The sequence below is a fragment of the Staurois parvus genome, unplaced genomic scaffold (assembly GCF_062004578.1).
Source record: "Staurois parvus isolate SC_StPar_1 unplaced genomic scaffold, SC_StPar_1.0 ptg000092l, whole genome shotgun sequence".
In the NCBI taxonomy this organism is placed as follows: domain Eukaryota; kingdom Metazoa; phylum Chordata; class Amphibia; order Anura; family Ranidae; genus Staurois; species Staurois parvus.
Window position 1 is genome coordinate 3,093,527 of NW_028317888.1, and position 144,179 is coordinate 3,237,705.

Below are 144,179 nucleotides of genomic sequence, written 5' to 3' on the forward strand. Positions count from 1 at the left end.
AGGACATACTCCTGACCACTGCACTCTATACACAGGGCTGTATATGACATACTCCTGACCACTGCACTCTATACACAGGGCTGTATATGACATACTCCTGACCACTGCACTCTATACACAGGGCTGTATAGGACATACTCCTGACCACTGCACTCTATACACAGGGCTGTATAGGACATACTCCTGACCACTGCACTCTATACACAGGGCTGTATATGACATACTTCTGACCACTGCACTCTATACACAGGGCTGTATATGACATACTTCTGACCACTGCACTCTATACACAGGGCTGTATAGGACATACTCCTGACCACTGCACTCTATACACAGGGCTGTATAGGACATACTCCTGACCACTGCACTCTATACACAGGGCTGTATATGATATACTCCTGACCACTGCACTCTATACACAGGGCTGTATAGGACACACTCCTGACCACTGCACTCTATACACAGGGCTGTATATGACATACTCCTGACCACTGCACTCTATACACAGGGCTGTATATGACATGTTCCTGACCACTGCACTCTATACACAGGGCTGTATATGACATACTCCTGACCACTGCACTCTGTACAAAGGGCTGTATATGACATATTCCTGACCACTGCACTCTATACACAGGGCTGCATATGACACACTCCTGACCACTGCACACCATAAAGAGGGCTGTATAGGACATACTCCTGACCACTGCACTCTGTACACAGGGCTGTATATGACATACTCCTGACCACTGCACTCTATACACAGGGCTGTATATGACACACTCCTGACCACTGCACTCTATACACAGGGCTGTATATGATATACTCCTGACCACTGCACTCTATAAATAGGACTGTATATGACATATTTCTGACCAATGCACTCTATAAACAGGGCTGTATATGACATGTTCCTGACCACTACACTCTATACACAGGGCTGTATATGACATACTCCTGACCACTGCATTCTATACACAGGGCTGTATATGACATACTACTGACCACTGCACTCTATACACAGGGCTGTATAGGACATGTTCCTGACCACTGCACTCTATACACAGGGCTATATTGGACATACTCCTGACCACTGCACTCTATACACAGGGCTGTATTGGACATACTCCTGACCACTTCACTCTATACACAGGGCTGTATATGACATGTTCCTGACCACTGCACTCTATACACAGGGCTGTATATGACATGTTCCTGACCACTGCACTCTATACACAGGGCTGTATATGACATACTCCTGACCACTGCATTCTATACACAGGGCTGCATATGACATACTCCTGACCACTGCACTCTATACACAGGGCTGTATATGACATACTACTGACCACTGCATTCTTTACACAGGGCTGTATATGACATACTCCTGACCACTGCACTCTATACACAGGGCTGTATATGACATACTCCTGACCACTGCACTCTGTACACAGGGCTGTATATGACATGTTCCTGACCACTGCACTCTATACACAGGGCTGTATATGACATACTCCTGACCACTGCACTCTATACACAGGGCTGTATATGACATGTTCTTGACCACTGCACTCTATACACAGGGCTGTATATGACATACTCCTGACCACTGCACTCTATACACAGGGCTGTATATGACATGTTCCTGACCACTGCACTCTATACACAGGGCTGTATATGACATACTCCTGACCGCTGCACTCTATACACAGGGCTGTATATGATATACTCCTGACCACTGCACTCTATAAACAGGGCTGTATATGACATGTTCCTGACCACTGCACTCTATACACAGGGCTGTATATGACATACTCCTGAACACTGCACTCTATACACAGGGCTGTATAGGACACACTCCTGACCACTGCACTCTATACACAGGGCTGTATATGATATACTCCTGACCACTGCACTCTATACACAGGGCTGTATATGACATGTTCCTGACCACTGCACTCTATACACAGGGCTGTATAGGACATACTCCTGACCACTGCACTCTATACACAGGGCTGTATAGGACATGTTCCTGACCACTGCACTCTATACACAGGGCTGTATATGACATACTCCTGACCACTGCACTCTGTACACAGGGCTGTATATGACATACTCCTGACCACTGCACTCTATACACAGGGCTGTATATGACATACTCCTGACCACTGCACTCTATACACAGGGATGTATAGGACATACTCCTGACCACTGCACTCTATACACAGGGCTGTAAAGGACATACTCCTGACCACTGCACTCTATACACAGGGCTGTATATGACATGTTCCTGACCACTGCACTCTATACACAGGGCTGTATATGACATACTCCTGAACACTGCACTCTATACACAGGGCTGTATAGGACACACTCCTGACCACTGCACTCTATACACAGGGCTGTATATGATATACTCCTGACCACTGCACTCTATACACAGGGCTGTATATGACATGTTCCTGACCACTGCACTCTATACACAGGGCTGTATATGATATACTCCTGAACACTGCACTCTATACACAGGGCTGTATAGGACACACTCCTGACCACTGCACTCTATACACAGGGCTGTATATGACATACTCCTGACCACTGCACTCTATACACAGGGCTGTATAGGACATGTTCCTGACCACTGCACTCTATACACAGGGCTGTATATGACATACTCCTGACCACTGCACTCTGTACACAGGGATGTATATGACATACTCCTGACCACTGCACTCTATACACAGGGCTGTATATGACATACTCCTGACCACTGCACTCTATACACAGGGCTGTATAGGACATACTCCTGACCACTGCACTCTATACACAGGGCTGTATAGGACATACTCCTGACCACTGCACTCTATACACAGGGCTGTATATGACATACTTCTGACCACTGCACTCTATACACAGGGCTGTATATGACATACTTCTGACCACTGCACTCTATACACAGGGCTGTATATGACATGTTCTTGACCACTGCACTCTATACACAGGGCTGTATATGACATACTCCTGACCACTGCACTCTATACACAGGGCTGTATATGACATGTTCCTGACCACTGCACTCTATACACAGGGCTGTATATGACATACTCCTGACCGCTGCACTCTATACACAGGGCTGTATATGATATACTCCTGACCACTGCACTCTATAAACAGGGCTGTATATGACATACTCCTGACCACTGCACTCTATACACAGGGATGTATAGGACATACTCCTGACCACTGCACTCTATACACAGGGCTGTAAAGGACATACTCCTGACCACTGCACTCTATACACAGGGCTGTATATGACATGTTCCTGACCACTGCACTCTATACACAGGGCTGTATATGACATACTCCTGAACACTGCACTCTATACACAGGGCTGTATAGGACACACTCCTGACCACTGCACTCTATACACAGGGCTGTATATGATATACTCCTGACCACTGCACTCTATACACAGGGCTGTATATGACATGTTCCTGACCACTGCACTCTATACACAGGGCTGTATATGATATACTCCTGAACACTGCACTCTATACACAGGGCTGTATAGGACACACTCCTGACCACTGCACTCTATACACAGGGCTGTATATGACATACTCCTGACCACTGCACTCTATACACAGGGCTGTATAGGACATGTTCCTGACCACTGCACTCTATACACAGGGCTGTATATGACATACTCCTGACCACTGCACTCTATACACAGGGCTGTATAGGACATGTTCCTGACCACTGCACTCTATACACAGGGCTGTATATGACATACTCCTGACCACTGCACTCTATACACAGGGCTGTATATGACATGTTCCTGACCACTGCACTCTATACACAGGGCTGTATATGACATACTCCTGACCGCTGCACTCTATACACAGGGCTGTATATGATATACTCCTGACCACTGCACTCTATAAACAGGGCTGTATATGACATACTCCTGACCACTGCACTCTATACACAGGGATGTATAGGACATACTCCTGACCACTGCACTCTATACACAGGGCTGTAAAGGACATACTCCTGACCACTGCACTCTATACACAGGGCTGTATATGACATGTTCCTGACCACTGCACTCTATACACAGGGCTGTATATGACATACTCCTGAACACTGCACTCTATACACAGGGCTGTATAGGACACACTCCTGACCACTGCACTCTATACACAGGGCTGTATATGATATACTCCTGACCACTGCACTCTATACACAGGGCTGTATATGACATGTTCCTGACCACTGCACTCTATACACAGGGCTGTATATGATATACTCCTGAACACTGCACTCTATACACAGGGCTGTATAGGACACACTCCTGACCACTGCACTCTATACACAGGGCTGTATATGACATACTCCTGACCACTGCACTCTATACACAGGGCTGTATAGGACATGTTCCTGACCACTGCACTCTATACACAGGGCTGTATATGACATACTCCTGACCACTGCACTCTGTACACAGGGCTGTATATGACATACTCCTGACCACTGCACTCTATACACAGGGCTGTATAGGACATACTCCTGACCACTGCACTCTATACACAGGGCTGTATAGGACATACTCCTGACCACTGCACTCTATACACAGGGCTGTATAGGACATACTCCTGACCACTGCACTCTATACACAGGGCTGTATATGACATACTTCTGACCACTGCACTCTATACACAGGGCTGTATATGACATACTTCTGACCACTGCACTCTATACACAGGGCTGTATAGGACATACTCCTGACCACTGCACTCTATACACAGGGCTGTATAGGACATACTCCTGACCACTGCACTCTATACACAGGGCTGTATATGATATACTCCTGACCACTGCACTCTATACACAGGGCTGTATAGGACACACTCCTGACCACTGCACTCTATACACAGGGCTGTATATGACATACTCCTGACCACTGCACTCTATACACAGGGCTGTATATGACATGTTCCTGACCACTGCACTCTATACACAGGGCTGTATATGACATACTCCTGACCACTGCACTCTGTACACAGGGCTGTATATGACATACTCCTGACCACTGCACTCTATACACAGGGCTGTATATGACATACTCCTGACCACTGCACTCTATACACAGGGCTGTAAAGGACATACTCCTGACCACTGCACTCTATACACAGGGCTGTATAGGACATACTCCTGACCACTGCACTCTATACACAGGGCTGTATATGACATACTTCTGACCACTGCACTCTATACACAGGGCTGTATAGGACATACTCCTGACCACTGCACTCTATACACAGGGCTGTATAGGACATACTCCTGACCACTGCACTCTATACACAGGGCTGTATAGGACATACTCCTGACCACTGCACTCTATACACAGGGCTGTATAGGACATGTTCCTGACCACTGCACTCTATACACAGGGCTGTATAGGACATACTCCTGACCACTGCACTCTATACACAGGGCTGTATAGGACATGTTCCTGACCACTGCACTCTATACACAGGGCTGTATATGACATACTCCTGACTACTGCACTCTATGCACAGGGGTGTATATGACATACTCCTGACCACTGCACTCTGTACACAGGGCTGTATATGACATACTCCTGACCACTGCACTCTATACACAGGGCTGTATATGACATACTCCTGACCACTGCACTCTATACACAGGGCTGTATAGGACATACTCCTGACTACTGCACTCTATACACAGGGCTGTATAGGACATACTCCTGACCACTGCACTCTATACACAGGGCTGTATATGACATACTCCAGACCACTGCACTCTATACACAGGGCTGTATATGACATACTCCTGACCACTGCACTCTATACACAGGGCTGTATAGGACATACTCCTGACCACTGCACTCTATACACAGGGCTGTATAGGACATACTCCTGACCACTGCACTCTATACACAGGGCTGTATATGACATACTTCTGACCACTGCACTCTATACACAGGGCTGTATATGACATACTTCTGACCACTGCACTCTATACACAGGGCTGTATAGGACATACTCCTGACCACTGCACTCTATACACAGGGCTGTATAGGACATACTCCTGACCACTGCACTCTATACACAGGGCTGTATATGATATACTCCTGACCACTGCACTCTATACACAGGGCTGTATAGGACACACTCCTGACCACTGCACTCTATACACAGGGCTGTATATGACACACTCCTGACCACTGCACTCTATACACAGGGCTGTATATGACATGTTCCTGACCACTGCACTCTATACACAGGGCTGTATATGACATACTCCTGACCACTGCACTCTGTACACAGGGCTGTATATGACATACTCCTGACCACTGCACTCTATACACAGGGCTGTATATGACATACTCCTGACCACTGCATTCTATACACAGGGCTGTATAGGACATACTCCTGACCACTGCACTCTATACACAGGGCTGTATAGGACATACTCCTGACCACTGCACTCTATACACAGGGCTGTATATGACATACTTCTGACCACTGCACTCTATACACAGGGCTGTATAGGACATACTCCTGACCACTGCACTCTATACACAGGGCTGTATAGGACATACTCCTGACCACTGCACTCTATACACAGGGCTGTATAGGACATACTCCTGACCACTGCACTCTATACACAGGGCTGTATAGGACATGTTCCTGACCACTGCACTCTATACACAGGGCTGTATATGACATACTCCTGACTACTGCACTCTATGCACAGGGCTGTATATGACATACTCCTGACCACTGCACTCTGTACACAGGGCTGTATATGACACACTCCTGACCACTGCACTCTATACACAGGGCTGTATAGGACATACTCCTGACCACTGCACTCTATACACAGGGCTGTATAGGACATGTTCCTGACCACTGCACTCTATACACAGGGCTGTATATGACATACTCCTGACTACTGCACTCTATGCACAGGGCTGTATATGACATACTCCTGACCACTGCACTCTGTACACAGGGCTGTATATGACATACTCCTGACCACTGCACTCTATACACAGGGCTGTATATGACATACTCCTGACCACTGCACTCTATACACAGGGCTGTATAGGACATACTCCTGACTACTGCACTCTATACACAGGGCTGTATATGACATACTCCTGACCACTGCACTCTATACACAGGGCTGTATATGACATACTCCTGACCACTGCACTCTATACACAGGGCTGTATATGACATACTCCTGACCACTGCATTCTATACACAGGGCTGTATAGGACATACTCCTGACCACTGCACTCTATACACAGGGCTGTATAGGACATACTCCTGACCACTGCACTCTATACACAGGGCTGTATATGACATACTTCTGACCACTGCACTCTATACACAGGGCTGTATATGACATACTTCTGACCACTGCACTCTATACACAGGGCTGTATAGGACATACTCCTGACCACTGCACTCTATACACAGGGCTGTATAGGACATACTCCTGACCACTGCACTCTATACACAGGGCTGTATATGATATACTCCTGACCACTGCACTCTATACACAGGGCTGTATAGGACACACTCCTGACCACTGCACTCTATACACAGGGCTGTATATGACATACTCCTGACCACTGCACTCTATACACAGGGCTGTATATGACATGTTCCTGACCACTGCACTCTATACACAGGGCTGTATATGACATACTCCTGACCACTGCACTCTGTACAAAGGGCTGTATATGACATACTCCTGACCACTGCACTCTATACACAGGGCTGTATATGACATACTCCTGACCACTGCACTCTATACACAGGGCTGTATAGGACATACTCCTGACCACTGCACTCTATACACAGGGCTGTATAGGACATACTCCTGACCACTGCACTCTATACACAGGGCTGTATATGACATACTTCTGACCACTGCACTCTATACACAGGGCTGTATAGGACATACTCCTGACCACTGCACTCTATACACAGGGCTGTATAGGACATACTCCTGACCACTGCACTCTATACACAGGGCTGTATATGACATACTCCTGACCACTGCACTCTATACACAGGGCTGTATATGACATACTCCTGACCACTGCACTCTATACACAGGGCTGTATAGGACATGTTCCTGACCACTGCACTCTATACACAGGGCTGTATATGACATACTCCTGACCACTGCACTCTATACACAGGGCTGTATAGGACATACTCCTGACCACTGCACTCTATACACAGGGCTGTATAGGACATACTCCTGACCACTGCACTCTATACACAGGGCTGTATATGACATACTTCTGACCACTGCACTCTATACACAGGGCTGTATAGGACATACTCCTGACCACTGCACTCTATACACAGGGCTGTATAGGACATACTCCTGACCACTGCACTCTATACACAGGGCTGTATAGGACATACTCCTGACCACTGCACTCTATACACAGGGCTGTATAGGACATGTTCCTGACCACTGCACTCTATACACAGGGCTGTATAGGACATACTCCTGACCACTGCACTCTATACACAGGGCTGTATAGGACATGTTCCTGACCACTGCACTCTATACACAGGGCTGTATATGACATACTCCTGACTACTGCACTCTATGCACAGGGCTGTATATGACATACTCCTGACCACTGCACTCTGTACACAGGGCTGTATATGACATACTCCTGACCACTGCACTCTATACACAGGGCTGTATATGACATACTCCTGACCACTGCACTCTATACACAGGGCTGTATAGGACATACTCCTGACTACTGCACTCTATACACAGGGCTGTATAGGACATACTCCTGACCACTGCACTCTATACACAGGGCTGTATAGGACATACTCCTGACCATTGCACTCTATACATAGGGCTGTATAGGACATACTCCTGACCACTGCTCTCTATACACAGGGCTGTATAGGACACACTCCTGACCACTGCACTCTATACACAGGGCTGTATAGGACACACTCCTGACAACTGCACTCTATACACAGGGCTGTATAGGACACACTCCTGACCACTGCACTCTATACACAGGGCTGCATATGACACACTCCTGACCACTGCACTCTATACACAGGGCTGCATAGGACATACTCCTGACCACTGCACTCTATACACAGGGCTGCATAGGACATACTCCTGACCACTGCACTCTATACACAGGGCTGCATATGACATGTTCCTGACCACTGCACTCTATACACAGGGCTGCATATGACATATTCCTGACCACTGCACTCTATACACAGGGCTGTATATGACATATTCCTGACCACTGCACTCTATACACAGGGCTGTATATGACATACTCCTGACCACTGCACTCTATACACAGGGCTGTATATGACATACTCCTGACCACTGCACTCTATACACAGGGCTGTATATGACACACTCCTGACCACTGCACTCTATACACAGGGCTGCATATGACACACTCCTGACCACTGCACTCTATACACAGGGCTGTATAGGACATACTCCTGACCACTGCACTCTATACACAGGGCTGTATAGGACATACTCCTGACCACTGCACTCTATACACAGGGCTGTATAGGACATACTCCTGACCACTGCACTCTATACACAGGGCTGTATAGGACATGTTCCTGACCACTGCACTCTATACACAGGGCTGTATAGGACATACTCCTGACCACTGCACTCTATACACAGGGCTGTATAGGACATGTTCCTGACCACTGCACTCTATACACAGGGCTGTATATGACATACTCCTGACTACTGCACTCTATGCACAGGGCTGTATATGACATACTCCTGACCACTGCACTCTGTACACAGGGCTGTATATGACATACTCCTGACCACTGCACTCTATACACAGGGCTGTATATGACATACTCCTGACCACTGCACTCTATACACAGGGCTGTATAGGACATACTCCTGACTACTGCACTCTATACACAGGGCTGTATAGGACATACTCCTGACCACTGCACTCTATACACAGGGCTGTATAGGACATACTCCTGACCATTGCACTCTATACATAGGGCTGTATAGGACATACTCCTGACCACTGCTCTCTATACACAGGGCTGTATAGGACACACTCCTGACCACTGCACTCTATACACAGGGCTGTATAGGACACACTCCTGACAACTGCACTCTATACACAGGGCTGTATAGGACACACTCCTGACCACTGCACTCTATACACAGGTCTGCATATGACACACTCCTGACCACTGCACTCTATACACAGGGCTGCATAGGACATACTCCTGACCACTGCACTCTATACACAGGGCTGCATAGGACATACTCCTGACCACTGCACTCTATACACAGGGCTGCATATGACATGTTCCTGACCACTGCACTCTATACACAGGGCTGTATATGACATATTCCTGACCACTGCACTCTATACACAGGGCTGTATATTACATATTCCTGACCACTGCACTCTATACACAGGGCTGTATATGACATACTCCTGACCACTGCACTCTATACACAGGGCTGTATATGACATACTCCTGACCACTGCACTCTATACACAGGGCTGTATATGACACACTCCTGACCACTGCACTCTATACACAGGGCTGCATATGACACACTCCTGACCACTGCACTCTATACACAGGGCTGCATAGGACACACTCCTGACCACTGCACTCTATACACAGGGCTGCATAGGACACACTCCTGACCACTGCACTCTATACACAGGGCTGCATAGGACATACTCCTGACCACTGCACTCTATACACAGGGCTGCATAGGACATACTCCTGACCAGTGCACTCTATACACAGGGCTGTATATGACATGTTCCTGACCACTGCACTCTATACACAGGGCTGCATATGACATGTTCCTGACCACTGCACTCTATACACAGGGCTGTATATGACATACTCCTGACCACTGCACTCTATACACAGGGCTGTATATGACATACTCCTGACCACTGCACTCTATACAGAGGGCTGTATATGACATACTCCTGACCACTGCACTCTATACACAGGGCTGTATATGACATATTCCTGACCACTGCACTCTATACACAGGGCTGTATATGACATACTCCTGACCACTGCACTCTATACACAGGGCTGTATATGACATACTCCTGACCACTGCACTCTATACACAGGGCTGTATATGACATACTCCTGACCACTGCACTCTATACACAGGGCTGTATAGGACATACTCTTGACCACTGCACTCTATACACAGGGCTGTATATGACATACTCCTGACCACTGCACTCTATACACAGGGCTGTATATGACATACTCCTGACCACTGCACTCTATGCTGATGACCTGGGAAGGCTCTCAATGTGTCATCTATGAACAATTTATGATGAAGACGTTTGTCACTCACAACACAATTTTGTTTTTTCATTCAATAAACTTTTTATTGTAATTATATTTTTAACAAGATTGTGATCATAGAATCAGGAAACAGTAAAGGAAGAAATCCGATTGGTCAGGAAGATCCCTTGGGGGCGGAGTCATTATTATTGGTGTACAATACAATACACAACGTGTTCCATTATTATAACAAAGTATTGTAGAAAAGATCCCAACATAGAAAATGGGGGAAAGGAGGAAATAAAGGCGGATATGAAGGGGAATCTGTGTACGGGGAACACCTTAACAATCACCACCATTTTATTCTCCAGGGCCTCTGATGTCACAGAATAGATGTTTGGGGGTTTATCTCATCTTCAGGACCAAAATCTGCATTTTCCCATGTGTGCAAAATCATGCAGAAACAGCTCTGGCAGTGAGAGGGTTAATGTGGGCTAGATGGGATCACTCTGCTGGGGTGACATTAGAGCTCCCCCTAGCTGCAGCCTGGTAATAACATTGCTGGGAGGTCTCTTCATTTCTCTGCTCCATACTTCCCGTCTTTATAGAAACGTCTCCTGACATTTGGGGGTCTATTCATAAAGAATATGTAGAACCATTCACCTGATGAAAGTGCATGTCCATTCCTTAGCAGATCCAGAGAGGTAAGTGTGCATGGATGGGGTGTAGGTCAGTCCTTACCCTAGATGAAATCTCTCATACAGACACAATGGGACTCATGGGACATTATAAAGAGGAACTCCAGAAAAACATCAATAAAGATCTTCCAATGTTTTCTTCCCAATCAGCGTAGAAATCATAAAACCCTCCCAGCAGGTGTACAAGGCCATGAAATCTCTCACAAAGTCCATCAATGGACAATTCCTGGACAACAATCACCGTGGGACAGAATTCTGAGCACAATGAGGAGGATCCAGCAGCGTCATCCATCTCCATGCGTTTCGTGGTGCAGCGCTCACTTCTTCAGGAGAAATGATTCCTGCTGATCAGAGTATACACCAATAATAAAACAAATGGCGGCAGGACCATCACTGGCTGCATGGAAAGTGGCGTCAGGTAAGTCTTCCCAGGAGTTCTGTGCTGGGCCAGCTCCCTTGTTTATGGCAGCCGGTGGACATGCTGGTGCTCGGGTCTATGATGCTTCTCACCTACCATGGTAAGCCAGCCCCCCTCTGTGTTCTCACTGTATGCCCCCGGGTCTGCCCCTCCCCCCATGTTTATGCAGATTGCACAGAACACATTGGAAGATTTGATTGATGTGATTTTCTGGCGTTCCTCTTTATAAAGTCACATGACCATTCAGTCTGTATGAGAGATTTTATCTCTTGTCCATTCCTTCTCTGTGAATGGGGCTAAAACACCGATGTCATTAGGAGATTTGCTGAGCCGGGGGAATGTTTTCCATCATTACAGAACATTTCACACTCCATTTATATTCTTCTCCTGATATCAATGGCCAACCCGGTCCCACACTTCATCCATGTCTTTGGGGGCCTCTGATCTCCTTATGAACTGTTCCTTCCATGATGAAGATCATCCATGGAGTATATCTGAGGTGTATATCAGGGTGTGCTTCTTCCCCACATGAGAGCTGGGATGTCAAGCAACATATAGAAGACATTTCCCGCACTCAAGGCACTAATATACCTCCAGGGTTGTGTGGGACCCCTGATGTACATGAAAACAGGACTTCAGTGACAAACAATTCCCTCACTTAGGACAGGAAAGTTGTTTCTTCCCCATGTGAGATCTCTGATGAATGGAAAGATTGAAGTTCCTTGAAAAACATTTCCCACACTCAGAACAGGAATATGGCTTCTCGCCCGTGTGAGATCTCTGATGTCTAGAAAGATGGTACTTCTGTGAAAAAAATTTCCCACACTCAGGACAGGAATATGGTTTCTCCCCTGTGTGAGATCTCTGATGTTTAGAAAGAATGGACGTATGTGAAAAACATTTCCCGCACTCAGGACAGGAATACGGCTTCTCCCCCTTGTGAGATCTCTGATGTCTGTAAAGATGGGACTTCACTGAAAAACATTTCCCGCAATCAGGACAGGCATACGGCTTCTCCCCTGTGTGAGATCTCTGATGTTTGTAAAGATTAGACTTCTGTGTAAAACATTTTCCACACACATGACAGGAATAACTTATTTCCCCTGTGTGAAGCCTTTCATGTGTGACAAGATGTGATTTTAATCCAAAACATTTCCCACACTCAGGACAGGAATATGGCTTCTCCCCCGTGTGAGATCTCTGATGTGTGTAAAGATGTGACTTCTGTGAAAAGCATTTCCCGCACTCAGAACAGCAATATGGCTTCTCCCCCGTGTGACATCTTTTATGAACTTTAAGATTGTATTTATAATGGAAACATTTTCCGCACTCAGCACAGGAATACGGCTTCTCCCCCGTGTGAGATCTTCTATGCAAATTAAGATGAGATTTATAATAGAACCACTTCCCGCACTCAGTACAGGAGAAGCTCTTCCCTGTTGGAAGGCCGGCCCGGTCCCGCACAGTCTGAGGTTCCTCAGGATACGAGGAATCCGATGGTCCATCTACACTGGGTGGTGCCGGATGGACATTGGAGGGAGCCGGGTTTTCTCCTGGACTATACTGTGTGATGTCCTCATCTTCTACTTTCCAGTCTGGAGACAAAGTGAGACAATCCTCGGAGGTTTTCCTCATCTCCCGGCCATGGACTAAAATACAAAGACAAAGAGGATTACTACACAGGAGCTGATTGGTTCCCCCAAACCAGGACTCCGCCCACATCAGGCAGCTGAGGGGATTATAGGACGAGGGTCCCCACCCCCTCTATCACTCATCACCATCTTCCCAACACAAGAAGTACTGCACTTCCTTATTTAGTCCATGATTTAGTCATGAAGAACAGCGGGGCTGAGCCCCACCAGAGGTCAGAGAGTGAGGATGGGGGGAGAACAACCAAGATGAAGACTGGACTGATCCTGAAGACCACCATCATTGGGGTATTGACTCCTCCCTCATTATCACTTTCTGTTTAAGGGTCCAAAGTTGGAGGATGTTATCACATTATTATCACCATGTAAAAGTCTGTGCTCCAATCACATCATCCGATATAAAATGTCCAGCTGGGAGGAAATGGGTGTAACAAAAGAGGATATATAGCAGTGGTATGCAATTTATAACATAGAGTTGTGTACAAAATAATATCAGTGTGTTGAAAAAAGTGACTAAAGCTGAAAATCCTTCTAATCCTTTTATTTCCATCCACACAAATGCATTGGGAACACGACACATTCTATTCCAAATCACAACATGAAGAAAAATACATCAAATTTGTGTTGTTCCTCTAAAAAAATGGAAGAAAAGTGAATATTAGACGGTTCAAAAAAATGGCCGTGTTTGTATTCTTCTTTACAAACTCAAACATTCACTATATAAACTGAGAAATGTTTGAAGATTTTGCTTTCCTTTGAATGACTTCATGAATATTTGGTTGTAGTCGCACTGTTTCTGAGAACTGCTGTACATCTGTGTTGCATGGAGTCACCCAACTTCTGGCCCCTGTGATCAGGTATTCCAGCCCAGGATGATTGGACCACATTCCACAGTTCTTCTCTATTTCTTGGTTTGGCCTCAGAAACGGCATTTTTGATGTCACCCCACAAGTTTTCTATTGGATGAAGATCCGGGGATTGGGCTGGCCACTCCATAACGTCCATCTTGTTGGTCTGGAACCAAGATGTTGCACATTTACTGGTGTGTTTGGGGTCGTTGTCTTGTTGGAACACCCATTTCAAGGGCATTTCCTCTTCAGCATAAGGCAGCATGACCTCTTCAAGTATTCTGATGTATTCAAACTGATCCATGATCCCTGGTATGCGATAAATAGGCCCAACACCGTAGTATGAGAAACATCCCCATATCATGATGCTTGCACCACCATGCTTCACGGTCTTCACAGTGTACTGTGGCTTGAATTCAGTGTTTGGGGGTCGTCTGACAAACTGTCTCCGCCCACTAGACCCAAAAAGAACAATCTTACTTTCATCAGTCCACAAAATGTTGCGCCATTTCTCTTTAGGCCGGTCAATGTGCTCTTTGGCAGATTGTAACCTCTTCAGCACACGTCTTTTTTCCAACAGTGGGACTTTGCGGGGACTTCTTGCAGATAGCTTGGCTTCACATCGGCGTCTTCTAATTGTAACAGTCCTCACAGGGAACGTCACACCTTCTTTCATCTTCCTGGAGCTGATTGTTGGCTGAGTCCTCACAGGGAACGTCACACCTTCTTTCATCTTCCTGGAGCTGATTGTTGGCTGAGTCCGCGCCATTTTGGCTATTCTTCTATCCATTCCAATGGTAGTTTTTCGCTTTCTTCCACGTCTTTCAGGTTTTGGTTGCCATTTTAAAGCATTTGCGATCATTTTAGCTGAGCAGCCGATCATTTTCTGCACTTCTTTATATGTTTTCCCCTCTCCAATCAACTTTTTAATCAAGGTACGCTGTTCTTCTGAACAATTTCTGGAACGACCCATTTTCCTCAGAATTTCAGAGAGAAATGCACTGTAACCAGCATGTCCAACATTTGCTGCCTTCCTTCCTTAAATAAGGGCAATAATTGCCACCTGTTTTTCAAAGAATGAATGACCTCACTAATAGAACTCCACACTGCTATTATTTTGAACACGCCCCTTTCAATGAGTGATTCAATAACACAGAATCAGCAGCATGCATGTCCTGACTGTCGGGTCTGTTGGATTTCTATGACTCTACTACACCTGCTAGGAAATTATTTGCCATGTAGAAGTATCATTTCCACCAAAAACAGTGATTGATCCGGTTAGTGATGTCTGACTGCTATTATTTTGAACACAACTGTAAATTATGTAGTGCAGGGGTCAGGAGTATGTAATGTACAACATGGAGTATATAGTGCAGGGGTCAGGAGTATGTAATGTACAACATGGAGTATATAGTGCAGGGGTCAGGAGTATATAATGTACAACATAGAGTATATAGTGCAGGGGTCAGGAGTATGTAATGTACAACATAGAGTATATAGTGCAGGGGTCAGGAGTATGTAATGTACAGCATAGAGTATATAGTGCAGGGGTCAGGAGTATGTAATGTACAATATAACTTATACAGTGTAAGGGTCAGGACTCATAATATTGGTATTCAGCAATCAGTGGAGCTTTTAATGTTTACTGTAGACAAGTTGCAGAGATCCCACACCGCTGCCTCCCATCTCCTGAGACTGCACTCAGTGACTTGGGTCTGAGACACTACAGACATATCCCTCCACCCGGCACAGCCAGCAGATAACAGAGAAGGTCCCCTGGGAGAAATGTTCTGTCAGAGATCTTACTAGACCCAGGAATGGGGAAGAAGACAGTAGACTCATACCCCAGGTATCTAGGTCTAGTAATGTCTATAGTGAAAATCAATATTTTGCTGCCAGCTGAACCCCAGAACCTCCATAAATCCAGTCTAGATACATAAATTGTGTCTGCAGCACAGAGAAGGAAGATTATCCGAGAGAAATCCAGGAATACAGGACGGGGAACACAGCTCAGGAAAGTGACCAGGGGATTACAGGCTGATATCACCCAGTCCCCGCCCTACTCTGGACCAATCAGTGAGCAGTATGGGTGGAGGAATGGATTTAGTGTTCATGACCCACCTGTGCTGATCTCTGTAGGAGTGTCCTCCTCTATAAATGTCCCCGTTATTCCATCCTCCTCCATAGACTGCTGATCATCCCTCACATACGCCTCTTCTTCTTCTGCTTTCACCTCAAATTCTATATCGATTGGATCTCCACTCTAAATCAAGGAAATGAGAGAAAATATCATCTGTAAAATGTAAGGTCACATAAAAACTCCACACATTGTCTCTATGAATCCATGTTCTAGATGATCCATCCCACCAACCTTGTAATGATGAGGGATGGTGTGACATTCCTGTGGGGAATCCAGAGGACGGGGACATCTCTCTGGTGGGTTCCTGGTATTAGGTGGCTCCATCATCTCCTTGTGTCCTTCTGAAAACTCCTCCATCACTCCATACTCCTCATCCTCCTCTTTATACTCTTCTTTAACATCAATATTATCATCCCTGAGGATTCCACTCTGAAAGATATAATAAAACATTCATTGTAACAAACATGCTGTGTATAAATCACAGCTACCAATAATTGTCATCATCTACCTGATGATGGTGAGGGATGGTGTGACCTTCCTGTGTGGAATCCCGGGAATACAGAGGACGGGGACATCTCTCTGGGGGGTTCCTGTAGCTGGATGACTCCACCATGGTGTCCTGGTACAGATCTTTGTGTTCTTTTAGAAGCTCTGACTCCTCCATCCCCCCATCCTCATCCTCCTTCTCTTTTATCTCTTCTTTAACCTCAACTTTAGGATCTCTCAGGTTTCCACTCTGAATATATAATAAAAATGACATCAATGGTAACAATGCAGATAATGTACAGATCCTAATGATACTATCAGTGATTGTTCCTCATCTACCTGATGATGGTGAGGGATGGTGTGACCTTCCTGTGTGGAATCCCGGGAATACAGAGGACGGGGACATCTCTCTGGTGGGTTCCCATGACTGGATCCATCTGTAGGAAACACACACACTGACTGAATCCATTGTTTCTATGTGTTTATCAGATGATGGGGGATCTAGGTGGATCCTCCGTACTGCTCTCTCCTTTACAATAAAGTCTCCTCTTACCCGGTGATGTGAGGGGCGGCTGATTGTCCATCATGACGTCCTTGTAGAGATCCTTGTGTCCTTCTAAATACTCCCACTCCTCCATGGAGAAATAGACAGTGACACCCTGACACCTTATAGGAACCTGACACACACAATGATACAGTCACCATCCAGACACATCCCTTGTCTGTTACTGGAGAATGTCCCAGAATTCCCGGCACCGCTCACCTCTCCTGTCAGCAGCTCAGTGATCTCTCTGGTGACTTCTAGAATCTTCTTCTTCTTTCTCTCTTCTATCAGGGAGGGAGGTGGAGGCAATGTGATGTCATATGATCTCCAGACTTCACAGGAGGAAAACTCTACATCTGAACACAAATAGTCACATCAAATGATATTCCCAGAATCCTCCTCACCTCTCCATTCAGGTCTCCATTTTATTAAAGCCCTACTTCAGGCTGAGGTATAATTCCCCCCACAGGACCCCCACACTACGCAGGGTATAGGCTTGTTGCAGCATTCTGATGTCATTACATACAACGCAGGACCAACAGTCCCACTTTACATGTGAGGATACCAAGGGACCCCCACATCCTAAGAGCATCAGAAAAAAGCCAGATGGAGGGACATTGGGAGGAGGAGCTGTGAGGTCAGTGTGATGTCATAGATTTCTCCATCCACCGTGACTAAAAAAAGTGGTAGAATCCTTTGGTATAGACTGGTGAGGTGAGAAGGTGACACCTCTCCACAATGAGGAGAATGTTCCGGCCCCGGAAGTGGGGGAATGTTCTGCCTCTGAAGGGGTTCATCTGGGTTCCCACACTATATATGTGTGTATCATCATCTGCTGGAGATAAAAGACATCACAGTGACTATGGAGGAAGAGGATGGACATGACTATGGAGGAAGAAGACGGACGTGATGGGGGGTTACTGGGTGTAAATAGGAAATAACATCTTATTACCTCCTCTGCTGCCACTTCCACCAAGGTCTCCGATCTGCTTCCTTCTCGCTCACCTCTCACTCGGAACTTCCTGTCTATACCTAAAATATCTTCCTGTCTGCACCTGACATCACTTCCTGTCTGTTTTCAATAGAGACTTCCTGTCTGTGTAGAAGTGAGAAAAGCTGTGTAAGAGGATATGGAGGAGAGATGAGGAGGAGATCCAGGAATCAGGAGAAAGGTCAGGGCAAGCAACAGACGAGCGCATCCAAGAGACCAAGCCGGGGTCACTACACAGAAAATCAATCCAAGGAAACAACAGGCAGGACGAGGAATAGCAAGAAGGAGCTGAGAGACATCACTTCCTTTCTGTCCCTGACATCACTTCCTTTCTGTCCCTGACATCACTTCCTGTCTGTCTTCCATAGAGACTTCCTGTCTGGGTAGAAGTGAGATCCCCACCTTGTGGAGCTCAGAGGAACTGCAGCCCCAAGAAGCGTCTGGTAGTGTGACCCCGGCCTTGTGCTGGGTGTGTATGGACTGTAGATCCTTATAGAGGGGTCACCTCCACTCCCACCAAGGGGGACAGAAATATATGACTGCCTAGTCCAGCCTTTCTCAGTCAGGGGTCCTCCAAAGGTTTCTCGGGGCTCCTTCAGCAATGAACAATTCCTGTGTGAATCTGTCAGATTACAAGTCCCCATTATCTGGGTAAGGGGGTGTCAATCATCGCACGTCGCTGACATTTATAAATCTAGAGCAGAGTATGAAATGTTCTGCAGATGACATTTCCCTCCCGGATTCCTTCCCCCAGACCCCACAGTACATAGCGCCCCCTCCTGTATTGTGGGGGGACTCTGGAAATGAAGTTTTATCGGCAGCTCAATGTGTGTCATTATCGGTCACTCTGCTGTCACCCCATCCGGTGTTCTCCCAGGTTTGTGTTAGTAGAAGAATATCATGTGACCGTGTATTCCTGGAACTCTTCACACTCAGCCGATGCGGGGCCGCTGCATTTTTCAAAGTCTTGCTTGTCACATCTTTAGTGCAGGTTTGGGGTGGTAAGAAAACGCTCCAAGATTTGCATTGTCTCCCCCAGAAGGATCAGGTTTGGCGGGATCGCTCTCATTAGCTATACATTTGTATTTTGTGTTCTGTGTTTGTAAGACTTTTCTATATGTAATAAGAGATGTTTGTTGAACAGTTGGTTACATAAGAGTTACATTTATTTCTTCTTCCTTTATTCAGTATTGTTTCATCTCCCGTAGTATCCCTGTAAGGTACATATTATACAGGAAGGGGGATTATGGGATGGATCTCGGGGCTGCAGTTCCTCTGAACTCCACAAGGTGCTGATCTCACCTATACTCACACAGGAAGTCTCTATGGAAGACAGCCAGGAAGTGATGTCAGGTACAGACAGGAAGCATAGCAGAGAACGTTGGTGGAAGTGGCAGCAGAGGAGGTAATAAGATGTTATGTCCTATTTACATCCAGTAACCCCCCATCATGTCCGTCCTCTTCCTCCACGGTCACGTCCGTCCTCTTCCTCCACGGTCACGTCCGTCCTCTTCCTCCACGGTCACGTCCGTCCTCTTCCTCCACGGTCACGTCCGTCCTCTTCCTCCATAGCCACGTCCGTCCTCTTCCTCCATGGTCACGTCCGTCCTCTTCCTCCATAGTCACGTCCGTCTTCTTCCTCCATAGTCACGTCTGCCCTCTTCCTCCATAGTCATGCCCGTCCTCTTCCTCCATAGTCATGTCCGTCCTCTTCCTCCATAGTCACGTCCGTCCTCTTCCTCCATAGTCACTGTGACGTCTTTTATCTCCAGCAGATGACGATACACACATATATAGTGTGGGAACCCAGATGAACCCCTTCAGGGGCAGAACATTCCCCCACTTCCGGGGCCGGAACATTCTCCTCATTGTGGAGATAAATTCTAGTAATATGGTCCTCTAAACAAACAGCACTGACAATAAATAGACAAGACAAGGACCATCCTGACCATACATGGCCTACAAAGGGCAATGATGACACTACACAGGCAGCCAATGGGCAATCATTACACTATGCAGCCAACACAATGATGGAGTGCCGGGGTCAGGAGTATGGAGCATAGAGCCCCTTACATTGCTGCTCAGGATGAAGGAAACATTCCTTTCAACAAAAATGTATATAAATCTGAGGCTCTTTTAGGAATGTTGGGGGGTTTAAAAAATAAATGGGGCTTTATAGCGACTAAAACATTTAATATGTGTAACATTGCGCTGTTTATCTCCTCCTCCCCTCCCCCGCCTGTCTCCAGCACTGCACCCGGGGACTAGCAGGGAGGGGAGATTCCTTGCAGTGTAATGAGAACTGATTGGCTGCTCCTCAGGAAAGGGGAGTGTCCTGCTTATCCTTTCTCCCTTTCACTCCCAGAGCCATTTTTGCATTTTTTGCACATTTAAAAAATCATTTTATCCTGAAGATGACACAAAACCCCCCAAATATAGGTAGAGACTTTAGAGAATAAAATAGCGACAGTTCTATTTTTTTATGTCACAAAATATTATCACAAAGTCTAGGAAATGCCAAATTTCACAAAAAAATATATTTAAGTTAATTTCAGAGCACAAAAAAGCAATAAATGCCCCATTTATGTGTAAAAATATAAAAGCCGAGGTTGCAGCGAGTAAATAGATATCCAACATGTCAAACCTTAAGTTGTGTGTGCTGAAATGGTGACAACCTTTAGTCCCGGTATTATCTATAGGGGACACATTTATAGCCCCTTCTAGGTCATCAGTATAGAGTACGGAGGAGGTCTGCTCCTAGAATTATCCTCTCATTCTGGTGTGACCGGCGATATGTAACGTGTATCACAATCAATGTTATCACGTGTAGGCGCTCCAGCATGTGCTCTTACATTTGGGTGTGCATACATGGGGGGATGGGGAGCCTCAAAATTTTTTGAGGGGAGGAGTTATGTACTTGGGTGTAACTAATTCTTTACAATTAAAAAAAAACATTTTTCCTTAAGGGGACTGTGACGGAGGGTAGGCAGGACAGAACACAGAGAAGATGACAAACACTCAAAGCTTTACTGACACTCAATCAGGGTAGGAAAGTAGCGTCCGGGTACTCAAACAAGGGAAATATAGGGCGCCCTAAGCAATTGTAATCCAGCCCACGATAGGGCGACTTGGGTAGCGGTAGCCGGAACCAGTATCCACCCGGAAGGGCAAGTCTGGCAAGGGTAGTAGCGGGCATACAATGTACGAGTGTTCAGAGAGGGGGAGAGCCCAGAATAATTGTAATCTGGCCCCAGGGGGGCAAAGTTAGAGTCTCTGGTAGCTTGTAATCCAAACAGGGAAGAGGAAGGAGGGAGGATTCATGGACAGTCCATAGAGGGATAAAACAGGGGTGCAGACACTCGCGGCTCCGGCAGGGATGTCCTGGCTCACAGCAGATGGCAGCAGGGGCGACCCTGCTCAGCACACAGCAACAGCTGGTAATCCGGGCCCCAGAGTATCAGGCAGAGTATCATGGGGCCCACAGCAGGTAGTCCCGACCCAGGGTATTAACAGAGGGGCAGTGGGTACTCCCAGCCCTGGAGTATTAGCAGTGTCAGCGGTACTCCCAGCCCTGGAGTATTAGCAGAGTGTCAGCGGTACTCCCAGCCCTGGAGTATTAGCAGTGTCAGCGGTACTCCCAGCCCTGGAGTATTAGCAGAGTGTCAGCGGTACTCCCAGCCCTGGAGTATTAGCAAAGTGTCAGTGGTACTCCCAGCCCTGGAGTATTAGCAAAGTGTCAGTGGTACTCCCAGCCCTGGAGTATTAGCAGAGTGGCAGCGGGTGCTCCCAGTCCTGGAAGTCTTAGTTCTGACCTGTTCAGGGGGGAAAGAAGAGTCTCTTGCAGAGTGCCCAGCATTTATTTTGGCGGAGGTCTGGTCCCCACTCGGACCTCCCAACAAACAGCAGTGGTGGCAGGCAAAGAAGACACCGGCCGGGTCCTGTGACGACCCTTTTAAGGCTGCCTAGGATGCTTCCTGGTTGCCCCGGCAATGTTTGGCCCAGCACCGCATTGCCGGAGCAATGAGGCACGTCCCCTTGACTCGGGCCTCACTCTTGTGAGCGCAGCCTTTGTCTCTTGGTGGTACAGAAGGTGGGAAGCCCCTGTGACCGTGCTTGCCTGTCAGAGCCACGTGGAGACACCCTGGCGGGCTGCCACCGCGGTCTCTTGGCAGGGGGGTCACAGCTCCTCCGCCTAGATTTCCTGAGGGGCTTTGATCTTCGCCACAGGAGTTCCCTCATCTCATCCTGCATGGCCTAATTCAAAGGCTGAATAAGGGGGGATATCCTCCTGCGCTTAATATGGGTAGGTCCCTATCTACTAGCTGCAATCACTCAAACTCAACCAATAAGTCATAAATACCGTGCATTAAATAGTGAAGCGCTCCCAAATTATCTAAAAAAATTATTCAATTAGTGAAGAAAATTCATAAACACCTCTCATAAATACCCATATATTATTAACTCTTAATAGATCTGTGATAAAAAATACCAAAATATAAAATCCATGATAAATACTCAAATAACAGTGATAAAAACAATTATCATAATAATACCAATTCATAAAAAATGTGACAAATCGTGATACTTGTGACAAACCTAAATATCAAAAAAAGATATATAGTGATTCTGCAATAAGTTATATAATACATATGACTTGTGGTAAACCCTATAACAAAATAAAATTAGAATGAGATAAATCGCTTCTTAACCTCTTGCCGACCGCGCATAGCCGAATGACGGCTTCACCGCGGCCGGCCAGTTCTGAGTGGACGTCATATGACGTCCTCCCAGAACTCGCTCTCCTGCGCGCCCCAGGGGGCGCGCACCCGGCGATCTCCGTGATCGCTGTGTCCTACGGACACAGCTGATCACGTGATGTGGTGAAAGGCCGATCCCACCGGCCTTTTACCACGTGATCAGCGGTGTCCAATGACACGCTGATCACAGGGAAATGCAAGTGCTGGTTCTCGGCTGCACTTTCCTCACGCTGTCAGATCGTGAGGAAAGTACTGCCGAGAACCGGCAGTTGTCAGAGCGGGGATCGGCACCGATCATCAGGGCACTGATGATCAGTGCCCTGATGATCGGTGCCCAGCAGTGACACCCGCAAGTTCCGCCCAGCAGTGCGCCCACTAGCCCCACCCACTTGTGCCCAGCAGTGCCCCCACCTGTGCCCAGCAGTGCCCCCACCTGTGCCCAGCAGTGCCCCCACCTGTGCCACTCTGCAGTGCCACCTACCTGTGCCCAGAAGTGCCACCTACATGTGCCCAGCAGTGCCACCCACCTGTGCCCACTAGTGCCACCCACCTGTGCCCACCAGTGCCACCCACCTGTGCCCACCCACCAGTGCTGCCCACCAGTGCAGCCCAGCAGTGCTGCCAGTCAGTGCCACCAGTCAGTGCCCAGGGGTTGTGCCAGTCAGTGCCGCCAGTCAGTGCCCAGAAGTGATGCCAGTCAGTGCCGTCTATCAGTACCCATCATCAGTGTCACCTATCAGTGCCGCCTATCAGTGCTGCATATCCGTGCCGCCTATCCGTGACCCCTAATTAGTGCTGTCTATCAGTGCCGCCTATCCGTGCCACCTCATTAGTACTGCCTATCAGTGCCCTTTAGTGCTGCCTATCAGTGCCCATCAGTGCCGCCTATCAGTGCCCATCAGTGCTGCCTCATCAACGCAAATCAGTGAAGGAGAAAAAATACCTGTTTGAAAAATTTTATAAAAGAAACAAATAAACTTTTTTTTTTTCAAATTTTTTGCACTTTTTTTAATTTATAGCGCAAAAAGTAAAGCGCCCAGTGGCGATTAAATACCACCAAAAGAAAGCTCTATTTGTGAGAAAAAAATGATCAAAATTTCATATGGGTACAATGTTGCATGACCGCGCAATTGTCAATCAAAGTGCGGCAGCGCTGAAAGCTGAAAATTGGCCTGGTAAGGAAGGGGGTAGAAGTGCCTGGTAGGCAAGTGGTTAAATCAGTGAAAAAAATTTAAATAAATAAATAAATAAACTCAGTGTTTCAAAAAAACTCAAATAGTCCATGCAAAAAATGTGAAACACTCTGTGATCTTCACTTCTAGTGCTCAAGAAAGGAATCCTCCAACGGCAGCAATGCCTGCTCACCTCCCCTCCTCGACCCACACAGGGCCAAAAGGCAAAAAGACTCTCCTTAAAGGCAATCCTTTCCTCCAGACAACTCAGGCAGGAACCTCAGGACTTCCACTCCACCTCCTCTCACCACGTCATATAGGGCACAAACAGAAACTTCCCATAGTATAACACCGTTTATTTGGAGTAATATGGCATAACAAACTTTCCCACTCACATGTAATCTTTGAATACAGCGCTTTTTCACCTCACATCATGGGTGTATTCTCATACAGGGTGGGAAACCAATATGGCCGCTGCGTCCGGACAAAACGTCCCCACGTGACCGGAAGTGACGTAATCTCGTACTACGCCATTTTGTCCGGACGCAGCGGCCATATTGGTTTCCCTCCCTGTATGAGAATACACCCATGATGTGAGGTGAAAAAGCGCTGTATTCAAAGATTACATGTGAGTGGGAAAGTTTGTTATGCCATATTACTCCAAATAAACGGTGTTATACTATGGGAAGTTTCTGTTTGTGCCCTATATGACGTGGTGAGAGGAGGTGGAGTGGAAGTCCTGAGGTTCCTGCCTGAGTTGTCTGGAGGAAAGGATTGCCTTTAAGGAGAGTCTTTTTGCCTTTTGGCCCTGTGTGGGTCGAGGAGGGGAGGTGAGCAGGCATTGCTGCCGTTGGAGGATTCCTTTCTTGAGCACTAGAAGTGAAGATCACAGAGTGTTTCACATTTTTTGCATGGACTATTTGAGTTTTTTTGAAACACTGAGTTTATTTATTTATTTATTTAAATTTTTTTCACTGATTTAAGAAGCGATTTATCTCATTCTAATTTTATTTTGTTATAGGGTTTACCACAAGTCATATGTATTATATAACTTATTGCAGAATCACTATATATCTTTTTTTGATATTTAGGTTTGTCACAAGTATCACGATTTGTCACATTTTTTATGAATTAGTATTATTATGATAATTGTTTTTATCACTGTTATTTGAGTATTTATCATGGATTTTATATTTTGGTATTTTTTATCACAGATCTATTAAGAGTTAATAATATATGGGTATTTATGAGAGGTGTTTATGAATTTTCTTCACTAATTGAATAATTTTTTTAGATAATTTGGGAGCGCTTCACTATTTAATGCACGCTAATTCAAAGGCTGTGTGCAGGATGAGGGGATGCGGCAAGTGGGGAGGGAGAGTATATGGACAGCCGGGCCCCGTGACAGGGACAAAGTCCTCTATGAGATGACTTTTGATGAGAGATTCTCTTTATTGAGGCATCCAGGGTCTAAAAGACCCCCAATGTCTCCCCTGTACTCCATTGGATGTAATGTAGTGCACATCGCACTGCATTACATTCTTTGCCGGCCTCGATTGTCGGGAAATCTGTCATAACGTCACTTCTGGGTCAGGACAAGAAGGGAGTGAACGTGTCTGCTCTCCTCTGTCCCCTCTACCCTCCGACACCCGCTGACCTGGGCCCACAGATGGGCAAGCAGAGCCGGGGAAACATAGGTACAGGGGAGGTTCACACACACAGGGTGGCAGAGGCTGGCACCTGAAAGGAGAGCCCTGCGGCTTGCCCTCAGCAGGGATAAAGATTAAAAACAATACTTGCCCGGCCCCCAGAACTACATGTCCCGGGCGTCGGGTGATGTAAAGTGACCATCCCTGCATGATGAGCCGACATTGACCTCACAGCACTGCCTCAGAGCAAACTAGTCATAGGAAGGATCAGATTTATCATTCCTTGTCTGCAGATCTAATACTCATGAAAACCAGTTCAGAGACCAAACAAACCCAACAGAGAAAAGGGGCCCCGGACCTCAAAATTGTAGTAAACACTAAACAGTCCAAACTAAATGTCTTCCCATGGGGGGAGTAGTTCTTCAATGTCCAGCAACCCTCCTATTCCCCCCTCACATCCACATCCTATTATTGTGTGACCAATACCATCCAAATCATTCTTACTTTCATTTCCCAAAGTTATCCGTCTACAAGGAGACCTGTATAGATCACATGATGGCACCAATGAGGATGGAGGAGGACCGGAGTCACATGACTGAGAAGATACTAAACCTCACCCTGGAGATCATCTACCTGCTGACCGGAGAGGTGAGGAGGATTCTGGGAGGTCACATGACATTACTCTTATCTCTATTAATAACACAGACCTGACCGGAGAGGTGAGGAGGATTCTGGGAGGTCACATGACATCACTCTTATCTCTATTAATAACACAGACCTGACCGGAGAGGTGAGGAGGATTCTGGGAGGTCACATTACATCGCTCTTATCTCTATTAATAAAACACAGACCTGACCGGAGAGGTGAGGAGGATTCTGGGAGGTCACATGACATCACTCTTATCTCTATTAATATCACACAGACCTGACCGGAGAGGTGAGGAGGATTCTGGGAGTTCACATGACGTCGCTCTGATCTCTATTAATAAAACACAGACCTGACCGGAGAGGTGAGGAGGATTCTGGGAGGTCACATGACATCACTCTTATCTCTATTAATAAAACACAGACCTGACCGGAGAGGTGAGGAGGATTCTGGGAGGTCACATGACATCACTTATCTCTATTAATAAAACACAGACCTGACCGGAGAGGTGAGGAGGATTCTGGGAGGTCACATGACATCACTTATCTCTATTAATAAAACACAGACCTGACCGGAGAGGTGAGGAGGATTCTGGGAGGTCACATGACATCACTCTTCTCTCTATTAATAACACACAGACCTGACCGGAGAGGTGAGGAGGATTCTGGGAGGTCACATGACATCACTCTCATCTCTATTAATAAAACACAGACCTGACCGGAGAGGTGAGGAGGATTCTGGGAGGTCACATGACATCACTCTTGTCTATTCTGGTCAATAGACCATTTTATTTTTGCACACATTTAGATGATGTCAGGTGGTTGATATTGTTTTATTTTTCTCCTGATCTGTAGGATTATGTTGTAAAGAAGAAGTCTAGTGGGGAGCCAATCTCAGGAGGATGGAGCAGAACCCAGAGCCTCACCATGGTGCCTCCATCTCATTCTCTGATACCTGAGAGGGAGAAAGAGCAGAAGATTCTGGAACTGACCACCATGATGGTCCATCAGCTGACAGGAGAGGTGAGCGGTGCCGGGAATTCTGGGACATTCTCCAGTAACAGACAAGGGATGTGTCTGGATGGTGACTGTATCATTGTGTGTGTCAGGTTCCTATAAGGTGTCAGGGTGTCACTGTCTATTTCTCCATGGAGGAGTGGGAGTATTTAGAAGGACACAAGGACCTCTACAAGGACGTCATGATGGACAATCAGCAGACTTTGGGTTTTGTGAAGATTGTAAGGAAGGAATTTCCCCGGAATGAGATGATATTGAAGCTCACCCTGGAGATCCTCAGCCTGCTGACTGGAGAGGTGAGTGTAATGAAGGGGTTAAATCTGACTCGGCTGTACACTGGGAGGGATTCAGAGTCACTTGAAGTCTTCTGATGTTCTGTAATCAATAACGACATCCACACAAGTACTATGAATACATAAAGTGTCCGGACTCTATGAGATTTGGTTATAGCACAAGATGGCGGCATTGGTTATAGAAGAGAACAATCTCAGCTTTCGTCCAATCAGAGAGACCCATGATTACCAGCATGCCACGCCCACTGACCACTAAATCCATGGGTGACATTTCCTGGTGGGTCAGTGAGCCTTACTAGTAAACCATTAGTGACTATTATATGACTTCTAGAAGGAGCTATAAATCTGACCCCATTGTCATCATATCATTGGATGGAGATGTCTGTCCTTTGCTGAGTCGGCACATTGTGGCCAATCCCTGGAGAATAAATCTAGAGCTGACCATAGAAGTGAGGGATTATGGGAGAGTGAGATTTATCTTTGTATCACACAGAACTGTACAGGAGTCATGAAGAAATCTACCGACAATGACACCAGAAGGAGATCTCATCGTATGACCACAAGATCCTCGAGAATCCAGAATCCCATCACCATCCCCCCACCTCCATCCCTGATCCCTACAAGACAGAAGACACAGAAGATTCTAGAAGTCACCAAGAAGATGATGGAGCTGCTGACAGGAGAGGTGAGCGGTGCCGGGAATTCTGGGACATTCTCCAGTAACAGACAAGGGATGTGTCTGGATGGTGACTGTATCATTGTGTGTGTCAGGTTCCTATAAGGTGTCAGGGTGTCACTGTCTATTTCTCCATGGAGGAGTGGGAGTATTTAGAAGGACACAAGGATCTCTACAAGGACGTCATGATGGACAATCAGCCGCCCCTCACATCACCGGGTAAGAGGAGACTTTATTGTAAAGGAGAGAGCAGTACGGAGGATCCACCTAGATCCCCCATCATCTGATAAACACATAGAAACAATGGATTCAGTCAGTGTGTGTGTTTCCTACAGATGGATCCAGTCATGGGAACCCACCAGAGAGATGTCCCCGTCCTCTGTATTCCCGGGATTCCACACAGGAAGGTCACACCATCCCTCACCATCATCAGGTAGATGATGACAATTATTGGTAGTTGTGATTTATACACAGCATGTTTGTTACAATGAATGTTTTATTATATCTTTCAGAGTGGAATCCTCGGGGATGAGAATATTGATGTTAAAGAAGAGTATAAAGAGGAGGATGAGGAGTATGGAGTGATGGAGGAGTTTTCAGAAGGACACAAGGATATGATGGAGCCACCTAATACCAGGAACCCACCAGAGAGATGTCCCCGTCCTCTGTATTCCCGGGATTCCACACAGGAAGGTCACACCATCCCTCACTATTACAAGGTTGGTGGGATGGAGAATCTAGAACATGGACTTGTAGAGACTATGGGCTCCAATCACAAAGCGGTATCTTCCCGTATCCCAGTATGTAGTAAGATGCTGCATTCTGTTTTTTAGTAGTGAATCCTGCGGGTAATTTACCACTGGTGTCCATAGCAACACTTGTAAATAGCTTGTTGTTAAGGAGAGGGCAGCCGCCTGTGTCCTCAGCAACCAGTAAACAAGGAGCGGATGGCTGCCAAGTTCCCCGCTGACAGCTGTGACAGGTCTGGTATGGGTTTTGAGGGGAACCCCGATGCCAAAATAATAAAAATAAAGGCGTGGTTTCCCCTCCAAAATCAATACCAGACCCTTAGTGAGTGCCCACCTTCCTCCTGAACCATAACAGGCCACATACCCTCAACATGAGGTGGGTGCTTCAGGGCAGGGACGCTCTATCCTCCCAAAAGCACCTTGTCCCCATGGCGATGGAGACAAGGGTCCTTCCCCACAACCCTGGGCAGTGGTTGTGGGGGGCTTATTGGAATCTAGAAGTCACCTTTAACAAAGAGGCCCCCAGATCCCGGCCCCCCCACAATGTGAATGAGTATAGAGTACATAGTACCCCTATTCATTCACCAAAAAAAAGTAGTTTAAGAAAACACTGGAAGTAATTTTTGAAAAAACAAAAATAAAGAACAATATCCCCTGATGTAGATCCATCGATGATCCAATCACGATACTCGCCGTCATTGCCTTCTTGTGACATCACCAATACAACATGCCCCGGTCAGTGACATCACCAATACAACATGCCCCGGTCAGTGATGTCACCAATACAACATGCCCCGGTCAGTGACATCACTGAGTGGCACCGTCCCTTAGTATATTTAGTGGCAGGAGGCAGCAGAGCTGTCAGACAGAGGGGAGTCTTCATTGGGAGCGGAGCTTTTCTTTCCGAGTCAGCGGTGACAGCGAGCATCGTGATTGATGATGGATCTACACCGGGGGGGACATTTTGCTTTAGTTTTGCTTTTTTTAATGAAGGACTTGTCAAAAACTGCCTGCTGTCTTTTTAACAGAATACTTTTTGGGGGTGAATAATTAGGGGTACCATGTACCCTATACTCATTCACATGGGGTGAGGGATCTGAGGGCTCCCTTGCTAAATGTTGTAAGTCCTCTGCCTGCAAACCCCCACAGCCACTAGCCTGGGTTGTAGGGAAGAGTCCCTTGTCCCCATCAACATGGACAAGGTGCTCTGAGGGAGCAAAGCCCCCCCTTCCCCAGAGCATCCACTCCATGTTAAGGGCACATGGCCTGGTATGTTTCAGGAGGGAGGTTGCTTGCTTATCCCCCCCTTTCCTGACCTGCCAGCTGCATGCTCAGATAGGGGACTGGTATGTATTTCTTTCATTTTGGCAAGGAGTTCCCCTCAAAATCCATACCAGACCCCAGGGGGGGACCCTACAACATTTTCTTAATATTTTGTTGCAGGTAATTTTTTTAAATTATTATTTATCGTTTGGTTAGGATGCAGCGGCCGCTCGCTCCCTAACAACCATGTTGTTTACTGGTTGTTAAGGATGCCAGCGGCCGCCCACTCTTTACCAAGCAGTACACATTTCCTGAATGCCGCATGTCTCCACCACTAATTAATGACCGCATGCATTTCATTCTTTATTTCCTTCTGTGAATGTAACGCCTGTTCATGCGGTATTTACTGAGCGTGTTCAGTGTTTGTGGTCAATACCGCAACACGGGATAGGAAATGGACAGTTTCAGGATGGCATGCGGTATTTAGGGGAAATGTACCCACATATCACATGTGATCTGCTTCTGTGAAGGGAGACAATGTGTGGATTTTGTGTGTGATGTCACAATCATAAATCTTACATTTTACAGATGATATTTTCTCTCATTTCCTTGATTTAGAGTGGAGATCCAATCGATATAGAATTTGAGGTGAAAGCAGAAGAAGAAGAGGCGTATGTGAGGGATGATCAGCAGTCTATGGAGGAGGATGGAATAACGGGGACATTTATAGAGGAGGACACTCCTACAGAGATCAGCACAGGTGGGTCATGAACACTAAATCCATTCCTCCACCCATACTGCTCACTGATTGGTCCAGAGTAGGGCGGGGACTGGGTGATATCAGCCTGTAATCCCCTGGTCACTTTCCTGAGCTGTGTTCCCCGTCCTGTATTCCTGGATTTCTCTCAGTTAATCTTACTTCTCTGTGCTGCAGACACAATTTATGTCTCTAGACTGGATTTATGGAGGTTCTGGGGTTCAGCTGGCAGCAAAATGTTGATTTTTACTCTAAGCATTGCATAATGTAGGCACCCAGGACATGTGACTGGGGTCTCCTGCCTTGTGCCTGACTCTTCCAGGGGACCTTCTCTGTTATCTGCTGGCTGTGCCGGGTGGAGGGATATGTCTGTAGTGTCTCAGACCCAAGTCACTGAGTGCAGTCTCAGGAGATGGGAGACAAGCAACCCTTTAAGGACCTTAAATTTCTGAATACCAATATTATGAGTCCTGACCATTACACTATATCATTTATATTGTATTTTACATACTCCTCACCCCTGCACTATATACTCTGTTGTATATTACATACTCCTGACCCCTGCACTATATACTCTATGTTGTACATTACATACTCCTGACCCCTGCACTATATACTCTATGTTGTACATTACATACTCCTGACCCCTGCACTATATACTCTAGGTTGCACATTATATACTCCTGACCCCTGCACTATATACTCTATGTTGTACATTACATCCTCCTGACCCCTGCACTATATAATCTATGTTGTACATTACATACTCCTGACCCCTGCACTATATACTCTATGTTGTACATTACATACTCCTGACCCCTGCACTATATACTCTAGGTTGCACATTACATACTCCTGACCCCTGCACTATATACTCTATGTTGTACATTACATACTCCTGACCCCTGCTGTCAGGAATCAAGGAGTGACCAGAAAGGTGTGGACTGACACAGGGAAACGCAGGTTTCAGGTATAGTATAATACAGGTTATTATTAGCCACCCAGATATATATATAAACGCACAGTGAGCAAACTAACCTTCCACTAATCTTAGGAGGTGCAGGAACACAGGCGTAGTCAGGGCTGGAGAGGTGGAATGGTCAGGCCGGCCGTAGGGTTCTGTAACGACTGCCTGGTGGTACCTCTAGCGGTCCTCAGGGCAGGATTCCCCAGGGCGCGGAGTCTAAGTCCCAGTCTGCTATTCACCAGGGCCCCTGATGGTGGGGATGGACTTGGAGCAGACAGGAACCAGGTCGCGGCCCCTGAGTACACCTGCTAGTGATAGAGGGATCCGCCAGAGGTATGTGCAGGTACGGCTGGATCCGTGCAGGATGGATGGATGGCAGAGTAGTGAGCGTGGTCAGACGGGCCAAGTCAGCAACGTGCGGGCAGCAAGGTATCAAAGGAGCAGGCAGAGAATGGTCAAGGTCACAAGCCGGGTTCAGTAACTCACGGACAGCGCAGTACAGAGGATCAGGCAGAAGGATGGTCAGGGATGAGCCAGTAGTCAGAACAGGAGACGGTCAACAGGAATCAGGATCAGGCAGGGTCGGCAACAAGGTATCTTCTCACAGGAACTAGGAACAGGATACAGGGGCTCATGGGAAAACATACACCAAGGCCCAGAGCACAGGCCTGGTCATGCCTTATATACACCTTTCTGTAATCAGCCCCAGGTTTGGCTGATTGTGAGCTTCTGGCTGCTAAGAGCACCCGCTGGTCAGCTCTGGTACTGCAGCCCACACGGCAGGAGAGTCCCACCACCAGTGCTGAGAGCACCCGCTGGTCAGCTCTGGTACTGCAGCCCACACGGCAGGAGAGTCCCACCACCAGTGCTGAGAGCACCCGCTGGTCAGCTCTGGTACTGCAGCCCACACGGCAGGAGAGTCCCACCACCAGTGCTGAATCCATTCCTGACACCTGCACTATATACTCTATGTTGTACATTACATATTCCTGACCCCTGCACTATTCACTCTATGTTGTACATTACATACTCCTGACCCCTGCACTATATTCTCTATGTTTTACATTACATACTCCTGACCCCTGCACTATATACTCTATGTTGTACATTCCATAGTCCTGACCCCTGCACTATATACTCTATGTTGTACATTCCATAGTCCTGACCCCTGCACTATATACTCTATGTTGTACATTACATACTCCTGACCCCTGCACTATATACTCTATGTTGTACATTACATACTCCTGACCCCTGCACTATATACTCCATGTTGTACATTACATACTCCTGACCCCTGCACTATATACTCTATGTTGTACATTACATACTCCTGACCCCTGCACTATATACTCTATGTTGTACATTACATCCTCCTGACCCCTGCACTATATACTCTATGTTGTACATTACATACTCCTGACCCCTGCACTATATACTCTATGTTGTACATTACATCCTCCTGACCCCTGCACTATATACTCTGTTGTACATTCCATACTCCTGACCCCTGCACTATATACTCTATGTTGTACATTACATACTCCTGACCCCTGCACTATATACTCTATGTTGTACATTACATCCTCCTGACCTCTGCACTATATACTCTACAGTGGATACCCCTGTTAAAATGTCAAGTTTCTGTGATGTAAAAAATTAGACAAGGATAAATAATTTCAGAACTTTTCCACCTTTTAATGCATGCTATAAACAACTGAATTGAACAACAAACTGATATCTTTTAGGGGGGAAGAAAACAAAAAATACTACAATAATGTGGTTGCATAAGTGTGCACACCCTCTTATAACTGGGGATGAAGCTGTGTTCAGAATGAAGCAATCACATTCACAATCATGTTAAATAGGAGTCAGTACACACCCGCCATCATTTAAAGTGCCTCTGATTAACCCCAAATAAAGTTCAGCTTTTCTAGTTGGTATTTCCTGACATTTTCTTAGTCGCATCCTACAGCAAAAGCCATGGTCTGCAGAGAGCTTCCAAAGCATCATAGGGATCTCGTTGTTAAAAGGTATCAGTCAGAAGGATACAAAAGAATTCCCAAGGCATTAGATATGCCATTATTATTATTATACAGTATTTATATAGCGGCAGAAGGTTTGCTCAGCGCTGTAATTTATAGTGGGGGATGGTACATGAGACAGGACAGTAAGAAAACAGAACACGAGGAGTTCAAGGGCCCTGCTCCTTGGAGCTTACAATCTAGGAGACCATGGAACACAGTGAAGACAGTCATCATCAAGTAGAGAGAATATGGTGCAACAGTGACATCACCAACAGTGACCTCGCCAACAGTGACCTCGCCAACAGTGACATCACCAACAGTGACATCACCAACAGTGACATCACCAAGAACTGGACGTCCCTCCAAAATGGATGAAAAGATGAGAAGAAAACTGGTCTGGAAGGCGGTGTGGTGGTTTATGTAAGGAAATGTCCTACTTATAAAGGGCGTGTCCCTTTCCCTTAGATGAAATATTACAGTGCCTCCAGCCGTTAAAATACGGCAAATATTTAGTAAACCAATAATTTGGACACCTTGATAATTTGATCACCACTTATTATTATACCTTGAATTCTTTTAGCCAATATGATTTCGTACCATACACACAAAATTTGCCTTATAATAGATAAATATAAAAATTTATTTATGTACAAAAATTATATATATATTAACACAAAACGCAAAAGACTGGTGATGAATGAATATTGGTACACACAATCAAAGATATATCCTACCAATGTAAGACACAATAATAAAGTTTCTAACTAATTACATCAATCACAATTTTTAAATGATCTGATTATAAATTAAATTTATTAATAACTAATAATTTCGAATATCTCAAAGGTGATATTCTCACAAGCCGTGGCCATAGGATTGCAAGAAGCTATTCCTTGATAAATTATACTCTGATTATTAATATTTAATAAATTATGAAATATGAAAAAAATTTTATAATATGACACCACACAATTTCGAAACAGTAAAACAGGATCTCTCTACATATATATATCTACCCAATATTGTTGTGATACACTAAGGTAATTCTATGATTCCACACAACAGAGAAAATAGACAATGCAAAATTAAATAAACATCTCACCGCACCCGGCATTCAGACTAGGAAACTCTCCCGTGGATTTAGCTGGCAATGGAACGCCTTCAGAATGATGACCACAGGGGAAATTGAGATAGAGTTCAATAGTGTGGGAGAATGTAGGAAGTTATAAGGTTAGAGGTTTAGAAATTTAGTAAAGTTTTAGGAAGTTTGAAAGGATGGAAGAGGGGTTATAGAGAGGTCTCTTCAGATGTCAGGGTTTTCTTTTGATGAGTCTTTTTTCTTTTGATGAGTTTTCTTTCTTTTGATGAGTCTTTTTTTTTTAAAGGTACAAGGGCTTTTATATCCACTAATCCATTGTTCTAAGATACCTTCCCACCAGGCTTCTTGATTGGCTAGTTGAGAAATGTGTGTACATAAGCTATTTCTCACCTGCCCGCCAGATGGCAGTCATGTACCATAGAACAATTTGAGTATTTGAGATGACTCATACCTCGGGTGGAATTTTAAGGTAATTTCAGGGATTAAATATACGTCTTTTTCCAGATATATAAGTGATCATACCTATAATATTCTAAATAGGGACCATGGAATATATGTGTATATTCAGTTATTCCTCCCTGAAATACAAGCTTGTGTGAAAGCATCTATTTCCTGATGAGACATACCACTGATGCTAACTTACAATATATCTTACTTTTCATCATCTCAATACTCAAGTTAGTGATATATAATTCCCATTGCTGAATATTTAGTGGTGTGTAAAACCTATCCTTTATAACATCTCATTTATAATATGTTTTTGTAGTATATCTTTGTAGTTATATACATTCAATTTTTAGACTTAAATGTCCTGAATTTAATTTCTTTGTTTCAGAACCACATTTTCTATGTGTAGGGAAAACTCTCTGTTTGCCTGGCTCTTGTATTGGAGTCACAGTAAACAACTATTAATACTTTCACCCTTGGTGGACAATAGCATATTGTGATAGTTTGAGAGGTCTGTTGGTTTATCACACTCTGCAAGGTTTGGGTAAGCTCTCAGACAATCAGTTTGGTTCCTCTATTGTCATGTCCAGACCTTGTATATGTTTACCTGCTATTGAAGTCTGAATAATGGTGTTTGACCACCTGTAGAACTTCAAATAGTATATTGTCTCTAGGAGGAAAAAAAAATTCTTTCACCCATCGTTTACATTTCTCTAGCTAGATGGTCATTCGACTTTCCAACCAAGACAAATTAACCCCTTAACATCCGGCTATATTGAGCTGCTTGTCATATAATATTATGTCTTGATAAAGTCATATTTTTGAGACATAATTCAAAAGGTCCACAACAAATCCCCCTTTGTTTGGGGTACAGGCACGTGTATAGGGGTGTCTGTGTCGCAAAACATGAATGGGACTTTTGGCTAGGGTGATTGTTCGTCTTCTCCGGTGAAGTGAATGAAATTCAAAAAAAAAATTTTTTAATAATAAAATGGCAGCGGTGATGCTGGTTGGTCCTCAACTTGACTCGGCGTCTTTAGATGGACACTTCTGATGACGATCCTGGTCTTGTGATGAGGCCGGCCTGGCACATCCACCTTGGGGTCCATGGGTCCTCCGCACGACAGGTCTCGTAGACGGTCTCCTAGGCGGGTCTTTTCCTCTGGACTGGCCCTTGGTGGCCTGGGACATCAGGTTATCGTCTCCGGATCGATCTCTGGCATCTGGTCTTTCCCACAGGAAATTATAGCTTCCTTCTAGGGTCTGGTCATTGACACCTCCGATCGCCGGTCTGGTCATAGTCTGGGCCTTCCTTTCTAAATTATTAAAATGAACAGTTTAAGTATTGGATATACATAAAATTATATTACTGGATCCTGTAAGGCAAAAGATGAATGATATATGTTCAAAGGAAATTTAATAATGATCTCAATATCTCCAGATAGGAACTGGTGGGTTAATCTTTCAACAACTGCAATTGAGACTTTGGATGGCAAGCACGTAATTGGTTGATGTGCACCCATCTATCACTGATTTCACCATACCGGGTAACCTGCAATTTATATGCGACCGGAGAGATTTTATCAATGATAGAGAACGGACCTTTCCAAGATGGAAGGAATTTCCGTTCCTCGATCTGGTCTCTTGCAAAGTTGTATAGATAGACCTTGTCACCAATCTCATATTCCTTCTTGGAGGTTTTGAGATCATAGTATGTCTTAGCACTAGTTGCAGCTCTTTCCAAATTTCGCTGGGCAAAGGCAAAAGCATATTGCAGATGTTTACGTAAATCCTCTATGTACTGGTGTGTGGTGGTGGCATTGATCAAATTTTGATCTGTAGTGCGATACAATAAGTGCTGGGGCAGTACCATCCGTCTACCTGTCATCAGTTCAAAAGATGACATTTTTGTAACTGTATTCGGAGTATCCCTCAACGCCATCAGGACCAGCGGGAGCTTGACATCCCAATCTTTGCCTGTTTCCTTAACAAATTTCTTAAGGACGTTAACGATGGTCTGATTGTATCGTTCTACACCACCACTAGAGGCTGGCCGATAGGCGATATGCAATTTCCTTTTAACACCCAAAATTTTCCACAATTTGGCCATCACTTCGCTAGTGAAGTGCGATCCTCTATCAGACTCTATCCTCTGTGGTAGACCAAAACGTGAAAAGACATAATTTATTAGCAATGCAGCACATGTCTCGGAGCTATTATTTGGTGCTGGTATACATTCGACATACTTGGTGAATAAACATGTAACTGTTAACATATACCGATTTCCTCGTGAAGATTTTGTTACGGGCCCAATAAAATCCATTTGAAGGTCTGACCAAGGCATACATATCCCCCTTTTCTGGAGAGGTGCTCTGTGAGTTGGCTTGGTAGGTTGAAATTGGGGACATATTAGGCAACCTTGGCAGTACTCCTTCACATCACGTAACATATGAGGCCAGTAGGCATAATCCCGCAGGATCTCATACGTGATCTTCTCTCCACGATGACCGGAAGTGGGAGCATCATGGGCATGCTGTAGCATCAAACCTCTAAATTTAAGTGGGACGACCCATTGTTGTACGCCACCCTTTGAGGTTCGTATCAACAATCCCTGGTATAAAGAGAATTGGGATTTGGATTTCATTAAGATACGTAAATCCTCCTTCCCACTACATACTTCCTTATTTATGGGATTTTGGTTGGGATCTTCTATATGACTATAAAACAAGCCAATTATTGGGTCTTCTTTTTGGGCAGTAATTAAATCCTCACTAGGATAATCGTGACTCCACTGTATTGCATTGGGATCACCAGCTGTTCTGGCCTGTTGCCTGGTGACAGCTTCAACCTGTACGGTACCTAAAAATTGATCAATGTCTAACAGTTCACCGGTGATTGCCCCTTCCTTGGCTAGAGAATCGGCCAGATCGTTCCCTTCTTTCTCGGCACCTAGAACCTTGGAGTGGCCTTTGGTCTTCTTGAAGTGCAGGGTGAGATCAGTGGACCTTACCAGTTCATCGATGTGACAAAAGAGCTTACCATGTTTCACGGGTTTGTGATTACTCTTGTTCATGTTGTTTCGCTTCCACCTAGGGAAATACTCCACAAAACTATTCCTGACATAATTGGAATCGGTTATGATGGCACACTCTTTAATGTTGAACTCTATAGCCATCTCAACTGCTCTAAGAATTGCAGTAAGTTCAGCAACCTGACTGCTTTTTGGTCCAAGTTTGTATCCCACAGAAATTGGGGTGACACCTTGGGTCCAAACGATTCCAATACCTGCCACTAGTTGGAGTTGTTCCCTGTCCTTGTGATGAAAAGCACAACCATCCACATATACACACGGCAGCTGTTTACAGTATTCTTCATCATAAACCTTGTAGGGAGAGAACAGTTGTTCTTCCAGAAAGTCAGTGTCCGGGGCCTCCATAGCAGGCTTAGTTGCGGAACAATCATGGAGCTCGGCTAGGCCCTGGGCTACTGGACTTTCCTTGTTCTGTTTGTACCGAATTTCAAGAGGCCACCCTTGCAAAGACAAAGTCCAAGCAGTGATGCGGCTATTAGACACATTTCCTCCCTTGATACGTTCACTCTTTAAATACTGTAAAGGCTGGTGTGCCGTTTCAACAATGATTCTCTCTCCCTGAATGTAACTGCGAAAATTCTGTAATGCCCACACGGTGGACAATAGAGCTTTTTCACAGTCACTGAACTTTACTTCAACCGGGGACAAAGTTTTACTGGCATAGGCAATCACCTTACTGACATCATCACGTTTCTGGTAAAGAACAGAACTCATACTTACCTGCGTAAACCCTGTCTCTAGATAGAAATTTTTACCCCCTTCGGGATATCCGAGACACGGGGCTTGTGTGAGACGTTCCTTTAACTCCTTCATGGCGTCCTCCTGTTTCTTACCCCACGACCATCCGACATCCTTCTTCAGTAGGTGAAGCAACGGCTTGCTTATCTCGGCGTAATTATCAATAAACTTACGCGAGTAGTTTACCATACCTAGGAATGATCTCAATTCTTTAAGGTTAGTAGGGACTTTACAGTTCAGAACCGCCTCAACTTTCTTCTTTTGTGGGTTCAAACCTTCAGCAGTAACTTCATGGCCTAGGAAGTTTACCTTCGTGCGACACCACTGGGCTTTTTGTAAGGACAGTTTTACTCCTGCTGCTTTTAATTGGCCCAGGACATGCCGAAGTTCTGTAATGTGTTTGGCCATATCAGTACTTTTGATCAGGATATCGTCCACATATGCCAACGTCCCCCTTTCGAAGGCGTCTGGCATGGCCTTGTGCAGGAACACAGCAAATTCATGTTCGGAATTTATGAATCCGAAAGGCATTCTCACCCAACAATATTGTCGATTTCCAAAACTGAAGGCCAGTTTGTATTGGTCTTCCTCACTCACCTTAATGGTCCAATACCCCTGTGCACAATCCAATGCTGTAAAAACCTGGGATCCTTGGAGCTGGGCTAGACACTGGTCTATGTATGGGACCGGCCATCCTGACATGTACACACGTTTGTTCAGCTGACGGAGATCAGCGCACAAACGCCATTGTCCATTGGGTTTTAAGATACCCAGGATCGGGTGGTTGTAGGAGCTGTGGATGGGCCTAATTATACCCCTTTCATGTAACTTCCTGATAATCTCAGCTAGAGATTTATAGGAAGCTAATGGTAACCTATACTGTCTTACGAATACTGGTGGGGCATCTGGATCTGTTTGGATCCTAGCGATGTGTAGGTCAGTAGTCCCACAATCGTAAGAATCCTTGGCAAAGATCTCTTGGAATTCAAGGAGAAGCTCTCGGAGCAATTGTCGGTCGAGATCACTGGAACACGCATCGGCGAGGGCCACCATCTCTTCCACTAACTCCTTGAATCCAGGAAAGCTTTCTGGCTGACCTATCTCATATGCCTCTTCAAGTTTCGTGGTGAGGTCATTGGGTATGTGATGTGTGTGTGTGTTCTCCTGCCATCCAGGTTCTTTGGGGTACTCTTGTTCTTTGATTGGGTGATCAAAGACAATTGATGTCTCTTCGATTCGACAGGTGCCATCTTTAGAATCGAATGGATAAATGGACTCTATGGTGAAAATACCCTCTGGTAATGAATGGAATGTTTGTTCAATTAATTGTTCCTCCGACAAATATTCATTGGGGATGAGTCCAATCACCTGGTTAGTGACCCCAAAGGTGTAATATTCAGTCTCTACCGCTAGACCAATAAGGGTCTCTTTGGGTAAGACGATGTCCTGATTGGACAGATTATGTACGTAAATGTACATCGGGGATTGATGTGTGTTGACTAGGGGCGTGTGTTTAATGTTCAGTCCCTCCCCCTGCATTTTATGGGAGAGGCATATTAATGCATCTGACCCCTTCACTCTATGTCCCTTTTTAACTTGGATGGGGAGTATGAAATTATTTATGCCCTTAGGAATTGTAATCTTTTGGGCTACCTGGACTTCAACAGCATAAGGCATCTGTTGCTGGGATTTTAAAGCTAAGTCCAGATTTTGGTATTTTTCGGGGTCCCCCTTTAGTCGACTCCATAAACAGTCATTAATTAGGTCGACTTGCATTGCAAAGCGATGTAATACATCGTTGCCAAAATAAATTTTAGTTTGGGGATTATCCAAGACTAGGAACACATGGGTGGCTGTTTTGTTTCCTACAGTGACGTTTAAGAGACACATAGCCATTGAATTGTGATCATCAGAGTCATCAAGGGAGTCTGAAATCCAATGACGCTGAGGTGTGGAGAAACGGATCATTTCCATTTCGGTCAGGTGTTTTATCAACCCATGGCTTACAAAGCTGTGTTCCTGTCTCAAATCTAGTTTGGCATATTTTGACCTATTAAGACCATTTATCCGGATGGGGATAAACAAGTCGCTGTTAACCCTTTCAATACCTGTCAAGAATTGGGTGTGATCTCCCCCTTTTCTTGGTTTATCCTCCTGATGAAAAGATATCGTAAGGATGTCATCTTGGAGGGAAATATCTTTTATTTTATCTTGGGGAATTCTAAAAATGTGTTCCTCATCTCTTCTGATAGGGTTATGGTCATCAGGTTTGATAACCGTTACATCAGGAAGTTGACTGTTCCTGAAATGGATTTCTAATGATCCAGGCCTTTCTTCCACCAGGTGGCAGTGTTGTCGGGAATGGGGAGTTTTAAGTTTCCCATATTTAATCGGGGTATTTACCTGTGACCACAGTACTTGGTTCACACAGTCAACTATTGTGTTCAGCCTTTTTAGGAAGTCCATCCCAATTATCATGTGGTGCTGGGAGATGCTGGCAATGATGATGGGGTGTCTCAGTTCCTTATTACCCAGTTTCAGTTTAAGCCAGGCGGTACCCATGACTTGTAAAGGGTCTCCACCTACACCAATCAATGAGCTGTCAAAACTTTTAAGTCTCGGCTTGGTGGGCATGACATTCGCCACTTTATCAAAATGTTCCTGTGACATGATGGTTGCTTGGGATCCAGTGTCTATTAGGCCGACAATAGAAAGATCACTGGCATCCTGCACCTGTACTGTGGCATAATATCTCCCATCAGATTCAGTCAGCTCACACATGAAATTGGTGTGGTTGAAGATCTGTGGGCCCTTCAATGACATATGACTGGCTCTTATCTCACCGCATGTGGTGGACGCATCACCCTTATCCTCCCTGGTGGGATTCTTGGACTGTCTCAAGACAGAAGCACAACTAGAAGTTGGTGCTCCGTCTGGCTAGTCAATCCCGACGACTTCCGATGCCGCGACTATATTAGGGGCAATAGATGGATACTGAAAAATAGGAGAATCGTTAATAACCAACAAATGGTCCCCCTTTGCCTGAGAACTAGATTCTCTATTAGTAGGCGTGTCAGGGACGGGACACACATCTCCTGTCATTTGACTCAGTGTTCTCCCCTGTTGGTTTAAGGCTTGGTTGCCTGTTAATTCTGTGACCCTTGGTTGGTCACAGGAGCTGCTCCTAAAAAAGGATTGGATGAAAATTGAGTGACAAGCCTGTCCATTTGTTCAGCCATTTTGCTGACCTGTGCCTCTATTTGTCCAATACGCTCAGAGGAGTCATTCCGTTGATTCTCCCTCTTCCTATACTTACGCTTGTATTTTGGACGAGACTGGTAATGAGACTCAGAGTCAGAACTACTGCTCTGGTCCCGACGCCATTGTTCTCTCTGAGGTTTTGGGGTCTCCCTGTTATTAAAGGGAGCCTGGGGTACTGTTTCCCCCCTTTGAGCTTGAGGGTGTTCTTGGCGTGGAGGAAATCTTTGGAAGTCGGAGTTCTTATTAAAATTGGGATTCTTATTGTAATTATGGTTCCTGTTGAAATTGGGGTTCCCATAAAAATTCCCATGTTGGTTTTGGCGAGGATAATAGAACCTCCGAGGATACCATTGACTCCTTTGATTCTCATCACTATACTGGCCCTTACCATACTTTTTATTCTTCTCACTTCCACTACCGTAGTTTCCTAGCTTTTGTCTGTCCTTTCTCACCCACTGGTTTTGGGGTGCAAAGTTATGGACCTCCTTCACTTGCTGGGTTTGAGGTACAAATCTAGGGGAACCATTGGTTTTACCCCCACGGACTACTTCCGCATATGATTTCTTCTCTGCCTGCAAATTTGGATTTGGAGGGGAAACGGTAGTGGCTGCTACTATCTTGGGGCTATTTTTAGGTTCTCTTTTTATCCCGCCCTCACTGGACTGTTGGATCGAGAATAAATAGTCACTCTCTCTCACCAACCAATCAAGAGAGCATCCCTTTCTGTAATCCTTTGCAAGTCCCAATTTTATGTAAGCAGGTAATGCTTCATAGAATAGGGTCTTGAATTCTGGCTGGTTAGGATTGGGATCCTTTTCAGCCAGGAAATAGGCATTTCTGAGGACAGCCAGAAATTCTGCAGGGCTTTGGTGAGGACCACACTTTAAATAGTAGGCCGCAGCCTTGGCAGAGGTTACAGTTTTATAAGGCCCAAATTCCATGTGGCACTTATGTTTAACCTCTCTCCAGGACTGATTGGAATAGGCCCTCAAGGTATCAAAGAATTGCCGGTATTTCTCTTCAAACACCCATGGCAGCAATTCTATTTTGGTGTGGTCATCTCTAATGCCCAGAATCTCTAACGTCTGTTCATATGTTTTCATGTGTTCGGTGATCTCAAGGGACCCTTTCTTAGAAAACATAGGAACAGTGTCCTTCAGGAACTTAATGACCTTTGGGGTGTCATATCTCCTGAATGACCCCTGGGATTTCCCTTCCTGCCTATATGAAACCTCATATTTTTCTTCTGAGCGCTCTGGAGTGTATCTTAGAAGCCTAGGAGGCGACCTATATTCTGTCCCTGCCTCACTATCAGGTACTTCGCTGTGATGCGGGTATCTCCGCTCATCAGCCTCCGGCTTGACTGGGTTGGTCCGGTTTTGGACCCCAGAATTTATTTGGGCCGTCAACCTCATAATCTGCTCCTCCAGAGTTTTCTGCTCAGATTTTATCAATGTAAGTTCTGACTGGTCATGCTTATCCCCTGGGTGAACTTTAATTTTGACAGGAGATAACCTCTCTGATCTGAAGTACTCCACCTCATTTTTTAAGTCCTGATACTTCTCTTGAAGTTGTTTTAATTCCTGAAAGTTTCTTTCATACAGGTCCTGAGCACTTCGAAAGTCTCTGACCAATCTATCATAACATTTCTGGGATTCGTCTAAATGAATACCGGCATGACCAAGCTTCCCTTTCAAAGATTCAATGTCCTGATTTCTGCTTTCTAACAAGAAACGGGCTTCTGACAACTCTTCCCTTAAAGTCATGGTTCGCTGGGCAGCTCCAGCGGTCATGAACCATAACATGGGCCAAGCTTCTAGGAGAAGTCTGTCACGGCTTCTATCACTTTCTACTTTAGCAAATGCCATTAAAAACTCAACAACCTGGCCCTTTTGGTTGAACAGGTCCTCAAAGGTGCTCATAGCCTGCCTTTTCTCTTCATCCACGAATTCATTATTGCTATCCCCCAAACTTAATCTCTTGTGGAGGTAATCTATTACTTCACATTCAACATACTTCTGCCAAGCACCGGCAGCTTTCCGGGCTGGCCTCGGAGTTTCCTGCTCAATGCCTTGAGCCGCCATATTTCCTCGTTATGCTTGGAAGAGGTGGATCCGTGATTACTGGATGCCATTTTGATATAAAATATATGTTTGACAAAGTGTACAAATATACAATCACCAGTGCGTTTTGTGTTATGGTACGATTTCTATGGATCTCAGCAGCGCCTCCAAATTTATCCTGTGGTGGTTTATGTAAGGATATATTCTACTTATAAAGGGCGTGTCCCTTTCCCTTAGATGAAATATTACAGTGCCTCCAGCCGTTAAAATACGGCAAATGTTTAGTGAACCAATAATTTGGACACTTATTATTATACCTTGAATTCTTTTAGCCAATATGATTTCGTACCATACACACAAAATTTGCCTTATAATAGATAAATATAAAAATTTATTTATGTACAAAAATTATATATATATTAACACAAAACGCAAAAGACTGGTGATAAATGAATATTGATACACACAATCAAAGATATATCCTACCAATGTAAGACACAATAATAGGGTTTCTAACTAATTAAATCAATATCACAATTTTAAATGATTTGATTATTAATTAAATTTATTAATAATTAATAATTTCGAGTATCTCAAAGGTGATATTCTCACAAGCCGTGGCCATAGGATTGCAAGAAGCTATCCTCTGATATATTATACTCTGATTATTAATATTCAATAAATTATGAAATATGAAAAAAAAAAAATTATAATATGGCACCAAACAATTTCTAACAGTAAAAACAGGATCTCTCTACATATATCTCGAACTACCCAATATTGTTGTGATACACTAAGGTAATTCTATGATTCCACACAACGGAGAAAATAGGTAATACAAAATCAAATAAACAATCTCACCGCACCCGGCATTCAGACTAGGCAACTCTCCCGTGGATTTAGCTGGCAGTGGAACGCCTTTAGACTGATGACCACAGGGGAAAGTGAGATAGAGTTCAATAGTGTGGGAGAATGTAGGAAGTTGTAAGGATAGAGGTTTAGAAATTTAGTAAAGTTTTAGGAAGTTTGAAAGTATGGAAGAGTAGTTATTCAGCAGAGATCTCTTCAGATGTCAGGGTCTTCTTTTGATGAGGTCTTTTCTTTTGATGAGTTTTTCTTTTGATGAGTTTTTCTTTTGATGAGTTTTTTTCCTTAAAGGTACAAGGGCTTTTATACCAACTAATCCATTGTTCTAAGATACCTTCCCACCAGGCTTCTTGATTGGCTAGTTGAGAAATGTGTGTACATAAGCTATTTCTCACCTGCCCGCCAGGTGGCGGTCATGTATCATAGAACAATTTGAGTATTTGAGATGACTCATACCTCGGGTGGAATCTTAAGGTAATTTCAGGGATCAAATATACGTCTTTTTCCAGATATAAGTGATCATACCTATAATATTCTAAATAGGGACCATGGAATATAGGTGTATATTCAGTTATTCCTTCTTGAAATACCATCCTGTTTGTTTCCTGATAAGACACTAATGCTAGTTTATAATATATCTTACTTTCCATCATCTCAATACTCAAGTTAGTGATATATAGTTCCCATTGCTGAATATTTGGTGGTGTGTAAAACCTATCCTTTATAACATCTCATTTATAATATATTTTTGTAGTATATCTTTGTAGTTATATACAGTCAATTTTTAGACTTAAATGTCCTGAATTTCACTTCTTTGTTTTAGAACCAACATTTTCTATGTGTAGGGAAAAACTCTCTGTTTGCCTGGCTCTTGTATTGGAATCACGGTAAACAACTGTTAATGCTTTCACCCTTGGTGGACAATAGTATATTGTGATAGTTTCAGAGGTCTGTTGGTTTATCACACTCTGCAAGGTTTGAGTAAGCTCTCAGACAATCAGTTTGGTTCCTCTATTGTCATGTCCAGACCTTGTATATGTTTACCTGCTTATTGAAGTCTGAATAATGGTGTTTGACCACCTGTAGAACTTCAAAATAGTATATTGTCTCTGGGAGGAAAAAAAAAATCCCTTCACCCACCGTCTACACCTCTCCAGCCAGATGGTCATTCGACTTTCCAACCAAGACAAATTAACCCCTTAACATCCGGCTATATTGAGCTGCTTGTCATATAATATTATGTCTTGATAAAGTCATATTTTTGAGACATAATTCAAAAGGTCCACAACAGTATTATACATGGAGATCATATCCCCCCTTATGTATTATACATGGAGATCATATCCCCCCTTATGTATTATACATGGAGATCATATCCCCCCTTATGTATTATACATGGAGATCATATCCCCCTTATGTATTATACATGGAGATCATATCCTCCCTTATGTATTATACATGGAGATCATATCCCCCCTTATGTATTATACATGGAGATCATATCCCCCCTTATGTATTATACATGGAGATCATATCCCCCCTTATGTATTATACATGGAGATTATATCCCCCCTTATGTATTATACATGGAGATCATATCCCCCTTATGTATTATACATGGAGATCATATCCCCCCCTTATGTATTATACATGGAGATCATATCCCCCCCTTATGTATTATACATGGAGATCATATCCCCCCTTATGTATTATACATGGAGATCATATCCTCCCTTATGTATTATACATGGAGATCATATCCCCCCTTATGTATTATACATGGAGATCATATCCCCCCTTATGTATTATACATGGTGATCATATCCCCCCTTATGTATTATACATGGAGATCATATCCCCCCTTATGTATTATACATGGAGATCATATCCCCCCTTATGTATTATACATGGAGATCATATCCCCCCTTATGTATTATACATGGAGATCATATCCCCCTTATGTATTATACATGGTGATCATATCCCCCCTTATGTATTATACATGGAGATCATATCCCCCTTATGTATTATACATGGAGATCATATCCCCCCTTATGTATTATACATGGAGATCATATCCCCCCTTATGTATTATACATGGAGATCATATCCCCCCTTATGTATTATACATGGAGATCATATCCCCCCTTATGTATTATACATGGAGATCATATCCCCCCTTATGTATTATACATGGAGATCATATCCCCCCCTTATTTATTATACATGGTGATCATATCCCCCTTATGTATTATACATGGAGATCATATCCCTCCCTTATGTATTATACATGGAGATCATATCCCCCCTTATGTATTATACATGGTGATCATATCCCCCCCTTATGTATTATACATGGAGATTATATCCCCCTTATGTATTATACATGGAGATCATATCCCCCCTTATGTATTATACATGGAGATCATATCCCCCTTATGTATTATACATGGAGATCATATCCCCCCTTATGTATTATACATGGAGATCATATCCCCCTTATGTATTATACATGGAGATCATATCCCCCCCTTATGTATTATACATGGAGATCATATCCCCCCTTATGTATTATACATGGAGATCATATCCCCCTTATGTATTATACATGGAGATCATATCCCCCCCTTATGTATTATACATGGAGATCATATCCCCCCTTATGTATTATACATGGAGATCATATCCCCCCCTTATGTATTATACATGGAGATCATATCCCCCCTTATGTATTATACATGGAGATCATATCCCCCCTTATGTATTATACATGGAGATCATATCCCCCCTTATGTATTATACATGGAGATCATATCCCCCCTTATGTATTATACATGGAGATCATATCCCCCCTTATGTATTATACATGGAGATCATATCCCCCCTTATGTATTATACATGGAGATCATATCCCCCCCTTATTTATTATACATGGTGATCATATCCCCCCTTTATGTATTATACATGGAGATTATATCCCCCTTATGTATTATACATGGAGATCATATCCCCCCTTATTTATTATACATGGAGATCATATCCCCCTTATGTATTATACATGGAGATCATATCCCCCCCTTATGTATTATACATGGAGATCATATCCCCCCTTATGTATTATACATGGAGATCATATCCCCCTTATGTATTATACATGGAGATCATATCCCCCCTTATGTATTATACATGGAGATCATATCCCCCCTTATGTATTATACATGGAGATCATATCCCCCCCTTATGTATTATACATGGAGATCATATCCCCCCTTATGTATTATACATGGAGATCATATCCCCCCTTATGTATTATACATGGAGATCATATCCCCCCCTTATGTATTATACATGGAGATCATATCCCCCTTATGTATTATACATGGAGATCATATCCCCCTTATGTATTATACATGGAGATCATATCCCCCCCTTATGTATTATACATGGAGATCATATCCCCCCTTATGTATTATACATGGAGATCATATCCCCCTTATGTATTATACATGGAGATCATATCCCCCCTTATGTATTATACATGGAGATCATATCCCCCCTTATGTATTATACATGGAGATCATATCCCCCCCTTATGTATTATACATGGAGATCATATCCCCCCTTATGTATTATACATGGAGATCATATCCCCCCTTATGTATTATACATGGAGATCATATCCCCCCCTTATGTATTATACATGGAGATCATATCCCCCTTATGTATTATACATGGAGATCATATCCCCCCTTATGTATTATACATGGAGATCATATCCCCCCCTTATGTATTATACATGGAGATCATATCCCCCTTATGTATTATACATGGAGATCATATCCCCCCCTTATGTATTATACATGGAGATCATATCCCCCCTTATGTATTATACATGGAGATCATATCCCCCCCTTATGTATTATACATGGAGATCATATCCCCCCCTTATGTATTATACATGGAGATCATATCCCCCCTTATGTATTATACATGGAGATCATATCCCCCCTTATGTATTATACATGGAGATCATATCCCCCCCTTATGTATTATACATGGAGATCATATCCCCCTTATGTATTATACATGGAGATCATATCCCCCCTTATGTATTATACATGGAGATCATATCCCCCCCTTATGTATTATACATGGAGATCATATCCCCCCTTATGTATTATACATGGAGATCATATCCCCCCTTATGTATTATACATGGAGATCATATCCCCCCTTATGTATTATACATGGAGATCATATCCCCCCTTATGTATTATACATGGAGATCATATCCCCCTTATGTATTATACATGGAGATCATATTCCCCTTATGTATTATACATGGAGATCATATCCCCCCTTATGTATTATACATGGAGATCATATCCCCCTTATGTATTATACATGGAGATCATATCCCCCCCTTATGTATTATACATGGAGATCATATCCCCCCTTATGTATTATACATGGAGATCATATCCCCCCTTATGTATTATACATGGTGATCATATCCCCCCTTATGTATTATACATGGAGATCATATCCCCCCTTATGTATTATACATGGAGATCATATCCCCCCTTATGTATTATACATGGAGATCATATCCCCCCTTATGTATTATACATGGAGATCATATCCCCCCCTTATTTATTATACATGGTGATCATATCCCCCTTATGTATTATACATGGAGATCATATCCCTCCCTTATGTATTATACATGGAGATCATATCCCCCCTTATGTATTATACATGGTGATCATATCCCCCCCTTATGTATTATACATGGAGATTATATCCCCCTTATGTATTATACATGGAGATCATATCCCCCCTTATGTATTATACATGGAGATCATATCCCCCTTATGTATTATACATGGAGATCATATCCCCCCTTATGTATTATACATGGAGATCATATCCCCCTTATGTATTATACATGGAGATCATATCCCCCCTTATGTATTATACATGGAGATCATATCCCCCTTATGTATTATACATGGAGATCATATCCCCCCCTTATGTATTATACATGGAGATCATATCCCCCCTTATGTATTATACATGGAGATCATATCCCCCTTATGTATTATACATGGAGATCATATCCCCCCCTTATGTATTATACATGGAGATCATATCCCCCCTTATGTATTATACATGGAGATCATATCCCCCCCTTATGTATTATACATGGAGATCATATCCCCCCTTATGTATTATACATGGAGATCATATCCCCCTTATGTATTATACATGGAGATCATATCCCCCCTTATGTATTATACATGGAGATCATATCCCCCCTTATGTATTATACATGGAGATCATATCCCCCCTTATGTATTATACATGGAGATCATATCCCCCCTTATGTATTATACATGGAGATCATATCCCCCCTTATGTATTATACATGGAGATCATATCCCCCCTTATGTATTATACATGGAGATCATATCCCCCCCTTATTTATTATACATGGTGATCATATCCCCCCTTTATGTATTATACATGGAGATTATATCCCCCTTATGTATTATACATGGAGATCATATCCCCCCTTATTTATTATACATGGAGATCATATCCCCCTTATGTATTATACATGGAGATCATATCCCCCCCTTATGTATTATACATGGAGATCATATCCCCCCTTATGTATTATACATGGAGATCATATCCCCCTTATGTATTATACATGGAGATCATATCCCCCCTTATGTATTATACATGGAGATCATATCCCCCCTTATGTATTATACATGGAGATCATATCCCCCCCTTATGTATTATACATGGAGATCATATCCCCCCTTATGTATTATACATGGAGATCATATCCCCCCTTATGTATTATACATGGAGATCATATCCCCCCCTTATGTATTATACATGGAGATCATATCCCCCTTATGTATTATACATGGAGATCATATCCCCCTTATGTATTATACATGGAGATCATATCCCCCCCTTATGTATTATACATGGAGATCATATCCCCCCTTATGTATTATACATGGAGATCATATCCCCCTTATGTATTATACATGGAGATCATATCCCCCCTTATGTATTATACATGGAGATCATATCCCCCCTTATGTATTATACATGGAGATCATATCCCCCCCTTATGTATTATACATGGAGATCATATCCCCCCTTATGTATTATACATGGAGATCATATCCCCCCTTATGTATTATACATGGAGATCATATCCCCCCCTTATGTATTATACATGGAGATCATATCCCCCTTATGTATTATACATGGAGATCATATCCCCCCTTATGTATTATACATGGAGATCATATCCCCCCCTTATGTATTATACATGGAGATCATATCCCCCTTATGTATTATACATGGAGATCATATCCCCCCCTTATGTATTATACATGGAGATCATATCCCCCCTTATGTATTATACATGGAGATCATATCCCCCCCTTATGTATTATACATGGAGATCATATCCCCCCCTTATGTATTATACATGGAGATCATATCCCCCCTTATGTATTATACATGGAGATCATATCCCCCCTTATGTATTATACATGGAGATCATATCCCCCCCTTATGTATTATACATGGAGATCATATCCCCCTTATGTATTATACATGGAGATCATATCCCCCCTTATGTATTATACATGGAGATCATATCCCCCCCTTATGTATTATACATGGAGATCATATCCCCCCTTATGTATTATACATGGAGATCATATCCCCCCTTATGTATTATACATGGAGATCATATCCCCCCTTATGTATTATACATGGAGATCATATCCCCCCTTATGTATTATACATGGAGATCATATCCCCCCTTATGTATTATACATGGAGATCATATCCCCCTTATGTATTATACATGGAGATCATATTCCCCTTATGTATTATACATGGAGATCATATCCCCCCTTATGTATTATACATGGAGATCATATCCCCCTTATGTATTATACATGGAGATCATATCCCCCCCTTATGTATTATACATGGAGATCATATCCCCCCTTATGTATTATACATGGAGATCATATCCCCCCTTATGTATTATACATTTATTTATTTATTTATCGAGTTTATATAGCGCCAAAGGGTTTGCTCAGCGCTGTACAATAGAGGGGGGGACAATACATGAAACAGAACAGTAACATCAAACAGCACACGAGGGGTTAGAGGGCCCTACTCTTTCGAGCTTACAATCTAGGAGGGAGGGGGTAGAGGCACAGGAGGAAACGGCTGTGGGGGATGGAGTGGTAGGAGGAGGGAAGGGCAGCGGCTGTTAGGTGAGGGTGGGGTAGGCTTCCCTGAAGAGGTGGGTTTTCAGGGAGCGCCTGAAGGTGAGGAGGGAAGGTGACAGTCTGATGGATTGGGGTAGTGAGTTCCAGAGGATGGGGGAGGACCTGGAGAAGTCTTGCAGTCGTGCGTGGGAGGAGGAGACCAGGGAGCAAGATAGAAGGAGGTCCTGTGAAGAGCGAAGGGTACGGGTAGGGTGGTACCTGGGAATCAGGTCGGTGAGGTAGTTAGGGGCAGTGTTGTGAATGGCCTTATAGGTCAGAGTGAGTAGTTTGAATTTAATGCGTTGGGCAATGGGGAGCCAGTGGAGGGAGAGGCAGAGGGGGGTGGCAGAGGTGGAGCGGCTGGTGAGGTGGATGAGTCTGGCCGCTGAGTTCAGGATGGTCTGAAGCGGGGAGAGCCTGCACTGGGGTAGGCCGGTGAGGAGGGAGTTGCAGTAGTCCAGGCGTGAGATAATCAGGGAGTGTACGAGTAGTTTAGTGGTGTCTGGGGTAAGGAAGGAGCGTATCTTGGCGGATACATGGAGATCATATACCCCCTTATGTATTATACATGGAGATAATATCCCCCTTATGTATTATACATGGAGATAATATCCCCCTTATGTATTATACATGGAGATAATATCCCCCTTATGTATTATACATGGAGATAATATCCCCCTTATGTATTATACATGGAGATCATATCCCCCTTATGTATTATACATGGAGATCATATCCCCCCTTATGTATTATACATGGAGATCATATACCCCCTTATGTATTATACATGGAGATCATATCCCCCCTTATGTATTATACATGGAGATCATATACCCCCTTATGTATTATACATGGAGATCATATCCCCCCCTTATGTATTATACATGGAGATCATATCCTCCCTTATGTATTATACATGGAGATCATATCCCTCCTTATGTATTATACATGGAGATCATATCCCCCCCTTATGTATTATACATGGAGATCATATCCCCCCTTATGTATTATACATGGAGATCATATCCCCCCTTATGTATTATACATGGAGATCATATCCCCCCTTATGTATTGTACATGGAGATCATATCCCCCCTTATGTATTATACATGGAGATCATATCCCCCCTTATGTGTTATACATGGAGATCATATCCCCCCTTATGTATTATGCATGGAGATCATATCCCCCTTATGTATTATACATGGAGATCATATCCCCCCTTATGTATTATATATGGAGATCATATCCCCCCCTTATGTATTATACATGGAGATCATATCCCCCCTTATGTATTATACATGGAGATCATATCCCCCTTATGTATTATACATGGAGATCATATCCCCCCTTATGTATTATACATGGAGATCATATCCCCCCTTATGTGTTATACATGGAGATCATATCCCCCCTTATGTATTATACATGGAAATCATATCCCCCCTTATGTATTATACATGGTGATCATATCCCCCCTTATGTATTATACATGAAGATCATATCCCCCCCTTATGTATTATACATGGAGATCATATCCCCCCTTATGTATTATACATGGTGATCATATCCCCCCTTATGTATTATACATGGTGATCATATCCCCCCCTTATGTATTATACATGGTGATCATATCCCCCCCCTTATGTATTATACATGGGGATCATATCCCCCCCCTTATGTATTATACATGGAGATCATATCCCCCCTTATGTATTATACATGGAGATCATATCCCCCTTATGTATTATACATGGAGATCATATCCCCTCTTATGTATTATACATGGAGATCATATCCCCCCCTTATGTATTATACATGGAGATCATATCCCCCCTTATGTATTATACATGGAGATCATATCCCCCTTGGGATTTGTAATATCAAACCCAATATTGTTTATAAATATATTAATAAGTTGGGGTCCCAACACTGAACCTTGTGGTACCCCACTAACCCCTTCCATACCAGGCACTTTTACCCCCTTCCTGCCCAGGCCAATTTTCAGGTTTCAGCGCTCTCACACTTTGAATGATAATTGTGCGGTCATACAACACTGTACCCAAACTAAAATTTGGGGGATATCTGTACTGTCCTGACATATGGGGGATATCTGTACTATCCTGACATTTGGGAGATATCTGTACTATCCTGACATTTGGGGGATATCTGTACCATCCTGACATTTGGGGGATATCTGTACCATCCTGACATTTGGGGGATATCTGTACCATCCTTACATTTGGGGGATATCTATACTGTTCTGACATTTGGGGGATATCTGTACCGTCCTGACATTTGGGGGATATCTGTACTGTCCTGACATTTGGGGGATATCTGTACCATCCTTACATTTGGGGGGATATCTGTACTATCCTGACATTTAGGGGATATCTGTACTGTTCTGACATTTGGGGGATATCTGTACCATCCTTACATTTTGGGGGATATCTGTACTATCCTGACATTTGGGGGATATCTGTACCATCCTTACATTTGGGGGGATATCTGTACTGTCCTGACATTTGGGGGATATCTGTACTGTCCTGACGTTTGGGGGATATCTGTACTGTCCTGACATTTGGGGGATATCTGTACCGTCCTGACGTTTGGGGGATATCTGTACCGTCCTGACGTTTGGGGGATATCTGTACCGTCCTGACATTTGGGGGATATCTGTACCGTCCTGACATTTGGGGAATATCTGTACCGTCCTGACATTTGGGGGATATCTGTACCGTCCTGACATTTGGGGGATATCTGTACCGTCCTGACATTTAAGGGATATCTGTACTGTCCTGACATTTGGGGGATATCTGTACTGTTCTGACATTTGGGGGATATCTGTCCTGTCCTGACATTTGGGGGATATCTGTACTGTTCTGACCTTTGGGGGATATCTGTCCTGTCCTTACTTTTGGGGGCTATCTGTACCATCCTGACATTTGGGAGATATCTGTACATTCCTGACATTTGGGGGATATCTGTACCGTTCTGACATTTGGAGGATATCTGTACTTTTTTGACATTTGGGAGATATTTGTACAGTTCTGATATTTGGGGGGATATCTATACTCTCCTAACATTTGGGGGTTATCTGTACTGTCCTGACATTTGGGGGATATCTGTACTATTCTGACATTTGGGGGGTATCTGTACTGTCCTGACATTTGGGGGATATCTGTACTGTTCTGACATTTGGGGGATATCTGTACCATCCTGACATTTGGGAGATATCTGTACTGTCCTGACATTTGGGGGATATCTGTACTGTCCTGACATTCTTGGACCTCAAGAAATTAGATTGGCTGTCAGTACTTCAGGATTGATCAATATTCAGATATCTCCCATAGTTTGTGAACTCTATAACTTTCCTACAGACTAAATCATAAATCCTAATTTGGGTTATTGTCACCAAAGACATGTAGCAGAATACATCTCGGCCTAAATTTATGAAGAACAATTATTTATCTGCAAACTTTTATAACAGAAACAAAGAAAAATGTGTTTTTATTTCATATTTTTTGGTCGTCTTTTGGGAAGAAAATGAAGCCATCCATTGTATACAACTGTCATGTTACCTACAGTGATTGGTCACAGCAGGTCACATGGTACTGGCAACGGGGCCGGTACACAGATCTGACACCGGCCGTGTCCGAGGTACATGGCCAGTGACAGATCGCTTCGTGGTTCTGCAGGCGTGCAAACTGCGCATGCCTAGAAGGACACCATATGGCTTCCACCCGGAGGGACGAGGTGCTCATCTGGCCACCATCTGGCCATAGGCCGAGCAGGAACCAGCTAATAACACTGAACCTTGGGGTACACCACTAATAACACTGTACCTTGGGGTACCCCACTAATAATACTGATCCTTGGGGTACACCACTGATGACACTTAACCTTGGGGTACCCCACTAATCACACTGAACAATAGGGTACCCCACTAATAACACTGAGCCTTGGGGTACCCCACTAATAACACTGAACCTTGGGGTACCCCACTAATAACACTGAACCTAGGGGTATACCACTAAAAACACTGAACCTTGGGGTACACCACTAACATTGAACCTTGGGACACCCCACTGATGACACTGAACCTTGGGGTAACCCACTAATACTGAACTTTGGGGTACCTCACTAATAACAATGAACTTTGGGGTACCCCACTAAAACCACTGAACCTTGGGGTACCCCACTGATAACACTGAACCTTGGGGTACCCCACTGATAACACTGAACCTTGGGGTACCCCACTAATAACACTGAGCCTTGGGGAACCCCACTGATAACACTGAAACTTGGAGTACCCCACTAATAACACTGAGCCTTGGGGAACCCCACTAACACTGAACCTTGGAGTACCCCACTAATAACACTGAACCTTGGAGTACCCCACTAATAACACTGAACCTTGGGGTACCCCACTAATAACACTGAACCTTGGGGTACCCCACTGATAACAGTGAACCTTGGGGTACCCCACTAATAACACTGAACCTTGGAGTACCCCACTAATAACACTGAACCTTGGGGTACACCACTGACAACCCCAGACCATTCAGAGTATGAATCATTAACCACTACTCTCTGAATACCATCTTTTAGCCAGTTTTCTATCCATTTACATTCAGATTTTTCCAGCCTGTAGACTTAACCTTACACATTAGCCGTGTGTGGGGAACTGTGTGCAAATATACCAAATAAAATATCAAATGTGTCGCGCTCCACTACTCAAAAAACTGTATTATCAATACTCTCCTCTTCAAACGTGCAAAATATGAACCTTTCTACTAGTTATTAATATATAAAAAATAGAAATAAATAAATTTAAATAAATATTAATCCATAATGGTATAATTTAAGATTAAAATTAAAATTAGAACACCCCTTGTGTTGAAATTAATTGTGATACAATTCTACTAAATTAATAAAATTGATAATATAAAAACTAAAAAATTATTCAAATTCCATGTGCATGATGTTGAAATAAATCAAATATATAAAAAACCTCCATACTTAGTAATAAATATGTGCAAAACGTATATGTGCCAAATTGCAAAATACAAAAGACAATTCTAAAAAATGAGGAAATAAAAAATAAAAAATGAAAAATAATAGAAGATAAATAATAAACAAATTAATATAAGAAATATTTCTTAAAATAATAACAGATAATAAATATCAATAAAAAAGAGAAACTTCTTACTATACAGATGATATGATATGCTCACCTCACTTATACAACCTAAGATGGTGATTAAAACTATATACCAATTGTCCTTAGCTAAGATGAAATATAAACGTCCCAATTTGTATATAGAGATATATGGAAAATATACCGTATATACTCGAGTATAAGCCGAGTTTTTCAGCACGTTTTTTGTGCTAAAAAACGGCCCCCTCGGCTTATACTCGAGTCAACATCTGCAGATAGTGGGGCGCCGTCAAGGGGGGCGCGTACAGGGGTGGGCAGAGGGCTGCTGTCTCTTACCTGGCTCCCACGATGATCCATCCAGGAAGCGCTGCTCCTTCCGTCACTCCGGCCACTCCCTCACTCCTGCCGCTCGGCTCCGCCTCCTCACCGGTGATTGGCCGCCAGAACTGTAGCTCAGGAAAGGTACACAGGCGGCCAATCACGGGCGAGGAGGCGGAGCCGAGCGGACCCGCGAAAATCGAGTGAGGGAAAAGCTGGTAAGTGTGCAGTGCAGAGGTGCTGCTGCAACCACATATGCTGGCTGCAGCAGCACCATACTGCAACAGGGGTCAGCAAGTGTCATTGGTGTCAGTGGGAGGAATAGTGTCCCATCATTGGTGTCAGTGGGAGGAATAGTGCCCCATCATTGGTGTCAGTGGGAGGAATAGTGCCGCATCATTGGTGTCACTGATACCAATGATGAGGCACTATTCCTCCCACTGACACCAATGATGGGGCACTATTCCTCCCACTGACACCAATGATGGGGCACTATTCCTCCCACTGACACCAACGATGGGGCACTATTCCTCCCACTGACACCAACGATGGGGCACTATTCCTCCCACTGACACCAACAATGGGGCACTATTCCTCCCACTGTGTCAGGGATCCCGGCTCCGTCTGCCGCAATCGCGGCTCTGTCCCCCGCGCATGCGCATTGGCGGCAGATCACGCCGGGACACAGGAACTAGGTCCCGGCGAGCCGCGGCTGACAGGACGCCGCGCATGCGCAGTAGAAACCGCGGGCGCGCCTCAGGCGTCCAATGACAGCCGGGGGCGCGTCCTAGCCAGCCAATGACAGTGCAGGGCGCACTATTTAAAGATGCCCTGCACTGTCACAAATTGCCGCAAGGTCTATATGTGATCCTGAATACCTGCTCCTGCTGTGACCCTGTTTTTTGACCCTGACTACGCTGCCTGCCCCTGTGATTGACCCGGCTTTGTTCTGACTATTCTACCCGCTCCTGTGATTGACCCGGCTTTGTTCTGACTATTCTGCCTGCTCCTGCGTTTTGACTCGGCTTATCCCGACTGTTCCTACGGATTGATTTACCTGGCTGACCCTGCGTGTGACCCGACTACTCCTAGCCCGCCGATTCGGTACCCCGCTTACCCCACGGGGCCACTATCCGTACCACCCTGCTGGGGCCGCCATCCTCTTCACAGCTGGCTCTCCTGGTACCTACATACATCCCCGGAGGCCTCCTCGGCCGCTGGTGGCCCGCTCAGAGGTCGTGACCTGGCCCGGGACTGTTTCAAGTCCATCCCCACCATCAGGGGCCCTGGTGAAAGCACAGCCCGGGCTTAGACCCCACGCTCTGGGTAGGTCTACCAGCTGGCAGACGGAGGGCTCCGCCTGGCGGATCCTAACAGTACCTTGCGGCCATGACAGAGCCAGGAGCTCCTGAGCCCCGCATTCCCCTGCCGGAGCGGTTCCGTGGGGACCGGAGCCGCTTCCGAGCCTTTCGGAACGCTTGCACACTATATTTTGACTTGCAGCCTCGCACATTCTCCTCCGAGACCGTCAAGGTGGGGTTTCTAGTCTCTCTCCTTCAGGATGAGCCCCAGGATTGGGCCCACCGTCTGATGGAGAGGCGCGACCCCCATCTTGACTCCGTGACCGAGTTCTTTCAGGCCATGGCCGTTTTGTATGACGACCCTCAGCGGGCTGCTTCCGCAGAGGCTACCCTATACTCTCTGCGACAGGGCCGCCGGGCAGCGGAAGAATACGCGTCCGATTTTAGGCGTAGCATGGGAGACACCAGATGGAACGATGCGGCCTTATGTCACCAGTTCCGCATTGGACTGTCTGAGCCTCTCAAGGACGAACTCGCACGAGTAGGCCTACCTGACTCCCTGGAAAGATTGATTGAATTGGCCATTCAAATTGACCGTAGACTAAGGGAACGTCGACAGGAAAGGAGCGGCCAGGGTCAAAGGGTGGCATGGATTCCATCAAGAGATACAACTCCAGCCCCAGGGAACCATCCGCGAAACACGGAGATGGGAGACAACTCGGAACCCATGCAACTGGGACTGGCCCGTTCCCACTTATCGGTCGAGGAACGCCAGAGGAGGCGCTCACTGAACCTGTGTCTGTACTGCGGGGAAGCTGGTCACCAGGTGCGCTCCTGTCCTGCAAAAACGAGTAAGTCCACGCCCGTTTCTTGTTCCTTACCTGCAGGCAGGGATGATCAGTCTAGTTACCTGGCCATTCCTGTGTCCTTACAGCTCCCCGGAGGAATATTGTCGGTGACCGCGATCGTTGACTCAGGAGCCTGTAGCTGTTTTATTGATCTGACTTTTGCCCACCGGCAAAAAATCCCTCTCCAGACCAAAGAAAGGGGGTTCAACATTTTCTTGGCAGATGGGTCCAGTATAAAATCTGGGGTGGTGGACCAGGAGACACCACCCATTTTCACCACTATGGCAGACCATCACCAGGAGTTCCTCCGTTTGGACGCCATCGCCTCCCCCCTTTTTCCAGTCATTCTGGGGCTCCCTTGGCTGAGGGCCCATAACCCCCGGATTGACTGGGAAAAGGGAACGATTCATTTTCGGTCACCCTATTGTTTGAGTCACTGCCACGTCACAGGACCCATGGTTCCCCGGTTCCTCCTGTGCTTGGACGGAGACACCAATCTATCCCAGGTGATTCCTCCGGCCTATCATGACTTCTTGGACGTCTTTAGTAAGCGGGGAGCTGACGTTCTACCTCCACACCGTCCCTACGACTGCCCCATTGACCTCCTACCCGGGTCGGAAATCTCTTTCGGCTGTATCTTCCCCTTGTTCGAAATGGAATCGGGGGTGCTAAGGGAATATATCGACGAAAACCTTCGGAAGGGCTTTATTCGTCCTTCCACATCCCCAGCCGGGGCCGGGTTGTTCTTTGTAGAGAAGAAGGACAAATCATTACGGCCCTGCATAGACTATCGTGACCTAAATAAAATTACGGTAAAGAATCGTTATCCCTTACCCCTAGTCCCCGAGCTCCTCCAGAGACTGAGATCAGCAACGATATTCACTAAATTAGACCTGCGGGGGGCCTATAACCTTGTTCGTATCAGGGAGGGGGATGAGTGGAAAACGGCGTTCCGTACAAGATTCGGTCACTACGAATATTTGGTGATGCCGTTCGGGCTCTGTAATGCCCCGGCGACTTTTCAGCATTTTATCAATGATGTTTTTCGCGATTTTCTTGATATTTTCGTGGTAGTTTACTTGGATGACATCCTAATTTTTTCCCCCTCACTGGAGGTTCATCGGGGTCATGTGATACGGGTATTAGAACGGTTGCGCCAACACGGGCTATACGCTAAGGCTGAAAAGTGCTGTTTTGAACAGCACGAGATCACATTCTTGGGACTGGTTCTCTCTTCCGCGGGGGTCGCGATGGATCCCCAGAAGGTCACGGCGATCTTAGATTGGCCAATACCCGCCGACAAAAAGGGGGTACAGCGTTTCATCGGCTTTGCTAACTTTTACAGAAAATTTGTTAGGAACTTCTCCGGCCTGGTCTCCCCGATCACGCAACTGACGAAACAAGGGGTCCGCTTTAAGTGGACCTCCGAAGCTCAGTCGGCCTTCGATAAGCTCAAGAGACTGTTCACCTCTGCTCCCATTCTCTGCCATCCGGATTCTTCGCTCCCATATGTGTTGGAAGTAGACGCCTCCAAAAACGCGGTAGGAGCGGTTCTGTCCCAAAGGAATGGTACCAAGGAACTACTGCACCCTGTGGCGTTCTTCTCCAGGAAGCTGACACCAGCGGAGCGCAACTATGACATTGGAGATCGGGAGCTCCTGGCCATTAAAACCGCTCTGGAAGAATGGAGGTATTTACAGGAAGGGGCCACTCACCCAATCCTAATATTTACAGATCACAAAAACCTTGAATATTTAAGGACGGCAAAACGACTGAGACCACGCCAAGCGAGATGGGCTCTTTTCTTTTCTCGATTCTCATTCCATATAACGTACCGACCCGGTACTAAGAATACCAAACCAGACGCCCTGTCCCGCATGTTTGAGGACCCCGACGACGCTGCGGTACCAGACACCATCCTGCCTTCTGGAAGCTTCCTCGTGCTACAAACGGAACTGCGCTCCCGGCTTCTTGATGCTTCGGTAAGACTACCCGTTCCGTCTGGGTCACCCCTCCAGAGCCACGGTGGCCTGTTTTGGAAGGAAGACCGAATCATGGTCCCAGAAGAGGTGCGAACCTTGGTCCTAGGGCATTGCCACGACCATCCAATGGCAGGTCACTTCGGGGTGACGAAGACTCTAGAACTGCTACGGCGCTCGTTCTGGTGGCCGGACATGATCAAGGATTGTGAGCGTTACGTCCGGACGTGTCCCACCTGTCAAAGGAACAAACCCTCCAGGAGTAGGGCATGGGGATTGTTACGTCCATTACCTATACCCAAGCGGGCCTGGCAAATGATAGCCATGGATTTTGTGGTCGAACTCCCACCATCCCAAGGCCACACAGCGATAATGGTGATCGTCGACCGTTTCTCGAAGATGGCACATTTCGTGCCCCTGGAGAAGACCCCATCGGCACCGGAAACGGCACGGATCTTCATTCGGGAAGTGGTAAGGCTTCATGGAGTCCCCGAAGACATTGTGTCGGATCGGGGGGTGCAATTCACCTCCAGGTTCTGGAACGCCCTATGTAAAGCGCTGGGAATTAAGCTGTCGCTCTCATCCGCCTACCACCCGCAGACCAACGGTCAAACCGAGAGGACCAACCAAACGCTGGAACAGTATTTACGATGCTACACCTCCTATCTCCAGGATGACTGGCTGACGTTGTTGCCTTCTGCGGAGTTCTCATACAACAACTCAAGTCACTCAGCTACGGGTCAATCGCCATTCTTTTCTAATTACGGGTATCACCCCACATTCCTCCCTGATCTAATGCCTGAAAATCTGGTACCGGCGTCGCAAGACATCTTGAACTTCTTTTCCGTCAACAACAAGACTATTCAGGAAGCCATCGCTAAGGCCCAGGAGGACAGTAAGAAGGCTTTCGACAGAAAGAGAAGAGGAGATTTACTGCTTCAACCAGGAGATCTGGTTTGGCTAGCAACAGCCAACTTGAAGATGCTGTGCCCCTCAAAGAAGCTGGGACCCAAGTACATTGGCCCATTTCCTGTTAAACGAATGGTCAACGAGGTGGCCTACGAACTCGAGCTTCCGCAGACTTTCAAAATACATCCTGTGTTTCATGTATCTCTCCTGAAGCCGTCCAGACCGGATCCCTTCCCAGACCGAGAATCCAGACCTCCCGAGGCAATCGCCATAGGTGACCAGGAGGAATTTGAGGTGGAGACTATCCTCAGTTGCCGAAGGAGGGGGGGCCAGACTCAGTTCCTGATAAAATGGAAGGGTTATGGTCCTGAGGAGAACTCCTGGGAACCCGCCCAGGACGTTCACGCGCCCAGGCTCATCCGGGAGTTTTTTCGTGCTCACCCGCGGTGGAGAGATCAGTGGGGCTCCCGGAGGGTGCCCGTTGGGGGGGGGCAATGTCAGGGATCCCGGCTCCGTCTGCCGCAATCGCGGCTCTGTCCCCCGCGCATGCGCATTGGCGGCAGATCACGCCGGGACACAGGAACTAGGTCCCGGCGAGCCGCGGCTGACAGGACGCCGCGCATGCGCAGTAGAAACCGCGGGCGCGCCTCAGGCGTCCAATGACAGCCGGGGGCGCGTCCTAGCCAGCCAATGACAGTGCAGGGCGCACTATTTAAAGATGCCCTGCACTGTCACAAATTGCCGCAAGGTCTATATGTGATCCTGAATACCTGCTCCTGCTGTGACCCTGTTTTTTGACCCTGACTACGCTGCCTGCCCCTGTGATTGACCCGGCTTTGTTCTGACTATTCTACCCGCTCCTGTGATTGACCCGGCTTTGTTCTGACTATTCTGCCTGCTCCTGCGTTTTGACTCGGCTTATCCCGACTGTTCCTACGGATTGATTTACCTGGCTGACCCTGCGTGTGACCCGACTACTCCTAGCCCGCCGATTCGGTACCCCGCTTACCCCACGGGGCCACTATCCGTACCACCCTGCTGGGGCCGCCATCCTCTTCACAGCTGGCTCTCCTGGTACCTACATACATCCCCGGAGGCCTCCTTGGCCACTGGTGGCCCGCTCAGAGGTCGTGACCTGGCCCGGGACTGTTTCAAGTCCATCCCCACCATCAGGGGCCCTGGTGAAAGCACAGCCCGGGCTTAGACCCCACGCTCTGGGTAGGTCTACCAGCTGGCAGACGGAGGGCTCCGCCTGGCGGATCCTAACACACTGACACCAACGATGGGGCACTATTCCTCCCACTGACACCAACGATGGGGCACTATTCCTCCCACTGACACCAACGATGGGGCACTATTCCTCCCACTGACACCAACGATGGGGCACTATTCCTCCCACTGACACCAACGATGGGGCACTATTCCTCCCACTGACACCAACGATGGGGCACTATTCCTCCCACTGACACCAACGATGGGGCACTATTCCTCCCACTGACACCAACGATGGGGCACTATTCCTCCCACTGACACCAACGATGGGGCACTATTCCTCCCACTGACACCAATGATGGGGCACTATTCCTCCCACTGACACCAATGATGGGGCACTATTCCTCCCACTGATACTAATGATGGGGCATTATTCCTCCCACTGACACCAACGATGGGGCACTATTCCCCCCACTGACACCAATGATGGGGGACTATTCCTCCCACTGACACCAATTTTTTACATTGACTAGTAGGTGCCTCATTTCCCACCCTTGGCTTATACTCGAGTCAATAGTTTTTCCCAGTTTTTTGTGGTAAAATTAGGTACCTCGGCTTATATTCGGGTCGGCTTATACTCGAGTATATACGGTATTGCTGTAGAAGTAGACTGTAGTATTTAATTTCCTTCCACTAGATGGCCTTCCAAATTCTTCTGGGTTGTGAGTGCTGGATAGATAGATGTGGATATCTCCCCTCGTCCTATGGGGTTCTATCTCCTATCTCCTCTTCTTCCCTTTTGCTCCTCCAATTTTAGGCCATAAAAAAGAAAGATTCCCACATAGTGTTTTATCCTTTTCATAAGGTTTTAATTTATCTCCAGTCAAATGCGAACTCACATTTCACAGATCAATACAGAGCGTTTTTCCAATGCGTGCCTATGCACAATGACAGTACTCGCCGTTCTGCTGAAAGTGGCGTCGTGACGTCAGAGCCCCTCCCCTACGCGTTACGCCACAGGGTCACGTGGCTTCCTCAGGGGGATTCAATAGGACGCCATAACACCACTGCCCTTTTATAGGCCGTTCCTGCGCCATTTTCTCTGAGTCCGCACAAGGGCGGACATCTCAATGGGGCCAGATATTATTGTTTATACACCTGCAATGCGTGCATATGTAAAACACATTACTTGTATTATATTTGCAAGGTTTATTAGAGAACACCCTTTATTTTACTCTGACTCTATATCACTAGTACTGTAATCGAGCTAGGCACCATCAAATACATAAAATGAACACATAAAACATATTGATAATCTTCATACTTATTATCCCATAATATGCAATATAAAAATCTTTTAATAAATTCATTTAAAATATATTGAATACAATTTTATGAAGGAAAAAGACAAAAATAGAAAAATATTTTATTATTATTAGTGGGAAAAAATAAATTCAAATAAAAAAAAAATGTGTAAAATTAAATTAACAAAATAAGTATAATTTTAATGATTATTTAAAATTATTAACTTGATCTCCTTACTATCTAATTTTTTGATCCTATAGTCATACACAAATCAGTATTATGCTTATTACATGTCCCTATATTATTTTATTGTATTGAAATCTATATTTAAAAATTGTGTGAAATGTTAAAAAACTTAATTTTTTAAAATTTATGTTTAACATTTTTAGAATAATAATATGTATAAAAATTTAAAAAAAATTTTTCTACATCAATACACTACCCTTAAGTAGAACCATTCTACAATCTACACCCATGTACATACCTACATACACCCTATGTCTATATGTCTATAAACGCACATGAGTGTGCACTACCCGTGGCATGTTATATTTAAATTTTTTTAAAATCTTATAAAATAATATAAAATGATGTACCCTACACTAATAATTACTAATGAAACACGATAAATCAAATTCCTTATTTAGGCCTTTAGGGGCTAAACAACTCATTTCGTGTATCCATTTTGACTCCTTCTTGCTAATTTCTCTGATCATATTGTCCCCTCTCCAATGCTTAGTGTGTCTCTCTATTCCCCAAAACTGTAAATGGGAAGAATCTGAATTATGAAATTGCCGAAAGTGTTGTGATACATGATGATACTTGTAACCTCTATTTATGTTATACACATGTTCTTTGATCCTTTCTTTTAAAGCTCTTTTGGTTCTACCTATGTATATGAGGTTACAAGGACAAAGCATAAATAACTCCTCTCGTGTCACACGAGATGAATTGTTTGATCTTATATTCTTTATTATTGTGAGTGTTAACAAAAGTATGTCTACGTCTAGGGTTACTCTGAACCCGGCTACAACTATAGCAGCGTCCACATGTGTGTCCAAGTATACCACGTCCACCGCCACCCCTCTGTCCAAGTATACCACGTCCACCGCCACCCCTCTGTCCAAGTATACCACGTCCACCGCCACCCCTCTGTCCAAGTATACCATGTCCACCGCCACCCCTCTGTCCAAGTATACCACGTCCACCAACACCCCTCTGTCCAAGTATACCACGTCCACCAACACCCCTCTGTCCAAGTATACCACGTCCACCACCACCCCTCTGTCCAAGTGTACCACATCCACAGCCACCCATCTGTCCAAGTGTACCTCGTCCCCCGCCACCCCTCTTTCCAAGTATACCTCGTCCACCGCCACCCCTATTTCCAAGTATACCACATCCACAGCCACCCATCTGTCCAAGTATACCTCGTGCACCGCCACCCCTCTGTCCAAGTATACCACATCCACAGCCACCCCTCTGTCCAAGTATACCACATCCACAGCCACCCATCTGTCCAAGTATACCTCGTCCACTGCCACCCTTCTGTCCAAGTATACCACGTCCTCCACCACCCCTCTGTCCAAGTATATCACGTCCTCCATCACCCTTTCTTTCCAAGTATACCACGTCCACAGCCACCCCTCTTTCCAAGTATACCAAGTCCACAGCCACCCCTCTGTCCAAGTATATCACGTCCACAGCCACCCCTCTGTCCAAGTATACCACATCCACAGCCACCTCTCTTTCCAAGTATACCACGTCCACCGCTACCCCTCTGTTAAAGTATACCACGTCCACCGCTACCCCTCTGTTAAAGTATACCACGTCCACCACCACCCCTCTGCCCATGTATACCATGTTCACCGCCACCCCTCTGTCCAAGTATACCAAGTCCACAGCCACCCCTCTATCCAAGTATACCACGTCCACCGCCACCCCTCTATCCAAGTATTCCACGTCCACCGCCACCCCTCTGTCCAAGTATACCACGTCCACTGCCACCCCTCTTTCCAAGTATACCACATCCACCGCCACCCCTCTGTCCAAGTATACCACATCCACTGCCACCCCTCTGTCCATGTATACCGCGTCCACTGCCACCCCTCTGTCCATGTATACCGCGTCCACCGCCACCCCTCTTTCCAAGTATACCACGTCCACCGCCACCCCTCTGTCTAAGGATTTGCTCACCTCCAATCTAACCTGTTTCATGATGGTTTAATCCCAGCTCACCTCTACATGTTGTCTACAATAAACATTTTAGCTTCTACTAATTACAGAATACTAATACTGTGAGTCCTGACCCTTATACTATATAACTTGTACATTACATACTCCTGACCCCTGCACTATATACTCTGTTGTACATTACATACTCCTGACCCCTGCACTATATACTCTATGTTGTACATTACATACTCCTGACCCCTGCACTATATACTCTATGTTGTACATTACATACTCCTGACCCCTGCACTATATACTCTATGTTGTACATTACATACTCCTGACCCTTGCATTATATACTCTATGTTGTACATTACATACTCCTGACCCCTGCACTATATACTCTATGTTGTACATTACATACTCCTGACCCCTGCACTATATACTCTATGTTGTACATTACATACTCCTGACCCCTGCACTATATACTCTGTTGTACATTACATACTCCTGACTCCTGTACTATATGCTCTATGTTGTACATTATATACTCCTGACCCCTGCACTATATACTCTATGTTGTACATTACATACTCCTGACCCCTGCACTATATACTGTATGTTATATATTACATCCTCCTGACCCCTGCACTATATACTCTATGTTGTACATTACATACTCCTGACCCCCGCACTATATACTCTATGTTGTACATTATATACTCCTGACCCCTGCACTACATACTCTGTTGTACATTACATACCCCTGACCCCTGCTTTATATACTCTATGTTGTACATTACATACTCCTGACCCCTGCACTATATACTCTGTTGTACATTACATACTCCTGACCCCTGAACTATATACTCTGTTGTACATTATATACTCCTGACCCCTGCACTATATACTCTATGTTGTACATTATATACTCCTGACCCCTGCACTATATGCTCTATGTTGTTCATTACATCCTCCTGACCCCTGCACTATATACTCTATGTTGTACATTACATACTCCTGACCCCTGCACTATATACTCTATGTTGTACATTACATACTCCTGACCCCTGCACTATATACTCTGTTGTACATTACATACTCCTGACCCCTGCACTATATACTCTGTTGTACATTATATACTCCTGACCCCTGCACTATATACTCTGTGTTGTACATTACATAATCCTGACCCCTGCACTATATACTCTATGTTGTACATTACATACTCCTGACCCCTGCACTATATACTCTATGTTGTACATTACATACTCCTGACCCCTGCACTATATACTCTATGTTGTACATTACATACTCCTGACCCCTGCTCTGTATACTCTGTTGTACATTCCATTGTCCTGATGTCTGCTCTCCCCCCTCCCCCCACTGCTATATATACACATAATATGGATTCTTTTTTGTTGCACCCATTTCCTCCCAGCTGGACATTTTATATCGGATGATGTGATTGGAGCACAGACTTTTACATGGCGATAATAATGTGATAACATCCTCCAACTTTGGACCCTTAAACAGAAAGTGATAATGAGGGAGGAGTCAATACCCCAATGATGGTGGTCTTCAGGATCAGTCCAGTCTTCATCTTGGTTGTTCCCCCCCCCATCCTCACTCTCTGACCTCTGGTGGGGCTCAGCCCCGCTGTTCTTCATGACTAAATCATGGACTAAATAAGGAAGTGCAGTACTTCTTGTGTTGGGAAGATGGCGATGAGTGATAGAGGGGGTGGGGACCCTCGTCCTATAATCCCCTCATCACTGTCCCTCCTATAAAAGACAGTTCTGGTTGTTTCCTCACTCTGTGACTAAGGTCCATGAATAAAGAAATGACCTGGTAGGAGATCAGAGGAGCCATTTCCTAGTTCCCTTGAGGGTGGAATTGTCAGCTCCTCAGAGACCAAGCTGCCTGATGTGGGCGGAGTCCTGGTTTGGGGGAACCAATCAGCTCCTGTCTAGTAATCCTCTTTGTCTTTGTATTTTAGTCCATGGCCGGGAGATGAGGAAAACCTCCGAGGATTGTCTCACTTTGTCTCCAGACTGGAAAGTAGAAGATGAGGACATCACACAGTATAGTCCAGGAGAAAACCCGGCTCCCTCCAATGTCCATCCGGCACCACCCAGTGTAGATGGACCATCGGATTCCTCGTATCCTGAGGAACCTCAGACTGTGCGGGACCGGGCCGGCCTTCCAACAGGGAAGAGCTTCTCCTGTACTGAGTGCGGAAAGGGTTTCCAATGTAAATCCAATCTAAATAGGCATAAAAGATCTCACACGGGAGAGAAGCCATATTCCTGTCCTGAGTGCGGGAAATGTTTTTCACATAAATTCTCTCTTTACAAACATCAGAGATCTCACACGGGGGAGAAGCCGTATTCCTGTCCTGAGTGTGAGAAATGTTTTTCACGTAAATCCTATCTTAACAGACATCAAAGATCTCACACGGGGGAAAAACCATATTCCTGTCCTGAATGCAGGGAATGTTTTTCAGTAAAGTCCAGACTTTTCATACATCAGAGATCTCACACAGGGGAGAAGCCATATTCTTGTCCTGAGTGCGGGAAATGTTTTTCAGTGAAATGCAGTCTTTATACACATCAGAGATCTCACACGGGGGAGAAACCATACTCCTGTCCTGAGTGTGGGAAAAGTTTTTCAGAGAAGAAAAGTTTGCACAACCATCAGAGATCTCACACGGGGGAGAAGCCATATTCCTGTCCTGAGTGTGGAAAATGTTTTTCAGAGAAGTCCAATCTTTCCAGACATCAGAGATCTCACACGGGGGAGAAGCCGCATTCCTGTCCTGAGTGTGGGAAATATTTTTCAGAGAAGAAAAGTCTGCACAACCATCAGAGATCTCACACGGGGGAGAAGCCATATTCCTGTCCTGAGTGTGGAAAATGTTTTTCACAGAAGTCCAATCTTTCCAGACATCAGAGATCTCACACGGGGGAGAAGCCGTATTCCTGTTCTGAGTGTGGGAAATGTTTTTCACTGAAGTCCGGTCTTTCCAAACATCAGAGATCTCACACAGGGGTGCAGCCACTTTTCTGTCCTGAGTGAGGGAAATGTTCCTCTCTAAAGTCCTGTCTTCCTGTACATCAGGGGTCCCACACAACCCTGGAGGTGTATTAGTGCCTTGAGTGCGGGAAAAGTCTTCTAGATGAATGTTGCTGGACATCCCAGTTCTCATGTGGGGAAGAAGCACACCCTGTTATACACCTCAGATATACTCCATGGCTGATCTTCATCATGGAAGAAACAGTTCATAAGGAGATCAGAGGTCCCCAAAGACATGGATGAAGTGTGGGATCGGGTTGGCCATTGATGGCAGGAGAAGAATAAAATTTGAGTCCTGACCTACAGCACTGTGCTGACTTTTCATTGGGGTGCAGCCTATATGCTAGAGATGGTTTGTACCTAAATGGAAGGGGGCCTGCTGTGCTGGGGGAGGGGTTTATGGGAAGGCTGAAGGAGTATATAAACTAGGATGGAGGGGGGAAGGGAGAATGCAATTATAATGGGGTAGACAGATCAGACGGGTCAGTACTTATTGGGGAAACATGGGGGGAGGGCTATGGCAGATGGGAAGAAGGTTCCCATGTTGCAAACAACCAGTGGAATTGATACAATTTGTATGAAAATAAATAATACACAAAATCCATGTGAACAAGGTGTCAGTGAATGGACAAGGTGTCAGTGAATGAAAGAGTTTGTTCCCCAATGCCAGAAGTGTGCCCTGCACAATAGGTGAGTTGGAAGGTTTGGTGCATGAAGAGAACTAGGATTGAATTGGTATTGCTGAATCTTGGCTTCATTCCTCACATGACTGGGCCATTCATATTCCTGGCTAGGTTCTCTTTCGGAGAGACGGGGAAAATAGGAAAGGTGGTGGAGTCTGTCTGGAATAGGAAAGGTGGTGGTGTCTGTCTCTATGTGAGAAGTGATCTCAGAGCGAGTGTGAAAGAGGACCTAGTTGATGGAGAGTGTGATGAGGCTGAAGTACTATGGGTGGAACTGCACATGGGGGGCGTACTACAAAGGTCATCACTGAAGTTTGTTATAGGCCTCCCAGTGTTAATGAGGAGGTGGAGACTCAGTTCCTCGAACAGATGTAAAGGGCTGGGACAGTGATAATAATGGGGGATGGTAACTACTCGGAAAGTGACTGGAGTAATGGTACTGCAAGAACAGTTAAAGGGCAAAAATATATAAACCTACTACAGGACAATTTTATGGTCCAGTTCATAGAGGCCCCAACTAGGAATGATGCTCTGCTGGACCTGGTCATCTCCAACCATGCAGATCTTATTACGAATGTCCATATAAAAGAACATCTGGGTAGCAGTGACCATAACATGATTTCATTTATTGTTAGCTGTAAACGGCAAGCACATATGGGAAAAATACTAACGCTCGGGGGGCGTGTCCAAGATGGCGACCGGACGAGTCGCATAACCTGGAGCTCCGGCGCTACACCTCACCATCCACCGGCATCCAGGTCGTATAGGAGGGCAGGGGTGAGTGGGAGACTCACCCGTAACTGCTGCATCACTGCTGGGCAGATCTGGGCGCTTTTGGCGCCGTTCTGAGGCGGCGACCCGGTGCAGCCACGGAGTCCTCCAGCGCACGACGTATCGGCTGGCGGTGGTGTGACACGAAGTGCAGGAGTGGGAAGGGGGACAGCTGGTCACCCCCCCTTCCGCTCGTTAAGTGAGCAGCCGGCTTGTCTTCCGGGCCTGTCAGGACGCTCCGGAGGAGCATTAGTGTCAACCTCCCTCCCCCCCATATGTGATACAGGGGTGGTGAGGCTTAGTGCAGCCTAGTGAGCCCCGGACCTCTCCCATCAGAGCACGGGCTAGGTGCTATCTAATTCAAGGGAGGATCACTACCCAAGCACATTCACCTCCTCCCGAAGCCATCTGTCAGCATTCCAGGGCCCATCGGGGCATCCCCCACACAAACCCAGGGAACACCAGCATATTGTAGAGGCCTTGCTATAGCCCATACAGCAGGGAGCTGTGCTGAGGTTAGGTCTACAGAAGATACATCCCCTGCAGATTCATATAAGGGGACGACAGTGATAATCACTACATCCACACAGCAAAAATCAGTCTCCCCTTTTTTGCCTATCCTCTCAAGCCCGTGGAGGCTTACAGAGCAATTTTGGGCTTGTTTTTAACTACCTATCCACATCTTCATTTTCCTGTTTTGGGGGACCCAGCTTGACCCCAAAGAAGATGGCAATATAATACCTTGAGCCTTGACACACATAGGTGGGGCTCCGCATTCATAACAAGGAGTCGCTGCTGATATGGGGAAAGCAGATAGGAAAGCTGCCACTCCTCGCTCCAGATCCCCTCACCTTACAGGTGGTCCTGCTAATCGAGGCATCCCGGAATTATTCCGATCTCACACTCCGGAGCACGCAGAATCTTCCGCCCTTGCATCCCCACTACATTCGCCTGCAAAGGAGATTCCTTCACAGTCTATGAGTTTGACAACAGCTACCACAACTGAACGTTCCGAACCTCCCCCCTCACCATAGGGGATTTGAAAGCGGTAGCATCAGATATTAAAGGGACTCTGCGGCAATAGCTGAGTTACATATCGACATGCAGGCAGTGGCTCATAGGCTGGACGCAGTAGAGGATAAATTAATATGCAAGGTCTTGCTATTCACGATATGCGCAAGCAGGTTGACACGCACACCATGCACCTAAGAGAACTCGATCGTCACATCGAAGACCTGGATAATAGGGGAAGACGACATAATTTAAGGGTGCGCGGTGTACCAGAAGCAATAGAGCCTGGCCAACTGACCCAAGCTCTTTTATCTATCTTTAATGATCTTTTAGAAAGACCGCATGAATCTCCAATTGAGATCGAACGCCTCCACAGGGCCTTGCATCCTAAAGGCAGAGATACTGACCCACCGAGAGATATAGTTTGCTGTCTAGTCGACTTCCGACTTAAAGAGGAAATACTTTGCAGAGCTCGAGACAACGCTTGTTATACCAGGATTCCGAAATTAAACTATTCCAAGATCTCTCCCATCTCACCCTTGTTGTGGACCTTTTGAATTACGTCTCAAAAATATGACTTTATCAAGACATAATATTATATGACAAGCAGCTCAATATAGCCGGATGTTAAGGGGTTAATTTGTCTTGGTTGGAAAGTCGAATGACCATCTGGCTGGAGAGGTGTAGACGGTGGGTGAAGGGATTTTTTTTTCCTCCTAGAGACAATATACTATTTTGAAGTTCTACAGGTGGTCAAACACCATTATTCAGACTTCAATAGCAGGTAAACATATACAAGGTCTGGACATGACAATAGAGGAACCAAACTGATTGTCTGAGACCTTACTCAAACCTTGCAGAGTGTGATAAACCAACAGACCTCTGAAACTATCACAATATACTATTGTCCACCAAGGGTGAAAGTATTAAGAGTTGTTTACTGTGATTCCAATACAAGAGCCAGGCAAACAGAGAGTTTTTCCCTACACATAGAAAATGTTGGTTCTAAAACAAAGAAGTTAAATTCAGGACATTTAAGTCTAAAAATTGACTGTATATAACTACAAAGATATACTACAAAAACATATTATAAATGAGATGTTATAAAGGATAGGTTTTACACACCACCAAATATTCAGCAATGGGAACTATATATCACTAACCTGAGTATTGAGATGATGAAAAGTAAGATATATTATAAACTAGCATTAGTTACATGTCTTATCAGGAAACAAACAGGATGGTATTTCAAGAAGGAATAACTGAATATACACCTATATTCCATGGTCCCTATTTAGAATATTATAGGTATGATCACTTATATCTGGAAAAAGACGTATATTTGATCCCTGAAATTACCTTAAGATTCCACCCGAGGTATGAGTCATCTCAAATACTCAAATTGTTCTATGATACATGACCGCCACCTGGCGGGCAGTTGAGAAATAGCTTATGTACACACATTTCTCAACTAGCCAATCAAGAAGCCTGGTGGGAAGGTATCTTAGAACAATGGATTAGTGGATATAAAAGCCCTTGTACCTTTTAAGAAAAAAAAAAACCTCATCAAAAGAAAAACTCATCAAAAGAAAAGACCTCATCAAAAGAAGACCCTGACATCTGAAGAGATCTCTGCTGAATAACTACTCTTCCATACTTTCAAACTTCCTAAAACTTTACTAAATTTCTAAACCTCTATCCTTATAACTTCCTACATTCTCCCACACTATTGAACTCTATCTCAATTTCCCCTGTGGTCATCAGTCTAAAGGCGTTCCACTGCCAGCTAAATCCACGGGAGAGTTGCCTAGTCTGAATGCCGGGTGCGGTGAGATTGTTTATTTGATTTTGTATTACCTATTTTCTCCGTTGTGTGGAATCATAGAATTACCTTAGTGTATCACAACAATATTGGGTAGTTCGAGATATATGTAGAGAGATCCTGTTTTTACTGTTAGAAATTGTTTGGTGCCATATTATAATTTTTTTTTTTTCATATTTCATAATTTATTGAATATTAATAATCAGAGTATAATATATCAGAGGATAGCTTCTTGCAATCCTATGGCCACGGCTTGTGAGAATATCACCTTTGAGATACTCGAAATTATTAATTATTAATAAATTTAATTAATAATCAAATCATTTAAAATTGTGATATTGATTTAATTAGTTAGAAACCCTATTATTGTGTCTTACATTGGTAGGATATATCTTTGATTGTGTGTATCAATATTCATCTATCACCAGTCTTTTGCGTTTTGTGTTAATATATATATAATTTTTGTACATAAATACATTTTTATATTTATCTATTATAAGGCAAATTTTGTGTGTATGGTACGAAATCATATTGGCTAAAAGAATTCAAGGTATAATAATAAGTGGTGATCAAATTATCAAGGTGTCCAAATTATTGGTTCACTAAATATTTGCCGTATTTTAACGGCTGGAGGCACTGTAATATTTCATCTAAGGGAAAGGGACACGCCCTTTATAAGTAAAATATATCCTTACATAAACCACCACACCCTACAATGCAGGAAAGACCTGTGCCCTTTACTAGATCTACTTCGCTCTAAAGGTATCGCCTACCGTTGGAAGTTCCCGTTTGGTCTCTCTGCAACACATATGGGGAGATCAGCGCTCATGAGATTTCCGGAAGATCTTGCACCTTTTTGTGAAACCTTGAATATCCCATTACCGGATATACCTAATTGGTCCAGTGAATCTCTTCTACAATTGCAGATAGATGAAGGCCCCATGGAGGCACAATCTACTGGCCTCTCTGTCGGAGAAAGACAACGCAAGTCATCACACCAAGCCTCAACTTCCCCGGTACGTAGAAGGCTCATTACTGGTGACAGTCTACCAGCTTCACCTGCACACCGCAAGGCGCGTCATGAATGACTTCTCCCCGTTTTCACTTATCAATGCTCATGAGTATAAACACCCCCGCAATCTGAGGCTGCTCTACTAGTGGATCGTGTATGTTTCGTAATTTTTTATTTTATCCACGGTTCCTTTACATGATATATATAACATCACCTGTACTCCTGAAGTCTGGACTTAAGGGTATGTGTATCACATCACATTGTCAAAATTCTTATGTATACTATTTATCAGTTATATATATTTGTTTTGCTGGCATGTAATTGCCGAGGTATCCTCGTTTGTGGTATAGAAGAGCGAGGTTGGGATAAGTTTACTGAGACCCTGGTTGTGTCCCTGCTGGTATTGAAGCTTATTTGCTTGGTCAGTAAAAGCCTAACATATCACATCACGAACCCTGCCGGATACAGGAGTGGAGATATGGTTGGGTTCCGGGGACACAAGTTAAGCCCTTTTCTGGACTGTTGCCTGCTTCTCTGAATCTCAATGTGGTGAGTAAATGGTGCACTTGGATGGGAAGTCTCTAGGATCCTATTTTGTGTATCTTAATACCATGGTTCTGAAAAGTTCTTTGTCATGATCTTGAGGACAAATTCTCTATAAGCCTTGAAATGTTTCGGGACTAGCCTTTACACTTGTATTGACTATCTTTAAGGTGGCAAGGAATAGCGGCTTATACAGATCAATATCGTACTGGGATGTGTATTTTGCTCCTACTGTATCCTAAGAAATGATGCTGTAATGTGGATTCATGAGACTCCGTACCATCTTTGTGTACCAATATACATACCTATCTCTGACCCTTGTCTTATAGTTGGATCAATGTAGACAATATATTAATATTCTACTCGCACTATTCCTTCGCTCTTCCTAAATTATTTTCTTCTTACATAGCACTTGGAATACCTCAATATGCAATTCGGTTTCTGACATGTTACATACCCGCTAACTAGTTATGAATATGGTGGTATTTCAGGTATGGAATTTGGGATCGTCCTATTTGATATTCACTTTTATAGTTCACTCCGTGGACGGGTCCAGTTTGGCCCTACACATTTAGTTGCTCTGATTTGGAACAGGCGCATATTGGGCCACGGATTTTAGACGCTTTCCCTCCGATAACCTATCTATGTTTCGTAGGCGGCGGGGTGTTAAGCATTATACAAGATCCCTCGGTTGGGACTAATATTTACATTGTCTTTGGAAAACGGTTTATGGAAATGTTTGGCCCGTGGCCTACATCCCAGATTAGTCATAAGTGATATTGTTGCTACTGCTATGCACTGTTTCATGTAAAGTAGATATCTTTATTCGAAATTGATATGGCCTATGAGGACCCTTTTCAAGTGACTCGATTGTTTACTTAGCACGGTTTATAGTACCTTTCAGGAAATAACAGATTACAGATTGCATTATGTTTAACTTGTGATAACATAATATATTCAAAGTTAAAATACGCTACGCGCAATTGAATAACGCATTTCCAGTGTCTGGCCAAATTAATATGTTGTACATTCAAAACTTATAGGTCTTATCCTTTGGCACACATTCACTTTCACACCTATTGTTACACATCAATGTTTACGAGCCTTGATATGGTCCAAGTGATTACCTACAACATTTTGCCTAATATGCTTTTGCATGTAATACTTCTAGCCTGCATCCCTCCCCTGCTACACACCACTTATCTCTCGATACAAGTTAGCCACTTTCCACTTACGTATATGTGTCAAGGACACCCCATGTTGGATTATTTCCCCTATACACCTTTTATTCAGGAGAGTTAGGCCTCTTTCAGACTACACTGTAAATTCCCAATACGGCCGTCTCTGGGTTTGACACCTCTCCGATTGTAATTTCAGATTCTCGTACTAAGTCTTGCAAACAACCATTTCTTAGGAGCTGTACTATGAGATAGAGTAGCTGGACTATTCTGCCTCTGGAGTCTAGTCTTTAAAGGAAGTTGAAGGAACATAGCTCAATACATACATATGGGCTTAAACGAAATACACCTGACACTTCTTTTCTTCTTTGCCAAATTCCTTGACCCTTTTCCTCTATAATTCCGTTTCTATCTCAACATTTCTGAAACTTTATACTAGTCTTTTTATAGTCTTTTATACTAGTCTTTTTCCCCCCCATCACCACCCCCGCCCTCCTCTACCCCCCCCCCTTCTTCCCCTTTTTTTTTTTTTTCTTCTTCACTCCTTCCCCCTTTTCTCCCTGCCTACATGATACTTATCGGGTACACTTATAGCCCTTAAGCAACCCTTTCTGGTAGATTACATAATGGCTAATAACCACGCATCTAAACGGTCAATTAGCACACTCTCCGTGGCCTCTCTTAACGCGAGGGGCCTAAATGTACCTGAAAAACGCTCGCAAACTTCTCACTTATATGAAAAGCCTTCATGCAGATGTGCTCTTTATCCAAGAAACTCATTTTCGAACAGACCAAGTCCCTAGATTCTCAAATGTTCACTATCCCACAGCATACCATTCAGTTAATGCGGAGGTGAAAGCTAAGGGGTATCCATTTTACTCTCTAAAACGCTCCCGTTTGAACTTACTGAGTCGCTCGAGGATCCTGAGGGAAGGTTCCTTTTTCTCAAAGGTACCCTCTTTAATAAACCACTTACCTTAGTCAACATTTATAGTCCCAATACAGCACAAGTAGGCTTTTTTCGTAAAATCGCCAAGTTACTTGCTACATTTCAATCGGGTATATTGATTCTTGGAGGCGATTTTAACGTAGCTCTGAACCCATTGGAAGATACCTCCTCGGGGTTTTCATCCATACCGTTCCAAGCACTTAAACAAATTAAAATTGAATTGAAAGACCTCCTCCTACATGATTCATGGCGTACCCTTCACCCCTCAGACAAAGATTACAGTTTTTACTCTGCTCCTCACAAACGCCATTCTAGAATCGACTATTTCTTTCTCTCGCAAAAAGATTTATATACCTTGAAATCTGCCTCGATCGAACCAAAGATCCTCTCAGATCATCACCCGATTATGATAACTTTGCAATTCCTGGATACACCAGGCATATCCAAAATATGGAGACTAGACCCATTTCTCCTTACGGATTCATCAGTTGCCCTCCAGATCCGTGATGCTTTGACAAACTACTTTCAAGAAAATACATCCATGGAAACGTCCCCTCTCATACGGTGGGAAGCGCAAAAATGTGTGATACGTGGAATTCTAATGTCTATCTCGGCTGTGCGAAAACGTCTGGCTCAAGCATCATTTAACTCTTTATTGCAAAAAGTTTGTACACTTGAGTGCTCACATAAACGATCCATAGCCTTAAGATCCGCTACTGAGCTAGATCGAGCACGACAACAACTCTGCGATGTCGTGTAAAAGAAAACTAAACGTAATTTTACTCTACAACAAAAACATTTCTATGAACATGGAAATAAGAGTGGCAAATTTTTAGCCCGGGCTTTACAATCTAAAAGGGCAGCTCGACACGTATATCAGCTCCATTCCAAACATGGACGCCTACTGAAAACATCATCGGATATTGCGGCGGAATTTGAGGAGTATTATTCTAACCTATAGAACTTGCCCTTACCGTCCAAACCACAAGGTGATACTAGGCCACGTAAGACCATTATACAGACCTTCCTCACGCAATATCTTCCCAAATCGATTTCAAGATCACAAGCAAAAGATTTAGAGGGAGCTCTGACGGTACGGGAATTACAACAGGCTATTACACAGTTGAAACCAGGTAAAAGTCCAGGACCTGACGGTTTTATCAATTCTTATTACAAGTCTTTTCTTGACGTCTTAGCGCTTCCATTTCTACAGGCCTTCAATACTTTAGACACGCCAGGGCAGTCCATGCGCCATCTTTCCGAGGCTCACATTACGGTTATACCCAAGGAGAATAAGGATCACACATCCCCGGCAAATTACCGACCGATCTCACTATTGAATGTTGATCGAAAGATCTTTGCCAAAATTCTGGCCAACCGTCTACTACATGTTATAGACTCCATCATTTCACCGGACCAGGTGGGCTTTGTTCCGGGAAGAGAGGCCAGAGATAACACAATAAGGGCCATAAATATACATCATTGGTTAACCCAAAATCAACAGTCTGGATTCTTTCTCTCTTTAGACGCTGAAAAGACATTTGACAGACTAGCATGGGATTACCTAGAGGCAGTTCTGATTGGCATTGGACTGCCTTTGCGCTTTTTGACATTTATTATGTCTCTATATAAAGCCCCCATAGCACGAGTGCGAGTAAATGGTCGCCTTTCGGACTCTTTTTCGATCGGCAATGGGACCAGACAGGGATGCCCACTGTCACCCCTCTTATTCATTCTTACACTGGAACCTTTACTGAATTGCATTAAAGATAATGCCAACATCAAGGGGATTTTGATAAATGGCAAAATACATAAAGTGGCAGCCTTTGCTGATGACATACTTCTTTTTCTGACAGAACCACATATCACGTTACCTAATTTATTACAAGATTTCAAATTATTTCAGTATTTGGCTAACTTTCAAATCAACTTTTCTAAATCCCAAGTGCTTAATGTATCATTAACTACGGATGTGATTAGACAAGCGACATCAAATTTTCCTTTTACCTGGCAACGCAAGGCTATCACGTATTTGGGTATCCAATTACCATCCCATCTTACAGAACTATATGCAAAAAATGTTCTACCCCTTTTACGTAACATCTCTAAAGACCTTCAGTCGTGGAATAAACCTTGGTTCTCTTGGTTTGGTAGAGCAGCTATACTTAAGATGAACGTGCTCCCCAGAATATTATATCTACTACAGACAATACCAATTCAATTACCAAAGTCATTCTTTAAATCTTATAAAACGCTCTGCACCTCCTTTCTTTGGTATAATAAACGCCCAAGAATTAGCTTCACCTAACTCACTATGCCCAAGAAGAGTGGAGGTATTGGACTACCAGATATTAACCGTTACTACAGGTCTTGCCACCTAGCTAGATTAGTAGACTGGACCACGAATCACATTCGTAAGGTCTGGGTTGGTTTGGAGGCTGACTTCTCACAGATACCTCTCTCCACCTCCCCATGGCTGAAAACCTCCCACGTCCCTTCTGAGTTTCGGAATCACCCACTTATAGGTCCCACATTACGCTGTAGCTCGCAATTGTTCCAGAAAAAAGAACTTTCTTCCTCTCTGAGCCCTCTTACTCCGATCAAAATGAATCCAGACTTTATTCCAGGGATGTCTCCGACCTTTCTCGCTGGGTATAACCGTGAAGATAACCTAACAGTACGTCAATTCCTCAAAGATTCTAAGCTCTTATCTAGAGAAGACATTACACAGGCATGGCCATCCCTCACTCTAACGCCTTGGATGTATAGACAAATCCACCACTTTATACGTAACTCCCCACATTTACAGGATTATTCAAGACTGCTTACTGCATTTGAGAAGCTCTGCTTTACAGACCTCCCTCAGAGGCATGTAATATCTAAGATATACTCTTTTTTGGAAAGTGCCAATACCTCTCACTTGCAGAAGACCTGTGCAGCCTGGCAACGTGATCTACAAATTCCAATCTCACCAGAGGACTGGGACCACATTTATGACCACATGCATAAGGTTCCATATGTGTTTCTACACAAGAAGGCAACTATAAAGTATTTTCCAGATGGTACAAAGTTCCATCTGTGATTCATAAATTTGATCCTAACGTTCCAGATTTATGCTGGAGATGTTCCCAGGCAACCGGTACTCTTCTACATATATGGTGGGAATGCCCGCTGCTGCAGCCCTTCTGGAGAAAAGTTTTGGACATAATTAGACAAGTAACCACTTACACCCTAGACTTTACACCTGCACAATGTCTACTCCATCACTCCTCGCTTCCTGTGAGGACTTATCGTAAGTCGCTTGCATTACACATGATAAATGCGGCAAAGCAGTGTATTCCTGTTCATTGGCGATCAGACTATATTCCCACCATGCAAGAGTGGATTCTTAGGATCAATAGGATCGCGGAAATGGAGGAGCTGATCACAGTGGCAAAAGAACACCCCGAGCGATTCAGGAAGACATGGGCATGTTGGACTCACTTCCAATCTACTGATACTTATCATAGCTTAATGAAGGAATGAGCGAGAAAGATTTGGAGACATGGAAAGCCTCTAGAACTTTCACCTCAGGAATAATTCCATTACTGGACTTTAGCTGGATTATACCCCTAATTAAAGATAGAATCTGTTACAGCCTGGCCGATGCCAATTGATGTGATTGGTTTGGTTATGCCTATTTAATTCTAAACCTCATCCTCCCTATCATCCTTTTTTTTTTTTCCCCCCATCCTCCCTATCTATTTGTCCTCCATGTTCCACCCCACGTCATTCTGATATTACATCTCATATTCTTCCTCCATTCCCACACGCGTCTCTTTCTTTTCTTTCTCTCTTTTGCAACCCTTTTCCTCATATTCTTACTAGCTATATTTTTCATATGGTACGGAACACTCATAGATGTACAAGTGTAACAAGACTCTACAAAACTAACCCACGCTTTTTGGATATGGAAACATAAGACATATATGCCTTGAGATGATACTTTTGTCTTGCACTTCATAGTCTTGTTACTTGAGCTCTCCCTACATAGAGACTAATGTATACCATATTTATCTAAAATTACATACTGTTATTCGTATTGCTATGGTTATATTTTTTGCATCTGCCTTACTGTGGGACTTAGTTTCTTGTTGATCTACAATTTAATCTAATGTCCTATTCCCGTCTGCGTTACGGGAGAACGTGTATGAGGATGTGCACGGACTGCGATCTGTATCTGTCTATGATCTGTTTTGTCTTTCTTACTTCAATAAAACTTTTTGGGATAAAAAAAAAAGTAACCGACATCCCAGTTCTGTATTTGTGATAATTGGAAGACAAAATAAAAAGCAAAAATGTGCAAAAATATATATTTATTAATAATATAAATCAGTACAAAATGGGGATGAAATATAATAGGTGATGATAAATAATAAACAATACAAGATAACAGTACAATGATCTAATCCACAATAATGGGGAGAAATACAAGCCAGCAATTACTTCCAAATATTAATGAATTACATCCAACTGTCTGGAAATGTCGTGTAAGAAATCAGTAACTCAGCAACATGTGACAACAGATATACAAATCCCCCCCGTGATCTCTCTACACCCAGATATTCAAAGCTCAACGTGTACCTTGGCATGAATTGAAAGACATGGATGAAGTGTGGGACCGGGTTGGCCATTGATGGCAGGAGAAGAATAAAAATGGAGTCCTGACCTAGAGCACTGGGCTGACTTCTCATTGGGGTGCAGCCTATATACTAGAGATGGTTTGCACCTAAATGGAAGGGGGTCTGCTGTGCTGGGGGAGGGGTTTATAGGAAGGCTGGAGGAGTATATAAACTAGGATGGAGGGGGGAGGGAGAATTCGATTATAACGTGGTAGACAGATCAGACCGGGGTCAGTACTTATTGGGGAGTGGAATGGGGAAAGATGGGGGGAGGACTATGGCAGATGGTAAGACAGTTCCCCTGTTACAAACAACCAGTGGAATTGGTACCATTTGTATGAAAATAATAAATACACAAAATCTGTGTGAACAAGGTGTCAGTGAATGGACAAGGTGTCAGTGAATGAACAAGGTGTCGGTGAATGGACAAGGTGTCGGTGAATGAACAAGGTGTCAGTGAATGAAAGTGTTTGTTCACCAATGCCAGAAGTGTGCCCAGCACAATAGGTGAGTTGGAAGGTTTGGTGCATGAAGAGAACTAGGATTGAATTGGTATTGCTGAATCTTGGCTTCATTCCTCACATGACTGGGCCATTCATATTCCTGGCTAGGTTCTCTTTCGGAGAGACGGGGGAAATAGGAAAGGTGGTGGTGTCTGTCTATGTGAGAAGTGATCTCAGAGCAAGTGTGAAAGAGGACCTAGTTGATGGAGAGTGTGATGAGGCTGAAGTATTATAAATGGAGCTGCACATGGGGGGCGGTACTACAAAGGTCATCATTGGAGTTTGTTATAGGCCTCCCAGTGTTAATGAGGAGGTGGAGACTCAGCTCCTCCCACAGATGGAAAGGGCTGCAAGGGCTGGGACAGTGATAATAATGGGGGATGGTAACGACCCGGAAAGTGACTGGAGTAATGGTACTGCAGGAACAGTTAAAAATCAAAAGTATTTAAACCTACTACAGGACTTTTTTATGGTGCAGTTCATAGAGGCCCCAGCTAGGAATGATGCTCTGCTGGACCTGGTCATCTCCAACCATGCAGAGCTTATTACGAATGTCCATATAAAAGCACATCTTAGTAGCAGTGACCATAACATGATTTCATTTATTGTTAGCTGTAAACAGCAAGCACATACGAGAAAAATAAAACCGCTCAACTTTAAGAGAGCTAATTTTCCAATGCTGAGAGCTGCTCTCCAAGACTTAGACTGGGAGGGAATATTGGCATTGATGAACACAACACAGAAGTGGGAGTTCTTCAAAAAGACTGTATGTGACCACACTGCAAAATATATTCCCATGGGCAACAAGTATAAAAGGCTACAAATCCAACCTATGTGGCTTACGGCCAAAGTTACAAAAGCGATAGAAAAGAGCTTTTATTAAATATAAAATTGAAGGAACACGATCATCGTTTACACATTACAAAGAATAGAACAGAATATGCAAAAAGGAAATAAAGGCGCAAAAACTGAAAACAAACAACAGAAAGATATCAGGACGACCCCAAAACATTCCTCCAATATATGAATAGTAGAAAGGTCCGGTCCCAGCATGTAGGCCCTTTACAGGACCATCTAGAGGGGGGTGACTGGGGACAAAGAGAAGGACAATGTATGAAATCCCTTCTTCAGCTCTGTGTATACAAAGGAGCATGGGGGGGCTCTTGTCCATAATGGGGGGTGGTACTGACACCCCCCAGATGATCCACATTGGCTCACAATTGATATGATGCAGAAATATTTAGACAGAATAAAGGTGAATAAAGCCCCTGGACCAGATGGCAGACACCCACGGGGCCTTAAAGAATTCAGCTCTGTCATCTCACAGCCATTGTTTCTCATTGTTAGGGACTCTTTAATGACTGGCATAGTACCACTGGATTGGTGTAAGGCCAATGTGGGGCCAATATTTATAAAGGGGACAAAATCTTTCCCAAGTAATTATAGACCTGTTAGTGTAACTTCTATAGTTGGGAAGATACTGGAGAGTTTAATAAAAGACCACAGAGAGGAGTTCTTGCTGGAAACAAATAGTGTAAGCCACAGACAGCATGGATTCATGAAAGACAGAAGTTGTCAGGCAAATCTGATTTCTTTTATGAGGGGGTGAGCAAAACCTTGGACAGAAGGGTGGCGGTGGACGTGGTATACTTGGACAGAAGGGTGGCGGTGGACGTGGTATACTTGGACAGAAGAATGGCGGTGGACGTGGTATACTTGGACAGAGGGGTGGACATGGTATACTTGGACAGAGGGGTGGCGGTGGACGTGGTATACTTGGACAGAGGGGTGGCGGTGGACGTGGTATACTTGGACAGAGGGGTGGCGGTGGACGTGGTATACTTGGACAGAGGGGTGGCGGTGGACGTGGTATACTTGGACAGAGGGGTGGACGTGGTATACTTTGACACAGTTCCCCACACACGGCTAATGTGTAAGGTAAAGTCTACGGGCTGGAAAAATCTGACTGTAAATGGATAGAAAACTGTCTAAAAGATTGTATTTGGAGAGTAGTGGTTAATGATTCATACTCTGAATGGTCTTGGGGTGTCAGTGGTGTACCCCAAGGGTCAGTGTTATTAGTGGGGTACCCCAGAGTTCAGTTTTATTAGTGGGGTACCCCAAGGTTCAGTGTTATTAGTGGGGTTCCCCAGGGTTCAGTGTTATTAGTGGTGTACCCCAGGGTTCAGTGTTATTAGTGGGGTACTCCAAGGTTCAGTGTTATTAGTGGTGTACCCCAAAGTTCAGTGTTAGAGGTGTACCCCAAGGTTCAGTGTTATTAGTGGGGTACCCCAAGGTTCAGTGTTAGTGGGGTACCCCAAGGTTCAGTGTTAGAGGTGTACCCCAAGGTTCAGTGTTAGTGGGGTACCCCAAGGTTCAGTGTTAGTTGGGTACCCCAAGTGTGAGTGTTATTAGTGGGGTACCCCAAGGTTCAGTGTTATTAGTGCTGTGCCCCAAGGTTCAGTGTTATTAGTGGGGTACACCAAGGTTCAGTGTCATTAGTGGGGTACCCCAAGGGTCAGTGTTATTAGTGGAGTACCCCAAGGTTCAGTGTTATTAGTGGGGTACCCCAAGGTTCAGTGTTAGTGGGGTACCCCAGGGTTCAGTGTTATTAGTGGGGTACCCCAGTGTTCAGTGTTATTAGTGGTGTACCCCAAGGTTCAGTGTTATTAGTGGGGTACCCCAAGGTTCAGTGTCATTAGTGGGGTACCCCAAGGTTCAGTGTTATTAGTGGGGTACCCCAGGGTTCAGTGTTATTAGTGGGGTACCCCATTGTTCAGTGTTGGGACCCTTACTTATTAATATATATATAAACAATATGGGGTGTGAGATTATAAATCCCATTCCAGTCTTTGCAGATGACACCAAGCTGTGCCGGGGAATAACGTCCTTACAGGATGTCTCCAACTTACAAGCCGACCTCAATGCTCTGTGTAATGAGATGTTGTAACCTGAGTCCTCTACATATAGTGGGGACCCCCATTGTTGGACACCATTTTTGGATGTTCTTATCAGTAATCCATCTCTAATACTGAATTGAGATCTGGATGTCACTAATAATTGGTGGTCTTCTTTTTGGGCGTAGTCTTCCTCCAATATAGGGTGTTACAGGGTCTATGTGTTTATTATTATTATACAGGATTTATGGCACCAACAGTCTGTGCAGCGCTGTACAATATAAGGGGGGCGGTACAATTACAATACATTTCAGAACAGAAGGAATAGGAGGGCTCGGCTCGTGGAGCTTACAATCTGAAGGAAGGGGGAGGTGATACAAAAGGTGATAGCTGGGGGGGATGATCTGGTGGAGGTGATTCAAGTACAGTTCTTAGGTGGGGGTGGGGTAGGCTTCCCTGAAGAAGTGAGTTTTCAAAGATACTCTAAAGGTAGACAGGGTGGGGGCTGACCAGACAAGCTGTGGTAGGGAGTTCCAGAGGATGGGAGAGGCTCTGGAGAATCCTGGAGGAAAGCATGGGAGGAGGTGATGGGGAGCTAGAGAGGAAGATATCTTGGGAGGAGCGGAGCAGGCAATATGGACGATATCTGCAGATGAGGTTGGTGATGTAGCTAGGGGCAGTGTTGTGGATGGCTTTGTAAGTTGTGGTTAGTATTTTGAATTTTATACGTTGGGTTAGTGGAAGTCAGTGAAGGGATTGGCAGAGAGGGGCAGCAGTCACTGATTGGTTGGTAAAGTGTATGAGTCTAGTATGAGTCAAGTTTTGAAGGGCCCAGACTGTGGCTAGTAATGCTTTCTCACAGTCATTGGATGTGATGTGTACAGGTGACAGGGAATTACTGGCATAGGCAATGATTTGTTCAGATTGTCTTGTATTTGATCCAGTACAGCATTGATACTGAGGTTTGTGAATCCAGTTTCCAGATAGAAGGGTTTTCCTCCTTCTGGATAAGCCAGGCATGGGGCTTGGGTGAGTTCCCTTGTCAGCTCATTCATGGCTTGCTCCTGAGCTCCCCCATGTCCATGGTATATTCTTCTTTAGTAATGTCAATAAAGGTTTCCTGATTTCTGCCTAGTCATCAATAAACGTACGTGAGTAATTCATCACACCCACAAATGATCTCACTTCACTGATGTTGGGAGGTGTTTTACACTTCATCACGGCCTCCACTTTCTTCTTTTGTGGATTTAGGCCTTCAGAGGTCACTTCATGTCCAAGGAAGGTGACTTTGGTAAGGCACCATTGGGCTTGTCCTGCCTTCTCTGCAGTTATGAAGGGGTTACAGAGGGTAACAGGCAGTATAACCTTTGATGTCCACACAGTAAAGAGTCAATGATTGATAACCGATGATCTTTTACTGATAACATGTGACATAATGAGAATGGTAAAACTGAAATACAAACATAATAAAACAGACATGAGTACATATCTAACTTCCTAGCTATATGCATAACATTCCACAGTACATAAGAGAGGTACTTACAGACTTTGGGGGTCTAATCAAGCCCATATATGAAGAGGGAACAGAATCCCACATCTACTTGCATAGTAGAATTTCTTCAGTCTGAAGAGATGAGGTCACTTCCTCCCAAGTTAGCAAACAGGACGTCCCTGGCCTTAAAGGGGACAGACACTGCTGAATGCTAAAGAATGCCTTGTGTAATACAAGGCAGCACACTCCCCACCTGGCATAATAATGATATGCCACTATTAAACTCTTGGAAGGAGTAAAACGACTTCCGTGATGGGTCTAAGGTACACCTTAGGGGTGCCCCGTTTTACTACTCTGACCTCTACTTTCCTGACTCTGCTATCACTACTAGCATCAGTCCCCACAATGAGTCCAATTGGCCACTCGTTCCTGTGGGCCTGAGAGTCTTTTAGTAGAACAACATCTCCAACTTGTAAGTTGGGCTTGTCGGCTTGCCATTTGTTGCGTGGTTGGAGGGTCATCAGGTACTCCTGCCTCCATCTCTTCCAGAAGATATCGGCAAGGCTTTGAACTTGTTTCCATTGCTTGGTGTACAAGTCTTTAAGATCAAAGTCCCCGTTGGGAGCTGTCACCATCTCCATCTTCTGGTTCAGCAACATTGCCGGTGTCAAGACGGTTGGCATCTCTGGGTCAGTAGACACTGGGACCAAAGGTCTGGCGTTCATGATAGCCATGACTTCAGCCATCAGCGTGGTTAAGACTTCGTGTGTGAGACGAGTAGATCCAATCTTTAGAAGCATTGCATCTAGAATGCGACGAGCTACTCCAATCATCCTCTCCCAAGCTCCTCCCATATGTGAGGCATGAGGAGGATTGAAGATCCAAGTGCATCTTTGGTTTTGAAGATAGTTACTTGTCTCGGAGTCTGTTGCAATGATCTTCAACTCCTTGAGGGCTCCAATAAAGTTTGTGCCACAGTCAGAACGAATCTGTTTTGCTGGTCCTCGAATGGAGAAAAATCTTCTCAAGGCATTGAAGCTTGAGGTAGATAGAGACTCAATTACCTCAATGTGAACTGCTCTGGTACTCATACACGAGAAAAGAACAGCCCAGCGTTTGCTCTCTGCACTGCCACCTCTGGTCTTGCGAGAAGAAATGTTCCAAGGACCAAAAACGTCCAGGCCCACATTTGTGAATGGAGGATCTGAAGCCAGCCTGTCTGGAGGTAAATCTGACATCTTCTGGACTTCAAGTTTTCCTCTGATTTTCTTGCAAGTTACACATTTGTTAATCACACTGGAGACTAGTCTTTTACCTCCTAGGATCCACAATACAGCTGAGCGGGCTGCTCCTTCAGTGAGGTGGCGACCTTGATGTGCAACTTGCTCGTGATGGTGTCTTGTCAGAACGGCAACATGATGATTCTTGGGTATGACAATGGGATGTTTTTCTAGAATAGTTGTATCAGCTGCGGGTAGATGACCTCCAAGTCTCTTCACTCCATCTTCATCAAGGACAGGGTTTAACTTTTTGAGTGGGCTGTGTTTAGAAAGTTCTTCTTTCTTGAGAAGACATTGAATTTCTTCCTTAAAGGCTTCCTGCTGAACACATCTGATAATGGTGACATTGGCTCGCTCAAGATAGTCATTGTTACCCTGGTCAACACTGGCTGTTTTGCTGAAGGATCTGGCCAAGCAGATGAGTTTCCCTATGGCACGGATGAGTGACTTCCAGCTGGAAAACCTTTCGAACCTACATGAGCCAAGACCTTCTCTGGTGGTTAGAGTCTTGTAAACTGCAACTAGAGGTCTTACCTCTTTGTCTTGGTCTGGTTCTACAAGCTGAAAAGTTCCTTTCTGATCAGTCTCTTCAGTTTCTGGTCCAGTCAAGAAGGATGGACCTGTGAACCAGTTAGTTTGTTTGAGGACAGCAGCTGGTACCAGTCTAGTCCCATGATCAGCAGGGTTCATGTCTGTACTGATGTGATGCCACTGTTCTGGACTTGTACACTTTCTGATACGTGTTACTCTGTTTGACACGTATGTGTAGAATCTTCTTGAAGCGTTGTGGATATAACCTAAAACAATCTTGCTGTCTGTGTAGAAGTTCACTGCATGGATCTCGATGTCCAGTTCTGCAATGAGTAAGTCTGCCATCTCCACAGCTAGGACAGCAGCACAAAGTTCTAAGCGTGGGACTGTGTGAGCAGGTCTTGGAGCCAGTTTGGACTTTCCCAAGATGAATCCTGCATGGCTTTGTCCCTGAGTGTCTATGACTCTAAGGTAGGCTACAGCTGCTATAGCCACGGTGGATGCATCTGAAAACACGTGTATCTCTCTTCGTTTTGTAACAGACAAAGAAACAGACGTATGGTCTTTGGATGCTAAGTCGCTCAAGCTCCAGCAAAGAGTCTTTCCACAACTTCCACTGCATTTCTTTCTTTTCAGGTAGAGGTGTGTCCCAATCACTTTGTTCCAGCTCAGTTATAATCTCTCTCAAAAGAGCTTTGCCTTGAATGGTGATGGGTGCTACGAACCCCAAGGGATCGTAAAAACTGTTGACCGTAGACAAGACACCTCGCTTTGTGAAAGGCTTCTCTTCCCTGGATACTCGGAAGGTGAAGCTGTCAGTCTTCAAGTCACAACTAAGCCCTAAGCTTCTTTGAAGGGGTGGTGAATCTGTACCTAGATCTAAGTCTTTGAGGTCTTTTGCACGGTCTTCTGCTGGGAATGCTTCCATGACTTTGCTGTTGTTGGAAGCCACTTTGTGCAGTCTTATGTTAGATTCTGCTAGCAAGTCTCTAGTGCTTTTCAAAATGTCAATGGCTTCTCCACTACTGGAGAAGGAAGCAAGTCCATCGTCTACATAAATGTTTTTCATAACAAATTGTTTGGCTTCAGGGTTGTGTCTGTCACCTTGCTGCGCTGCTCGTCTCAAGCTGTAGATAGCGACAGCTGGTGAGGGACTGTTCCCAAACACATGTACTTTCATTCTATACTCTATGATACCTTTGTTGAAGTCGTTGTCTTCATACCATAGGAACCTCAGGTAGTCTCTGTGGTCTTCACGGACAAGGAAGCAGTAGAACATCTGCTGTATATCTGCTATTACTGCAACAAGTTCTCTTCGGAATCTGATAAGGACTCCAAGAAGTGTGTTGTTCAAGTCTGGTCCGCTGAGAAGTACATCATTAAGGGAAATACCTTCATGCTTTGCACTGGAATCAAATACTACACGTATCTGACCTGGTTTTTGAGGATGGTATACTCCGAATACTGGCAAGTACCAGCGTTCTTGTGTTTCATGCAGTGCTGGTGCTTTTTCAGCTTGTTCTTTGTCAAAGATTTTCCGCATGAATTCTTGGAAGTGTTCTTTCATGTCTGGCTTTCTTTCAAGAGTGCGCTGCAATAGCGCAAGGCGTTTCTCTGCTTGCACTCTGTTGTTGGGAAGACGATGCCGTGGTGTACGGAATGGTAGTGGGGCTACCCAACTGCCTACTTTGTCTTTGAAGACTTCTCTGTCCATGATCTCAAGGAAAAGGTTATCTTCAACAGATGGTGCTAGTTTGTCATCATCTTGAGTTCTCTCAAACACTTTGTGGCCTAGCTGATCTGAATCTTCAGCTGAGGCTGTATCTTCCAGGAACCTCTGGATGTTCTGGGGATGTGTTGGGTTAGATAGTTTCTCTTTAATCTGCATGCTGTTGTTACATGGGCAAAGACATGATGTGAGACCGTTCTGCAGCAGATTTGTTCTGTAGACATTCACCTTTGCGGGTTTGTGAAGTCCGTCCAGACATACATTTCCAACGATAACCCATCCAAGATCAAGACGTTGAGCAAATGGTGCATTGTGCGGCCCATTGTATTGTTCTCTGACCTTGTGCACTCTCAGTATGTCTCTTCCTAGTAGGACGATTGCAGCATCTGGGTTGAGTGTTGGGAACTTGTCTGCTATTCGCATGAGATGAGGGTAGTGACGTGCCACTTCAGGTGTGGGAATCTCTGACCTGTCATCTGGTATCATGTGACATTCTATGAGGGTAGGAAGAGTCAGCTGCGTCTTTCCATCTAATGACTCGATGGTGTAGTTGTTTGCTCTTCTCCCTGATGTCTCTATAACTCCAGAACATGTCTTCAAGGTGTATGGAGTTGAACTTCCTTTGTCACCGAAGAGGTCGAAGAACTCTGTCTTTGCTAGAGACCTGTTGCTTTGTTCGTCTAGGACTGTATACATCTTCACTGCCTTTTCTCTGAGACCGTTGGGATACACTTTGACTAAGCATATCTTGGAGCATGATCTAGAGAGTCCTGGTTCTGTACAGATCTCAGTGCACTTTGAAGTTATCGCTGGTGTTGTACTTTCTTTTTGCTCCCCACCATGATCTTCTTGAGTTTCTGGAACTTCTGATCTCCATGGTGGTGGTCCTGGGTGCAGTGCTGACAGATGTCGATCATTGTTGCATTCTGTGCACCGTATTTCTCTCTTACAGTCTTTTGCAAGATGTTGCATTGAGGCACAGCATCTGAAACAAATGTGATTGTCTTTAAGGTAAGTCTTGCGCTCCTCTAATGTCTTACTTCTGAAACTGCGACATTTTCTTAGTGGATGAGGCTTGTTGTGTATTGGGCACTGTTTGTCTGGATCCTCAGCTTCCTTGCTTGTGTTGTCTTCCTGATTGGCTGCAGCCTTAGGCGGGACTTCTGTCTTCCGCACAGACACTGTTGCTCTGCGTTCTTTGTAGTGTACTGGCGGATGCTTCTCTGTCCTTGGGGAGCTTTCAACTCTCTTGTTCAGGAAGGCGAAGCGTGGGTCATTGCGTGTCTTAGCTTGGTCTACAACGAATTCAGCAAGGAAGACAAACGGTGGAAATGCAACTCGATAGTCTTTCTTGTATCTGGATGCTTGAGAGACCCACCTTTCTTGCAGGTTGAAAGGGAGCTTCTCGATTATGGGCTCTACTCCACGTGCTGTGTCTAAGTATAAGAGACCTGGCAGAGTTCCACTAGTCTTTGCTGCTTCTATCTCTAGGAGTAGGTCTCCAAGCTCTCTCAGCTTCTGATTGTCTTTGTCAATTTCGGGTAAGTTTCAATTTTCTTTAAAAGTGCTTCTTCAATTACTTCAGGTGACCCATAGCAGTCTTCCATTCTCTGCCAGACCATCGCAAGTCCTGCTGTTGCATCATGGACATGCACTGACCTGATTCTTTTGGCCTGCTCTGAGGACTCTGGTCCTAGGTATTTGGCGAGTAGGTCGAGCTTCTCTCTGTCTGTCAGCTCTAAGTTTTGGGTGCTGCTTAGGAAGGATGACCTCCAGGCCCAGTAGTTTTCAGGACGATCGTCGAACTTCAAGAGACCAGTGCTCACCATCTCACGGCGCATCAGGTATTTCAATATGTCTGTAACCCTTGCTGTGTCAGGTGCGTTTGTTCTGGGTACAAACGCGGGACTACTGGCTGATAGTGACTGATGGGTTCGTTGAGGTATTTGACTAAGTCTATTTTGGTCAGATGGTTGCTCTCCTCTATTGTAGTCTAGATCTGGTCTTGCACGAGGAGAGGTTATATCGCCATCTACTTGGTTTCTTAGCGTGTTGGCGGTTTGGTATCTGAGCCCGTGATTGGTTGACTTATCACGTGGAGGTTCAGGTTCAGTCTTGTAGTGATGCGTAACATCAAAGCTGTCTGCTCCCAACTGGGTCCTTGATGGTTTCGGTGCATCACTAGGCTGTTTATCAGGGTACAGGGTTGCTTGTGATTGCACGTACTCACGGGTGCTTTGGAATGTACTGAGAGGTGTTATCAGGGTTTCCAGTACATCGCTCTCTACAAACTGAATATCTGCAGCTCTCGCGAGAACTTCAGCTTCAGGTTTGGCTGCTGCAGCTATTTTCTGTTGCTGAAGTATGTGTAAAGAGGCTTGCACTTCTGCCTTTCTCCTTTTTTGCTCTCCATCTAGGTAGCCTTGCTCTTTCATAAGCTCTGCTTCCTGTATGGCATAGGAGGCCATGGCGCATGCGGCCTCGGCCTTGGCTTGTGCCCTGGCGGCGATAGCGCTGACTGAAGACAAGTTTGTGACACTAGAATGTCTGGAACTTGTATGCTTACTCCTGGCTGCCCCAGCACTGACTGACGATAGGTCTGTGACGTTTGAATGCCTGGAACTTGAACGCTTAGATCTGGCGGTTTCTGCTTTGGATGACGACAGATCCGATTTGTTATAAGTTCTCGGCGTGCTGCATTGTGACCTAGTTTCCAGCGTACTGTGCATATTTTCTTCCTGTTTGCACGAGATTTTAAGAAGGGTTAATTTAGTGATATCTTTCATATCTTTCTCTGTGTCTGCGTGCTGCATTGTGCTTGAGTGGAGTACACAGCGTGTACACGAAGCTGAGTTAGTTTCACTTTGCTATGCCTAGACTGGCTGTGCTGTGGGGATTTCACACACACGTGCTGCTGTATTAACAGTTAAGAGTCTTTTCTGTGTTGTGGGGCTTGCTGTAGCGTTTTCACACAATGTGCTCTGAAGTAACCGTGTAAGTCTTTTTACTGTCCTGCCTTCTCTGCAGTTATGAAAGGGTTACAGAGGATTACAGGCAGTATAACCTTTGATGTCCACACAGTAACGAGTCGATGATTGATAACCGATGATCTTTTACTGATAACATGTGACATAATGAGAATGCGAATACGAATGAATGAATGGTAAAACTGAAATACAAACATAATAAAACAGACATGAGTACATATCTAACTTCCTAGCTATATGCATACCATTCTACAGTACATAGGAGGGGTACTTACAGACTTTGGGGGTCTAATCAAGCCCATATATGAAGAGGGAACAGCATCCCACATCTGCTCTCATAGTAGAATTTCTTCAGTCTGAAGAGATGAGGTCACTTCCTCCCAAGTTAGCAAACAGGACGTCCCTGGCCTTAAAGGGACAGACACTGCTGAATGCTAAAGAATGCCTTGTGTAATACAAGGCAGCACAACAATACTTGCCCGGCCCCCAGAACTACATGTCCTGGGCGTCGGGTGATGTAAAGTGACCATCCCTGCAAGATGAGCCGACATTGACCTCACAGCACTGCCTCAGAGCAAACTAGTCATAGGAAGGATCAGATTTATCATTCCTTGTCTGCAGATCTAAAACTCATCAAAACCAGTTCAGAGACCAAACAAACCCAACAGGGAAAAGGGGCCCCGGACCTCAAAATTGTAGTAAACACTAAACAGTCCAAACTAAATGTCTTCCCATGGGGGGAGTAGTTCTTCAATGTTCAGCAACCCTCCTATTCCCCCCTCACATCCACATCCTATTATTGTGTGACCAATACCATCCAAATCATTCTTACTTTCATTTCCCAAAGTTATCCGTCTACAAGGAGACCTGTATAGATCACATGATGGCACCAATGAGGATGGAGGAGGACCGGAGTCACATGACTGAGAAGACACTAAACCTCACCCTGGAGATCATCTACCTGCTGACCGGAGAGGTGAGGAGGATTCTGGGAGGTCACATGACATCACTTTTATCTCTATTAATAAAACACAGACCTGACTGGAGAGGTGAGGAGGATTCTGGGAGGTCACATGACATCACTTATATTTCTATTAATAAAACATAGACCTGATCGGAGAGGTGAGGAGGATTCTGGGAGGTCACATGACATCACTCTGATCTCTATTAATAAAACACAGACCTGACCAGAGAGGTGAGGAGGATACTGGGAGGTCACATGACATCACTCTTATCTCTATTAATAAAACACAGACCTGACCGGAGAGGTGAGGAGGATTCTGGGAGGTCACATGACATCACTCTTATCTCTATTAATAAAACACAGACCTGACCGGAGAGGTGAGGAGGATTCTGGGAGGTCACATGACATCACTCTCATCTCTATTAATAAAACACAGACCTGACCGGAGAGGTGAGGAGGATTCTGGGAGGTCACATGACATCACTCTTGTCTATTCTGGTCAATAGACAATTTTTTTTTTGCACACATTTAGATGATGTCAGGTGGTTGATATTGTTTTATTTGTCTCCTGATCTGTAGGATTATGTTGTAAAGAAGAAGTCTAGTGGGGAGCCAATCTCAGGACGATGGAGCAGAACCCAGAGCCTCACCATGGTGCCTCCATCTCATTCTCTGATACCTGAGAGGGAGAAAGAGCAGAAGATTCTGGAACTGACCACCATGATGGTCCATCAGCTGACAGGAGAGGTGAGCGGTGCCGGGAATTCTGGGACATTCTCCAGTAACAGACAAGGGATGTGTCTGGATGGTGACTGTATCATTGTGTGTGTCAGGTTCCTATAAGGTGTCAGGGTGTCACTGTCTATTTCTCCATGGAGGAGTGGGAGTATTTAGAAGGACACAAGGATCTCTACAAGGACGTCATGATGGACCATCAGCAGACTTTGGGTTTTGTGAAGATTGTAAGGAAGGAATTTCCCCGGAATGAGACGATATTGAAGCTCACCCTGGAGATCCTCAGCCTGCTGACTGGAGAGGTGAGTGTAATGAAGGGGTTAAATCTGACTCGGCTGTACACTGGGAGGGATTCAGAGTCACTTGAAGTCTTCTGATGTTCTGTAATCAATAACGACATCCACACAAGTACTATGAATACATAAAGTGTCCGGACTCTATGAGATTTGGTTATAGCACAAGATGGCGGCATTGGTTATAGAAGAGAACAATCTCAGCTTTAGTCCAATCAGAGAGACCCATGATTACCAGCATGCCACGCCCACTGACCACTAAATCCATGGGTGACATTTCCTGGTGGGTCAGTGAGCCTTACTAGTAAACCATTAGTGACTCTATTATATGACTTCTAGAAGGAGCTATAAATCTGACCCCATTGTCATCATATCATTGGATGGAGATGTCTGTCCTTTGCTGAGTCGGCACATTGTGGCCAATCCCTGGAGAATAAATCTAGAACTGACCATAGAAGTGTGGGATTATGGGAGAGTGAGATTTATCTTTGTATAACACAGAACTGTACAGGAGTCATGAAGAAATCTACCGACAATGACACCAGAAGGAGATCTCATCGTATGACCACAAGATCCTCGAGAATCCAGAATCCCATCACCATCCCCCCACCTCCACCCCTGATCCCTACAAGACAGAAGACACAGAAGATTCTAGAAGTCACTAAGAAGATGATGGAGCTGCTGACAGGAGAGGTGAGCGGTGCCGGGAATTCTGGGACATTCTCCAGTAACAGACAAGGGATGTGTCTGGATGGTGACTGTATCATTGTGTGTGTCAGGTTCCTATAAGGTGTCAGGGTGTCACTGTCTATTTCTCCATGGAGGAGTGGGAGTATTTAGAAGGACACAAGGATCTCTACAAGGACGTCATGATGGACAATCAGCCGCCCCTCACATCACCGGGTAAGAGGAGACTTTATTGTAAAGGAGAGAGCAGTACGGAGGATCCACCTAGATCCCCCATCATCTGATAAACACATAGAAACAATGGATTCAGTCAGTGTGTGTGTTTCCTACAGATGGATCCAGTCATGGGAACCCACCAGAGAGATGTCCCCGTCCTCTGTATTCCCGGGATTCCACACAGGAAGGTCACACCATCCCTCACCATCATCAGGTAGATGATGACAATTATTGGTAGTTGTGATTTATACACAGCATGTTTGTTACAATGAATGTTTTATTATATCTTTCAGAGTGGAATCCTCGGGGATGATAATATTGATGTTAAAGAAGAGTATAAAGAGGAGGATGAGGAGTATGGAGTGATGGAGGAGTTTTCAGAAGGACACAAGGAGATGATGGAGCCACCTAATACCAGGAACCCACCAGAGAGATGTCCCCGTCCTCTGTATTCCCGGGATTCCAAACAGGAAGGTCACACCATCCCTCCGCATTGCAAGGTTGGTGGGATGGGGAATCTAGAACATGGACTTGTAGAGACTATGGGCTCCAATCACAAAGCGATATCTTCCCGTATCCCAGTATGTAGTAAGATGCTGCATGCTGTTTTTTAGTAGTGAATCCTGCGGGTAATTTACCACTGGTGTCCATAGCAACACTTGTAAATAGCTTGTTGTTAAGGAGAGGGTAGCCGCCAGTGTCCCCAACAACCAGTAAACAAGGAGCGGACGGCCACCAAGTTCCCCGCTGACAGCTGTGACAGGTCTGGTATGGATTTTGAGGGGAACCCCGATGCCAAAAAAATAAAATTAAAGGAGTGAGTTCCCCTCCAAAATCAATACCAGACCCTTAGTGAGTGCCCACCTTCCTCCTGAACCATACCAGGCCACATATTCTCAACATGGGGTGGGTGCTTCAGGGCAGGGGCACTCTGCGCCCCCAAAAGCACCTTGTCCCCATGGCGATGGGGACAAGGGTCCCTTCTTCACAACCCTGGGCAGTGGTTGTGGGGGGGCTTTGGGTGGGGGACTTATTGGAATCTGGAAGCCACCTTTAACATGGAGGCCCCCAGATCCCGCCCCCCCACAATGTGAATGAGTTTAGAGTACATAGTACCCCTATTCATTCACCAAACAGTGTAGTGTAAAAAAAAACACTGGAATAAATTTTTGACAAAACAAAAATAAAGAGCAATATCCCCCTGATGTAGATCCATCGATGATCCAATCACGATACTCGCTGTCATCGCTGAAAAAACAAAGCTCCCCTCCTGACATCTGACAGCTTTGTCGCCTCCCACTTCTAAATAAACTAAGGAATGCTACTACCCTGTGACGTCACTGGGTGGCCTTGCCCTCTTGTTACGTCACCAATACAACATGCCCCGGTCAGTGACGTCACGAATACAACATGCCCCGGTCAGTGACGTTACCAATACAACATGCCCCGGTCAGTGACATCACCAATACAACATGCCTCAGTCAGTGACGTCACCGAGTGACACCGTCTCTTAGTATATTTAGTGGCAGGAGGCAGCAGAGCTGTCAGACAGAGGGGAGTCTTCATTGGGAGCGGAGCTTTTCTTTCCGTGACAGCGAGCATCGTGATTGATGATGGATCTACACCGGGGGGGACATTTTGCTTTATTTTTCTTTTTTAACTAGTAGCCGACCGCAGATAGCCGAATGACGGCTTCACTGCGGCCGGCCAGTTCTGGGTGGACGTCATATGACGTCCCCCCAGAACGCGCTCTCGGGGCGCGCACCCGGCGATCTCCGTGATCGCTGTGTCCTACGGACACAGCTGATCACGTGATGTGGTAAAAGGCCGATCCCAGCGGCCTTTTACCACGTGATCAGCGGTGTCCAATGACACGCTGATCACAGGGAAATGCAAGTGCCGGTTCTCGGCTGCACTTTCCTCACGCTGTCAGATCGTGAGGAAAGTACTGCCGAGAACCGGCAGTTGTCAGAGCGGGGATCGGCACCGATCATCAGGACACTGATGATCAGTGCCCTGATGATCGGTGCCCAGCAGTGCCACCCGTAAGTTCGGCCCACCTGTGCCCAGCAGTGCGCCCACTAGCTCCGCCCACCTGTGCCCAGCAGTGCACCCACCTGTGCCCAGCAGTGCGCCCACTAGCTCCGCCCACCTGTGCCCAGCAGATCACCCACCTGTGCCCAGCAGTGCACCCACCTGTGCCCAGCAGTGCACCCACCTGTGCCACTCTGCAGTGTCACACACCTGTGCCCAGAAGTGCCACCTACCTGTGCCCAGAAGTGCCCCCCACCAGTGCCACCCACCTGTGCCCACCCACCAGTGCCACCCACCAGTGCCGCCCAGCAGTGCCACCAGTCAGTGCCCAGGGGTTGTGCCAGTCAGTGCCCAGCAGTGATGCCAGTCAGTGCCGTCTATCAGTACCCATCATCAGTGTCACCTATCAGTGCCGCCTCATCAATGCACATCAGTGAAGGAGAAAAAATACCTGTTTGAAAAATTTTATAATAAAAATTTTTTGCACTTTTTTTATTTATAGCGCAAAAAGTAAAGCGCCCAGTGGCAATTAAATACCACCAAAAGAAAGCTCTATTTGTGAGAAAAAAATGATCAAAATTTCATATGGGTACAATGTTGCATGACCGCGCAATTGTCAATCAAAGTGCGGCAGCTCTGAAAGCTGAAAATTGGCCTGGTAAGGAAGGGGCTATAAGTGCCTGGTAGGCAAGTGGTTAATAAAGGACTTGTCAAAAACTGCCTGCTGTCTATATAACAGAATACTTTTTTGGGGCGAATAATTAGGGGTACCATGTACCCCATACTCATTCACATGGGGTGAGGGATCTGAGGGCCCCCTTGTTACTTTTTGTAAGTCTCCTGCCTGCAAACCCCCACAGCCACTAGGCTGGGTTGTAGGGAACAGTCCCTTGTCTCCATCAACATGGACAAGGTGCTCTGGGGGAGCAAAGCTCCCCCCCCGCCCCAGAGCATCCACTCCATGTTATGGGCACGTGGCCTGGTATGTTTCTGGAGGGGGGGGTCACTTGCTTGTCCCCCCTTTTCTGATTTGCTGTGCTGCATGCTCAGATAGGGGTCTGGTATGTATTTCTTTCATTTTGGCAAGGGGCCCCCTTTCAAAATCCATACTAGACCCCCCAAGGAGGGAATCCTACGCCATTTTCTTAATATTTCCTTGCTGGTAATTCTTTTTTTTTAGATTTATCGGTTGGTTTGGATGCGGCAGCCGCTCGCTCCCTAACAACCATGTTGTTTACTGGTTGTTAAGGATGCCAGCGGCCGCCCACTCTTTACCAAGCAGTACACATTTCCTGAATGCCGCATGTCTCCACCACTAATTAATGACCGCATGCATTTCATTCTTTATTTCCTTCTGTGAATGTAACGCCTGTTCATGCGGTATTTACTGAGCGTGTTCAGTGTTTGTGGTCAATACCGCAACACGGGATAGGAAATGGACAGTTTCAGGATGGCATGCGGTATTTAGGGGAAATGTACCGACATATCACATGTGATCTGCTTCTGTGAAGGGAGACAATGTGTGGATTGTGTGTGTGATGTCACAATCATAAATCTTACATTTTACAGATGATATTTTCTCTCATTTCCTTGATTTAGAGTGGAGATCCAATCGATATAGAATTTGAGGTGAAAGCAGAAGAAGAAGAGGCGTATGTGAGGGATGATCAGCAGTCTATGGAGGAGGATGGAATAACGGGGACATTTATAGAGGAGGACACTCCTACAGAGATCAGCACAGGTGGGTCATGAACACTAAATCCATTCCTCCACCCATACTGCTCACTGATTGGTCCAGAGTAGGGCGGGGACTGGGTGATATCAGCCTGTAATCCCCTGGTCACTTTCCTGAGCTGTGTTCCCCGTCCTGTATTCCTGGATTTCTCTCGGATAATCTTCCTTCTCTGTGCTGCAGACACAATTTATGTATCTAGACTGGATTTATGGAGGTTCTGGGGTTCAGCTGGCAGCAAAATGTTGATTTTTACTCTAAGCATTGCATAATGTAGGCACCCAGGACATGTGACTGGGGTCTCCTGCCTTGTGCCTGACTCCTCCAGGGGACCTTCTCTGTTATCTGCTGGCTGTGCCGGGTGGAGGGATATGTCTGTAGTGTCTCAGCCCCAAGTCACTGAGTGCAGTCTCAGGAGATGGGAGGCAAGCAACCCTTTAAGGACCTTAAATTACTGAATACCAATATTATGAGTCCTGACCATTACATTATATAATTTATATTGTACATTACATACTCCTGACCCCTGCACTATATAATCTATGTTGTACATTACATACTCCTGACCCCTGCACTATATTCTCTATGTTGTACATTACATACTCCTGACCCCTGCACTATATACTCCTATGTTGTACATTACATACTCCTGACCCCTGCACTATATACTCTATGTTGTACATTACATACTCCTGACCCCTGCACTATATACTCTATGTTGTACATTACATAGTCCTGACCCCTGCACTATATACTCCATGTTGTACATTACATACTCCTGACCCCTGCACTATATACTCTATGTTGTACATTATATACTCCTGACCCCTGCACTATATACTCTATGTTGTACATTACATACTCCTGACCCCTGCACTATATACTGCATGTTGTACATTACATACTCCTGACCCCTGCACTATATACTCTATGTTGTACATTACATACTCCTGACCCCTGCACTATATACTCTATGTTGTACATTACATCCTCCTGACCCCTGCACTATATACTCTATGTTGTACATTACATACTCCTGACCCCTGCACTATATACTTTATGTTGTACATTACATCCTCCTGACCCCTGCACTATATACTCTATGTTGTACATTACATACTCCTGACCCCTGCACTATATACTTTATGTTGTACATTACATACTCCTGACCCCTGCACTATATACTCTATGTTGTACATTACATACTCCTGACCCCTGCACTATATACTTTATGTTGTACATTACATACTCCTGACCCCTGCACTATATACTCTGTGTTGTACATTACATACTCCTGACCCCTGCACTATATACTCTATGTTGTACATTACATACTCCTGACCCCTGCACTATATACTCTGTGTTGTACATTACATACTCCTGACCCCTGCACTATATACTCTATGTTGTACATTACATACTCCTGACCCCTGCACTATATACTCTATGTTGTACATTACATACTCCTGACCCCTGCACTATATACTCTATGTTGTACATTACATTCTCCTGACCCCTGCACTATATACTCTATGTTGTACATTACATTCTCCTGACCCCTGCACTATATACTCGATGTTGTACATTACATACTCCTGACCCCTGCACTATATACTCTATGTTGTACATTACATACTCCTGACCCCTGCACTATATACTCTATGTTGTACATTACATCCTCCTGATCCCTGCCCTATATACTCTATGTTGTACATTACATACTCCTGACCCCTGCACTATACTCCATGTTGTACATTACATACTCCTGACCCCTGCACTATATACTCTATGTTGTACATTACATACTCCTGACCCCTGCACTATATACTCTATGTTGTACATTACATACTCCTGACCCCTGCACTATATACTCTATGTTGTACATTACATCCTCCTGACCTCTGCACTATATACTCTATGTTGTACATTACATACTCCTGACCTCTGCACTATATACTCTACAGTGGATATACACCCCTGTTAAAATGTCAGGTTTCTGTGATGTAAAAAATTAGACAAGGATAAATAATTTCAGAACTTTTCCACCTTTTAATGCATGCTATAAACAACTGAATTGAAAAACAAACTGATATCTTTTAGGGGGGAAGAAAACAAAAAATACTAAAATAATGTGGTTGCATAAGTGTGCACACCCTCTTATTACTGGGGATGTAGCTGTGTTCAGAATGAAGCAATCACACTCACAATCATGTTAAATAGGAGTCAGTACACACCCGCCATCATTTAAAGTGCCTCTGATGAAACACAAATAAAGTTCAGCTGTTCTAGTCGGTCTTTCCTGACATTTTCTTAGTCGCATCCTTCAGCAAAAGCCACGGTATGCAGGGAGCTTCCAAAGCATCACAGGGATCTCATTGTTAAAAGGTATCAGTCAGGAGAAGGGAACAAAAGAATTCCCAAGACATTAGATGTACCATTATTATTATTATACAGTATTTATATAGCGGCAGAAGGTTTGCTCCGCACTGTACATTATAGTGGGGGATGGTACATGAGACAGGACAGTAACAAAACAGAACACGAGGAGTTCAAGGGCCCTGCTCTTTGGAGCTTACAATCTAGGAGACCATGGAACACAGTGAAGACAGTCATCATCAAGTGGAGAGAATATGGTGCAACAGTGACCTCGCCAACAGTGACCTCGCCAACAGTGACCTCGCCAACAGTGACATCACCAACAGTGACATCACCAACAGTGACATCGCCAAGAACTGGATGTCCCTCCAAAATGGATGAAAAGATGAGAAGAACACAGGTCTGGGAGGCGGCCAAGAGGCCTACAGCAACATGAAAGGAGCTGCAGGAATATGTGGCAAGTCCTGGCTGTGTGGTCCATGTGACAACAATCTCCGTGTTCTTCATATGTCTGGGCTATGGGGTAGAGTGGAAGACGGAAGACTTTTCTTAGGAAGAAAACCATCCAAGCCCGGCTACATTCTAGAAAAACACATCTGAAGTCTCCCAGAAGCATGTGGAGAGATGTGTTCTGGTCTGATGACACCAAGGTTGATCTTTTTGGCCATAATTCCAAAAGATATGTTTGGCACAAAAACAACACTGCACACCACCAGAAGAACAGAATACCTACTGTGAAGCATGGTGGTGGCAGCATCATGCTTTGGGGCTGTTTTTCTTCAGCTGGAAATGGGGCCTTAGTCAAGGTAGAGGGAATTATGAACAGGTCCAAATACCAGTCAATATCGGCACAAAACCTTCCGGCTTCTGCTAGAAAGCTGAACAAAGAGGAGCTTCACCTTTCAGCATGACAACCACCCAAAGCATCCATCCAAATCCACAAAGGAATGGCTTCACCAGAAGAAGATGGAAGATTTGGAATGTCTCAGCCAGAGCCCAGACCTGAATCTGATGGACAATCTGTGGGGTGATCTGAAGAGGGCTGTGCGCAGGAGATGACACACAATCTGACAGATTTGGAGTGTTTCTGCAAGGAAGAGCGGGCAAATATTGCCAAGTCAGGATGTGCCGTGCTGATAGACTCCTCCCCAAATAGACTGAGTGCTGGAATCACATCAAAAGGGGCTTCAACAAAGGATTAGTGTAAGGGTGTGCTCACTTATGCAACCAGATTAATTTCATTTTTTATTCTTAATTCCCCCTAAACGATTTCAGTTTGTTCAACTGAGTTGTACAGTTTATAGGTCACATTAAAGGTGGAAAAAGTTCTGAAATTATTTATCTTTATCTAATTTTTTTTACATCACAGAAACCCGACATTTTCACAGGAGTGTGCAGATGTTTTATATCCACTGTATGTTGTACATTACATACTCCTGACCCCTGCCTTATATACTATATGTTGTACATTCCATGTTCCTGACCCCTGCATTATATACTCTATGTTGTACATTCCATGTTCCTGACCCCTGCATTATATACTCTATGTTGTACATTCCATAGTCCTGACCCCTGCACTATATACTCTATGTTGTACATTACATCCTCCTGACCCCTGCACTATATACTCTATGTTGTACATTACATACTCCTGACCCCTGCACTATATACTCTGTTGTACATTACATACTCCTGACCCCTGCACTATATACTATATGTTGTACATTCCATACTCCTGACCTCTGCACTATATACTCTGTGTTGTACATTACATACTCCTGACCCCTGCACTATATACTCTATGTTGTACATTACATACTCCTGACCCCTGCACTATATACTCTATGTTGAACATTCCATAGTCCTGACCCCTGCACTATATACTCTATGTTGTACATTACATACTCCTGACCACTGCACTATATACTCTATGTTGAACATTCCATAGTCCTGACCCCTGCACTATATACTCTTTGTTGAACATTCCATAGTCCTGACCCCTGCACTATATACTCTATGTTGTACATTACATACTCCTGACCCCTGCACTATATACTCTGTTGTACATTACATACTCCTGACCCGTGCACTATATACTCTGTTGTACATTACATACTCCTGACCTCTGTACTATATACTCTATGTTGTACATTACATACTCCTGACCCCTGCACTATATACTCTATGTTTTACCTTACATACTCCTGACCCCTGCACTATATACTCTGTTGTACATTACATACTCCTGACCCCTGCACTATATACTCCATGTTGTACATTACATACTCCTGACCCCTGCACTATATACTCTATGTTGTACATTACATACTCCTGACCCCTGCACTATATACTCTATGTTGTACATTACATACTCCTGACCCCTGCACTATATACTCCATGTTGTACATTACATACTCCTGACCCCTGCACTATATACTCTATATTGTACATTACATACTCCTGACCCCTGCACTATATACTCTATGTTGTACATTACATACTCCTGACCCCTGCACTATATACTCTATGTTGTACATTACATACTCCTGACCCCTGCACTATATACTCCATGTTGTACATTACATACTCCTGACCCCTGCACTATATACTCTATGTTGTACATTCCATACTCCTGACCCCTGCACTATATACTCTATGTTGTACATTACATACTCCTGACCCCTGCACTATATACTCTATATTGTACATTCCATACTCCTGACTTCTGCTCTCCCCCCTCCCCCCACTGCTATATATACACATAATATGGATTCTCTTTTGTTCCCCCCCCATTTCCTACCAGCTGGACTTTTTTTATCAGATGATGTGATTGGAGCACAGACTTTTACATGGTGATAATAATGTGATAACATCCTCCAACTTTGGACCCTTAAACAGAAAGTGATAATGAGGGAGGAGTCAATACCCCAATGATGGTGGTCTTCAGGATCAGTCCAGTCTTCATCTTGGTTGTTCTCCCCCCATCCTCACTCTCTGACCTCTGGTGGGGCTCAGCCCCGCTGTTCTTCATGACTAAATCATGGAGTAAATAGGGAAGTGCAGTACTTCTTGTGTTGGGAAGATGGTGATGAGTGATAGAGGGGGTGGGGACCCTCGTCCTATAATCCCCTCATCACTGTCCCTCCTATAAAAGACAGTTCTGGTTGTTTCCTCACTCTCTGACTAAGGTCCATGAATAAAGAAATGACCTGGTAGGAGATCAGAGGAGCCATTTCCTAGTTCCCTTGAGGGTGGAATTGTAAGCTCCTCAGAGACCAAGCTGCCTGATGTGGGCGGAGTCCTGGTTTGGGGGAACCAATCAGCTCCTGTCTAGTAATCCTCTTTGTCTTTGTATTTTAGTCCATGGCCAGGAGATGATGAAAACCTCCGAGGATTGTCTCACTTTGTCTCCAGACTGGAAAGTAGAAGATGAGGACATCACACAGTATAGTCCAGGAGAAAACCCGGCTCCCTCCAATGTCCATCCGGCACCACCCAGTGTAGATGGACCATCGGATTCCTTGTATCCTGAGGAACCTCAGACTGTGCGGGACCGGGCCGGCCTTCCAACAGGGAAGAGGTTCTCCTGTACTGAGTGCGGGAAAGGTTTCCATTATAAATCACATCTTAATGTGCATGAAAGATCTCACACGGGAGAGAAGCCATATTTCTGTTCTGAGTGCGGGAAATGTTTTTTAGATAAGTCCAGTCTGTCCAAACATCAAACATCTCACACGGGGGAGAAGCCGTATTCCTGTCCTGAGTGTGGGAAATGTTTTTCAAGGAAGTTCAGTCTTCACATACATCAGAGATCTCACACGGGGGAGAAGCCGTATTCCTGTACTGAGTGTGGGAAATGTTATTCAAGTAAGCCCAGTCTTAACACACATCAGAGATCTCACACAGGTGAGAAGCCACATTCCTGTCCTGAGTGTGGGAAATGTTTTTCAGACAAGTCCAGTCTTCATAAACATCGGAGATCTCACACGGGGGAGAAGCCACATTCCTGTCCTGAGTGTGGGAAATGTTTTTCAGACAAGTCCAGTCTTCATAAACATCGGAGATCTCACACGGGGGAGAAGCCGTATTCCTGTCCTGAGTGTGGGAAATGTTTTTCAGACAAGTCCAGTCTTCATAAACATCAGAGATCTCACACGGGGGAGAAGCCGTATTCCTGTCCTGAGTGTGGGAAATGTTTTACACAGAAGTCCTATCTTTACAATCATCAGAGATTTCACATGGGGGAGAAGCCGTATTCATGTTTTGAGTGTGGGAAATGTTTTTCAAGGAAGTGCAATCTTTACATGCATCAGAAATCTCACGCAGGGGAGAAGCCAAATTCCTGTCCTGAGTGCGGGAAATGTTTTTCAGATACAGCCAAACTTCATTTACATCAGCGATCACACACGGGGGAGAAGCCATTTTTCTGTCCTGAGTGCGGGAAATGTTTTTCAAAAAAGTACAATCTTCATATACATCAGAGAACTCACACGGGGGAGAAGCCGTATTCCTGTCCTGAGTGCCGGAAATGTTTTTCAGATACGTCCAGTCTTCATAGACACAAGAGATCACACATGAGGGAGAAGCCGTATTCCTGTCCTGAGTGCGGGAAATGTTTTTCACAGAAGACTGATCTTCACAGACATCAGAGATTTCACACAGGGGAGAAGCTGTATTCCTGTCCAGAGTGCGAGAAATGTTTTTTATGCAAGGTCTTGCTTCACACACATCAGAGATCTCACACTGGGGAGAAGCCGTATTCCTGTTCTGAATGCGGGAAATGTTTTTCACAGAAGTCCAATCTTTACAGACATCAGAGATCTCACACGGGAGAGAAGCCGTATTCCTGTCCTGAATGCGGGAAATGTTTTTCACAGAAGTCCAATCTTTACCAACATCAGAGATCTCACATGCGGGAGAAGCCACTTTCCTGTCCTGAGTGAGGGAAATGTTCCTCACTGAAGTCCTGTCTTCATGTACATCATGGATTCCACACAACCCTGGAGGTGTATTAGTGTAGGAAATGTCTTCTAGATGAATGTTGATGGACATCCCAGCTCTCATGTGGAGAAGAAGCACACCCTGATATACACCTCAGATATACTCCATGGCTGATCTTCATCATGGAAGAAACAGTTCATAAGGAGATGAGAGGTCCCCAAAGACATGGATGAAGTGTGGGACCGGGTTGGTCATTGATGGCAGGAGAAGAATAACAATGGAGTGCTGGCCTAGAGCACTGGGCTGACTTTTCATTGGGGTGCAGCCTACAGTGAAGGAAATGTGTATTTGCTCCCCTCTGATGTTGAATGTTCGCCCCTCACACAGAAATGATCGGTCTAACAATGGAATGTTCGGTGTAACACTGAGAGACAGAATACAACAACAAATTCAGCAGAAATGCGTCTAACAAATGATGACTGATTTGCATGTTCATGAGGGAAAGAAGGATTTGATCCCCTATCATTCAGCAGGATTTCTGGCTCCCAGGTGTCTTTCATACAGGTAACAAGCTGAGATTAGAAGCAGTCTCTTAAAGGGAGTGCTGCTAATCTCATTGTGTTACCTGTATAAAAGACACCTGTCCACAGGAGCAATCAGACCATCAGATTCCAAACTCTCCACCATGGCAAAGACCAAAGAGCTGTCCAGGGATGTCAGGGACAAGATGGTAGACCTACACAAGGCTGGACTGGGCTACCAAACTATGGCCAAGCAGCCTGGTGAGAAGGTGACAACAGTTGGTGCAATCATTCACAAATGGAAGAAACACAAAACAAGTGTCAGTCTCCCTAGGTCTGGTGCACTATGCAAGATCTCACCTCATGGAGTGTCAATGATCATGAGAACAGTGAGGAATCATCCCAGAACTACACGTGAGGATCTTGTCAATGATCTCCAGGCAGCTGGGACCACAGTCACCAAGAAAACAATTGGTAACACACTACGCCGACAAGGACTGAAATCCTGCAGTGCCCGCAAGGTCCCTCTGCTCAAGAAAGCCCATGTCCAGGCCAGTCTGAAGTCTGCCACTGAACATCTGAATGATGCAGAGGAGGACTGGTGGGAAGTGTTGTGGTCAGAGGAGACCAAAATCCAGCTCTTTGGCATCAACTCAACTCGCCGTGTTTGGAGGAGGAGGAATGCTGCCTATGACCCCAAGAACACCATCCCAACTGTGAAACATGGTGGTGAAAACATTCTGCTTTGGGGGTGTTTTTCTGCTAAGGGGACAGAACAACTGCACCGCATCAAAGGGACGATGGATGGGGCAATGTACCATCAAATCTTGGGTGAGAACCTTCTTCCCTCAGCCAAGGCATTGAAAATGTGTCGTGAATGGGTGTTCCAGCATGACAATGACCCAAAACACACGGCCAAGGTAACAAAGGAGCGGCTCAAGAAGAAGCACATTAAGGTCCTGGAGTGGCCTAGCCAGTCTCCACACCTTCATCCGATTGAAAATCTGTGGAGGGAGCTGGAATTTTGAGTTGCCAAATGTCAGCCACCAAACCTTAATGACTTGGAGAGGATCTGCCAAGAGGAGTGGGCCAAAATCCCTCCTGAGATGTGTGCGAACCTGGGGGCCAACTCCCGGAAACATATGACCTGATTGCCAACAAGGGATTGGCCACCAAGTACTAAGTCATGTTTTGTGAAGGGGATCAAATCCTTCTTTCCCTCATGAACAGGCAGATCAGTCATCATTTGTTAGACGCATTTCTGCTGAATTTGTTGTTGTATTCTGTCTCTCAGTGTTACAGCGAACATTCCATTGTTAGACCGATCATTTCTGTGTGAGGGGCGAACATTCCATTGTTAGACCGATCATTTCTGTGTGAGGGGCGAACATTTCATTGTTAGAGCGATCGTTTCTGTGTGAGGGGCGAACATTCAACATTAGCCTGGGAGCAAATACACATTTCCTTCACTGTATATGCTAGAGATGGTCTGCATATAAATGGAAGGGGGTCTGCTGTGCTGGGGGAGGGGTTTATGGGAAGGCTGGAGGAGTATATAAACTAGGATGGAGGGGGGAGGGAGAATTCAGTTTTAACGGGGTAGACAGATCAGACAGGTCAGTACTTGTTGGTGTTACAACCAGTGGAATTGGTACCATTTGTATGAAAATAAAAAATGCTCAAAATCCGTGTGAACAAGGTGTCAGTGAGTGAAGTGTCGGTGAATGTACAAAGGTGTAAGTGAATGGACAAGGTGTCGGTGAATGAACAAGGCGTCGGTGAATGAACAAGGCGTCAGTGAATGAAGGAGGTGTCAGTGAATGGACAAGGTGTCAGTGAATGAAGGAGGTGTCGGTGAATGTACAAGGTGTAAGTGAATGGACAAGGTGTCAGTGAATGAACAAGGTGTCGGTGAATGAACAAGGTGTCGGTGAATGAACAAGGTGTCAGAGAATGAAAGTGTTTGTTCCCCAATGCCAGAAGTGTGCCCAGCACAATAGGTGAGTTGGAAGGTTTGGTGCATGAAGAGAACTAGGATTGAATTGGTATTGCTGAATCTTGGCTTCATTCCTCACATGACTGGGCCATTCATATTCCTGGCTAGGTTCTCTTTCGGAGAGACGGGGGAAATAGGAAAGGGGGTGGAGTCTGTCTCTATGTGAGAAGTGATCTCAGAGCGAGTGTGAAAGAGGACCTAGTTGATGGAGAGTGTGATGAGGCTGAAGGATTACGGGTGGAACTGCACATGGGGGGCGGTACTACAAAGGTCATCATTGGAGTTTGTTATAGGCCTCCCAGTGTTAATGAGGAGGTGGAGACTCAGCTCCTCCCACAGATGGAAAGGGCTGGGACAGTGATAATAATGGGGGGTGGTAACAACCCGGAAAGTGACTGGAGTAATGGTACTGCGGGTGTAAACACAAAACAACCCCTCCTGCCCTCTATGGCCCAGAACAAGGGTGGATAGATGGACCCGGAACTTGAAGAAATTCCCCACCAAGGCATCAAAGGTTGTGCGGCTTTAAACAAGGCTGGGGAAGCCCCACCAATACTGAAAAGCGAAACAAAAAGCACACCAACCTTGTGCATTACCTCAGTAAAATGTGATTTTATTGGATGTGAAAATATCCTCACAAACAGAGAAGTATAACAAGCGTGTAAAGTCCTTGATGAGACTTGACCAATCAGAGACCAGCGCGAGTCTAAACACGAGGGAAGTTTCTCAGAGTCAGGCTGACGCGTTTCGAGTCCCTTCTTCATCAGAGCTGACTTGGCAATGACAATCCTCTTCTATATATACCCTGGGACAGAGGTTGGACCCTCCCACTCGGGTTGGGCAGTCCCGAGAAAGGAGGCGGGACAAAGGTGACATCACAACATGCTCACACCACCAACAATACATTAAACATCAAGAGGTATAGTAAGAGACATTAGAAACATTCACCGGCATTAAAGCTGTAAGAAACGCAGGGCAGTGTAATATATACATGAGGAGGTCATATAGTCTGTGTATATATATATATCCCCATATAATAAATAATGACATATTGGGAATGCTGCATTGGGGTTCATGGGGATAATATTGTTGGATCAGCACAATGTATAAAAAGTAAAAATGAATGAATTGAATACATAATTCCTTTGGATAAAGCCTGCTGGTTCCTCAATTGTTGGCTTCTTTCCATGGAGATAGATGTGAACACAAAGTAGGTATACACATACATTTCAATGGCAGCCAGAATGTCCTTGCTTTGTGTGGGCTGTCAGTGGGGTCATTGGGCAGATCTTTGTCTTTAGATGTATGGAGTATTCATGAGTAATGTTACTATACTGGCAGCAGAGGGAGATCAAGTGCTGCCATTGCCAAATATAGCTTCTGGAGGTGAATTGGAATGCACGCCAAAAGGTGCGTGGCTGTGGGGGCGCATGTGCAATGAGGCGATGGCACGCTGGAGTAGTCATGGAGATGGGCCTCCGACGGGCTATCGCACATGCGCAGTGAGGCGGCGGCAGGCTGGAGTAGTCATGGAGATGGGCCTCCGACGGGCTATCGCACATGCGCAGTGAGCCGATGGCAGGCTGGAGTAGTCATGGCGATGGGCCTCCGACGGGCTATCGCACATGCGCAGTGAGGCGACGGCATGCTGGAGTAGTCATGGAGATGGGCCTCCGACGGGCTATCGCACATCCGCAGTGAGGCGACAGCATGCTGGAGTAGTCATGGAGATGGGCCTCCGATGGGCTATCGCACATGCACGCCAAAGTCAGCTTATCATTTACCTAGTGGAGTGCACTCCGGACATCCCGGAAGGACGGCTGTGAGATGTTTTCCAGCCGTGACTGTAAAGTTGGACCTCTACCTACAACTCTTGGGACAATTAGTCTGCATGTGACCTCGCTGTCTCCATCTACAGCATCAAGTCTGGGGTGCTCTTCCTTTATGTGTCCACCTGTTTTCCAAACCAAGAGGTCCTCCCCTAAATCTTGGGGTGTTGGTGGGATTGACCTGAGCCTTTACATAGTTAATAGGGTAGATCCGTGATGAATTTGCATCTTGCATCACGCCTGTCCCAGACTTGTGTTCTACTCCTAGCGCTCTGGGTCACACTCCTTAGAAACAGACTATTAAATTCTCACAGGTCATTCCCTTGGAGAATGTCAAAAGAAAGTCCTGCCATTACCCCAACAGAAGAAATTCCCTGTAGAATTCACCTCACAGGGATCAATGATGGTCAGGAAAGCACCTGTATCACAGAAACCAATGACTTTTTGTACATCTATGCAGAGCTCCTGTAACTGCTGCTGCCTTATCTTGGGGTAAGTGGCTGGACTCCATAAACTAGAAGGGCACCAGTTGTTGTTGGAAGCATCAATTCACTTTAAGATGGTGAAAGGCTCTTTCCTTCTGGCACCAGAAATACACTGGGATCAGGGCAGGTGTTTTGATTCTGGGGAGGGTGAAGTTCCTTGGGCATCTAGCCTGGAGATGCCTGGGTTATCCACATCTGTAGCATGGGTGGTCCAAGGGTGACCAGAGGGCTGGGGTTGGAGTGGCATTTCCTCAGAAGCTTGGTACATATCCACATAGTGCACCAGCTTGGGAGAGGTGGACCTGAGAGTCTTTTTCTAACAGGGCAGCTGGCCTGGCAGTGACCGGTTTGTCCGCAGCCAGAGTCTCTCTGTAGAGATAATGTTAGTGGATCAAATTATCCTCCCAGCACAAGTGTGTCCCTAAGCCAACCGCTTCCATACCCCAAAGTGATGTCCTGTTGGAAAGAGCATTAATAACCATGTGGCCCTCAGATGAAAAGCCATCCCATGGATACTTTTGTAGTTTTGCTGCTGAACTGGGACATGTACCTTGCAGAGGCATGTTGAGGCCTCTTGCTGGTACATGTTTGGAAGGGGCAGGGGTTGTAGCGGAGGGAAGAAATATATATTTTTTTGTGTGTTGTTTGTTGAAGCACAGATAGCATTGTGTCCTGTAGCTGGATAAAGCCAGATGGGCCAGCAGCAGGTTTGGATGCTTAAGGCTTGGCTGAACTCAAAGGACAATATAATAACCCTATGCTGGCAGAAAGGGTCAGGCGTTTCTGAGTTTACTTCTGTGATGGACACACCGGACTGAGGGCTGCATGTCTTCCTAGAAAGAGGTTACCTGGTGCACAGAATTGCTGAGACAGATAGCTTCCTGGACACTGGGACTCTGCTCTACTCTCTGATCTTCTGGCAGCGTCTGTCTGTGTGGCCCAGATGCTGGGGCAGGACACACAGCCTTCTGAGGACCCATGATGTGCATATGAAGAACCTCTGCCCACCAGACCTCCTGTTCCCTGCCAAGCTGCCTGGACTTCTGTTGACTGGTGAGTCCCTGAACCTATGTTGTGTCTATTGCTGCTCATCCCTCATAGTGCCTGGACTCTGGACTAAGTGGCTGCTGGATCCGATTGCTGCAGTTTGCCAGTCTATACCCTTGATGTGCCATACCATGCTGCCCTGGTCTCTGCCCTGTGCTTGAATCACCCCACTTTTCTGTCCAGTTCCCTATACTGTGCTGACTTAGCCCCTTGTCTGTCCAGATCCCTGTCCTGTGCTGGACTCAACCACATGTCTGCCCAGATCCCAGCCCTGTGCTGGACTAAACCACTTGTCTGCCCAGATCCCTGCCCTGTGCTGGACTCAACCACTTGTCTGCCCAGATCCCTGCCCTGTGCTGGACTCAACAACTTGCCTGCCCAGATCCCTGCCCTGTGCTGGACTCAACCACATGTCTGCCCAGATCCCTGCCCTGTGCTGGACTCAACCACTTGTCTGCCCAGATCCCTGCCCTGTGCTGGACTAAACCACTTGTCTGTCCAGATCCATGCCCTGTGCTGGACTCAACCACTTGTCTGCCCAGATCCCTGCCCTGTGCTGGACTCAACCACATGTCTGTCCAGATCCCTGCCCTGTGCTGGACTCAACCACTTGTCTGCCCAGATCCCTGCCCTGTGCTGGACTCAACCACATGTCTGCCCAGATCCCTGCCCTGTGCTGGACTCAACCACTTGTCTGCCCAGATCCCTGCCCTGTGCTGGACTCAACCACTTGTCTGCCCAGATCCCTGCCCTGTGCTGGACTAAACCACTTGTCTGCCCAGATCCCTGCCCTGTGCTGGACTCAACCACATGTCTGCCCAGATCCCTGCCCTGTGCTGGACTCAACCACTTGTCTGCCCAGATCCCTGCCCTGTGCTGGACTCAACCACTTGTCTGCCCAGATCCCTGCCCTGTGCTGGACTCAACCACATGTCTGCCCAGATCCCTGCCCTGTGCTGGACTCAACCACTTGTCTGCCCAGATCCCTGCCCTGTGCTGGACTCAACCACTTGTCTGCCCAGATCCCTGCCCTGTGCTGGACTCAACCACATGTCTGCCCAGATCCCTGCCCTGTGCTGGACTCAACCACTTGTCTGCCCAGATCCCTGCCCTGTGCTGGACTCAACCACTTGTCTGCCCGGATCCCTGCTGTATCAGCTGGATTTGACCCTTGCTACATCCTACCCTGGTCCGCCTAGATCCCTGCCTAGTGTGCTGGACTTAACCACTGCTATGCTGTATTCACCCTGTGGGCTGGGTACATTCCCCTTGCCATACCGTCTGGTAGCCTGGTGTACTGGTTCTCCATTTTGCTTGGCCATCCTACATGGACTATCTATGTGGTATTACATTGCTACCTGGTGGACTATTTTGTTGTGCTGCGTCTTGTTATCCATACTGTGCCCTCACATTCCCCAATATACCCCGTATGTTGGGTTTTGTGTGATCTGCTCTGTGTGCTCTCTCTCTGCACTTCTAGTTTATCACTAGTGATGGGCTGAACACCCTCCGGTTCAGTTCATGGTAGAACATTCGAACAGACCAAACGTTTGCCGCCAACATCGAACCTATGGGACTCAAACTTGAAAATTCAAAAGTGCCCATTTAGAAGGATTATATGCTAGGTGTCAGCAATAAAAGTGGTATGGGGACTCGGGAACTGCCCTGATGGACATGAATCAGTGGAAAATAAATTCTAATAGTACAGTTTTTAAAGGGGCAGTTATTTTTCATTGCTTAAAGCAGTGCTTCTCAATTATTTTCTGTCATGCCCCCCCTAGGAAGAAGAAAACATTTTGCGCCCCCCCGCGCGACTGTAAATAGTATCATTTGTCTATAAAATTGTTATAAGTAGGAATAGTGCCCCATCATTGGTGTCAGTGGGAGGAATAGTGCCCCATCATTAGTGTCAGTGGGAGGAATAGTGCCCCATCATTGGTGTCAGTGGGAGGAATAGTGCCCCATCATTAGTATCAGTGGGAGGAATAGTGCCCCATCATTGGTGTCAGTGGGAGGAATAATGCCCCATCATTGGTATCAGTGGGAGGAATAGTGGCCCATCATTGGTGTCAGTGGGAGGAATAGTGCCCCATCATTGGTGTCAGTGGGAGGAATAGTGCCCCATCATTGGTGTCAGTGGAATAGTGCCCCATCATTGGTGTCAGTGGGAGGAATAGTGCCCCATCATTGGTGTCAGTGGGAGGAATAATGCCCCATCATTAGTATCAGTGGGAGGAATAGTGCCCCATCATTGGTGTCAGTGGGAGGAATAGTGCCCCATCGTTGGTGTCAGTGGGAGGAATAGTGCCCCATCATTGGTGTCAGTGGGAGGAATAGTGCCCCATCGTTGGTGTCAGTGGGAGGAATAGTGCCCCATCGTTGGTGTCAGTGGGAGGAATAATGCCCCATCATTAGTATCAGTGACACCAATGATGCGGCACTATTCCTCCCACTGACACCAATGACACTTGCTGACCCCTGTTGCAGTATGGTGCTGCTGCAGCCAGCATATGTGGTTGCAGCAGCACCTCTGCACTGCACACTTACCGGCTTTTCCCTCACTCGATTTTCGCGGGTCCGCTCGGCTCCGCCTCCTCGCCCGTGATTGGCCGCCTGTGTACCTTTCCTGAGCTGCAGTTCTGGCGGCCAATCACCGGTGAGGAGGCGGAGCCGAGCGGCAGGAGTGAGGGAGTGGCCGGAGTGACGGAAGGAGCAGCGCTTCCTGGATGGATCATCGTGGGAGCCAGGTAAGAGACAGCAGCCCTCTGCCCACCCCTGTACGCACCCCCCTTGATGGAGGGGGCGCGCCCCACTATTTGAGAAGCACTGGCTTAAAGTAAAAAAAAAAAAATATTCATTTAAATATCATGCCTGGGGGTCCCTTAAACTACCTGCAAAGTTGCACATCTGTACAATGTATAGAACCTGCTGCAGCAGGACTCACACTGTAACCCTTCAGAGTTATTCTTGACAAGTGCAGGATTGGACCCGGCTCTAAAAATTCAAATTATATGTAATGCACCTCTCATACAGGTGTAGAACAATGTGGCCTTCAGTGTTGATGGTGCCTGAACACTGTGTCCCCTCACAGTTACTATTGCTGGGTGCAGTCATGGGCCCTGCAGTTGAGAACTGTTAAAAATTATAGAAAAATTATCCAGGATTGATTCATGTTGATAAATGTCAGTTGGTCAGCGGAGTCTGTGGACAGACGCACTCTTTTATCCATCACAAAACCTCCAGCAGCACTGAATGTCCGTTCGGAAAGCACGCTGGGTGCAGGACAGGCCAGTAGCTTGATGGCATATTGAGCAAGTTCTGGGCAGTGATCCATCCTCAAGACCCAGTAACCCAGTGGATGCTCAGTTGGAAAGGTCTCCAAGTCTGTTCTTGCCCCTAGATAATCCTGCACCATATGATGCAGACCCTGCCGATGGGTGCTTAAACCTAACAGCCCTGGGTGCTGAGGACTAAAGAACTGTTTAATCGGTCAGCTGGCCGCCTTCTCCACCGCTCTTCCTTTAACAGAATGAAGCCTCAGAAACACGTTGTCCAGGAAATGGTGACCTCCCAGTGTCTGGAAAGGTGTTGCACAATTTCAAGGTGTCCTCAGGATGTTTCATCCTCTGCTTCCTCTGTGAAGACTGGATGATCTCTGCACCTTTACCCTTGTAACGTGGATCAACAAGGGTTGCCAACCAGTAAAGATCTCGCAGACACTTTGAGGAAATCTTGAAAATGAAAGATGTACACACAGTGCGCTGGTTATGCAGCAAAGTCAAGGCCTTGCATGCTTTTCTGTAAAACTGGAAGACAGTAGGGAGCCATTGTGAGCAGATATCATCTGAGGGATCATGTGAATCTACTAAAGTTAAAGGCTTCCTGAAAGACCTGAAACAGATGAAGTTTGTGAAACTTTTGTATTTCCTGTTCGATTTTTCTAGCAAGCTGAAACCTTTGTCAGAGGGTCTTCAGAACAAGGAACTTATGATCTGTCAGGTAAAAAACAAACTAGAACAAGCAGCTAAAACTCTTCAGGATCTTTCTGATGGGAAAGAAAAAAACGAACTTGAATTTCTTAGTAAGTTTACAGAAGATGGAAAACGACATGGACTGCAGCTGACCAACCTTCAAGCTGGTGACAGAATTTCAGTCTATACACCAATCTGTATTGGCCAAAGCAGAAAGAGATTTCATTTTGAGGCTTTCCTCGTTCTCCTCAGATATTGTACAATCTGTCCATATATTGAACAGCGTGTCTTGGCCACACAAAGCTCACATCCCCAACTTTGGATGGACTGAGTTGCACAGAATTGCAAAACATGTTTTTGATAATCAGTTTGAAGACAAAATTGAGCTGTTAGAAGCAGAGTGGGCTGACCTCAAACTCTCCATTCAAAATGGACTCTTTTAATGAGACTCTGAAAAGACTGAATCAGCAGAAAGATTCAGCAACATACTCCCTCGGTTCAATTTCTGTGCCGTACTTCCCCAACAACCGCCTCATGTGAACGTGGCTATAGCTACCAAATCAGAATAAAGACGGTCTATCGTTCATCACTGACACGGGAGACTTTGGATGATCTTCTGATGATTGCTGTTAATGGACCACCACTAAAAGATTGCAATCCACACACAGCCATTGAAGTGGTATTTTGTATCAGAAAGGGGACGTTACACGAGTCTTGGTCCTGCTGTACAATGAAAACCATAGCAAATCTTGATGTGAAACTGGCTTCCTACTGCTTTTTGGCATCCAAAAAATCATTTTTTGGTGTTTTATTTTCTTAATTGAATAGAATGCAATCCACACACAGCCATTGAAGTGGTATTTTGCATCAGAAAAAGAGTATTACACAAGTCTTGGTCCTGCTGTACAACGAAAACCATAGCAAATCTTGATGTGAAACTGGCTTCCTACTGCTTTTTGGCATCCAAAAAAATCATTTTTTGGTGTTTTTTTTTTCTTAATTGAATAGATTGCAATCCACACACAGCCATTGAAGTGGTATTTTGTATCAGAAAAAGGGTATTACACAAGTCTTGGTCCTGCTGTACAACACAAACCATGGCTGCTCTATGTTACAATGGTTACTATTGTTATGCCATGTTTTTTGGCATCTAAATAAGCACTTCTTTGTTTTTTCTTAATGCACTACTTCTCTAAGCTCTCTTTTAATAAGATGCTGGAGATAAAAAAATGCAAAATGTTTACTATTGTTATTTATTTTATTTAATATTTTTTGGCCATCAAAAGAGGCACTTTTTTCTTTTTTCTTAATGCCGCACTTCTCTAAGGTCTCTGCTGGAGATAAAAAATACAACATGTTTACAGTAATTATTATTCCATGTTTTTTGGCATCAAAATAAGCACTTTTTCTTATGCTATACTTCTGTAAACTAAACTTACATCCTTTAAAAGAGACTTTACTGCAGTTACTAAAGATGCCGGAGATAAACAAAAGAAATACAAAATGTTCACTGCAGGTTTAAAGCTGTAAAACTTGATATTTTGATTGCACCCGATTGCTATTAAGCTATTGCTGTGATGTTTAAATTGACATAATAAAGTTATAATTGCAGTTTTTTTATATTTTGGACTCTTTATTCTAAAGAAAAATGTAATTTCATAAGCTTTAAGGGGGTGTGGTTGGGGGCAGGGCTAGGGACAGGGTTGGGGGATGGGCTGGGGGTGGGGTTGGAGGTGGACCTGGGCAAGGTTAGGTTAGGCAACTGGTGGAGAGTAAGGTTTGTGCCTGGCTAGTAGGTCTAGACTAGAGATGAGCGAAGAAATGAAAAATTCGATTCGACTGATTCGGCGAATTCGTGGACAATATTCGATTCGAGTCGAATAAATTCGCTGTGAATTTAACTTAAAAAAGGGTGTTTCTAGGCTTCAGAGAGACTTAATATTAGTGCTGAACACTGTACCTTTAATTTAAATGCCCTTGGAGTCTGCTGGGGAAGAGAAATAATACTGTCTGTCAGTATGACATGCAGATGAGTGCCGTCGATCTTAGAATCACTGCACACTTCACTCCTTTGGCCAGTCACGGGGCCAAAACCAGTGTTTGGAGCCACAGTGTGGCGGTGGAGGCAGCAGCAATGGGAGGCCATACAGCAACCTATGACAAAATGGAAACCAGCAGGAGCGTGAGGAGACCTGAAAGTGGCACATGGCAGAGTGGGAGCAATGGGAGGCGGTACAGGGACCCAGGTCACACTGTGGGCCCAGCAGCAGCGTGACCAGGCGGTACGGGGGCCCATGGCCGATATGGGGCTTGGTGGCACCTATGGAAGGCCTGTAATCTGCCAGCAACCTATGACAAAATGGACAACCGCAGGAGTGTGAGGAGATTTCAAAGTGGCACATGGCAGAGTGGAAGCAATGGGAGGCCGTACAGGGACCCAGGTCACACTGTGGGACCAGCATCAGCGTGAACAGGCGGTACGGGGGCCCATGGCCGATTTGACCTCATTCATCCCATAGTCCTGCCGACTCACGAATAGCGTGGCCTCCTCAAAGGGCCTGAGCAAGCGCAGGTGTCACACATGAGCTGACAATGGCTGACATCTAAGTTACACAGGGAGTACCTTTATCCGCTTTTAACATCAGGAAATCTGTGATGGCCTTTAGCTGTTCGTAAAGGCGGTCTAACATGTGTAGGGTTGAATTACACCTTGTTGCAACGTCACAGCATGAGGAGTCGGTACGGGGGCCCATGGCAGATTACATGTCTGGCAGCAGCAATGGGAGGCCCGTAATCTGCCAGCACCCTATGTCAAAAAATTTAACACACCAGCAGTGTGAAGAGACCTGAAAGTGGCACATGGCAGCAGAGTGTGGCGATGGAGACAGCAGCAATGGGAGGCCGTACAGGGACCCATGAGAGACTCTGGACTTGGCAGCAGCATGAGGAGGCGGTATATAGGGGCCCATGGCAGATTAGGGGCCTGGCAGCAGCTATGTGAGGCCCGTAATCTGCCTGCACCCTATGTCAAAAAATTAAACACACCAGCAGTGTGAAGAGACCTGAAAGTGGCACATGGCAGAGTGTGGCGATGGAGACAGCAGCAATGGGAGGCCGTACAGGGACCCATGACAGACTCTAGACTTGGCAGCAGCATGAGGAGGCGGTATATAGGGGCCCATGGCAGATTAGGGGCCTGGCAGCAGCTATGTGAGGCCCGTAATCTGCCTGCACCCTATGTCAAAAAATTTAACACACCAGCAGTGTGAAGAGACCTGAAAGTGGCACATGGCAGCAGAGTGTGGCGATGGAGACAGCAGCAATGGGAGGCCGTACAGGGACCCATGACAGACTCTAGACTTGGCAGCAGCATGAGGAGGCGGTATATAGGGGCCCATGGCAGATTAGGGGCCTGGCAGCAGCTATGTGAGGCCCGTAATCTGCCTGCACCCTATGTCAAAAAATTTAACACACCAGCAGTGTGAAGAGACCTGAAAGTGGCACATGGCAGCAGAGTGTGGCGATGGAGACAGCAGCAATGGGAGGCCGTACAGGGACCCATGAGAGACTCTGGACTTGGCAGCAGCATGAGGAGGCGGTATATAGGGGCCTATGGCAGATTAGGGGCCTGGCAGCAGCTATGTGAGGCCCGTAATCTGCCTGCACCCTATGTCAAAAAATTTAACACACCAGCAGTGTGAAGAGACCTGAAAGTGGCACATGGCAGAGTGTGGCGATGGAGACAGCAGCAATGGGAGGCCGTACAGGGACCCATGACAGACTCTAGACTTGGCAGCAGCATGAGGAGGCGGTATATAGGGGCCCATGGCAGATTAGGGGCCTGGCAGCAGCTATGTGAGGCCCGTAATCTGCCTGCACCCTATGTCAAAAAATTTAACACACCAGCAGTGTGAAGAGACCTGAAAGTGGCACATGGCAGCAGAGTGTGGCGATGGAGACAGCAGCAATGGGAGGCCGTACAGGGACCCATGAGAGACTCTGGACTTGGCAGCAGCATGAGGAGGCGGTATATAGGGGCCCATGGCAGATTAGGGGCCTGGCAGCAGCTATGTGAGGCCCGTAATCTGCCTGCACCCTATGTCAAAAAATTTAACACACCAGCAGTGTGAAGAGACCTGAAAGTGGCACATGGCAGCAGAGTGTGGCGATGGAGACAGCAGCAATGGGAGGCCGTACAGGGACCCATGAGAGACTCTAGACTTGGCAGCAGCATGAGGAGGCGGTATATAGGGGCCCATGGCAGATTAGGGGCCTGGCAGCAGCTATGTGAGGCCCGTAATCTGCCTGCACCCTATGTCAAAAAATTTAACACACCAGCAGTGTGAAGAGACCTGAAAGTGGCACATGGCAGCAGAGTGTGGCGATGGAGACAGCAGCAATGGGAGGCCGTACAGGGACCCATGAGAGACTCTAGACTTGGCAGCAGCATGAGGAGGCGGTATATAGGGGCCCATGGCAGATTAGGGGCCTGGCAGCAGCTATGTGAGGCCCGTAATCTGCCTGCACCCTATGTCAAAAAATTTAACACACCAGCAGTGTGAAGAGACCTGAAAGTGGCACATGGCAGCAGAGTGTGGCGATGGAGACAGCAGCAATGGGAGGCCGTACAGGGACCCATGAGAGACTCTGGACTTGGCAGCAGCATGAGGAGGCGGTATATAGGGGCCTATGGCAGATTAGGGGCCTGGCAGCAGCTATGTGAGGCCCGTAATCTGCCTGCACCCTATGTCAAAAAATTTAACACACCAGCAGTGTGAAGAGACCTGAAAGTGGCACATGGCAGCAGAGTGTGGCGATGGAGACAGCAGCAATGGGAGGCCGTACAGGGACCCATGAGAGACTCTGGACTTGGCAGCAGCATGAGGAGGCGGTATATAGGGGCCCATGGCAGATTAGGGGCCTGGCAGCAGCTATGTGAGGCCCGTAATCTGCCTGCACCCTATGTCAAAAAATTAAACACACCAGCAGTGTGAAGAGACCTGAAAGTGGCACATGGCAGAGTGTGGCGATGGAGACAGCAGCAATGGGAGGCCGTACAGGGACCCATGACAGACTCTAGACTTGGCAGCAGCATGAGGAGGCGGTATATAGGGGCCCATGGCAGATTAGGGGCCTGGCAGCAGCTATGTGAGGCCCGTAATCTGCCTGCACCCTATGTCAAAAAATTTAACACACCAGCAGTGTGAAGAGACCTGAAAGTGGCACATGGCAGCAGAGTGTGGCGATGGAGACAGCAGCAATGGGAGGCCGTACAGGGACCCATGAGAGACTCTGGACTTGGCAGCAGCATGAGGAGGCGGTATATAGGGGCCCATGGCAGATTAGGGGCCTGGCAGCAGCTATGTGAGGCCCGTAATCTGCCTGCACCCTATGTCAAAAAATTTAACACACCAGCAGTGTGAAGAGACCTGAAAGTGGCACATGGCAGCAGAGTGTGGCGATGGAGACAGCAGCAATGGGAGGCCGTACAGGGACCCATGACAGACTCTAGACTTGGCAGCAGCATGAGGAGGCGGTATATAGGGGCCCATGGCAGATTAGGGGCCTGGCAGCAGCTATGTGAGGCCCGTAATCTGCCTGCACCCTATGTCAAAAAATTTAACACACCAGCAGTGTGAAGAGACCTGAAAGTGGCACATGGCAGCAGAGTGTGGCGATGGAGACAGCAGCAATGGGAGGCCGTACAGGGACCCATGAGAGACTCTGGACTTGGCAGCAGCATGAGGAGGCGGTATATAGGGGCCTATGGCAGATTAGGGGCCTGGCAGCAGCTATGTGAGGCCCGTAATCTGCCTGCACCCTATGTCAAAAAATTTAACACACCAGCAGTGTGAAGAGACCTGAAAGTGGCACATGGCAGAGTGTGGCGATGGAGACAGCAGCAATGGGAGGCCGTACAGGGACCCATGACAGACTCTAGACTTGGCAGCAGCATGAGGAGGCGGTATATAGGGGCCCATGGCAGATTAGGGGCCTGGCAGCAGCTATGTGAGGCCCGTAATCTGCCTGCACCCTATGTCAAAAAATTTAACACACCAGCAGTGTGAAGAGACCTGAAAGTGGCACATGGCAGCAGAGTGTGGCGATGGAGACAGCAGCAATGGGAGGCCGTACAGGGACCCATGAGAGACTCTGGACTTGGCAGCAGCATGAGGAGGCGGTATATAGGGGCCCATGGCAGATTAGGGGCCTGGCAGCAGCTATGTGAGGCCCGTAATCTGCCTGCACCCTATGTCAAAAAATTTAACACACCAGCAGTGTGAAGAGACCTGAAAGTGGCACATGGCAGCAGAGTGTGGCGATGGAGACAGCAGCAATGGGAGGCCGTACAGGGACCCATGAGAGACTCTAGACTTGGCAGCAGCATGAGGAGGCGGTATATAGGGGCCCATGGCAGATTAGGGGCCTGGCAGCAGCTATGTGAGGCCCGTAATCTGCCTGCACCCTATGTCAAAAAATTTAACACACCAGCAGTGTGAAGAGACCTGAAAGTGGCACATGGCAGCAGAGTGTGGCGATGGAGACAGCAGCAATGGGAGGCCGTACAGGGACCCATGAGAGACTCTAGACTTGGCAGCAGCATGAGGAGGCGGTATATAGGGGCCCATGGCAGATTAGGGGCCTGGCAGCAGCTATGTGAGGCCCGTAATCTGCCTGCACCCTATGTCAAAAAATTTAACACACCAGCAGTGTGAAGAGACCTGAAAGTGGCACATGGCAGCAGAGTGTGGCGATGGAGACAGCAGCAATGGGAGGCCGTACAGGGACCCATGAGAGACTCTGGACTTGGCAGCAGCATGAGGAGGCGGTATATAGGGGCCTATGGCAGATTAGGGGCCTGGCAGCAGCTATGTGAGGCCCGTAATCTGCCTGCACCCTATGTCAAAAAATTTAACACACCAGCAGTGTGAAGAGACCTGAAAGTGGCACATGGCAGAGTGTGGCGATGGAGACAGCAGCAATGGGAGGCCGTACAGGGACCCATGACAGACTCTAGACTTGGCAGCAGCATGAGGAGGCGGTATATAGGGGCCCATGGCAGATTAGGGGCCTGGCAGCAGCTATGTGAGGCCCGTAATCTGCCTGCACCCTATGTCAAAAAATTTAACACACCAGCAGTGTGAAGAGACCTGAAAGTGGCACATGGCAGCAGAGTGTGGCGATGGAGATAGCAGCAATGGGAGGCCGTACAGGGACCCATGAGAGACTCTGGACTTGGCAGCAGCATGAGGAGGCGGTATATAGGGGCCCATGGCAGATTAGGGGCCTGGCAGCAGCTATGTGAGGCCCGTAATCTGCCTGCACCCTATGTCAAAAAATTTAACACACCAGCAGTGTGAAGAGACCTGAAAGTGGCACATGGCAGAGTGTGGCGATGGAGACAGCAGCAATGGGAGGCCGTACAGGGACCCATGACAGACTCTAGACTTGGCAGCAGCATGAGGAGGCGGTATATAGGGGCCCATGGCAGATTAGGGGCCTGGCAGCAGCTATGTGAGGCCCGTAATCTGCCTGCACCCTATGTCAAAAAATTTAACACACCAGCAGTGTGAAGAGACCTGAAAGTGGCACATGGCAGCAGAGTGTGGCGATGGAGACAGCAGCAATGGGAGTCCGTACAGGGACCCATGAGAGACTCTAGACTTGGCAGCAGCATGAGGAGGCGGTATATAGGGGCCCATGGCAGATTAGGGGCCTGGCAGCAGCTATGTGAGGCCCGTAATCTGCCTGCACCCTATGTCAAAAAATTTAACACACCAGCAGTGTGAGGAGACCTGAAAGTGGCACATGGCAGCAGAGTGTGGCGATGGAGACAGCAGCAATGGGAGGCCGTACAGGGACCCATGAGAGACTCTGGACTTGGCAGCAGCATGAGGAGGCGGTATATAGGGGCCCATGGCAGATTAGGGGCCTGGCAGCAGCTATGTGAGGCCCGTAATCTGCCTGCACCCTATGTCAAAAAATTAAACACACCAGCAGTGTGAAGAGACCTGAAAGTGGCACATGGCAGCAGAGTGTGGCGATGGAGACAGCAGCAATGGGAGGCCGTACAGGGACCCATGAGAGACTCTGGACTTGGCAGCAGCATGAGGAGGCGGTATATAGGGGCCTATGGCAGATTAGGGGCCTGGCAGCAGCTATGTGAGGCCCGTAATCTGCCTGCACCCTATGTCAAAAAATTTAACACACCAGCAGTGTGAAGAGACCTGAAAGTGGCACATGGCAGAGTGTGGCGATGGAGACAGCAGCAATGGGAGGCCGTACAGGGACCCATGAGAGACTCTGGACTTGGCAGCAGCATGAGGAGGCGGTATATAGGGGCCCATGGCAGATTAGGGGCCTGGCAGCAGCTATGTGAGGCCCGTAATCTGCCTGCACCCTATGTCAAAAAATTTAACACACCAGCAGTGTGAAGAGACCTGAAAGTGGCACATGGCAGCAGAGTGTGGCGATGGAGACAGCAGCAATGGGAGGCCGTACAGGGACCCATGAGAGACTCTGGACTTGGCAGCAGCATGAGGAGGCGGTATATAGGGGCCCATGGCAGATTAGGGGCCTGGCAGCAGCTATGTGAGGCCCGTAATCTGCCTGCACCCTATGTCAAAAAATTTAACACACCAGCAGTGTGAAGAGACCTGAAAGTGGCACATGGCAGCAGAGTGTGGCGATGGAGACAGCAGCAATGGGAGGCCGTACAGGGACCCATGAGAGACTCTGGACTTGGCAGCAGCATGAGGAGGCGGTATATAGGGGCCCATGGCAGATTAGGGGCCTGGCAGCAGCTATGTGAGGCCCGTAATCTGCCTGCACCCTATGTCAAAAAATTAAACACACCAGCAGTGTGAAGAGACCTGAAAGTGGCACATGGCAGCAGAGTGTGGCGATGGAGACAGCAGCAATGGGAGGCCGTACAGGGACCCATGAGAGACTCTGGACTTGGCAGCAGCATGAGGAGGCGGTATATAGGGGCCTATGGCAGATTAGGGGCCTGGCAGCAGCTATGTGAGGCCCGTAATCTGCCTGCACCCTATGTCAAAAAATTTAACACACCAGCAGTGTGAAGAGACCTGAAAGTGGCACATGGCAGAGTGTGGCGATGGAGACAGCAGCAATGGGAGGCCGTACAGGGACCCATGAGAGACTCTGGACTTGGCAGCAGCATGAGGAGGCGGTATATAGGGGCCCATGGCAGATTAGGGGCCTGGCAGCAGCTATGTGAGGCCCGTAATCTGCCTGCACCCTATGTCAAAAAATTTAACACACCAGCAGTGTGAAGAGACCTGAAAGTGGCACATGGCAGAGTGTGGCGATGGAGACAGCAGCAATGGGAGGCCGTACAGGGACCCATGAGAGACTCTGGACTTGGCAGCAGCATGAGGAGGCGGTATATAGGGGCCCATGGCAGATTAGGGGCCTGGCAGCAGCTATGTGAGGCCCGTAATCTGCCTGCACCCTATGTCAAAAAATTTAACACACCAGCAGTGTGAAGAGACCTGAAAGTGGCACATGGCAGCAGAGTGTGGCGATGGAGACAGCAGCAATGGGAGGCCGTACAGGGACCCATGAGAGACTCTGGACTTGGCAGCAGCATGAGGAGGCGGTATATAGGGGCCCATGGCAGATTAGGGGCCTGGCAGCAGCTATGTGAGGCCCGTAATCTGCCTGCACCCTATGTCAAAAAATTTAACACACCAGCAGTGTGAAGAGACCTGAAAGTGGCACATGGCAGCAGAGTGTGGCGATGGAGACAGCAGCAATGGGAGGCCGTACAGGGACCCATGAGAGACTCTAGACTTGGCAGCAGCATGAGGAGGCGGTATATAGGGGCCCATGGCAGATTAGGGGCCTGGCAGCAGCTATGTGAGGCCCGTAATCTGCCTGCACCCTATGTCAAAAAATTTAACACACCAGCAGTGTGAAGAGACCTGAAAGTGGCACATGGCAGCAGAGTGTGGCGATGGAGACAGCAGCAATGGGAGGCCGTACAGGGACCCATGAGAGACTCTGGACTTGGCAGCAGCATGAGGAGGCGGTATATAGGGGCCTATGGCAGATTAGGGGCCTGGCAGCAGCTATGTGAGGCCCGTAATCTGCCTGCACCCTATGTCAAAAAATTTAACACACCAGCAGTGTGAAGAGACCTGAAAGTGGCACATGGCAGAGTGTGGCGATGGAGACAGCAGCAATGGGAGGCCGTACAGGGACCCATGACAGACTCTAGACTTGGCAGCAGCATGAGGAGGCGGTATATAGGGGCCCATGGCAGATTAGGGGCCTGGCAGCAGCTATGTGAGGCCCGTAATCTGCCTGCACCCTATGTCAAAAAATTTAACACACCAGCAGTGTGAAGAGACCTGAAAGTGGCACATGGCAGCAGAGTGTGGCGATGGAGACAGCAGCAATGGGAGGCCGTACAGGGACCCATGAGAGACTCTGGACTTGGCAGCAGCATGAGGAGGCGGTATATAGGGGCCCATGGCAGATTAGGGGCCTGGCAGCAGCTATGTGAGGCCCGTAATCTGCCTGCACCCTATGTCAATAAATTAAACACACCAGCAGTGTGAAGAGACCTGAAAGTGGCACATGGCAGCAGAGTGTGGCGATGGAGACAGCAGCAATGGGAGGCCGTACAGGGACCCATGAGAGACTCTGGACTTGGCAGCAGCATGAGGAGGCGGTATATAGGGGCCTATGGCAGATTAGGGGCCTGGCAGCAGCTATGTGAGGCCCGTAATCTGCCTGCACCCTATGTCAAAAAATTTAACACACCAGCAGTGTGAAGAGACCTGAAAGTGGCACATGGCAGAGTGTGGCGATGGAGACAGCAGCAATGGGAGGCCGTACAGGGACCCATGACAGACTCTAGACTTGGCAGCAGCATGAGGAGGCGGTATATAGGGGCCCATGGCAGATTAGGGGCCTGGCAGCAGCTATGTGAGGCCCGTAATCTGCCTGCACCCTATGTCAAAAAATTTAACACACCAGCAGTGTGAAGAGACCTGAAAGTGGCACATGGCAGCAGAGTGTGGCGATGGAGACAGCAGCAATGGGAGGCCGTACAGGGACCCATGAGAGACTCTGGACTTGGCAGCAGCATGAGGAGGCGGTATATAGGGGCCCATGGCAGATTAGGGGCCTGGCAGCAGCTATGTGAGGCCCGTAATCTGCCTGCACCCTATGTCAATAAATTAAACACACCAGCAGTGTGAAGAGACCTGAAAGTGGCACATGGCAGCAGAGTGTGGCGATGGAGACAGCAGCAATGGGAGGCCGTACAGGGACCCATGAGAGACTCTGGACTTGGCAGCAGCATGAGGAGGCGGTATATAGGGGCCCATGGCAGATTAGGGGCCTGGCAGCAGCTATGTGAGGCCCGTAATCTGCCTGCACCCTATGTCAATAAATTAAACACACCAGCAGTGTGAAGAGACCTGAAAGTGGCACATGGCAGCAGAGTGTGGCGATGGAGACAGCAGCAATGGGAGGCCGTACAGGGACCCATGAGAGACTCTGGACTTGGCAGCAGCATGAGGAGGCGGTATATAGGGGCCCATGGCAGATTAGGGGCCTGGCAGCAGCTATGTGAGGCCCGTAATCTGCCTGCACCCTATGTCAATAAATTAAACACACCAGCAGTGTGAAGAGACCTGAAAGTGGCACATGGCAGCAGAGTGTGGCGATGGAGACAGCAGCAATGGGAGGCCGTACAGGGACCCATGAGAGACTCTGGACTTGGCAGCAGCATGAGGAGGCAGTATATAGGGGCCCATGGCAGATTAGGGGCCTGGCAGCAGCTATGTGAGGCCCGTAATCTGCCTGCACCCTATGTCAAAAAATTTAACACACCAGCAGTGTGAGGAGACCTGAAAGTGGCACATGTTTGAGGCATGATTCATGGCGGATTTAGTCAGTTGTGTCAGGAACTGGTGGTTTGAAATCCAGACTAATCCACGCCTGATTCATTTTCACAAACGTGAGTCTCTCCACACTTTGGGTGGACAGTCGTGTCCTCCGCGGAGTTACAATACCTCCTGCCGCACTAAACACGCGCTCCGATGCCACGCTACTGGCCGGGCATGACAGCCTTTCAAGGGCAAATTCAGCTAGTTGGGGCCAAAGGTCAAGTTTCGTTGCCCAGTAGTCAAGGGGATTGTCTACCTCGGTTGGCAGGGTGCTGTCCAAGTAGGCCCAAGCCTGTTGTTTGAGCTCCTGCTCCAGGTCCACCTGATGCTGCTGCTGCTGCTGCGGCTGGTTAGTAGTTTCCTCACTGCGCTGGTGAAGAAAGCTACTCATCATCGACTGCAGACTGAGGCAGCCACTGCTGGTGGAGCTGCCACTGCTCCTACCACCCCACCCCTCCCCTGCTGCCATGCCAGCGGAACGCGAGCGCACAGGGCCCACAGTGTCTGAGGATGGACGTTGGCGCACAAAGGCAGAGACCAACTGACTACATAGGTGGTTTTTATAGTACGTAATTTTGGCCTCCCTCTCAGCAGGTGTGAAAAAGGCCACCATTTTGGACCGGTAGCGAGGGTCCAACAAGGTGGACAGCCAAAAGTCATCCCTCTGTCTGATGGTTATTATTCGGCTGTCGCTACGCAAGCAACCGAGCATGCTATGGGCCATTTGTGCCAAGGAATGCGAGGGACTCCCTGCCTCCATCTCCACAGCATACTGCCACGGTGCGTCTGGGTCCTCTGTCTCCTCCTCCTCCTCCTCTACCAGATGCTCCTGCTCCTCCACTCCTGTCCGCTGAGTGGAAAAACCACCCATTTCACTCAATAATTCCTGAGCACAAATGTCCTCCTCTACCTCCTCCTCTTCTTCCTGTCCTGCCCCCACAGGGGTCATGTGGCGTTGAGATCTGTGCGCCACGTCTACCGCACCCTGACCAGCCATTGTTAACAGCATTTGTTCCAGGACGTGCAACAGAGGAATGACGTCGTTCATCCCATAGTCCTGCCGACTCACGAATAGCGTGGCCTCCTCAAAGGGCCTGAGCAAGCGGCAGGTGTCACGCATGAGCTGCCAATGGCTGACATCTAAGTTACACAGGGGAGTACCTTTATCCGCTTGTAACATCAGGAAATCGGTGATGGCCTTTCGCTGCTCATAAAGGCGGTCTAACATGTGTAGGGTTGAATTCCACCTTGTTGCAACGTCGCAGATCAGGCGATGCTGTGGAATTCCGTTCTGCCGCTGCAGCTCAATGAGGGTGTTCTTTGCGGTGTAGGAATGGCTGAAATGCATGCACAGTTTACGTGACATTTTAAGGATGTCTTGCAGTGGGATGGTGGATTTTAGGAACCGCTTGACAACCAGATTGAACACGTGAGCCATGCATGGCGCATGGCACAACCTTCCTTGACGCAGAGCAGACACCATGTTCTTTCCGTTGTCAGTCAACATGGTTCCGATTTTTAGTTTGCGCGGAGACAGCCATCTGTCGATTTCTCTGTTCATTACACTCAGCAGTTCCTCCCCTGTGTGACTACGTTCGCCAAGGCATACTAGGTGCAGCACAGCGTGACACCGTTGCGCCCTGCACATGTGATATGCCGGTCGGGTAATGGGACTTGGCACGGGGGTGGCGGCTGAGGACACGGCGGAAAAAGAGGTGGTAGAGGCGGACATGCTTGCTGGACCAAGGACGTGCAAACGTGGAGGCAAAAGCGTCGTGACCTGTCCAAGTTGCTGGTGCGGCTGTGCCGGCACCACGTTCACCCAGTGGGCCGTAAATGACATGTACTGTCCCTGACCGTAGTTACAGCTCCACACGTCGGCGCTGCCGTGCACTTTGGCAGAGACCGACATGCTCAAAGACTGGCCCACCATCTCTTCTACATGTGAATGCAGGGCTGGCACTGCCTTTTGGGCAAAGAAATGACGGCTTGGCACTCTCCACCGCGGCGCGGCACAAGCCATCATTTCTCGGAAAGGTGCTGAGTCCACCAGTTGGAAAGGGAGGGACTGCAGCACCAGCAACTTGGACAGGAGGACGTTCAGCTTTTGCACCGTCGGGTGCGTGCTCGCAAACTGTTGTCTCTTGGATACGGATTCCAAGAAAGACTGTTGACGGAATCCGAGAAGAGGAGTAGCAGGAGAAGGAGCATCTGAACGAGCGGAAGATGCCAATGAGCGACAACTCCCCTCAGCAGAGGTGTTGGAGCCTTGACTGGCTGATAGAGGGCGATTGACGACGTCGGGTGACGGAGCAAGTAACGGAGCGGGTGATGGAGCGGGGGCTGGGGCAGGCAGAACCGCCGTATGTTTATCACGGTTTTCCCAGGCCACCGAATGGTGACGCTGCATATGCTGACGCAACGCTGTAGTCCCAACATGGGCCCCCTGGCCACGCTTGCATTTCTGGCCACATAGTCGACATACGGCTACGTTTACTTCCTCGGGCGGCTTGAGGAAAAATTGCCACACCACCGAGTAGGAAACTTTGCCCCCGCTACTCTTCACTGGCTGACTGCTACTTCCTCCGTGCGCACCGGCACCACTACTGGCCGTGGTGGTAGGCTGCAGTGGAGCTGGTGCTCTACTCCGTGGACGTTTGGCTCCACTGACACTGATGCGACCCTGCTGCTGTCTCCTGGGCAACCCACCGACTGTTTTGCTCGCTGCCAAGCTGCCACCCTCTTCTCCTGATGATGCGGAAGAAATTGCCTGATGACGACGAGGCTGCCAAGTGCGATCAACCTCCTCATCATCAAGTAGGGTCTCCGCCTCACTACTAGCCCCCTCGGCTGCGTCTGGGTCAGGAGACAGACCTGTCTCTAGACCGGCTACCGAGCCACTCTCCTCGCCAGTACTTGTTCGCTTGGCTGCTGAAAAGGCCGATGTCTCCCCCCGTTCCTGACCGCCCTCTGTTAGCTCTTCCTCACTGTACAGTGGGGCTGAGCCCACAGCATGCGATACTTCGCTTGGTGAGGGAACAGCAAAGGACAGGGGCAGGTAGAGGACACGTGATTTCAGTGGGCTTGGTCCCGGGCCATGCCAACTAACGGTTGTGTCTGACGTACCCACCGACCGTTGGCTGTAGGTGTCAGAGGTGACCTGGGAAGAGGAAGACGACCGAGCCAACCAATCAATGACGGCAGGGTTGTCGGTGGAGACACGACCGCTGGATGACACCGGGAGCACTGGCCTCTGGCTGCGAATACTGCTGCCTCGACCCCTTCCTCTGCTGCCACGTCTGCTCCCTCCTAAAACATTGCCTCCTCTGCCACTCCTCTGCATGTTGTCTGACATACTATTTAATTCAACGATTAGGTGTCCCTGAGTAACAATTCTGTGTCTGTGCGAGTAACAATTCTGTGTCTGTGCGAGTAACAATTCTGTGTCTGTGCAAGTAACAATTTTGTGTCTGTGCGAGTAACAATTCTCTGGCACTCAGTAACAATTCTGTCTGTCCCTGAGTAACAATTCTCTGGCACTCAGTAACAATTCTGTCTGTCCCTGAGTAACAATTCTCTGGCACTCAGTAACAATTCTGTCTGTCCCTGAGTATGAATTCTGTGGCCCTGAGTAACAATTCTGTGTCTGTGCGAGTAACAATTCTGTGTCTGTGCAAGTAACAATTTTGTGTCTGTGCGAGTAACAATTCTCTGGCACTCAGTAACAATTCTGTCTGTCCCTGAGTAACAATTCTCTGGCACTCAGTAACAATTCTGTCTGTCCCTGAGTATGAATTCTGTGGCCCTGAGTAACAATTCTGTGTCTGTGCGAGTAACAATTCTGTGTCTGTGCAAGTAACAATTTTGTGTCTGTGCGAGTAACAATTCTCTGGCACTCAGTAACAATTCTGTCTGTCCCTGAGTAACAATTCTCTGGCACTCAGTAACAATTCTGTCTGTCCCTGAGTAACAATTCTCTGGCACTCAGTAACAATTCTGTCTGTCCCTGAGTAACAATTCTCTGGCACTCAGTAACAATTCTGTGTCTGTGCGAGTAACAATTCTGTGTCTGTGCAAGTAACAATTTTGTGTCTGTGCGAGTAACAATTCTCTGGCACTCAGTAACAATTCTGTCTGTCCCTGAGTAACAATTCTCTGGCACTCAGTAACAATTCTGTCTGTCCCTGAGTAACAATTCTCTGGCACTCAGTAACAATTCTGTCTGTCCCTGAGTAACAATTCTCTGGCACTCAGTAACAATTCTGTCTGTCCCTGAGTAACAATTCTCTGGCACTCAGTAACAATTCTGTCTGTCCCTGAGTATGAATTCTGTGGCCCTGAGTAACAATTCTGTGTCTGTGCGAGTAACAATTCTGTGTCTGTGCAAGTAACAATTTTGTGTCTGTGCGAGTAACAATTCTCTGGCACTCAGTAACAATTCTGTCTGTCCCTGAGTAACAATTCTCTGGCACTCAGTAACAATTCTGTCTGTCCCTAAGTAACAATTCTCTGGCACTCAGTAACAATTCTGTCTGTCCCTGAGTATGAATTCTGTGGCCCTGAGTAACAATTATGTGTCTGTGCGAGTAACAATTCTGTGTCTGTGCAAGTAACAATTTTGTGTCTGTGCGAGTAACAATTCTCTGGCACTCAGTAACAATTCTGTCTGTCCCTGAGTAACAATTCTCTGGCACTCAGTAACAATTCTGTCTGTCCCTGAGTATGAATTCTGTGGCCCTGAGTAACAATTCTGTGTCTGTGCGAGTAACAATTCTGTGTCTGTGCAAGTAACAATTTTGTGTCTGTGCAAGTAACAATTCTCTGGCACTCAGTAACAATTCTGTCTGTCCCTGAGTAACAATTCTCTGGCACTCAGTAACAATTCTGTCTGTCCCTGAGTAACAATTCTCTGGCACTCAGTAACAATTCTGTCTGTCCCTGAGTATGAATTCTGTGGCCCTGAGTAACAATTCTGTGTCTGTGCGAGTAACAATTCTGTGTCTGTGCAAGTAACAATTTTGTGTCTGTGCGAGTAACAATTCTCTGGCACTCAGTAACAATTCTGTCTGTCCCTGAGTAAGAATTCTCTGGCACTCAGTAACAATTCTGTCTGTCCCTGAGTAACAATTCTCTGGCACTCAGTAACAATTCTGTCTGTCCCTGAGTATGAATTCTGTGGCCCTGAGTAACAATTCTGTGTCTGTGCGAGTAACAATTCTGTGTCTGTGCAAGTAACAATTTTGTGTCTGTGCGAGTAACAATTCTCTGGCACTCAGTAACAATTCTGTCTGTCCCTGAGTAACAATTCTCTGGCACTCAGTAACAATTCTGTCTGTCCCTGAGTAACAATTCTCTGGCACTCAGTAACAATTCTGTCTGTCCCTGAGTAACAATTCTCTGGCACTCAGTAACAATTCTGTCTGTCCCTGAGTATGAATTCTGTGGCCCTGAGTAACAATTCTGTGTCTGTGCGAGTAACAATTCTGTGTCTGTGCAAGTAACAATTTTGTGTCTGTGCGAGTAACAATTCTCTGGCACTCAGTAACAATTCTGTCTGTCCCTGAGTAACAATTCTCTGGCACTCAGTAACAATTCTGTCTGTCCCTGAGTATGAATTCTGTGGCCCTGAGTAACAATTCTGTGTCTGTGCGAGTAACAATTCTGTGTCTGTGCAAGTAACAATTTTGTGTCTGTGCGAGTAACAATTCTCTGGCACTCAGTAACAATTCTGTCTGTCCCTGAGTAACAATTCTCTGGCACTCAGTAACAATTCTGTCTGTCCCTGAGTAACAATTCTCTGGCACTCAGTAACAATTCTGTCTGTCCCTGAGTAACAATTCTCTGGCACTCAGTAACAATTCTGTGTCTGTGCGAGTAACAATTCTGTGTCTGTGCAAGTAACAATTTTGTGTCTGTGCGAGTAACAATTCTCTGGCACTCAGTAACAATTCTGTCTGTCCCTGAGTAACAATTCTCTGGCACTCAGTAACAATTCTGTCTGTCCCTGAGTAACAATTCTCTGGCACTCAGTAACAATTCTGTCTGTCCCTGAGTAACAATTCTCTGGCACTCAGTAACAATTCTGTCTGTCCCTGAGTAACAATTCTCTGGCACTCAGTAACAATTCTGTCTGTCCCTGAGTATGAATTCTGTGGCCCTGAGTAACAATTCTGTGTCTGTGCGAGTAACAATTCTGTGTCTGTGCAAGTAACAATTTTGTGTCTGTGCGAGTAACAATTCTCTGGCACTCAGTAACAATTCTGTCTGTCCCTGAGTAACAATTCTCTGGCACTCAGTAACAATTCTGTCTGTCCCTAAGTAACAATTCTCTGGCACTCAGTAACAATTCTGTCTGTCCCTGAGTATGAATTCTGTGGCCCTGAGTAACAATTATGTGTCTGTGCGAGTAACAATTCTGTGTCTGTGCAAGTAACAATTTTGTGTCTGTGCGAGTAACAATTCTCTGGCACTCAGTAACAATTCTGTCTGTCCCTGAGTAACAATTCTCTGGCACTCAGTAACAATTCTGTCTGTCCCTGAGTATGAATTCTGTGGCCCTGAGTAACAATTCTGTGTCTGTGCGAGTAACAATTCTGTGTATGTGCAAGTAACAATTTTGTGTCTGTGCAAGTAACAATTCTCTGGCACTCAGTAACAATTCTGTCTGTCCCTGAGTAACAATTCTCTGGCACTCAGTAACAATTCTGTCTGTCCCTGAGTAACAATTCTCTGGCACTCAGTAACAATTCTGTCTGTCCCTGAGTATGAATTCTGTGGCCCTGAGTAACAATTCTGTGTCTGTGCGAGTAACAATTCTGTGTCTGTGCAAGTAACAATTTTGTGTCTGTGCGAGTAACAATTCTCTGGCACTCAGTAACAATTCTGTCTGTCCCTGAGTAAGAATTCTCTGGCACTCAGTAACAATTCTGTCTGTCCCTGAGTAACAATTCTCTGGCACTCAGTAACAATTCTGTCTGTCCCTGAGTATGAATTCTGTGGCCCTGAGTAACAATTCTGTGTCTGTGCGAGTAACAATTCTGTGTCTGTGCAAGTAACAATTTTGTGTCTGTGCGAGTAACAATTCTCTGGCACTCAGTAACAATTCTGTCTGTCCCTGAGTAACAATTCTCTGGCACTCAGTAACAATTCTGTCTGTCCCTGAGTAACAATTCTCTGGCACTCAGTAACAATTCTGTCTGTCCCTGAGTATGAATTCTGTGGCCCTGAGTAACAATTCTGTGTCTGTGCGAGTAACAATTCTGTGTCTGTGCAAGTAACAATTTTGTGTCTGTGCGAGTAACAATTCTCTGGCACTCAGTAACAATTCTGTCTGTCCCTGAGTAACAATTCTCTGGCACTCAGTAACAATTCTGTCTGTCCCTGAGTAACAATTCTCTGGCACTCAGTAACAATTCTGTCTGTCCCTGAGTATGAATTCTGTGGCCCTGAGTAACAATTCTGTCTGTGCGAGTAACAATTCTGTGTCTGTGCAAGTAACAATTTTGTGTCTGTGCGAGTAACAATTCTCTGGCACTCAGTAACAATTCTGTCTGTCCCTGAGTAACAATTCTCTGGCACTCAGTAACAATTCTGTCTGTCCCTGAGTAACAATTCTCTGGCACTCAGTAACAATTCTGTCTGTCCCTGAGTAACAATTCTCTGGCACTCAGTAACAATTCTGTCTGTCCCTGAGTATGAATTCTGTGGCCCTGAGTAACAATTCTGTGTCTGTGCGAGTAACAATTCTGTGTCTGTGCAAGTAACAATTTTGTGTCTGTGCGAGTAACAATTCTCTGGCACTCAGTAACAATTCTGTCTGTCCCTGAGTAACAATTCTCTGGCACTCAGTAACAATTCTGTCTGTCCCTGAGTAACAATTCTCTGGCACTCAGTAACAATTCTGTCTGTCCCTGAGTATGAATTCTGTGGCCCTGAGTAACAATTCTGTGTCTGTGCGAGTAACAATTCTGTGTCTGTGCAAGTAACAATTTTGTGTCTGTGCGAGTAACAATTCTCTGGCACTCAGTAACAATTCTGTCTGTCCCTGAGTAACAATTCTCTGGCACTCAGTAACAATTCTGTCTGTCCCTGAGTAACAATTCTCTGGCACTCAGTAACAATTCTGTCTGTCCCTGAGTAACAATTCTCTGGCACTCAGTAACAATTCTGTCTGTCCCTGAGTATGAATTCTGTGGCCCTGAGTAACAATTCTGTCTGTGCGAGTAACAATTCTGTGTCTGTGCAAGTAACAATTTTGTGTCTGTGCGAGTAACAATTCTCTGGCACTCAGTAACAATTCTGTCTGTCCCTGAGTAACAATTCTCTGGCACTCAGTAACAATTCTGTCTGTCCCTGAGTAACAATTCTCTGGCACTCAGTAACAATTCTGTCTGTCCCTGAGTAACAATTCTGTCTGTCCCTGAGTATGAATTCTGTGGCCCTGAGTAAGAATTCTCTGGCACTCAGTAACAATTCTGTCTGTCCCTGAGTAACAATTCTCTGGCACTCAGTAACAATTCTGTCTGTCCCTGAGTAAAAATTCTGTGGCCCTAATAACGTTTCTGTGGCCCTAAGTAACAATTCTCTGGCACTGAGTGAAAATTCTGTCTGTCCCTGAGTATGAATTCTGTGGCCCTAACTAGCGTTTCTTTGTCCCTAAATAACGATTCTGTGGCCCTCATTAACAAGTCTGTGTCCCTGAGTAATGGTTCTCTGTCCCTAAGTAACTTCTCTCTGTCCCCAATTCTCGTTTCTGTGGCCCTAACTCTGTCCCTGTCCCTAGTACAGAGCGGTCTGCCTCTGTTCAATGACTGCAGGCAAATGAAGATTTCCAAAATGGCCGCTATATATACCTCGACCATTACACAGTGCTGGCTGGCTGGCTGCTGATTGGCTGATGCGATCACATGTCGTTGAGGAATGCATTATGGGGCAGCGCGCCTTGTCTGCGCGCCTTCCCCGACATCCCCGCTCCGTCGCCGCACATGTCAGCCGCCATTTTCGGAAAAATTTCGATTCGCGCGTCCGAATTAGGCTGTTTTTCGGATTCGGCACGAATCGAAATTTTTCCGATATTCGACTCGAATTCCACTTCAGATACTTCGATTCGCTCATCTCTAGTCTAGACTCAAAATGGTTTATCCGGATGTATACAGTATATATATGACAAGGCAGACTACTTCATGTAACATTACATCTTCATCTCAGATTGTAAGCGGATTGGATTGGCCTGTGTATGGGATTCCAGATCAAGTCATGACAAGGTACACGTTGAGCGTTGAATATCTGGCTGTAGAGAGATCACGGGGGGATTTGTATATCTGTTGTCACATGTTGCTGAGTTACTGATTTCTTACACGACATTTCCAGACAGTTGGATGTAATTCATTAATATTTGGAAGTAATTGCTGGCTTGTATTTCTCCCCATTATTGTGGATTAGATCATTGTACTGTTATCTTGTATTGTTTATTATTTATCATCACCTATTAGATTTCATCCCCATTTTGTACTGATTTATATTATTAATAAATATATATTTTTGCACATTATTGCGTTTTATTTTGTCTTCCAATTATCACAAATACAGAACTGGGATGTCGGTTACTTTGTGAGAATTAGTAGGGAATCTCCTTCATTCCAGATCCCGCCTGTTTCCATGAATTGTATACGGATTATTTCCTCACAGATAAAGTTCTGACAATTTGTACCGTTCTGGTGTTTTTGATCCTCAGAAATGAGATCTGCCGTCATCAGACATGATGGATTTTCAGACATCTATCCCATAGTTTGTAGACTCTATAACTAAAGTATATAAACCAATTAATACGGCGCTATACTAACAAACAAGCGATACAATAAGAATAAACACATAAAACTGACATTAGTGTAGGGTGAGGTGGACGGCTATGAGAGTATCATGCATTGGAGTGACAGGAAACATATGGTGAATATTGTCCTTAGTGAATCACACAGACTTCATGCAGGTGTGAGCTGCAATGTGCCAATCCTCTAAGGCTGGGGTGCCCCCTCACCTTCCTGCTCAGGCCCCCAGGGACCAAAGAGCCTTGGGTAGTAACTGTAATATTCCTCCAGATAACAGGTGGATCCCTCTGGCAGTAATGATGTAACTCACTCCTCCTGGTTAGCCTCAGCACTAGATGGTAAGCCTCAGCAATCGTTGGTATCCGTGGTGTCTCTCCGGTAATGGCTCTCCAATACGGTCACCAGTGAGGCAAGAGAGACTTATATAGTGTAAAACCTTTTATTTATTTTTAAAAGAAACTAAGAGCCTACTTACACAGATCTTCAGACAAGCAAGCCTTTACACCACTCCAAGGGTGTACTGTATTCGGAAAACGGAGCACCAAGATGGCGCCCACGCCGGATATGACGTCAGGCCGTCGATCGTAAGAAGCTCCTCCCACTGGCGTATCTACGCGTTACGTCACTCAAACACGTGACTTCGTCAGGATATACGCCTACTACTGGTGGAGCTTAATTTATTTGGTCGATTAGCCAATCAGCATTTCTACTAGGCGGTGCCAGCCGCCATTAAGGTGAAGTACAATACCGAAGACGATCTTCTGTATGCATTTGCGGCAATACGTACATTCAATACCGGAGTTGGTGGCCATAACAATATTGATTAAAATAATTAGGACGCATAATGATGCATAATGTATAAAAGGTCATAAAATGTGAATATAGATAAAAATAAAAGTAAAAATAGGTTGTCTTAGTGGGTAAGGTGCAAGCTCCAATCACAGGGCTAAGCACCCTAAGGCGGCACTCTACACATATCGACCGCCATACAGTACCACAAGGGAGAAAACATATATTGCCAATTGGATATGTGGGATCTATTATAAATCTAAAGACCCCCGCATTGTATGGTAATACATACTAGGTTAAAGTAAAAATAAATGAGTATATATAAAAAATATATTAAAAACCGAAAAATGCCACAAAGGCCCATTTATACAGTACACCATAGAGATGGTTACTATACATAGCATGTAAATATTGGACAAGCGATGGAAGGCCTAATACAGAGTGTGAAAAGTAACTAATGGGGGGTGATAGAAACCTGATTAGAAATTGCTGATGAAGCAATTCAGGTCGAATTCAACATTGAGGCCCCTAGGGGCTTGTGACCTCATAGGAAAATCCATTTGGATTCCATTTGGCTAATAGATCTAACTTTGTTACTCCCCCTCCAGTGCCTTTTATATTTCTCTATTCCCCAGAATTTGAGTTTAGAGGGGTCGTTATGATGATGGGTAGCGAAATGCCTGGGAACACTATGTTTGGTATGGCCCTTTTTAATATTTTGTATATGTTCCCTAATCCTCTTCCACATGGGCCTCTTAGTTCTTCCTATGTATTGTAACCCACACTCACACTGCAGGCAATACACTACCCCCTCAGTATGACATGTTATAAGATCTTTGATACCTGACACATGTAGGATACCGGTCATCTACCTAGTCCCTAAAATCCATAAGGATCTCTATAACCCCCCAGGGAGGCCTATAGTGAACGGCATCGACTCCATTCTATCCAGACTGGGACAATATGTAGACATCTTTTTACAACCTCTAGTTAAAGAGACACGAGCTTACCTTAGGGACACTAAACATCTGATCCAATTACTTGATACCATCCAGAATACGGACAATTTAAGAATAGCCACTGCTGATGTCTCCTCCCTATATACTATAATTGACCATGAAAATGCAATTTCATCTACAAATTGGGGCTTGAGTAAATATAGCAATCTGCAAGTGAAACAGCAGAAGTATATTATTGACTGTCTAGATTTTTGCCTCACCCACAATTATTTTTGGCATGGACACCAATACTTTAAACAAATAAGTGGAGTTGCCATGGGCGCCTGCTTCGCCCCGAGTGTGGCCAACCTGTTTATGGCCCACTGGGAACAATATTCCATCTATCTCCAAACACCTAAGGAGTTGGCGCTATACAAACGTTACATAGATGACGTGATAATATTCTGGAGGGATGATGAGATCTCCCTACAGTCATTTCTACAAACACTTAACTCTAATGATAAAAATATTTCACTT

At 45.8% G+C, this 144,179-nt stretch overlaps 3 protein-coding genes across 3 annotated transcripts; 2 read left to right on the forward strand and 1 right to left on the reverse strand.

Annotated features, from left to right (window-relative positions):
- Positions 1-11,469: 11,469 nt before the first annotated feature.
- LOC149468132 (uncharacterized) lies at positions 11,470-14,339 on the reverse strand. Its single transcript, XM_089670617.1, has one exon. The coding sequence runs from the start codon at positions 14,217-14,219 to the stop codon at positions 13,152-13,154; it is 1,068 nt and encodes a 355-aa protein (XP_089526743.1). The 5' UTR covers positions 14,220-14,339; the 3' UTR covers positions 11,470-13,151.
- A 56,744-nt stretch (positions 14,340-71,083) lies between these two features.
- LOC149468133 (uncharacterized) lies at positions 71,084-112,526 on the forward strand. Its single transcript, XM_089670638.1, has 3 exons — positions 71,084-72,267; positions 99,917-99,922; positions 108,956-112,526. Exons 1-3 carry the CDS (start codon positions 71,143-71,145, stop codon positions 110,318-110,320), a joined length of 2,496 nt encoding a protein of 831 aa, XP_089526764.1. The 5' UTR covers positions 71,084-71,142; the 3' UTR covers positions 110,321-112,526.
- LOC149468134 (uncharacterized) lies at positions 98,212-99,123 on the forward strand. Its single transcript, XM_089670631.1, has 2 exons — positions 98,212-98,341; positions 98,834-99,123. The coding sequence occupies exons 1-2, from the start codon at positions 98,228-98,230 to the stop codon at positions 99,119-99,121; spliced, it is 402 nt and encodes a 133-aa protein (XP_089526757.1). The 5' UTR covers positions 98,212-98,227; the 3' UTR covers positions 99,122-99,123.
- Positions 112,527-144,179: the final 31,653 nt, after the last annotated feature.

What these genes read in the sequence shown, in the direction of transcription:
- LOC149468132 (XM_089670617.1), bottom strand. Translation starts at nt 14,219, where the DNA reads ATGTGGGCGGAGTCCTGGTTTGGGGGAACCAATCAGCTCCTGTGTAGT.
- LOC149468133 (XM_089670638.1), top strand. Translation starts at nt 71,143, where the DNA reads ATGTGGGCGGAGTCCTGGTTTGGGGGAACCAATCAGCTCCTGTCTAGT.
- LOC149468134 (XM_089670631.1), top strand. Translation starts at nt 98,228, where the DNA reads ATGATGGACCATCAGCAGACTTTGGGTTTTGTGAAGATTGTAAGGAAG. An exon ending in TCAGCCTGCTGACTGGAGAG is followed by an intron (nt 98,342 to 98,833) that starts GTGAGTGTAATG and finishes TGTATAACACAG; the next exon opens with AACTGTACAGGAGTCATGAA.